Raw genomic sequence first — 144,179 nt, 5'->3', positions numbered from 1 at the left:
CCACATTTATCAGTTGAAAAATATTGTCTTTGTATGTTAATCGATTTACTACGAGTGTCTTGTAAAAGAATTAGAAATAAATGAGAACTCAGGTCATCACACATACAAAGACATATCATTTGACAAGGATGAGATTTTATCATAAGTCTTTCATGACATCAACATGGCATTTAACAATAAATCGGAGAACTTACCTTTGTTTACCGAAGCTGTACAAAATTCTGTACAAACAACGTTTCATTGCCGACTCATCTGCATGTTCCACATAAGAATTGTCCATTAGACTGACCAAAATGCTGTCTGCAGGAAAAGAGGGTCTTCAGAAATACTGTGAAACTGTTTGCTCGCTCTATTATTTGGAAACCATGTCGGTGCCTTATACGCTGACTTTACGTTATTGGTGATTTTCATAGTTGAAGGCCGCTCGTTGGTAGATAAGTGCTTACCATTCACTTCATATAAACTTTGGTTGTAAGTTGTCTCGTTTTCAATCATACTACTTCTCTTTATTATTATAGTTTATATAAGTTGATACTTTTTTTAGTTCATCTTGATTTGCTTTATCTACAAACACAGCAAGTACATTTGAAAAAAAAACCAATCGGTATTTATAAATATATATGACTCAAGACCGCTAATGTCATTCTAACCGCTATTATCACGCTGAAGTACGATAGTTTGATGCTGATGAATTATTGTTTGACGCTTAAGTAAAAGTGGTTGACGCTTTATGACGAGTGTTTGACGCTGTAGAACGATTGATTGACGCTGAAATACGATTGTTTGATGCTGAAATACTATTAATTGACACTGAAGTACGGTTGTATTGCTATCTTATTTAACAGAGATGTATTATATTATTTTCAATATTTCATGCTTCTATGTCGATAAAGAAGTAAATTTGTAGCAGATTTACTTTCAAGTTAATTAATCTTCGTGAGTATGCAGAGGAATGTAATAATGAGATTTAGCATTTATCAGTAAAATTTTACTGAGAACATGCATAATGTCAAATGTTTTTGTTTTTGAAAAGTTCCAAACACCGGTTAAAGAGGTTTGCATTTTAAACATGAATTTGACTAAGATATTAGCAGGATACTTACAGAAGACATCGACATTGTTAAACGGCTAAGAGAGTTCTAATCCAATGGTTCAAACAATAGCCATTCAACAAAAAGAATAACTTCAGGTTCTGAATGGATGCATTTGCGGACCAAATCTATGATGTACGATGAGGAGGGAGATTTCTAACTCTTTTTAAATGCAAGAGGATTGTGATGCTTTGTCTTCATCTTCACGATAAATATCATGTTGTTCCAGCACAAAACACATCTTAAACACTTTACTTGTATAGGTCTCATATGCACTGCAAAACTTTGAATCTTACATATATCCATCACATAAACATCATTCAAAACAAGATGGGAATTTAGAAATCACAAATCCGACTCATCTCTCCTCCGGTAATGACATAACACATGATAATGAAACTGTACCATTTTTTTTTAATAGACTTCAAAACTTCACACACACACACACACCTATAAAGAATAATTAATAGCAATGAGGTATATTTAAACAGATGTGTCAATCAAATTAAATTCTAAAATATTAAAAGTCGCAATAATGATTATTACATTGTGTGGTGATTGCAAAACTGTGTATTGTTCTACGCTTGCAATTCTATTCTGAAATTTACGGCTCAATTAAAAGTGCGAAGACATCCACTCATTTAACAGATCATTAACTACAAAAGGGGAATTGTAGATATACTTTTTATTTAAGGTCATGAAAAATATTTACATTGTAAAGAACTGCATTTATTCAAGTATCAAATATATCAAAGATGATATCATCAAAATTCTGGACGTTTTGATCGACAACATAATTATTGTGTTAGTGGAATAACAATTTCTACCTATAGTTACTTTTCAATAATTATTTATTGTGTATCACTTGTGATGGACCTGTTATTGTGATCATACGGAACAGTTCATATAATACATCCTCAAAGACAACAAGAAAGTATTTTGCAAAAAAATCAAAAGATATCAAAAGGAAATTCAAACACAAAATACTTAACTCCGAGAAAAGTTAATAACGGAAATTCCGTAATCAAATGGCAAAAAAAAACAACTCAAACAAATCAAACTAATGCATATATCAACTTTTATACTCCTGACTTGATACAGGCATTTTTATGTAGAAAATGGTGGATTAAAAAGATAGGACCGACTTACTAAATGTAATGCATGCACACCGAGGCTATCTCGGGAAAAAAAGGCTATGATGTCCTAACCGCTGTCCTAAGTGTAGGCGTAAATAAAAGAGGAATTCATAAATTTTAATGTTTAAGAATACATTAAAATCATCAATATTAAATAATTACAAGATGAAAATCTAAAAATATATATTTACTATCAATATCACAAAAAAAATTACATTTATGTAAATAATTGCACATTCAATCTTTTTAAAACAAAACCAAAAACACTAAAAACGGAACAACGTTTTATATAATAAATGAAAAAAATGTTTGTAATCTGCTGTAACAATGAAAACTTATAAAAGACAATCGTAAACAATAAGTATATATTTTTGAGTGGGTTTATTCAAAGTGTCACGGTTTTATACAGAGTTCAAAGGTCTACCATAAAAATAAGGAATACATAAATTATTTCATCATGGATCATATGCACTTGGGTGATTGACACCCAATTTTGTGAACTTTCCTTCAGTGTAAATATTCTTTAATATTTTAACCTATGTACATTTATTTTAAGTGTTTTATACATAAACGACGTCCCTCTTTTCTTTTTTTTTACGTTGAAATATTACTAGAGTGTTGTCATACATATACTTTTGATTTTGTAATATCTTTTTTGTTCAGAGCAAGAACGCATTAAATAGGTGAAAATATATATATATATATGGAAACGGGGGGCTTCATATATAGGAGACAATCGTGTAAATTTACAGATTAACCATTTTCAACCTTTAAAAAATCAGTGGCTGTCGTTTGTTTATGTGCTACATATTTGTTTTTCGATCATTTGTTTTTTTACATAAATAAGGCCGTTAGTTTTCTCGTTTGAATTGTTTTACATTGTCATTTCGGAGCCTTTTATAGCTGACCATGCGGTATTAGCTTTGATAATTGCTTAAGTCCCTACGGTGACCTATAGCTGTTAATTTCTGTTTCATTTTGTTCTCCTGTGGAGAGTTGTCTCGTTGGCAATTTTATTACATCTTCTTTTTTACATCTTCAAATATATCCTAAAATAAGGAACATTTTAAGACACCTATATAGGTGTCCTAAAGTTAGAACGATTCCTACAAATTTTCTAAGTAACGATATGTTTGATAAACCACTTAGGACTACGATACGTCCAAAGTCGATCTTAGGACACATCCAAGTCCTAAGAGAGTTTCGATAAACAGGTAATTTTCAAAGTTAAATATTCAAAGTGAGAATTAATGTTGCATGTTGCTTGTTTAATATTTAATGGCACATATTTCATGATTTTCAGAATGAAGTTGATAATCACGGTTTATTGTTTGATTCTGTCTTTCTTTTATTTCATTTGTCTTGTTTTAGTTTTTTTCTCTTTATGTATGTTTACTACTAGATAGTATTTTAGTGCAATAAATAACTAGATAAGTACGAAATATGATTTGATTAATTACTTTATTAGAAAAAAAACAGTAAAAGGGCTGAGAAATAAGTCGTCGAATAATTTTGTCAGTTTATATTTTATCAACGATCTCGACAGTATCATAAAATTTAAACTTAGAAGTTTATAAATGTCTTGTACGACTTTGCCCCCGTAGAGCTATAGAAAAACAGTACATTAACGGGTGTTACACGGACTCTTTTTAGATGATACACGGACTCTTTTTAGTTGTTACACGGACACTTTTTATGAATAGAATCACTCGTTCATGATCAGTGAGTTCATGGGCACTTTAACTTTCAATTAGATTTGATTTATTTGGTTCACCGACTTATTTCCTGTCTTTTTATTGAACAAAATATTTACGTTAGCATCAATATCTTTTTTCAAACATTTCCAGTAAAATACCATTCATATCAGTACACTAAGGGATTAGACATTTAACTTCAAAAAAAAGGGAAAGGGGGGGTATGGCTATCTCCTAAAAAAGATATTTTGATCCCAAATTTTATGAGAAAAAAAGTATTATGGTCAAGCAGATGAAAAATTAATGTTTTGCATGATTCCTAATTTTCCGAATACCGTAAATAGTGCTAATTTAAACAAAAACATTTGGGTAATGGCGTTGAAAAGTAAATAGTTAATATTCTCAAAATAGAACATACCGCCCCCTTTATGAAGCAAAATATTCGGTCAATAAATGTTTTCTTCAATATATTGATATGAATAGTATTTTGGACAATGCTGAAGGTAAAGAAATGATGATACTGACGTGTATATTTCAATAAAAAAATAAGACAGGAAATAAGTAAATAAAAATCAAATCTTTTCAAAAGATAAAATCCCTATTAACTCACCAATGCACGATTGATCCTATAAACAAAAAGTGTTCATGTAATACACGTCCAAATAAGCAGCAAATCTAGAAGAAAATCATTCAACTTAGTCATCAATTTTGGGCGGTTAGCTGCGATTGGATCATAATGTAACACGTGTTTATTCCCGATCAACACTTGCAGATCTAGAGACGAGCATAAATTTAAAAAAAATTAAAGTATATGCCTGAATATTTATAATATTAAGACAAAATCCATTTTTCATAAACATTTCATTCACGAATGAAGAAGGAAATTCATTCTTTTGATACATTTATATTGTTATCGAATTTATATCAGTGGCTGATCCAGGTCCAAATCCAGGACAAAACAGGGGGAAGGGGGGCCAACTTTATGTCCCCATTTAAATGCATTGATCATCCTAAAAAGGGGTGTTCCAACCCCGGGATCCGCCACCACTGAATATTAAATTCATGTATTTGGCAACAAACGCGCGATTTTTACGATTTTTTTTTAAGGGGGGATGGGGGATGGAATGGCACATCCTGCATTTTTTCATAAAAAAAAAAGATCACAGCCTGCTATTTTTAAAATGAATTTGTTACCTTTGTATTTTATCTAATACAAAATTATGCTCTAGATTTGAACCATCAATTGTTCTGTCCATGTGCAACCTCCATGTCCAATGTGCTCGATTATTCATAATTAAAAATGAATTTCTTTTATCAACATGTGATTGAAAACAAGGTTTATGAACGCCTCAAGTGTATTCGCTAGTGTTCATTTCTTTAGGGAATGTTTGACGATGTGTCAAAATGTATAACGGGATCTTTTAATCTAAAAAAAAAGTTAGGTAACAATACAAGATTTATCGAATTACATATTAATACGTCCGGTGTGCATTTTGCACTTTATCTTACACCTTTATCGCCGTAGACGCTTTTAAGTAGGATGACTAAAAGGTCACAATTTTGTCATTTGAAATAAAAACGCCTTTAATGTAAAGCGCAATATCGAACTTCTCCTATTCAAAACTATATTTAAAGAGTGAATGATAAATTTACTTCAAAATATTAGGTAACATTAATTATTTTTTTAGATTATCAATAGTGCAAGTATTGCAAATAAGATGTGGGAATATATTTGTCAGATTTGTTATGTCAGCTTTTGAAGTGGTACATGTATTTCATTTACATAAAAAAAACATTTCATTCCCACTAATTGGGTAACAATCTGTACGACAAAATATATATATAGCTTGTATATAATTGCTGTTATATCTTTTCCCTCCTTGGCGATATTTAAAATGCATTTTATTCCGAAATAATAACTGTTGAGTGTATCAGATTATGGTACTCCTGAAAATATATGGTCCGTATTATCTGAAGAACGGTTATATTTAATGCTTACATACTTGCTTCGGTCAATGTTACTTTTTTTTATCTTTCAAAAATCAAAATGTCAAGTCCTGTATATAATGTTGTAATATATCAAAGAGTTTATGAATTCAGCAAGTTTAGACTGGCTGTTGCAGTTATTCAATTCATAGCACATTTTTATCCTTTTATTTGATATATAAACATTAGTATAGACCATACAAATAAATAAACTCACCATAGATACCAGGATTGAATTTTGTATTCACTCCAGACGCATGTTTCGTCTACAAAAGACTCATCAGTGACGCTCAAATCCAAAAACGTTAAAAAGGCCAGATAAAGTACGAAGTTGAAGAGCTGCGTATCTCCGCGAATATTTTCCATGTAGTTTGTTATAAGTTAGCAACAGAAAATGTATTCTTCAGCTGTTTTGGGTCAGTGTAGCTTAACTCTTATCAAGTCATCAATTACAAAACATTTTATTATTAGTTGTCTAGTAAACAATGATTATAGAGGGAATTTAGATCTTTCAAGAATGTCGGTTAATTAATGTAAATTAACATATTTTGTTTACTAAAAATTTTTTTGGGGATACTATTTTTCAATGTTTAGATGTAAGACGACATATGAATACTAACTATGACTTTTGTTATTTTATTGCTGTGGTCATGACCGGAATAAGATTTACACCTTTGATCATTTTACAAGAGATAATTTAAAAGTAATATCTTGGTTTATGATATGAACTTTAAATATTTCTGCTCAATGTGGAAACGTTATACAAAAATAAAGTGTTATTTTTTGGTGTACATGTATCTGAATGTCATGCTTGTAAATTCTATAAAGTTACATATAAATCATATTTACTTCGCCAGAGTCCTCGGGTTTGGGATCCACTTGTTCAACCTAGGAATGGATTATTGGCCGATTTTTCTCCTCACATTTGCTATTTTTTGTCATTTATTCAATTGATATGATGTGATGTAATTTCTTGTTATTTATGTTTTAACATTTCATATTAAATAGGAACTTGTATGTCAACTTTTTGTTTGCAAAATGTATTTTTTGCATTTTATGATTTTGAATACATGTACTTTTTATCAGTTTATATTTATAACATAAAGCAAATCAAGCGCAGGCTCTGGCCTGTGTATACCTAGTATGTTTATGGTATCTAGCTGTCTGTCTTAAAACCAATTATATTTACTCTAATCTTAACTTAAGCTGAATAAAATAATTTAAGACATCAGAGAAGATTATTCTGTTTTAATCGTTTATTATTAAGACTTAAATAAAAAGTGAGCTATTTATACTGTAAATATGATATATCTAGTGTGGTCGAAGGGTCAGAAGTGTTCTTCTTAATATCACGATAAATTGTTGAAATTAGATAACATGTTTTCACGTGCAGAGAAATTTCACTTATGACCAATGCATGATTGAATTACATCTTTCTTACTGGTCAATGATTTTGTGGGATCAGCACGAGTTCACGTGTGAGTATGTTGTGTGCACTTCCTTTTATCATCAGCATTTGATGTGTTAACTTGTAATTATCATCAAAGAATTTGTGCAAAAATCCAACCCACACACCTCCTTTAATGTTATGTTAAAAAGTAGATATATATATATGTATATATGATTACTTGTGTGGCAGATTTTTCTCCCCATCTTTGCTATTCTCTGTCATTTATACAATTGATATGATAATTTTATGATTTTGAATAAATGACTTTTTTTGTCAGTTTAGTTTTTATACCATATAGCAAATCAAGCTCAAACTCTGGCCAGAGTGTATGTTGTTCAAACAAGGAAATGTCAACCTACAGGAAGAACAGATTTGCGTTTGTATTTTTTACATAAAATGCCTTAACGAAATTTAATATCAATACTTATGAATGTATGATACCGTCATTCCACAAAATTTAATGTCCTTAAAAAAAATGTCACATTTTAATAAAGTATTAAAGAAACAAATAATGGAATGAGCATCCCTTATCGACAAAAAGCTTGGAATTACAATCATGATAGAAAATAAATTCTGCGTGATTAAATAACTGTTATTCTAGTGAAGTGGCTACTTTATGTTTCGAAAGATTTTTACAAATATAGATCATGCACATAACCTGTTTAATGTAAAATGTTTCGAAAATGTATTTATCATATGTGATTTGTGTTTTACTTTTACCATACAAGTATTATTTGGTCTGTTCGTTTATACTTTACCTTGTTCCTCATTCTATTAAAACCGAGACGTTTGGTAGCTCATTATACAATAATAATTTTGTTTATATAGTATTAATCGTGTTAAGTAGAAAAATGTCTCTAGCAAATGGACACAATGAATAATTATAAAGAAAAACAAAAAACTTACCACAAAAAAGGGATATATCCAGCACGAGGTAACTTGGTTTTTTTTCTATTTCACTTTTCGGTAACGATAGGTATCACCTGTGTTACATGGATAATTTAAATGACCACATGAAGACAAACCTTCTGTTCAGTTTTTTCTATTTATCACCGTAGGTATTGTGTTCTGCGATTAAAGGATTTTGAAGGGGTCTTTGCCGTGAATATAAGAGATATTTGTAAACATCAGTAAACATTTCGTATACAGCTATTTTTAGGTCTCATATGCATGACTTTTTTATTAGTTTTTCTTTGCTTTCAACTAGCTGTCAGTAATTACAAATACTATCAGTGCCTTTTTGTTGTAGCGATATATATGTACCTATTCACGTCCTCTTTCAATTTTTGTTCGATGTATTTCCGCTTTGTATATCAATCTGATGAGTTAAGCCTTTTTCAGAAGATTTTTATAGTTTGTTTTTATTTGGGACTGTTACAACACTCTCCCTGCAGGTAAAAGGAGGGTCGGTGCCTTCAAACCAGTTTAATCCCGCCACATTCTGTATGTGAATGTCCCAAGTCAGGAGCTTGTAGTACAGATGTTGTCGTTTATTGCTGCGTAAAGCATGCTACAATGAGTAACAAATGATTATTATGCTGCTGATTATCATTGACAATGTTTTGTTCAATTCGGAGTACAATTTTTTCGTCAGGTTTTCGGCGTTCCTCTGAGTGATAACTTTTCTCCTCTTTGTTGACACTTGTAAAAAACTAAATCATTCATTTCAGATAAAGGTAAAATTGAAAAGGGAAATACCGATTGTCGAAAATAAACCAACATGACACAGAGCAGAAAACCCCTGAAGGCCACCAATGGGTATGCGAAAATATTCCACACCCGGAGGCACTTTAATGATACATGTATGTTTGAATTTTCTCGGAGTTCAGTATTTTTGTGATTTTACTGTCTATTTACAATTCAAACTTTTCTGATTTGATCAAATTAAAATATCCTTTTTAACATGAGATTAAAACAACACTAGGACGCAGCTTCATTTGTCTTATATATGTTTACACATTTACGTTGAATTTACTGCTACGGTCGTCTTAGTATCAGATTTTAAGACAAAAAAGACAAATTCAAATTTTTAATTATATTTTTCCTCACTTTCGAAGAAATTAATCAAATAAACCCGCGTTTTCAATATTTAGACTTTGTACTTGTATCGGCGTCTGAGAAAAAAATCATTAAGCAGTTCTCTGTCTTTTTCTAAAAATAATCATCAAAAGGTAAAACTATATATAAGTATTCAGTGTCAACTTCACAAGTAATACAGGCTCGTCTTAAGTTATTTATCGTATGTGCTTGTGTATCTTATTTTTACTTTGTAGTTTTCCATTCATTTGTTTTTGTATTATGATGTTCCTTTGGATCGTATGACTCTTGGCATGGCATTAGGGTTTAAATAGTTTTTATCGTGTTATTTCCCTTGTATTTATATTTCTATTATTTCAGGTTTTTTTTAGTCTGGAAAGTGGGCATGTCATTATATTTTAATATATTGAACATCAACTGGAAAATCATTTTTCTGGGCATTTTTGTCATTTGTGTTATAATTTGCTTTATCTAATCATTTGTGCTGTATATTCATGATGGGTGGTTTTATATGTTGACTCCTTGGTAACAAGTATTGTAAAATTAACCGATTGTGTACGTTGCTCACACAATTGTTTAAAAATGCTTCTGTTAACAACTGTCGGAAAAGCAGGAAGTTTGGTCAGCTATAGAATCAAGTTTTGGCCACCATTTTCTTCAAACAATTCCAGAAAGTCAGAAATATGACAATTAGTTTTATGTCGTTCCCAAGATTAATAAAAACAATCGTTCAGTTTTAACAGGTATATGGAATTCCCCTGTTAAATTTACCTTTGAGTTCAGTATTTGTGTTAAAAAAAAAGAACGTTATACAATCGCATACTATACACTGTTTCTCTATACACCATGCAACATACTCTCTTAACACCATACACGTTTTATATGAAAGAATACATTATATAATGGATGATTGTGAAATACGACTTTTTTTATGCAGGATGGGTCCTACTTCCAAAACGAATATCTATATTTGTGGAAACATTCAGCACTTTCCGACGTTTGTATGATATGGTATAAAAACGAGAATATTTAAAAACAAAAATGTGTAACACCCCGCCTAGATATATAGCCGACGGCTTGTACCATCACGGAAACTTTGAATATCAGCAGGACAGGAAAAGTCGTTGTTTCTTTTTACACATTGTTAAAGGGAACCGTTGTTACGTTTGTTTATAAATTGTGAGATAAAAAGTAACAAAAAATTGAACAACTGGTTTATAAAGCGCATACTAAAAAAATATGAGGTGGAATTTTTGTTTAAAGCAAGATAGGTTGGATACATTGTTTTTTTTTTTTATATTTCTCTATTCATTTCAGCGAACAAATATCATCAGATATTGTTAAAAATACCACTAGAGATGTAATAATAAATGGACGTTTCACAGCTACAAAAACTTTTTAATTAAATCATTGGTTAACGAAACAGGTTTTAATCAAAACGAATGTTGCATGTATGCAAAACGTCAGATTGCTAAGAGCAATAAGCCATATGCATCATGTGAAACATGATCGGTTTTGTCTAGAGGACCTCACATCAACCACGATTTTTAGTGGGGTTCACGTTGCAATATCTTTAGTTAATTATACAGTATTTTGTTTACTGTTGTATAAATTTTCGTGATATGGTATTGTTAGTTTTCGTCGGCTTGTGATTTTATATTATTCTGCTTTTTCATTATCATGGTTAGAATACAATTGATGTTTTACTTCCTCCCCGAGCAGGGCTGGAATCTGTACTTTTCACTTTTTACTTCTCACTTTTACGATAATACCGACTAGCATTGCGTACACGCATTACCTCTTCTCTAACTATAGCTGATACAAATCAGTTTTTGTTTGGGAGGTGTTTCTTTATAGTAAAAATTAAACAAGTTCGTCATACACAAAACACGAAGTATTTTAAAGATTACAGGAAAGATCATCTACACATCTCTGCAGTATAACTCCAGGGTGTATTATCTTTGTTTTTAAAATAAATAAACGAATAAATAACGTTCCTCTGCACATGGCATATCAAAATTAGTAATATTATGTGTGTGTAAACTTGATGGCCATCCATTTGAAATGCGTCAACACCCCCATCTAGTAAGTTTGATTTTATGCACTTATAAACCCAAGGCATGAATAGTATATTTGAAATATACACATAACGACATTTCATTTGATCTATTGAATGCACAATCTATTTGAGTAGTTTAAATGTAGTATGCACTTAATGATTTAAACCCTTCTCTCTATTGTAAAAATGTGGTTTCAAATTATCATTTTGGTACAGAGCTCACTTTGATTTTCCGTTTAAAATGTCACATGATTCCATTTGGCAAAGTTTGATAATGATGCAATATCAATTTTATAAATAAACCTATGAAACTCACCAATTTCTTTGTTTTTTATCGAATGTCTTTTATATTTAGTCAAACATACGTTAAATTCTCCGATTTCTTTCAATTTCAGGTGGCAAGCATGTGTTACTAGAAATTCAGAAATATATGCCTCTACCTCCGTAACATAATTCTAAACTTAAAACTATCTCGAAAACGACAACATATATCTCAATTTTTCTAAGTGTCAGTTGTGCTGCAGATTAAGTACAACACTGTCAGAAATTGGGACAATTCGGCGCTCATTAAGGTCACAATAAATAATCAAATAATCCAATATAGGAGACAATACCGTCCTTGAGAAACGGGAGTCGTAGAGACATGGGACTACCCCCTTTCAACTCTGGACCATATTTGTGTACCTTTGAAGGACAAGTCTTAAAAATTAATCATTTTACAGTTTTATGCAGGTTATCGTTTCAAAGATATACACAAAAAACGTAACTTTTGAACGAATTGTTGGACAGTTTTATTATACCGTAGCCGTATTTGGCACAATTTTTTGGCTGCATAACTATTTTGATCTGAGCGTCACTGATGAGTCTTATGAGGACGAAACTCGCGTCTGGCGTATTAAATTATAGGCCTGGTACATTTGATAATAAGTTATTCTTATCAACAAATTATAAAGCTCATGTTATATCGAGTATGTATACAGCTATTTCCTATCATTTTTCTTGATATTGAAGCTTGGAATTTGGGCGTTAAAGCTTTTTGCACTCTATAAACTTTGACCTTGGGTGCAAATGACAAAAAATGAAAACAACATGCGTCCGAATCGCTTTCGTGGACTTACCTTCATCAGTAACGTTTAAAGCCACGGGTGTATAAGAACCGAAACAGAAGAAGAGCTATATGACCAAAAAGAATCTAAAAGCCAATCTATCTAAGGCCAACTTGTCTGAGTGAGCTGAAACCTCAGTTTCTTTGTAATTTCAAAATTTGTTAATTGACAATTTCAGAAAACAATTTTTATAAATCATGTCAGTTTCGAAGTACTGAATACTGAGTTTAATGATACCCTAGGGGGTAAAGAGTCCGCCAGAAGATGTATCGACCTAACGCTGAAAAAAGTGAAAACAACATGTTATGTGATTTTTATGCGTCCGAAGCGCTGTTATGAGATTACTTTCATCCGTTAGGTTAAAATCCAAAACGTTCAAAGCTGAGAGTTTTTGGGTTTTTTCTTAACGATAACAAATATTTTATTCAATCATTTCCATATATAAATACCTAAGTAGCCCAGGTCACATATTTAGGGGCCCCTTTATTTAAGCAGCCTCACTTGACCAGGGAAAATATCAAATGAGTTTATACAATAGTTTTACATACATAATTATATTTAAATAACTAATGCAATTGATTTTCACACCTGATAAGCATCACTGTATAAAATCAATATCGTATATGCGGTTCACTGAAAGTTGAGGGTTTAGATGAAACGGAAAAGTAGATGGTCACATGACTGAAGAATATTTGTAACGGTCCCATATAGTACGGTGACCGAGTAAAGAAAAGTCGCTTATTTAAGGAGTTTAATTGTCATTCGGACTATACGGCTATAAATCACAGTATTGGTAGTTCAAAGGTTAAACTTAACATTTTGACTCTTATCTCAGAAGCATTATTTCAGCTAATCAAGCCAGACACAATTTCTTATGTTTATATGACGGAACTATTCGGAGCTCATATAACGCCTCTTACAGATTACATATAAGCAATGGGGATGTGCTGTATCACTTACATTAAAATGCTGGGGTGTGTTCCTCGAAGCAGTAGACATTTTGCTGTCAAAAGGTAGAGAAAAACGAGAGAGAAATTGGTCACTTCCTTGAGATCGTCATCTCAAATGTTTTTGTAACCAACCGTACCAATTACTGAAGGTGGATTCCAGTTTACATACACGATATGTTTCAACTTTCTGAGAATAGTCTATCACCTTTTATTGATGGCTACTTTTCCTTTAGACAGACTCTTAGATATTTTAACGGTACAGGGCACTACATGGCATCAGAAAAGACCGTTATAAAAGCCTCAAGGGGATCAGATGGAATGTAGGCATAACAAATCAAAAGTCCGCGCTTGTTAGATGGACTCTTACTAGACATTTCCTATAATCACTTAGTCTTGTAACGCTGAAAAGGGCTGAAATTACTACAAATAATGCAAATTCACAAGGTAAAACAAAACCAACAACAATGAAAAGAGATGAAGTCCATTGTGGACCACCTGAATGATCCATGACTGATCCCTTTGATGTGGATCCCATCCTCCATGTCTTATCAATTTCTCGTTTAGAATGCATGCTACAAGAGATATTTGAGATAATTTGCTCACAGCTGTAGAGGAAGGCTTGAACATGTCTAAACATTTTATTACTATTGCTCTTTCTTTAGATCCAGTCAAAACTAAAAACGTTTAAAAACATGACCACAAAAACAAACCTTAAATATAAATCGGCGGATAAACTTTTAGTTCACATAAATCCATAACTTGTATTTAGACTGTACTGATTTTAGCAAAATGTAGAGATATTGTTACCATAGAACATGTACTGTCGCACCTTGTAGGTCCAATTTCAATTTCGCTTTTCCAAGATGACGGCCCCATGAGAAAAACATGCAGGTCTAATTTGGTGCAATTTCCCTACCTTCCTTTGTACCATCACTCACAACTTACATCAGAGATGGTATGGCATTGGTTCAATGTATGTTAAGAAAGGTAAAACCTTGTAGAGCACACAGTAGCCGATAGGTTTTACCGCTACGACATAAACAACTCTGACAAAAGGGAACGTCGCACAAAGACTACAGCTTCCACCAAAGTGTATTAGATTATTCAGGGGAGAAGTATTCCTGCCTGCAAAACTTTGACACATCCCCTATGATTCCACCTGATGTGAGCTTTACATAGTCAGAACGTTTGAAGATTCCGAAATTGTCAAAGTTATGTACACCAACACTGTTAATGGCTGTCGTAACTTGTTTAGCACTCAAAAGGAGGCCGATACTCAATGCCTTAAACTTTGACACGAAGTTAAGGGAAATGGGAAAGAGCGAGAGAACAATCATACGGTCTCTTATACAAATGTGATTGTTCTATGTGTTCACTACTATAAATATATGACACATACAAGCGAGTTGTGTGTGTAGATGGGGAATATTAGCAGTGTAAAGGATGGGGAAAGATTCTTACCCATTCACTAACTATGTGTCTTTCCCCAACATTCATAAAGACTTTGAAGGACAAGTACGACTATTTCGGGGTTTTTTTTAAGTTTTGATAATATTGACAAAGGTGAAGCCCTTGCTTGGGCATGAAAGTTAATTCCAAAGTTTGATGATCAGAAAAATCTCTTTAAAACCATTCCATCATATTTTTTCCAAAGCGCGTCAAGCTTGCCACGAGTTAAGATGTAAGTTTCGTCAGTTTACCTCTCTGTGCGGCGGCACTGATACAGCATATTTTACGTACTTCGTTTCACACTAAAAATTTGGACCGCATTATCGGTGCTAAACCCCCTATTCCGTCAGTTGTACAAAACGGTTGGCGAAGGTTAAATGATTCATTACATCCTGTGTATTTTAAAGGGCATATGTCAGCAGAATTATTGCAGGATGTTGTGTTTTCATTGACGGAAGAATCTCCATGTAAAAAAAGTCATGTGCTTGTTCACAACCCGACATGTCCGGAGCTTTGCTCCTGTAAAAGGTCTAAATTATGTAGAAATTTCAAATCATGTTCCTTGACAGATGAACCAGAAGATACTCCTGGCATTATTCTGTTGTATGGATCTCTTTGATTCGTCTACATGATAGTAGGCTTCAGGTAAAATAAGAATATTTACCCTTTGTTGCTGGGGTTGAGTGTCAGCCGGCAAGGTAACTATTGTAACTTTAACAGTATAATGTGTATAATAGATCGGACAAGTGTTTGAAAAACGCCACTTTCTAGAATAAACAATTACCTAATTCATTTTTTTATTTTACATTTTTGAGATAATTCATTGTTGATTGATTTGAAAAAATGTCTGTATCAGAATTGTTATTGTTGAAGATATCTTTAAATTTTAATACTATGGAAGAGAGAAAAAATAAAAGCAGAATTTGATTTTTGACCTTGTTTTTTGCAAAACTGTTACCACATTTCTTTTTGACGACATCGATATTTCAAAAGTACTTATTTTTCCGAATACAATGCTATATAATATAGCCATAAAGTATGTTTGACGATTAAATTTTTAACAATTGGGTCTGGTCACCGTACTAATATCTCTACTACTTCCAATTCTTGAAATATAATTTTACAAAATTTGAGTTATATAACGAGGGAAATAATTCTTATAAGAGATGATAACAAATATTGTTTTTGTATATTAACGTTGTTATCTGTACGTTACTGTACATGTTGCCATTTTCAGATCGATTCTATCTGAAACAGTTTATACATATATAAATAAAAATAATATATGATTCGTCTAAACATCCGCCCAACAATGTTAGATCTGTTTTTTTGCTACTGAGATATCGTGACACCAAATCGCCTTGAACTACGCCCGACGCGCTAGACCTCTCGACTACCTAGGCTCTTTAATATAATAGTATATGTATATAAGAATATGTGGTACTAGTGCCAATGAGACAACCCACATCCAAGTCACAAAATGTTAAAAGGGAACCGATTATAGGTTAAAGTAAGGCCTTCGTTCACATCGAACAGCAAGCTATAAAGGGCTACAAAATTACAAGCGTAAACTATTAGATCATACAGGAAAAACCCTGATATGAGGTTCCTGACTTTGGACAGGTGCAAAAAAATGTTGCAGGTTTAACCGTTGTACCAAGCACTAATCTTCACCCTAACCTGAACAGTAAAATTTCAATTGAAATGTCTTAATCCAATCAACAAGAAATATTAACAAAAACAAGTAAACATACACTGAAAGAATAAATTTGATCTCTGACACAATATTAATACAATATGTAAAACAATGTCAAAAAGACAGCTTTAACCACAGACAAAATGTCGTAAAATCAAATAACATACACAGGTAACTTATAATACGTTATTTTTGTTGTTAGGAGTACCAAAATATTTTTTTTCAAAATGAATTATGTGTTTGAAGTACAAGAACAGAAGCGGAAAATTATCTTCAATCTAAAGAGTAAAAAAATAAACATAACGAAGTCCGTAATCAAATATCAAAATTCAAAAGCTGAAACACATCAATGAATGAATAACAACTGCCATATTCCTTACTAAGTACAGGCATTTTCCTATGTAGTACATGGTGGATTAAACCTTGTTGATAGCTAGCTAAACATCTCCCTCGTACGACAGTTGCATACAATTCTATTATATTGACAACGATGTGTGAACAAAACAAACAGACCTAATAGATAAAAATATCAAATATTTGGGTATAGCAGTCAACATTGTGTTATCATCTTAATCACTATAAAACAAACAAATGTATAAACAAACATTTACCTTGGCACAATTACACAATGATGCGATGTATAAGTACAGAGCCACTTTATATGTAAAAAAGAACATCAAAAAGGCATATAGACAAAGCATATTATCAAAATTGAAAGACAAGAATATGAAAATTTACCGTAGTACGAAACCAACTTATCAAGATATAATATTAGTACATGTTCTGGACCATATGAGTATTTGGACCATACGGGTATGGTCATGACGATATGAGTACATACTCGTTTGGTTATTAACGGGCCGGACCATATGAGTATTTTGACTATAAATAGGGTTTTTTTAAATATGCCAAAGAAACGTTACAATAATATAATTAAATTTTAACTAAAAGAAAACAATGATGATTACATGAAAATGTGTTAATTTTATAATTCAAATGCTACATAAACATCAAATAATGATGCCATAGTAAGTTTTTATTGTTTATTGTATTCTTGTCTTAATACTTAGGGTGACATAAACTTCCAAACAGTACCATATCTTTTCTGCATATGAACGTATTGGTTGTGCACGATCCTTTGCAGTTACACCTTTTCTTTTCGACAGAAAAGCTAGCCTTCTAAGCAGCTGTGCGCAGTGATACCGAGCTCTTGGGACATTCCATAACATTTCATTAAGAAATTAAGGAAAATATCTTCTCAAGTCGACATACATGTATTGCTATTCACTTGTCATAACAAATTGGTAATGACCATAAGTATAAAATGTGTTTTCTATTGTTGTGACTAGTGAGTAAAAATAATTGCACGAAACAGCTCACTTTCATTCTGTTAATTCAGAAATTACTTCATGATGAGATCTCTCTAATGTTAAAACTAGAACACACCCGCGGGTCCGTGGCTGAATTAAATTATCTTATCTTATATGTATACGCCTTATTTCTAACCTGTTTTTTCGAATATTGGTATTGATAATTACATGCTTTTTATGAGATGCACGGTTTTCTCTGCTTTCAAAATCTTTGTCTGAACTCGTCAACCTGGAACTTATAATTATATTAGAAAAACAAAAGGGCCTGAATGGTGTAATTTTTAATCAAGACCATTGTCCTATGTTAATTATATTAAAAAGTTAATCGACTGAGCATGCGCGAAAGCGAAGAAGACATTGATAGAAAACGGTCTCCGCATTTGGATATTTTCAAAAAAATCAAAAACTTCTCATGGTGTAGGAGGAGTTGCGGCTCAAACAAAATCAGTCTCTTCCTTTAGTAGTAAAGTTAAGATCATGATGTTTGATACTTTCTTTACTTCATAAGTTGACGTTGAATTCATATGCAGAATGACCTGGTAACACTGCATGATCAGGGCTAATCCGGTCTAAGTTTGTTCAAATAGATTCATCAGAGATACCAGGATTGCAATTTTGTATTTTCGCCATACGCACGATTCTTCTACAAAAGACTTATCATTGACTCTTGAATCAAATAATATTTAAATGGCCATATGTAGTTCGAAGTAGAAGAGCCTTGAGGACTTTGAATTCCTAAACGTTTTGCCAAATACAGCTAAGTAAATCTATTCCAGATAAAAAAAATCCTTAGTATTTCAAAAATTCAAAGTTTTGTAAACAGTTTATTTGTTATTATGACCATATCAATGATTAATTCATATCAACACAGAAGTGCTGACAAGGTAACTTTAACAGAAAGGATGCAAAGCTATGTCTATTTTTTTTCAATGAAGACAAAGATGAAAAAAACATTTAGGAAAAAAACAAAAATGTGTCTCCCATGTTGAAAGCAACCTTAAAATGTATCATAGAATTGATCATCAAAATAGTTTGGACAGCAGCGTTAATGAGAATATTTTTCTTTGATGAAATAATAATCAACTTTTCTCTAATTCTATGGAAATATATCCCTCTCCGAACCAATTGTATAAAACAAATTTAATCAAAGTGTGGTTGTTGGTGATTGGCTGAGTCAAAGGGTCATAACCTTTCTCAGCTCCCTGAATTGATCAAAATGTTCTAACAGGTGTTAATGAAATTGACAACTTCGTGGAAAGTGGGAGGCACTCAAAGGGGATTTTGGTTTTGAAAGAAGAAAATTTATATTTTAATCATTAGAGAAACAGATTATTACATAGTAACGCGTGGATTATCGGATTTATCCAATCTCGATAGTTAAATTATAAATTTTCAAGTCCTCGCCGAGGCTCGGACTTTAAAATTGATAATTTAACTATCCCGATTGGATAAATCCGATAATCCACGTGTATCAATGTTATAATCTATATTTATATATCTATGTTGAGTTATTTTCTTTCAGAACGATAAGTCCTTCTTTTGAAGAATCAACCTGGGTCGAAATTGACATTTTATCAAGATTCTCTGTTAGAAAAAAAATATTCCCATTTAATAAAAAATATTCTGAATATATCAATTCGTCAGATATTATTTTTAAAAAAAATTTCAGCGATAAAAATGTCATGAAAAAAAATATTAACCCTCTTTCGCCAATTAATTTGGTACAATGAATTACGTACAAATTGACTTTTTTCACCGTTATCCATTTTATTGGTCCCGAATAAAGATTTCTTATCTATATATCTTGATTAATTAGTGAGTTTTATTTCACATTAAAAAAATAAGCCGTAGGGCATATTAAAACTTGCCTGCAACAGAAAAGAATATTTATCCGTAGTGTGGTTGGTAAAATAGGATGCAAATCTTGCAAATCTTTGCAAATCTTAATATTTTTTGACGGTATTACTAGATTTATTTCACTTGGCTGGGCGGAGTTTAACCTGTTCGCTCATCATAGACCAGTCCATCTATAAAAGGTGTTTTGGGATAAACTCATCAATGAAGTGTCCAGTTGTGGTCATTGCTCCGCTTACAATATGTAAACACTATACGTGTATTCGCAAAATAAACAATGAGTCACAGCCGTTGGTTTTCTTGTAAAGCAATGTTCAAAAACACGTAAAATTTGTCCTACTTTAGAATCTGTGGAATTGAAAGTAAAACTACGCGACATCAGTTGCACAACATGCATATGTCGTTATTCAATTAAGTTTTGAAATATTTTTCATCCCTTAATAATAATAATAAATTCTTTATTTAACGAAGGTATCTCATTTAACATACAATTGTTAATCTCACACAAGGCCTTCACATATTTAAATGAACAATTCATATACCAATCAATGCATATAGCACAATAATCAATATATATGTTCACAATTAAAAAGGTATATACACAAGCATGAAAACAGACTGTAAAACTAGCATGGCAAGAATGTCCTAAAAAAGGTTTGTCTACTCATATTGTTGTGTGATCAAGAGATTAGCACATTTCATCTTTAAGCTTTCTATATGTCTTAAATCCTATATATCATTTGGCAAACTATTCAAAATGATTAGACCAGAATATGTCCAGATGTTGTTGACCTAAGAGAATAACTAAAGAGTTCACTACACGCAGTAAATTTACTTGTAAGATAATCTGGCGTGAGTCCATTCATACATTTAAACATTAAAATAGCTTGAAAATATTTTATCCGCGTAAAAATGGTCATCCAATTAAGTTCTTCAAACATTGATATTGATGGATAATCAAAAGGCTTATTCAAAATTAATCTTGCTGTGCGCTTTTGTAGTTTATGAATCCGCTCAATGTGGCAATTTGCGTCAAAATCCCATACGGTGCAACAATAATCAATTATTGGTAAAATATAACTGTTATATACAGTTGGTACAAAGTTATTAGACTTGTGTTTGTCTTCAAGGCTGCGTTTACTCAATGGTCATTTTTTAGGCGACTCATTGGGATATTATTTTGGAACAAGGAATGAATCGGGAAGACTGCCTATTGAATGTCATATAAAAACCCAAACTATTATGTATTTAGCCAGCATTTTCAACTCAAATTTGAATCCCTTATTACATGAATCTTTTCAATTAACTAAAACTTTGGATTCTAGTTGGTCCGATTCATGATTCTCTTTTGCAAAAGATATTCTTTCTGAATCCAACATTGATATAGATAGACTAAAAACATGTGATAATTTAAAACAATTAAAAAATATTAAAAACTATATTAAACCCCAAATAAACTCATACTTCAACAACCTGTTGATGGATAAGTTGAGATCTATTGATGATAAAAGTAAAATAATTTTTTATAAAGGACTTGATCCAAATCTATTGATTAAACCTTACCTCTCTAACTCAAACTTTGAATTTAGAAAATTAATTACAAAACTTAAAATCAGTGATCATTCATTATTAATTGAAGAAAGAAGGCATTTTAAAATTCCTCGCGAAGAGAGACTTTGCAAAAAATGCAAAGTACTAGACAATGAGAAACATTTCTTAATAAATTGTTCTCAAAATTCAAATATTAGATTATCATATTTTAATTGCATTAACATAGAAGATAAGTCAATTGCTAATCTCACTGACAATGACAAAGTTGTATATATACTTAACACATCAACACCAACACAAGTGAATAAACTAGGATCCTTGATACAAAAAAGTCATATATAATATTTACCTAAATTTGTATATATATATATATATATATATATAGAGAGAATAATACATGGCAAAATCCGTATCATATGTTGTATCATCCCGAGACATCAATATCAGCCCAAGGGCCTTTAGGCCCGAGGGATGATATTGGTCGAGGGTGATACGGCATGTGATACGGATTTTGCCATGTATTATACGCTTTATCATATATTTCAACAGAAGAGTATTATATTATATGAACTGTTTTCTGATCCCGATAGATTAGCACTGGGTTACCTTCAGTTCTGCTTTAGTCTTGGTTCAAAGCCTTAAAATAACTGCTTATACAAAGCACCTGGGTTACCTTACCATTTGCCTGCTGCTGTTTTAAAAATATTTTGTTTATTATTGTATTTATTTGAGTGTTTTGTATTTTTTATAGTTGCATTTAGTGTGCCAAAAAATATGCAAACTTGATGTTCGTGACGTCACATACAATATGAAAACTTGACGTTCGTGACGTTACATACCAAACAATGACGTCATTAAAAAAAATGACCTATTTTGAGAAAATTTTTTCTTAAGCAAAAAAAAAACAAAAAACTTTATGTAAAAAAAAAAAAAAAAAAAAAAAAGGTATGCGATACGGGTTTTACCATGCGATACGGGGTATGCGATACGGGTTTAGCTATGCGATACGGGGTATGCGATACAGGGTAGGTGATACAGACTGGAAAAACAACCTTTATTAGATATACAAAATAGCTGTATTTTGTACTAAATATATGATAAATATATATATTGGGTTACTTAGTTATTGTCTTTATTTGTTTTTGTTGTTGTTATATGTCACAAACTGTAAAGTTTATATGGCAATAAGACTTTGAATTGAATTGTTATAAAAAAGGATAAGACTTTTGCGAGGTAAGTATCGTTTTAGTTTATTTAGCAGGTATAATCAGCTTGAAAATATTTCACATACTTTATCTTTGTGAATTGACCATTTTATCAATATGGATACCAAGAAGTTTTTCTACTTCCACATTGACAAATGAAGTTTGATTTTGCGATAATACACACAAGACATCATTACAATTCTCAAGTTTTCTCTCAGATCCCATAAGCATATACATGTATTCCGAATGCTTCTTTTTTTAGTGGGGGCAGTGGTGCAGGGATAAGTTCTTAATAGAATTGATAATATTCAAGGATGGAAAAATAGGGTCCAAACGTTTCATTTTTTATGTTTATTTTCTTATAAATTACATTTAAAGTAAATCTCACAATCAGAAAAGTTTCAAACAAAATAATACAATAGCCGATACTTTAAAATACTATACTTTAGCACATATAAATGATATAAATCTTATTTTAGGTATTTTATTCGTCCAGTATCATACACTCAGTTCTTTTGTATATCTGTTTGGTGACACTGATAGGTGATTAGAAATCAATAATAATAATTATAACGACAATCATTCGTGTCACACACATCTTTGAATAGATTGTCATTTTACAAATTGAAACGTAAGCTCCGCCCGATTAGTTGAAAAAACATTGGTAATAATTATGTAATTCAGATAATGTTAAATTTAAGGTTTTTCTTGTCGTATAACACACCGAGGAAAAACCTTAAATTATGCATTATCTATAACATAAAAGAACTTGTTTCATTCTTCGTGTGAAATCAGGTGTTTACATTTTAATGATCGTGTGTTGGTTTAAACATTGTATCATCTTGTTCATTTCTAACCTTTAATCCCTAGGGGAAGATCATACAAAATAATGACTATTTAAACCTACAAACTAGGTGCAAGCGTCTAAAAAATGCTATAGTAAGGTATCAAGTTACATGAGACTGATATTTGACATATTTTGTTCAAATTATAATGTCTTTTTATATGACGATTTAATATCATTCATTTTTTATGGATTAATGAGATGTGAATATCGGAAATCTACTGGTGCCTCTTATTTATTAAAAATGACGTTGTCAATTATGACTTGATCTTTTATATTTGGCTGCAAAATGCAACGCGGATATATTTAATATGCGTTAAGGACATGAAAACGATGTCTTAAGAACATAAAGAACTTGGATATAAGAAGATATGAATATGTAACTCATAAATATAAAAATTTGTATCAATAGATATGATAATATTGAATAAAAAACTTTTTAATCAGCGCGTGCCACTCGGCACGTGACCCAAGGCTTATTGTAAATTCCAAATCATCATGTTCAATTAACCTTATCCAATAAACATTTGTCTTTTGATCGATACTAATTGATTAGTTAATGATAGTTGCTGAATAAACGTAATGGTTTATATATACTATTAGCGTGGTATATTTCAAACTTAATGAAAGAATAAACAAAATATTGATTTTGTGTTTACGGTTCCTTTTTTTTATTCTGTATTAATGGAAATTGCTAAATAAACTATCTTTTTTCAAAGAAATCAAATTCGATTTATAATATGAGTGAAAGTTGCTTCTGATAATTTACAATGTATATAGTTTATAAGTTCACATTATAATTACTTTGTCAGAACATGGAAGTATTATATAATACTTCATATAATACGTCCATGGTCAGAATACGGAGATGAGGCATAATTGCTAGTTTTTCTAAGACAATTATATCAGCTGATGAGAATAACTTTTGCAGTATTTGCATTTTTTGTTGACAATATTGCGGTAACTTTTGTTTCCTTTCTGAACTAAAACATTTACAGACTGGAGTATAATGGTACTCATAACCTAATTCAATTGAGTAACATACATTGCAGTTTTTTCGTCTCTTTGAATTATATGCCATCTGCCCGATTGAATGGACAAACGATGACAGCCACAACAGAATTTACATTAAAAAAAATACATAAGATATAAGGGAAGTAAAAACAAATAACGCTCAAAACAGAACTTCTTAATTATTTGGTAAACATGTTTATGTTTTATCTTATGGAAGAAACATTCCTATAAACATGCATAATGTTTTAATCTTTTGTTATGTGTTATTTAGTTAAACTGGTAATAAGGACCATGTGAGCTTATGACATCACTTGGCGTCTGTCGTCGTCCGTAGTATGTCGTCTGTCATCGTCGTAAACTTTTTCAAGAATCTTCTCCTCTGAAACTTCTGGACCAAATACCTGCAAAAGTTTTGATCAATCAACAAACAATCAACAAACATATAGGTCCTATGCAGATTTGGCTTCTTTTTCAAAAACTTAAGTCTTTAGAGCACATCCGACTAGGATAAAAATGTTCAATAGGTCAAGTTCTATGAGTCCTTAAAATTACAGACGAACCGAACAAGCAATTGAAGGGATGCTGACACTTAATTTGGAATTTTAAGAACATTTTGCAGGTTTTGGGTTATAATCGTGAATACTATTGAAGATAAACTATAAACTGTAAAAATGTTCAGCATTATAAAGGCAACATTAGTTTACCGCTGTTTGAAAGTCATCAATCGATTGAGAGAAAACAAATCTGGGTAACAAACTAAAACTGAGGGAAACGCATCAAATATAAGAGGAAAACAATGAAACAACAGAAATACTAAAGTGCAACAAAAAAAAAAACGACAATGCAACACACACAGAAACGAACTGCAAGATAACAATTGCCATTTTCCTGACTTGGTACAGGACATTTAAAACAAAACATGGTGGGTTTAAAATAGTAGTGTGGCTAGCCTAACCTAAAATGACAACATTACATGACACGACTATAATACAAATAATTGGAAAATCATTCAGGATAGAAAAATACAAATTAACAATACAATAGAACATTATGACATGCTAATAGTTAATAACGGTACAAGACTTTTAATTTAATACACCAGACGCGTGTTTCGTCTACATAAGACTAACCAGTGCACTCATGTCAAAATAGTAAAGAAAGCCCAACAAGTATGAAGAGCATTGATGACCCAGAATTCCAATAAAAGACCTTCGGCTTGGGATTAAATCTTCATAAAACATAAGCAATTATTGTCCAACCAATAATGAATGGAAGACTAGGTAATGATAGAGTTGGAAAATTTAACTGTAGAAACGCAAGTGTAGTAGACTACTGTTTATGTTATGTTAACTTTATTGAAAAGATTATTCGTTTGAACGTTTTAGAATTTTCACATTTGTATTCAGATGTGCATTGCCCTTTGTATATATGTTTGAATTCTAATCAATCTGTAAATGAAGACATTGAACCGAACAGTTTTATTAGTCAATCATGTAAAAAATTAATAAATGGGATCATAAAAAGAAACCTGAAATTAGAGAGAATTTAAAGAGGTAGGGCCAATTTTTACCTGAATTTTGTTCACAGAAGGGCCAATTTCAAAAAGAATTGAAAGAATAAAATTAACAATAAAAACAAAAATAAAAATGTTTTTTTATCAATATCTCGATTTTCAAATAATGTGATATGTGTGAAAAATAGTTGATTTAACCCCCCAAAAAGGATGAAAATCCAATATCCGGAATTAAAGGTGCTTTTTAGGTGGGGAAAAAACAGAATCCCCCTAGAAGAATTTTTTCAACCAAAAAAAAGTTGATGTTTTTGTTATTGTTGTAATTTATACAACTTTTTCCTTAAAAAATAAAATTGGTTTAGTGTGTCCTTAAAATACCTAAAAAAACAACCTTTTAATGAAAAAAAAGTGGATCATCGATAAATTGTAGCTATATGGCTGCTTATTAACCGAATTATGTTCAAGCATTTCCGTGGCTCCATCAGCAGAGCATACAAGTGTAAATGAAATATTGTGTTGAAAATAGGGTTCAAATCTCATACCGGTTTTGTGCATTTTTTGTGTTGAAATATTAAATTTTAATGTTTCTATCATATTTTTTCGGATGTTTGCTTAATTCAAAGAGTCGTTATAGATCATTTTGATTATATGTCATGTTTTAAAGAAAAAAACAATAATGTGTCGCTTATTGTGTGCATTCCTATAACTATTCGTACTCTCGACTTACTTTCTATTCCTGTGTTTACATTCATTATATATATGCAATGAACAATTGCTATCAAACTGAAGTAGGTGCCTGTACGTAACCAATAACACGAGAATTGATTATATAGCAATGAAGTCAAAATATTGCGTTTGTAATATACACATAATGAAAAAGGCCATTGTAGAAAAGTTTCAAAACAACACATTTTTTTCGAACCCTTGAACAAGAACGTTTTTATACATGGTATTATATGTAACAAATAGAGACAGCAATTTTGTCGCCAATTCACCAACTGTGTATATACTAAAATTGAGAAAGGAAATGGGGAATGTGTCAAAGCGACAACAACCCGACCATAGAGCAGACAACAGCCGAAGGCCACCAATGGGTCTTCAATGTAGCGAGAATTCCCGCACCCGTAGGTGTACTAGTATTGATATTGTTACCACCGTCCCTGCACTGTACCTAAGTCATCAAAAAATAAAACAACACCACAGAACAAATCAATAACACTACAAATCGTGACTGTAGATAAAACACCAAGAAGTTGTTGCATCTGTATCACAACAAAGCGTCCATTTGTTAAAATGCCATAAAAGGACATATTACATATGTTTGTAACACAAGGTGTTCCATGAACAACTGATGTAAGATGTTGTCCGGTTAAAAAATATCTTATCTTATAGACGATGAAACCTTAAAGACCAGGACAAATATAAATATATCCAGAATGAGAAAAACAACATCCCATTTAAATTTGTCCGATATTTTTTCGCTTCTTGACAACTTTGAAGTTACGTGGTATGGTACTTTTATGCTCATAAGGGGCGTTAACAATTAAACAAAATCAATATAAAAAATCAATAGTCTTGGCCTTGTTTTTATAGGAATACCTGTTCAAGGTATGAAAATAGATGATGTGACGTATTTTCATATACTATAATTAGAATCTATAGGGCTATTTAAAACATGATTTACCTATCTAATCGAATGAATAGAACTCCGGGAAAAATGACCCTAGCTCTTTTTAAAACCTAGACAGTTTATAACATGATTTAGTAAATGTATTTTTGGAAGGTATTAATGATGACATGATAAACTCTTTTGTGAATGAGATCGGATTAATCCTAATCGAATCTTCAAGGGAAACTCTAGGAACAAGACCAGACAAACCGAAAAAACGAGCATCCAATGACGAGGGGGATAAACCATGGTTTAACGTTGAGTGTAAATTTGAGAGACAGAATTATAGAAAATTTAAGCGCAAACTGATCTAATAAAGTTAAGAATCTGAGAAAAGATATAAAAAGGTCATGGACAAGGTTATAAATAAAAATAAAAAAGATACGACTCGAAAATTTTAAAAATCGTAGATCTAAAAACACCAAATAGTTTTGGAAAATTTTAAACCAACGTGAACATTCAAAACATTCGAATATTAGTTTTGAGGATTTACGATCCAAATGACTTGCTAACTAATGATACAAATTTGATGAGTGAACTAAATGACAAATTGAATAGTCCCATTACGAAATAGAAATATTGAAATGTATTAAAAATTTAACAAAATGACAAAGCTTGTGGTGATGATATGATTATTAACAAATATATTTTGACTTCTGGCGACATTTTTATTGCATGATGTTTATGCTGCCTTATTTTATAACTTAATTTTTAGAACTGGAATAGTACCAGTAATTTGGGTGATTTGAACGATCAACCCATGTTATAAAAACAAAGCCAATAAGTTTGATCCTAAAAACTATAGACCCATTAATATTGTAAGTAGTATGGTTAAATTATGTACAGCTATTTTAAGTAATAGACTTGCAAGATTCTCTGATGATGTTTTACTACTTAAAGAAAATCAGTGTGGATTTCGAAATGGTTACTCAACTTGTGATTGTATCTTTACACTGCACTATTATTTTGAAATTATGAAATTGAAAAAGAAAAAAATGTTCTGTGCTTTTGTCGATTTTGAGAAAGCATTTGATACAGTGACTAGACTTATGTTATAAGATGTTTGAAAATAATATTAATGGTTATATGTATAAAATTATTCTTAGCATGTATGATGATATAAAATCATGCTTGTCAAACAATGGTGAGAAATCGGATTAATTTCCAAGCAATCTTGGTTTACGCCAAGGGGATTCTTTTTCCCCTTTCTTTTTTTCGCTTGTTTTTGAACGATTTGGAAGATTTCTTTTGTAAAGGGAATCTGAAAGGCTTAAAAACTATACAAGATGCTCTAGAAAATACGATCTAAGCGTATATGTTAAACTGTTTGCAATTCTCTACGCAGACGATACTGTATTAATGACTGAATCAGCCACAGAACTTCAATTACTATTTGATAAATATTGTAATGTTTGGAAAATGAAAATCAATGCAGACAAGACTAAAATCATGATTTCTTTGTAGTGGTAGACAACCTGCTAACCTTAAATTTAATTTTGGCAACTCTGACTTTGAGTTTAATTATCTTGGGATTTATTTTTCTAAAAATGGTTAATTTAAAGCAAACAAGAAGCATCTCGCAGAAAAAGCTACGAAAGCTATATATGAAGTTATAAAAAAAGGAAGAAAGCATTGCTTATCAAAAGATGTCATTTAGATTTATTTGATAAAGTGGTTATATTTGTTTTACTTTACGGCTGTGAAATTTTGAGATTTGGAAATAATGATATATTAGAAAGAGTTTATTTGAAGTTTTGTAAACTTCTTCTCCATCTAAAATCTTTTAAACCGATTTGTGTTATATATGGAGAACTAGGGCGTTATCCTATTAGTTTAGATATCAAAGTTCGCATGATTTCATACTGGACAAAGTTGATTTTTAGCAAACCCATTAAATATCAGCACTGGCATTCAAAAAGTAAAATCACAAAAATACTGAACTCCGAGGAAAATTCAAAACGGAAAGTCCCTAATCAAATGGCAAAATCAAAGGATAAAACACATCAAACGAATGGACAACAACTGTCATATTCCTGACTTGGTACAGGAATTTTCAAATGTAGAAAATGGTAGATTGAACCTGGTTTTCATGGTTTTATAGCTCTAAACCGCTCACTTTTATGACAGTCGCATCAAAGTGCGTCACTCATGACATAATCAACACTACTTTAGAATGGAGAATAATGTTATTAACATGTCATGTATGGTACACATGAAAATTATAAGATAATTTCTAAGCTCCTTCCTTTCTCCCTAATAATTAGAAAACCTTAATTATCACTTTGGATAAGCCCTCCCATTATGTGTAATATTGACAATTTATGTAAATGCATTTGCTAAATGAAATTACAAATGGTACAAATGCTATAATATGTTGCTTTTGTTATAATTTACTTTTGACCCTTTTAATACGTGAGAGAATAGCAAATGCTACATTTTAAACAAAAATAGCATTTGCAGTTACAATTGTCGCAATTGCAGTTACAATTAGTCGCATTTGTAGTATTATTTGTAGCATTTGCTATATCTATTATAGCATTTGCGGTATTTAATATAGCATTTGCAACAAAATATACTATTGACCCTAATGATGCGCCATAGTGGATGAACTTGTTGGAAGTATACACGGATTTCACTATACCCTCACATATATTGAGGGTTGCAACCAATAATGGAGGAATCTACATACACATACATACAAATATGCTGGTAGTGTAGCCTCGCTAATAAGCAACAAGCAGCGTCAATAAGCAACAACAGACGACAAAAATAAACATATTTATAGCGGCAAGAAGAATGAGATTTATATCATTACTTTATAAAAGTTTATGTATTATTGGTCAACACAATAATAATGACATGTTTTACAGTTGAATGAAACAAGTTGTAGTTGAGAACTCTCTGATTTTTCGACCCCTGTTTCTTCTGTTAAATGCATGCGGTTCAGTTTGGGGCTTTGTTGTGCCTTAAAAGACGTGTTCTGAAGTTGGTATAATATTTCTATTCAATGGCATTAAGTTGTTGTTTGTTTTACGTTGCGGAGTTTGACGCAGTCTTTGGCCACATGTGTTGATGGTGAGCATTATGATAGTCTATATTTGGCTTATTGCCTGCATATGTCGGTATTTGCATTAACATTGGCGATGGGATATTTATTATGCGTATCTTTCTGTTTCGGCAAATTCTGGTCTGTTGATATTTGTAGCTCAGTGGTTGCCCAGTAAGATGTTGAATCGATGTTGTACTGTGGTTTGTGTTATTGGATATATTTCCTTTTTGTGTATGGCAACAAGCCACAGTATAAACATTCATTTTTCGTGGAAACAACTATTCAGACTGGAACCAACTACCAGATAAATTTGTGCATGCAGGTTCTGTAGAGACATTTAAGAGGGTTGTAATGGGGTACCGCATACCGGTAAAAATTCTTGTCAAATGACGGTAACGGTAATTTTTGGCGCATGACGATAAAATGTATACGTTCTTTTTAAGACGATAAAAAATCTACTGATTTTGACGCATCACGTTATTTTTTTTCCAAAAATGACGCTAACGATAATTATTTGAGACCTCTGACGAATCACGATAAGAATATTTCGACGAATCACTGTAAAATTTTCACCAATTTGCCGCTAACGGTAGGCGAAAATGACCGTTTGACGCCTGACGGTAAAGGTCATTACTACCCTCATTTAAGACCGCCCTACAAGAACATCGCTCATAACAACGGCGCTCTTCTCCACCGTGTATAAAAGCCTTAACAGGATTTTTCTACACGTACTAATACAGATACAGATACAGATATACAGTTTTTTTTTTCAGTTTGCCTACTACTGTCCGTCTATGGTGATTCTGTAGCTGCAGTTCTTATTTTTATTGGTAATCGTCGAGCTCTCGAAGAGAAAAATGTATTTGTGAGAATGTTATGACAAGGAATCATTAATATTACATCTGAATACTTCAAAAGTTTTTTCAATGAACAAATCACCAAAACGTTACATTAAGAGGACAACCTATTTACTCCTCGTCATGTAATTTTACGGTAGTTTTCCGTTGTTTTGTTTTGCTTTATTAAATATGGTCTTAAACAGAATCGATCTGAGGCCCAATTTGTATAAGCGTTTGTATTTGATTATCACTTTTGTTTGAGGCCGTAGTTGTTTTGTTCATTTTTTAAATTTAGAAAAGTACAAAATGAAATCATACATGTTTCTGAGAGGAAACGTATTTGAAATCTACATTTCTGATGGCTACCTATGAACTTGAGAACGAATATAACTGTGTGACAGATGAGTTGTAAAAATAGTGATTTTTATATACAATTTACGGTTGTATATGCCAAAGCAATTGCATAGATAATCAAAACCACAATTTAATGTCAACAATTAACGTTGCAGTTTAGTTTTTTTCGGTCATAGTCGAGACCTTGAAGAAAAGTCGTATTTTGTGAGAAAGTAATTGGATGGAATCATTTATATCACATCTAAATACTTCAAAAGATTTTTAAGTAAACAAATCACCAAAACGTTACATTAAAATGACAACCTTTTATCTCCTCGTTGAGTAATTTTATGATAGCTTTCTTGTTTTGTAATGCTTTATTGAATAATGCCTTCAAAGGGATTGGTCTGTTGCACAGTTTGTGTTCAGCGTTTGTATATGATTAACACGTTTGTTTACGGTCGTTGTTGTTTTGTTTGTTTTTAGATTTAAAAAGGTACACATTGAAATCAAAAGATGTTTCTTCGAGGAAATCAGGTTTCCGATGTCCATCTATGAGACTCGATATAATATATCATATACGATTAATAAAATTATTGAATTTTATATACATGATATACAATGTTAGGTTGTAATGTTATATGCGAATGCTTTTTTAGTCAAAGATATGGAAACTAAAAATTTAATGACAACAATAATATATAGTTGGAGTTCTTTTCGGTTATCATCGAGTCCTTGAAGAAAAGTTGTATTTGGTGAGAAAGTAATTGCATGAAATCATTTCTATCACATCTGAACACTTCAAAAGATTTTTAAGTAAACAAGACAATAACAATCAAAACCAAGGAATAAACAAAGACTCAAAAAACCAAAGGACATTTATATCAACAGTTATAAATAATAAATAAGTAACAACACGAACTCCACTAAAAACCGGGAGTGAAATCAGGTGCTCCGGAAGGGTAAGCATTTCATGCACCGTATACGGCACCCGTCGTGTTATTTCTGTGTTCAGTTCGGTAATGATGGACGGTTCTTATGACTGAGGAAGAATATCAGATATGATTTCTGACACACTTGTGTCATAATGGCCAATCAGCTCATGATGGCGGCCGTAAAATGTCTTGAGTGATGATCTTAATTTGATTGATTCATAGCCCTGTCTTAGCAACTTTTGAGAAAGCAGTATTCCTCGTTCAACAAAATCAACGTACTTTGAGCTAGCTCTAGAGTAACGTATCAATTAAGACACATATACTCCATATGCTGGTACCGCTGGGATGTTGCTACACAGAAATGGAAAGTTGACTATAGGAAAATTAAAATCATCGCGTTTGTCATAAATTTTGGTATTCAACCTACTATCAGTAGTCATTTCGAGAAAAAGGTCTAAATATGAAGCAGATTTATCTGTGTCGGTAGTATCTTTAATTTCAAGTTCACTGGGATATATTAAATGTAAGTGATCACTGAATCTATTATTATTAAGAGACAGTACATCATCAATATACCGAAAGGTGAAATTAAAAGACTGGGCTAATTTCTTTTCTCCTTTCTGTACAAGCCCTTGGATAAATTCTGCTTCATAGAAATACAAAAACAAATCTGCAAGTAGAGGAGCACAATTGGTACCCATTGGGATTCCAATAGTCTGTTGGAAGACCAAGCCTCCAAATTCAACAAATATGTTGTCACTTAAAAAGTCCACTATGGCAGTGATATCCTCTTCGGTGCATTTTTTCCTTGACTCTGTATGATTTTTCACAAAGGAAGAGTGCCCTTTTTGTTAAAGAAACATAAGCTGACGAGTTCTTTCAGTCGAGCTTTAAGTTTAGTATGTGGAATAGTGGTATAAAGAGTTGAAAAATCAAAGGTTTTAATGTTGGGTCAATGTTTTAATGATTGATATTGTAAATTCACCAAGTAACTCTTTTGAATTTTTCAGTATCCACATCTGATTAACACCACTTCTTGAATCTGCCGTTTCGGAATATTTCTGAAATCCTTCTTAGACTGCAGTGAGTATCATATGGTAGTAAGAACTTTAGAAAGGGGTTTAGTGGAACACTTGGAAGAACCTGCAGTATACCTTTCCTTATAAGGATTCTTATGAAGCTTAGGAATCCAATATAAGGATGGAAGATCCTGGTCTTCATCCTTTGGATTAACACCAATTAAACATTGTTAAAGGAGATTAGAACCGATTTGTGGTTTTCCAGGATCTCCTGCTTCGTAAGCGTACTTAGTGTATATGTAGGACTTCCAAGTGTGTTATTTATGAGGGGGAGGACAGGGGGTACCCTTCTCCCTTCTCCCACCCCTCTTCTCCTTTCTCCTACCCCCGCTCTCCTTTCTCCCATTAGAATAAAACATCTCCTTTTGAGATATTTTTTCTTGAAATATTAGATAATTTTTTAAAAGGAGAGATATTTTATTTTTTCTCCTTTCTCCAACTTTTTCTCCTTTCTCCCAGCCTTCCTCTCCTTTCTCCTACCCCCTTTCTCCCACCCCCTTTCTCTTTTCTCCTACCCCCTTTCTCCCTGCCTCCCTTACCCCTGTCCTCCCTCTCATTTATCCCGAGTTCCTTAATCAGGCAAATCATCAAAACGTTACATTAAAATGACAACCCTTTTTCTCCTCACTGAGTAATAGTATGAAAGGTTTCTTGTTTTGTTATGCTTTATTGAATAATGCCTACAGCGGGATTTGTCTGTGACCCAGTTTGTTTTCAGCGTTTGTTTTTGATTATCACTTTTGTTTACGGCCGTAGTTGATTTGTTCTATTTCAAATTTCAAAAGGTACACAATGAAATCAAAGTCTTTGAGGAGATCACGTTTCAGATGTCCAGCTATGATACTCGATATATAAATGTATAATAAAATTAGTGATTCTTATATACAATGTTAGGTTGTTATATGCGAAAGCACTTTATACATATCAAAACTAAAAATTTAATGACAACAAATGACGTAACTATGGTAACAGTTGGAGTTATTTTTTTCGGTAATCATCGAGCCCTTGAAGAAAAGTTGTATTTTTTTAGAAAGTAATAGGATGGAATCATATCTATCACATCTGAAAACTTCAAAAGATTTTTAAGTAAACATATCACCAAAACGTTACATTAAAATGACAACCATTTTTCTCCACATCGAGTAATTTTACGGTAGTTTTCTTGTTTTGTTTTGCTTTATTAAATATGGCCTTAAACGGAATCGATCTGAGGTCCAATTTGTATAAGCGTTTTAAGGCCGTAGTTGTTTTGTTCATTTTTAAATTTAGAAAGGTACAAGATGAAAGCATACATGTTTCTGAGAGGAAACGTACTTGAAATCTACTTTTCTGATGGCTACCTATGACCTTGAGAACGAATATAACTGTGTGACAGATGATTTGTAAAAATATTGATGTTTATATACAATTTACCGTTGTATATGCCTAAGCAATTGCATAGATAATCAAAACCACAATTTAATGTCAACAATTAACGTTACAGTTTAGTTTTTTTTCGGTCATAGTCGAGACCTTGAAGAAAAAATTGTTTGAGAAAGTAATTGGATGGAATCATATCTATCACATCTGAATACTTCAAAAGATTTTTAAGGGAACAAATCGCCAAAATGTTACATTAAAATGACAACCTTTTATCACCTCGTTGAGTAATTGTATGATAGCTTTCTTGTTTTGTAATGCTTTATTAAATGATGCCTTCAAGGGGATTGGTCTGTTGCCCAGTTTGTTTTCAGCGTGTGTATATGATTAACACGTTTGTTTACGGTCGTTGTTGTTTTGTTTGTTTTTAGATTTAAATAGGTACACATTGAAATCAAAGATGTTTCTTCGAGGAAATCAGGTTTCCGATGTCCATCTATGAGACTCGATATAATATATCATATACGATTAATAAAATTAGTGAATTTTATATACATGATATACAATGTTAGGTTGCAATTTTATATGCGAACACTCTTTCAGTCAAAGATATGGAAACTAAAAATGTAATGACAACAATAATATTTAGTTGGAGTTCTTTTCGGTTATCATCGAGCCCTTGAAGAAAAGTTGTATTTGGTGAGAAAGTAATTGCATGAAATAATTTCTATCACATCTGAATACCTCAAAAGATTTTTAAGTAAACAAATCATCAAAACGTTACATTAAAATGACAACCCTTTTTCTCCTCACTGAGTAATAGTATGAAAGTTTTCTTGTTTTGTAATGCTTTATTGAATAATGCCTTCAGTGGGATTTATTAGTGACCCAGTTTGTTTTCAGCGTTTGTTTTAATTATTACTTTAGTTTACGGCCGTAGTTGATTTGTTCTATTTCAGATTTCAAAAGGTACACAATGAAATCAAAGATGTTTCTTTGAGGAAATCACGTTTCAGATGTCCAGCTATGATACTCATTATGAGAAAGCACTTTATACATATCAAAACTAAAACAATTAATGACATTAAAATGACAACCCTTTTCTCCTCATCGAGTAATTTCATGATAGCTTTTTTTTGTTTTGTTATGCTTTATTAAATAATGCCTTCGACGGGATTGGTCTGTGGTCCAGTTTGTTTTTAGAGTTTGTATTTGATTATTACTTTTGTTTACGGTCGTAGTCTGCCAGTTTTGTTCATTTTTCATATTCAAATTCAATAAGGTACACAATGAAGTCATCGATGTTTCTACGTTCTCGATGTCCAGCTATGAGACTCGATGATGTATGCATATACGATTTGTAAAAAGAGTGAGTCTTATACATTCAATGTTAGGTTGTTATACATGTTATACATGTTATACTACGGCAACCCATTTAGGACCTCCCAAAATATACTTTTTTTTTTGTAATTAGTGATAACGAATTAAAATCGTAATAACGAAATGTAAAATTGGTTACAACGGATTATATTTGTGATAACGAATTTGCGGAATTAGTTTTTTTTATCTCATCTTAACCACAGGGTTAAGTGAGCTTTTATCCTCACCCGCTCACCCGTCGCTGTTCATAACTTTTAGGAAAAACTTCTTCACTGAAACCTTTTGGCCAAGTAAAACAAAATTGACCACAAGCAATTTAATTTTAATGAATTTGAAAAATTCGCAAAACAGATAGGACACTTAGCCGGTAAAGGGACTTTTTTTTTATTTTATGTTTTTTGTAAATTGGCGGTACATCTCAAAAACGGTAAAAGTGACACCAACCAATTTCAAACTTGATCTAAGTTTTGTGTAAATAAACATTGAGTAGTAGTTCAATACCGTAGCTTCTAAGCCCTGTGGTTCAGGTGAGCAGGGACATATATAGTTAGATATACTGTTCCCAGAGGTGATATAAAAATCTGTGATATTAATGAATTTTAATCCGAAATCACAAGTTACAATAAAAACTGTTATCACGAATTCCACAAATTCGCTATCACGAATATAACCTGTAATAACCAATTATACAGTTCGATATAACGATTTTAATTCGTTATCACAAATTATAAAAAATTGTGATAACAAATTTAATTTGTTATAACGAATTATATAATACGAGATAACGATTTAAATTCGTGATTTCGAATTCAAATTATATTTTTGGGAGGCTCTAATAAAATGGGCTTCCCCGGAATTCGAAATCACCAATTTAAATCGTTATCACGTATTATATAATTCGTTATAACAGATTAAATTTGTGATAACGAATTGGAACTCGTTATCTCAATTTTCATTGTAATTTGTGATTTCGGATTAAAATTCGTTATCACAGATTTTAAGCTCACCTGACACACAGGGTTAGGCGAGCTTTTCGCAGGCCTCATTTTGCGCCCGTCTATGTTCAATATTTTTTAATTTTGTTATGTGTTAATAAACATTGTGCAGTAGTTTAATAACATTTGGTTGAGGCAAACTAAAGTTAAAGAACGGAAACGAAGATTAAGCACTAAAAAGTAAAATCACAAAAATATGGAACTCCGAGGAAAATTCAAAACGGAAAGTCCCTAACTAAATGACAGAATCCAATGATATAAGACATCAAAGTTGAAACGAATGGACAACAACCGTCATATTCCTGACTCGGTACTTTGTTCATTTTTAAAGGGGCACAACTCAAGAACAGTATAAAACTGAAGTGACGCCATGCATTTAATTTTAAATTTTATATGTGTTTTGTTGTTATAAGCATAGTTTTTGAGTTCAATTGATAATATTTGGTGGAGACGAACTAAAGTAAGAGAGCCGAACTCATTTTTTTGGAATGTACGCGACGGACTGCCAAGGGCTAGACTTAATGCTCCCATCGCCTTTCGGCGGGGGCAGATAACATGTGGTTAACAATGATGATTTGTAACCGATACATTTGTATTTATTATTTTCTATTTAAAGTCTTTTTAGATCGGCGTTTTCCTCCGTGCGCCCATGAATATATTTTACACATTAGAAACAGAAGTAGTTACGGCAACATGGTTTATCGAAGTGTAAAACGTAGGAATCTAACAGACTAATCACTTGTTGACATGCTTATAACTTAAGAATTATTTGATAATGACTAAAACATAGATTTTCTTTCCTAGGTTTACACTTTGATAAACCATACTTGCATTTCCGCGATATAAAATGTATTCATGCACGATACACACTAACGATATTCACCGCTTTAAAAAGACTTGAAATAAAAATTAAGGAATAAAAATATAAATGAAGGCCTCCTCATTATCAGTAAAAAAAAATATGAGGATTATCAGTAAAAAAAAATATGAGGATTGGACAATGTTTTTTAGAGTGTTTTGATGTGTAAATTGGGTCGTTGGTTAATAAATTTACATATCAGTTTGTGAGTTAATCCCTCCGTTTATACGACAATAAAGATGTAGTGTTTTGTTCTTATATTTGTACATTGAGAAGACGTCACAAATATTGTTTCAGTTTGTGTTCAATTCTTTTTGCTAATTTTGCAAATAAAATGTGTTAAAACTAAATTGATTATGTTCAAGATTGTTTAACTTTGGCCAAACAAAGGTTTCAGTAAAGAACATTTTTGTAAAGTTATGCACAGCGACGGGCGCGAAGTAAGGAGAAAAGCTCATTTAACCCTATGGTCAGGTGAGCTAAAAATCTGTAATAATGAATTTTAATTCACAATCACAAATTACGATAAAAACTGTGATAACGAGTTCCACGAATTCGTTATAACGAATATAATCCGTTATTACCAATTATACAATTCGTTATAATGAGTTTAATTCGTTATCACAGATTACAAAAAAAATGTAATAACGAATTTAATTCGTAATTACGAATTACAAAATCTGTTATAACGATTTCCACCAATTCGTTATCACATATTTAATCTGTTATAACAAATTATACAATTAGTGAAAACGGTTTAAACTCGTGATTTCAAATTCAAATTATATTTTTGGGAGGTCCTAAATGGGCTTCCGTAGAATCATGTCTATTAATCTGAAAAGTTTTAAAAGCAAAATATCACAGAAACGTACTCTATTTTACCGACTCTGATTAAAATATTCTAAATGCAAGTCATCAAAATACCATAACTTTCACAGATATGAAAAATCTGAATTTAATTTTATTAGTTTTTCATTTGTCTGTTTCATCTCTTAGTTGATATTGACACAGATTGCCAGGGGTGGATCCAGGATTTTAGAAAGGGGTGAAGTTTTTTAAAGAAAAAAAAGAAAAAATTTGGGACCTTTTTGGGGCTAAAAAACATAAAATAAGTGTAACATGCACCTTTTAGACGGTTCCTAATTTGGGCATGTGCATTTTATAGTTGCTGTAAAGTATAAGGGTTGGACATTTTTTATGCTGTGTTCTCCCTATTAATTGTCTATCATAAAATGATAGTATGGATCCAAAGCTATGTACTGCTATGTTACATGTGGGACTTGTCAGTAAAAAATAGACATGGAAAATTCTGGTTTGTTGTAAGTTAAGTTAGAATTACCTCACAGATTTCTTGTTGTAAACCAGATATACGCCGGTCTATTCAATGAAATTTACAATACGACCGACACGATTTAAGAAAGACAATCAAGCAATTTTTATCCAAATGTTTGGTTGATATGTTTCACCCAACAAAATTAAGGGAAGTGAGGGGTTCCAAATTAACCAAAGGCTACGAATGAGTCTGAAATGACAACGAATTTCTGAATGACGGTCGACAAATGGAGACATAAAGGCCACATCAAGCAGCCGGTTGCAGTTTGGTCTTGAAAAAAATATTTTTATCAGTTCGGCGAAACAGACATTCCAGTCACACGTGCAAACCCCAGCCCCCAAAAAATACGCCCGTTTTTTTTATTCATCATGTTTATTAAATTGCCTCCGTTGAAATTCTGCAAATATCCCATAAAGCAAATTATATGGATGATTAATATTGACCATTTGGTATATGGCCGTGTTCTAAGCGACACGTACATGAAGGTCATAAATTAAATTCTTGAATGAAATCAAATCTTTAGCTACTAATGACTGCCGTAGGAGGTCGACCGGAATTTTTAGCGAGGATTTCTTGGCATGGGTAACACAATAATATATCCCTTGCAGAAAGAAACAAACAAACAAACAAACAAACAAACACACATTAAGCAATCAATCCTGTTTCTTAAGGAGGGGGGAGACCGTTTACAATTTCTTTTTTTTTAAGCAATTGATTCATATTGTAAAACGGCGTTTTTAACTATTTGTATGTACCGTTTTTATTTTTAAAAATGTCCCCCCTGGACCTCCTTTTGCCTTCTAATTTGTTTTTACCCTCCACTTACAACTGTTGAATGAAGCTGCTATCTATCCTATCAACGGAGAAGAACGACAACTCCGTTTTTTTTTCTCTTTAATATTGTATCTACATAGATCTCTTCTGAAAAAAAACCCACATGCTTGCAAGTTATCTGATATACTCTAAAACTACAAGTTTAATCGACCTAAAAAATTGCAGTCGGCAGGGCATACATGTATCAAAACCGTTCACAAAACAACGTGGTGCAGCTACCTCCCAAGAATTTCCGTAGAGAAAAGAAATTGCAATGCCGTAAAAATCGCTCTCAATGAAATCCTACAATAAAATGTCTGCTCCTATATTATATTAAAATTTGTGTTACAAGCTGCTATTGAGAAATGTACATTGTAAGAAAATAATCAATGATCGTGTTTTAAAATTACACAGGATAAATTAGATCCAAAGCATGCACTGCTCGTGAACTGTGGTCGAAACGTCAATTTCCTACAATGACAATAGAAATATACATTGTGTGTATTCCCTCGTTATTTAATGAATGGCTGTTATTTATTTTGAATTTATTGAACCATAAAATTAATTTTTGACTCTTCACATTGAATAATCCGCACAGCGGATTATGTTAAATGTGAAGAGTCAAAAATTAATTTTATGGTTCAATAAATTCAAAATAAATTATTGCCATTCATTATAAATAAATTTCTATCAAAAATAAGGCTCAAAGATGTATATTTATACGAATAACAACGTACACAGATGTTTGCGTATGAATACACAACGTTAGAATGGGCGTGTCGCCATAAAAATTGATAACATTGAAAATAAAGCTAATTCTTTTAACCAATCAGAAGACAGTAAATACACCAAATTTATTTATATATGCATGTTGTCTGTCTAATGTCTCCACCTAAAAAGAAAGAAATATACAAAGTTTTCGCCTCAACCGTCGCGCGCGGGACCTGAAAAAAATAAAAACTTTCCTTACTAAATATAAAACTTAACCAGTTTCAAATATCTCAGACTGCCTTCTCAAACATGATTCATACCTTAGACTTTAAATCTATCTAGAGCCTATCCTGACTGGGGATCATCATTCAGGTCCATTCAGCTATGTTAGTCTAGTTGAAATAGGCTGGGGCGTTTGGGGTTACACATGTTTTCGTAGGTAAATAATATTGCTGTGGAACTTTTTTTTTCATGAAAGTGTTATAGAGTATAACTTTCTGTCTCGTGGAATTGTGAAATAGAAGTCAATACGTTCTTGCCCAATCCTGTTTCGCTTTGAAGGTGTCATGATTGTCATCCCCAGATAGCAATACTTTGTTGGGCCAACATTGGTGATTGGTTGGCACAGTTGGTAAATAGTTGGCGTTGGCAGCACAACAAGAAACCGACGTTGGCCCAACAAAACTCAACCAACAGTTATTTTGACACTATTGGCCCCTTGTTGGCCCAACAAAACTCAGCCAACAGTTATTTTGACACTATTGGCCCCTTGTTGGCCCAACGACTTTACACCAACTGTCATTTTGGTGTTATTGGCCTAATGTTGGCCCAACATTTTCTTACCAACTGTTATTTTTAAAGTAGTTTGCCCAACGATATTTGACTTACGTTATCCATTGGTTCAGTGTAAGATCTTGTGACTGAAACTACTGAACCAATTGTAACGGGGTGTCATGTGGCTAACAAAACCAATCCAGTAAAAGTTGATAATTTTATTATTGGCACCAGACGTATTCAATATAATGAAATAAACGCCCTACAAAACATAATAAATACAATTATAATTATCTGCCAATATCTGTATTAAAATTATAAATATAACATTCAACATATATAAACGCATTTACATAACACAATGCACAATAAAACAAAGTATTTATATTTCTCATTTTTTAAATCTGTATGAATTATCAAAAGAAAATAACTTTAACTTTACGAAAATGTTCTCGGAACTTTATCATTAAAAATACACCAAGTCGAATACGACCGTGAATATGACCAATAAGTACATACGATCGATATTACTGTTATCACGTAATACACATGAAAACTATTATATATAACTCTGCAAAAATATACCTCCTCGTGCAATTATAATTTGCACACATGTATCAAACTAAGTAAAATATAATTATCTTAGTATTCTCGACAAAAAGGTGTCGGTAATCACTGTATGTAAACAATGAATTATTTCTTCACGCTCATGTTAAACTGTATGTATTTATTTATCGTAAAACGGTCTAAATGCCAATCCTTCTTAATTTGTAAATACTTTTCAATGTAACAGAATAAAAATAAAACATAGAAAACATTTTCTACATTAACTTACACATTTCACCCGAAATATGGAGAAAATACGCTCACGCTAAAATATTATGTTTTTATAAAACATTAATATACACATACCAAAATTATGGATTTTAGGCTCACTGACCACTCACACTTGTGCGTCAAGGATGTGCATTCACTGTAAAAATAAGGAACATGCATGCAATAAAGTGTTAGTTTAACAATAATAGCGAATTCCGCATTACTAGAACTAATTTGACAAATGCGCGCTATATGAACTATATCAAACCGAAAAATACAGAAACCCGACGATAGAAATTATCCTACACATACCTGATATTTTCAACTATAACAACCACATGACTTTGGACAAATCTTCAATACAAAAGAACATCCAACCCCGTCAACTTTCAGCAGGGAACTAACTAGATAACTATCTACCCGTAAAACGAAAACAATAACCAAGCGTGCATGACTAGCGGGAAATCTACCCGGACTAAACTCATTTGCATAATAATGTAAAGGTAATTCACATTATATAAAGAGACCAGTTTCTATACAATAAATTCCAACACTTTAATTAAATGATTCAAACAATTTATTAAAAGATTTAACTGCTATCTTTTTATTATTTATTTTCTGACTTTTATTATTTTTATAGCAATGGTTTCAAAATAAATTATTTTGATTTTTTTAGTATCTTTTATTTCATAAAATAAAACACATATATAAAATTATATTCACAAACATCACAAGACCACTAAAAATGTCACTATTACACAATTTTATTCGAACTTTATTTGAATGATTCTATGTTATTGTAGAGAATATAGATTGTGTTTGAAGGGCATTGCGGACTTAGTAAAAAAAATCAAATAATAAAGTCTTCCCAAATAGGACTATTTTAAACCGTCTGTGCCACAGGCGCTTGGGTGTAGGATACAGATTTTTTTTTTTTATTATTATTAAAATATTAAATTTTCTATATTTATAATACATATCTATCACTTCTGTACATGTCTCACCTAGTTTCGAGTGATTTAAACGACCCAGAGAAAATACCCAATTTTACTATCCATACTAAGAAACAAAAAACAAAAAAAGGGGGGGACAATATTTCCAAATTTTGCAGTTCCCTTTCTAACATAAAATCAAAACTGTGTTTTTTTGAAAATTAAAAGATTATGACCACTAACAATCAAATTAGGGGCTTGATCTTGTTCTATGTTCATCATATCTGTTCGTTAACATATATAGTATTAGTTCGGAAGTCATCGTATCACTTTTTTATTTTCATACGTATGTTATATTAAAATTTTGTCTTTGGCAATTCATAGACCAAAACTTAAGTGAAAATTATTCAATTTTTACAATTTGAGTTAAAGTATTTTGAAGTTTAAATTTTATTTTATTTTCTAAAATTTCTCCTTACATAAGTTACATTATTTTTGGAATGTTAATTTTTGATAAAGAAGAATGACATACAACTTTAATATTTAGATTACGTAATTAAGACGGATAACAAAGAGACATGTAAGTGCTAAATTATTTACTTTGGATTATGTACCTTACATGTAAATTAAGGCTTTTGTTAAACAACCTTTTCCTATTACTCATGTGTGAAATTGTTTATAACACCTGTCACCCATGACTGGATTATTGACCAACCAGTGAAAATAGGTTGTGGTCAAGGGAGCTAAATTACAAGGTAATTTTTGATTGGTGAAAACAGGAGAAAGTTAAGAAATCAGTGATCATGTGACCACGCCCGCATGGAAACAATCTATGTTTTCAACGGTCACTTTGATTACTGATTTCAAATAATAAACATCAATATTTACTAGAACTTTCTCTTGTTTTACACCAGGTAAGTTGAAATATATTTTTTGTATTTTTTGTTTTATTTAAATTAAAGAGTTTAAATTACCGCCATTACCTTATATTTTTGGAAATGCTAACTAAAGTTAAAATTCATTTAAGAAATTCACTTAAATTATTTGTATATATTTTGTAAAGATTTTATTTGTTTCCATTGAGATTAATTATTTTTATGTTGGTTACGCTAAGGACGCGATGCTTTTTATTTATGTAAACAATTGGAAAACGTTTCAAGAATTTATTTAATTCAAATCTATTCTATGTTTAGAAACATTTAGTTAATTTTATAATAGTTATTTTTAAAAGTTTATTTAAAGTCCGGAAATATTTCATATTGTATCCGTAGTAACTTTTAAGTATTACAATGTCCAGGGGAGATAATTTGTAATTTTTATTTGCCGGGAGAAATGTCTTTTGTTGATAAAGCAATGATTATAGAGTTAGATCTAAAGCTAAATAACAAGGACATGAAACCTTATTTTCTACTTTATATTTCTGTAAGTTGTGTTTTATATTTTGTATATAGATTGCTTATTTAGTTCATAAATTAGGTTTTGGAAAGCGACACTTGTCCGCAAGATTTCAGTTTGTTTACAAAATAGTTTGAACATTTTGAATTGACTTTTGAACTTATATTTAAATTGAATTTAGTTAATTTTATTGTATAACACTCATACACGGAACTCGTGACAGAAGTACATGTTGTTGCTAAGCAACATGGGTATATTCTTTATTTTAATATTTTGTAAAAAGAGTAAATACTGTTTAGAAATTATGCAAAGTTATATTACATACCAATTTATTCAGAAATAAATTGTATTTGGTATTAGATTTTATGCGATTAAATATAGAAATAGTTTGGCAAAGATTTTATTAATTTTAAAGGTTTATTATTTCCATAGCAACAAGTTATTATACAAAACATTTTAAATTAAGCATTCTTTTTAGTTGAAATGATTCGGTTTATTTAACATATTGCATTATGCATTAACCTGTGCGTTAAGTTTTGTAAAGCGGTTTCACTTGATAAAATATAGTTTGGGCAAGTTTTATTTAATTAGTTAAAATTTGCATAGAGTTATGTCCATTAATTTAGTTCATTTGTGAAATTCTAAATTTATTATCAAGTGAGACTTGCTATTTTATTGTGTAAAATCTGTAGCACTTTGATTACTGATTTCAAATAATAAACATCAATATTTACTAGAACTTTCTCTTGTTTTACACCAGGCGCTAAAAGTCATCAGACACAGCACAGAAAGTCAGTACAACATTTGGTGGAGAGACCGAAAGATCCAAAGCTAGTCCCAAAACAAGAAAGAAGATAGAATCAGCAACGTACAAATGCCAGCACCACTGAATAGCTACCTTCTCAGAAGTCAAGATACAATAAGACCAGAAGCAAGAGTGCATCAACAAGCAACAGAGACAACAGCTTCAACGCCAACAGCCTCAACTTCAACATCAACAGTACCTGTCCTATTAACAGAAAACACATCAACCGTGACCACACCTACATCAACAGAATCAACAGCATCAACATCATCAGCAACATCAACAGTATCAACTGCATCAACAGCATCAACACCTGCAGTAGTCCAAGTAATAAGAGAAGTAAGTGTAAACATGCCTTCAGGAATCAACCTCAACAATTATGATGGGAAATCATCCGCATCACAATGGTGGGGATATTTTATACGTTGGACCCTCATTCAAAAAATGTGCGAACAACAACAATGTAATTCCTTCCCATTCTTTATGGCAGATGGTATTCCAAAACAATGGTTTGCAACACTTTCAGGAACTGTGCAAAATTTATTACAGCTATTAAAGGATGAATTTTTCAAACGTTTTGAAAAATCCCAAGGACTTTTTGATGTAAACATACTTCACTTAAAACAAGGTCAAAACGAACGAGTTGATGAGTTTATGGCTAGATTACAGGAAAAAACTATAGGACAGGACATTCCTGACAACATAAAAATAGGTATTGCTATTCAAGGTTTCAGAGGGGAGATAGGTAAAACAGTCCACAACACTTTCCCTAAACCAACTACTTTAGAACAGTTACGGGCAATCGCAGAAAATGCAGAAAAATCCGAACAACTTGTACCAGCATCGTCAATAACTGCTGATACGATTGCAGCAATACTGGAGGCCAAGATGCAGGAACCATTGGAGGAAATCAGAAGACTGCATACCTCGATTAACATGGCAAAACCAAACCAGCCCCAACAACAGAACAAACCCAGATACAACAAACCAAGACCAAATTATCGACAAGGACAGGGTTACCAACAACAACATGCTTTTGTACCGCAACAACAATACGTTCAACAACAGCCAGTGTATAATGGACAACAGTACAGCCAACCAATGCCAGCAGCAGTACAGAATCCATATCACCAGCAGCAACAACAACAAGATGATGGTTCATGTCAAAATTGTGGTATGTTTTGTGGTACTAATTGCCCAGCAAGAAATAAAGAGTGTTTTAATTGTCATAAGATAGGGCATTATGGTCGTAAATGCAGAGGTTCACAGAAATCTGGTCAAAACCCCCCTTTTCACCGCTAGGGATTCGCGCCTGTCCCTAGGCATTTGTCAAAGGATAGGCACAGAGGTAGAAATTCTTTTGCAGAGGTAAATTTGGTATTGCCTATGCAGAAAAATACTTCAATTATTGATATCAATGGCAGAAAAACACATGCATTGATTGATACTGGTGCAGAAATTACTTGCTGTAGTTTTGATTTTTATAGCAAGTTGGCCCTTTCTGATAAACTTTTGCAATCAGATATTCCATCAATTAAAGGTGTAAGTGGACATAGGTTACAAGTGCTAGGAAAAGTTAATTTACCAATTTCATTTAAAGGTGCTGTTTTTAATTATCATGTTTATGTTAGTTATAGATGGGCTACATCATTCTTTTATAGTAGGTTGGGATTTTTTACATGCAAACAAGATTAATATTGATTTTTCTAAAAGTGTATTACAGGTACCAGATAAAGAAAATGCAGATATACCTAAAGTATGTATGATACAGACGTCTAGTACTGGTCTTGCTAGAACGTATTACCCTGTCACTATTTCTCCATTTTGTGAAATGAATGTTGGTGTCAAAATTTCAAAAAGAAATTCAGGAGAAATAGTTCTTTTGGAACCAGTAAGTAATTTAGCGGATTCCAATCTTACGAGTGCTAAATGTTTGGTCAAAATTATTAAGAAAAGAGCGGTCATAAGATTGATGAATCCTACAAATCAGAAAATACACATTCCCGCAACAAAAGTGCTTGCTTCTGTATCAGACATCGATTCAAATTGTATTCATGATTTAGATAATAACATGCCATCTGTAGCTAGTTTACAGCAAACTAAGGAAGCCAAGGAACCTATTAATTTTGATTTCAGCACATCTGATTTGAATTCTGAGCAGAGACAGAAGATGCAGACATTTCTAGCTTCATATAGAGATATTTTTGCTACTAATTTATCTGAATTAGGTTTTACTAATAGGTACAAGCACAGAATTGAAACTTTTAGGGATTCCAGGCCAGTCAAAATGGGATTCTATAACCAGTCTCCTCATATGCATAAAGAAACAGAAAAGCATTTGGTAGAAATGAAGAAAAACAACATCATCAAAGAATCAACTAGTGAGTATCATTCACCTGTTATATTAGTGAAAAAGAAAACTGCACCGGGTCAGCCTCAGCAGTACAGATTTTGTGTGGACTTTAGAAAATTGAACCTTCAAACAAAAAATTCGTCCTTTCCAATTCCACGGCTAGAAAACGTATTTGACACGATTGGTGAGGTGCAGCCTCAAATTCTGAGTTGTCTCGACCTTCACAGTGGATTTTGGCAAGTCGAGATGGACGAGGAAACCAGACATAAATCAGCTTTTATTACTCGTAATGGTGTCTATGAATTTCTCAGAATGCCTTTTGGTCTTAAAAATGCTCCTATTAGTTTTCAACAGCTCATGTCTAATGTTTTACGTGGTCTTAATTGGCAATTTGTTTTAGTTTATGTGGATGATATTTTGGTATTTAGTAGGAGTTTTGAAGAGCATCTTTCGCATCTAGAACAAGTTTTCACTCGTCTTCGTGATGCAAATCTCACATTGAAACCAAGCAAATGTGTGTTTGCAGCAAAAGAGGTGAAATACTTAGGGCACATCATTTCAAAAGAAGGTATTAAGGTGGATCCTGAAAAGACAAAAGCTATTAGTACTTTTCCTGTCCCTACAAGACAAAAACAGGTCCGCTCATTTTTGGGAATGTGCAATTATTATCGACGCTTTGTTGATTCATATTCTAAGATTGCCACTCCTTTAAATGGGTTGTTAAAGAAGGAAAAAGAAAGAAGTTTTAAATGGAATAGGGAATGTCAAGTAGCTTTTGACAATTTAAAACAAGCTTTATTAACACCTCCTGTCCTGGCTTACCCTGACATGAATAAACCCTTTATGCTGACTTGTGATGCTTCAAATTCAGCTATTGGTTTTGTTCTAGGTCAATTAGACAGTCAGAGAAAAGAGCGTGTCATTGCTTTTGGTGGTAAAAGTTTATCCAAAACTGAACAGGTTTGGAATACAACTGAAAAAGAGTGTTATGCAGTAGTTCAAGGTGTAAAAACATTTAACACTTATCTTGCTACTGGCAAATTCACTATATATACTGATCACAAAGCATTGACATATCTTATGAACCAGAAGGCAAATACAGGTAAACTTACAAGATGGGCAATGGACTTGCAGCATTACAATTTTGAGATTAAGTATAAAAAAGGTTGTAACAATCAAGTAGCTGATGCTCTCAGTAGACGCTCATATCCTGAACAGCCTGACGATGAAAATGAAGTCGCAGCTGTAAAGGTATCTGAAGTGAATACTAGAACAGAAGCTAGTGGCAAAGATAAGACTTTTGAGAGTATCCAAGTGGAATTCTTTTATGATGATTACACTATGGTTGCTCCATTAGATCCCGTTATTGCCAGACCAGAATTGTCAAACCTTCCTGCTATTGCAAAGTTGCAACAAAATTGTCATGATTTTGGAAATATGTACAAATTTCTTACTCAGGGTATTCTTCCTGCAGACAATGATCAGAGTTCAAAAGTTCAAAAATCTGCTCAAGATTACTCTATCTGTAATAATGTTCTGTATAAATGGTTTCAGAAGAGAGTCAGAGTTGACAATGGTGAAAAGTGGATTAAACAATTATGTCTCCCTCAAGCTCTTAGAGAGGATGCTCTTTTAAGTTATCATGATAGTTTCGTAGGTGGTGCACATCTTGGGATCGAACGTGTTTATCATGCTTTGAGTCTTAAGTACTTTTGGCCTAAAATGCACCAAAGTATTGAAAACTACATTCGATCATGTGATCGCTGTCAGAGAATTAAAAGAGATACAAAGGGTAAGAAACCACCTCTTAATCCTCTGCCAGTTGACACAACCTTTGAAAGATGGCATATGGATTTTCTGAAACTCAGTAAAACTAACGAAGGTTATTCTTATGTGTTGCTTTTAGTAGATACTTTTTCTAAATGGAGTGAGGCCTTTCCTATGAAAACTCAAGAAGCTTCTGAGGTTGCAAAGGTTTTATTTCGTGAAATTATTAGTCGTTATGGTGCAATGAAGTGTCTAGTCACAGATCTTGGTAGAAATTTTGTATCGAATTTGGTGAATGCTTTGTGTGAAATGTTGAATATTACAAGGCATCATACAAGTTCCTACCATCCCCAGACAAATGGATTAGTGGAAAGGACCAATAGTACACTTATACAGGCAGTCAGAGCTTATAGTGATAAGGACCAGAACAATTGGCCAAATAAACTCCCCGGTATTTTAATGGCATTTAGAAATTCTCCATCTACTCAATCAACAGAGTATTCTCCCTTTTCAATGGTGTTCGGCAAGGAGATGAACTTACCTTTTGACGCATCTGTTTTGCCAAAAGACAATCTGTCAAAAGATGCAAAACACCATTTAGAAGAAATAATTTCAAACCTCAAAATTACCCAAGATTTGGCGGCTGAAAATATTAAGCTTAAACAAGCAAAAATGAAAGAACGATACGACAAAAATACCAAAATTCCAGAATTTAGGCTTAGAGATAAAGTTTTACTTAAAGAACATGTAGTCCCGGTCGGTCGTTCACCAAAATTAGTTGATAAATTTAATGGTCCTTATTACATAACTGACTGTGGGCCGAATTTCACATATAAATTAAGACGCTGCAGTGACCAGAAGGAACATAAATCTATGGTCAATGCGAGCAATCTTAGGCAATAGGTGGATCCCACTGATTTCCGTGATCCGCCACAAGCTCCAGAACGTCCAGTTCCAGATAATCCACCCGATGCGCAAAATAACCAACCTGCAGATAATGATCAAGATGATCAAATTGCAGACGATGAGAGTACAGATTCAGATACTAACAGTGAGAATGGAGATGAACCGAACAATGTTATTGATGATACGTTTCATGAAGTTGAGAAACTACTAAATAACAGGAAAACAAGAGGAATACAATATTTTCTTGTGAAATGGAAAGATGGTTCCAAACCGACATGGGAACCAAAACAGAATATAGGAGAGGGCTTGATACAAGAATATTTTACAAGGAAAACTAGGAGAGGAAGAAGGAGAAAACAGAAAAAATATTTTACGAGGCCATAGGTGAAAACAAATTACTGTACAAATTTCACTGGAATAACACAGATAAAGCTTTAATGGCGAATAACTCACTTACATTCAAATAATCTGGATTGAACACCAGTTTCGAATCTGCGCAGTGGACCATTCTTTATTTATTTTGACCCTTTGATTAACATTTTTTTCTAATTTCAGAAATTTGATAGGCAAATTATGATGTGAAGTCAAACCTAACAAAATGCATCAGTGTTTTGTTGTCAGTAGTGCTAGAGTACGGCCGTGCTCATTCGACTAATCATCTTCTTTTTTTTATTTTAGCAATTTAGTGTCCTGAGAAACTAGAATCCATTCCAATATTATAGTTATGTATGATGAAGTTAAGTGTTCAGTGAAATGTTACCGAGAGCCAAAGTGGAGGAGTTAATTATTGGAGTGTATTAATATTTAGTTTATTTCTTTTTGTAGGATTTAGAACACAGTTATATTAAACATATTTTTAGATTACATTATGTCATAGAGATTGCAGATCGTGAGATTGCAGATCATGCGCTTACAAGGAGTGAGCATATAAGAAATCATTCATTTTCATGTTTTATATTTGAATTTTATATTGTTATATTGTCTATTAATATGAAAATGTATTGGTACTTTGACTTTTCTGTTGCACTAAAGCACCTGGTTTACTTGATTTTTCATTATTGGAAAACTGCATCAGTACTATTTTTAAAACACACATATTTTAGTGTGAAGTGTTAATCTTCCTCCTCATATGCAAATTGGTACCGTAATACTTATTAAATGCATATTTGCAAACAAGCAATACCTCAGTGCCTCCCCGTTACAAGTGTATTAAATTACATAATTTTGGAAGTGTCTTATTGAATATCTGCAATTATGACCATACATATATGTATTTTTAATTTTTTAACTTAAGTATTTTATGGGCATTAGATCACAAAACTATATTCACATGATTGTGATATATAAACATTGACTCTATATGAACTTTTACATTATGTTTATCATACTTTTATTCTTTTTACATGTATATATATATATAATTATTATTTTTATTTTATCAGTTCAGATGATGTTTCAAATTCAAGCTTTGGGACAAAGCTTAGTGAGGTTGAGGAAGAGTTGTTATAGAAAAATTATGAATTGCCAAAGACAAAATTTTAATATAACAGACCAAAACTTAAGTGAAAATTATTCAATTTTTACAATTTGAGTTAAAGTATTTTGAAGTTTAAATTTTATTTTATTTTCTAAAATTTCTCCTTACATAAGTTACATTATTTTTGGAATGTTAATTTTTGATAAAGAAGAATGACATACAACTTTAATATTTAGATTACGTAATTAAGACGGATAACAAAGAGACATGTAAGTGCTAAATTATTTACTTTGGATTATGTACCTTACATGTAAATTAAGGCTTTTTCCTATTACTCATGTGTGAAATTGTTTATAACACCTGTCACCCATGACTGGATTATTGACCAACCAGTGAAAATAGGTTGTGGTCAAGGGAGCTAAATTACAAGGTAATTTTTGATTGGTGAAAACAGGAGAAAGTTAAGAAATCAGTGATCATGTGACCACGCCCGCATGGAAACAATCTATGTTTTCAACGGTCACTTTGATTACTGATTTCAAATAATAAACATCAATATTTACTAGAACTTTCTCTTGTTTTACACCAGGTAAGTTGAAATATATTTTTTGTATTTTTTGTTTTATTTAAATTAAAGAGTTTAAATTACCCAGGGGTTTCATTATCTTTCATGTTGACTGGTACTTTTCACGTTTCTAGGTGGTACTTTTCAATTTATTCCATGAATATCTTATATAAAAATTTCTACATTTAGGCGGTACTTGTCAATAGCATAGGAGGGTAAAAGTACCGGGTACCGCCTCCTAATGAAAGGCCTGATTACCTTATATTTTTGGAAATGCTAACTAAAGTTAAAATTCATTTAAGAAATTCACTTAAATTATTTGTATATATTTTGTAAAGATTTTATTTGTTTCCATTGAGATTAATTATTTTTATGTTGGTTACGCTAAGGACGCGATGCTTTTTATTTATGTAAACAATTGGAAAACGTTTCAAGAATTTATTTAATTCAAATCTATTCTATGTTTAGAAACATTTAGTTAATTTTATAATAGTTATTTTTAAAAGTTTATTTAAAGTCCGGAAATATTTCATATTGTATCCGTAGTAACTTTTAAGTATTACAATGTCCAGGGGAGATAATTTGTAATTTTTATTTGCCGGGAGAAATGTCTTTTGTTGATAAAGCAATGATTATAGAGTTAGATCTAAAGCTAAATAACAAGGACATGAAACCTTATTTTCTACTTTATATTTCTGTAAGTTGTGTTTTATATTTTGTATATAGATTGCTTATTTAGTTCATAAATAGGTTTTGGAAAGCGACACTTGTCCGCAAGATTTCAGTTTGTTTACAAAATAGTTTGAACATTTTGAATTGACTTTTGAACTTATATTTAAATTGAATTTAGTTAATTTTATTGTATAACACTCATACACGGAACTCGTGACAGAAGTACATGTTGTTGCTAAGCAACATTGGTATATTCTTTATTTTAATATTTTGTAAAAAGAGTAAATACTGTTTAGAAATTATGCAAAGTTATATTACATACCAATTTATTCAGAAATAAATTGTATTTGGTATTAGATTTTATGCGATTAAATATAGAAATAGTTTGGCAAAGATTTTATTAATTTTAAAGGTTTATTATTTCCATAGCAACAAGTTATTATACAAAACATTTTAAATTAAGCATTCTTTTTAGTTGAAATGATTCGGTTTATTTAACATATTGCATTATGCATTAACCTGTGCGTTAAGTTTTGTAAAGCGGTTTCACTTGATAAAATATAGTTTGGGCAAGTTTTATTTAATTAGTTAAAATTTGCATAGAGTTATGTCCCTTAATTTAGTTCATTTGTGAAATTCTAAATTTATTATCAAGTGAGACTTGCTATTTTATTGTGTAAAATCTGTAGCACTTTGATTACTGATTTCAAATAATAAACATCAATATTTACTAGAACTTTCTCTTGTTTTACACCAGGCGCTAAAAGTCATCAGACACAGCACAGAAAGTCAGTACAACACGTACTTGGAGAGATGTTCCGAGAAAGTCCGGGAAATTATTACTGAGAATAATTCAAAAGTTTTTACAACAGTATATTTATAAAAAAAAAAAACAAAACATAAAATTATCATTGATATTTCATGACAATATTGAAATATGAGCCAACATTGTGCCAACAATATGCCAAGTTCTTATCTCCCCGTATTATACCACAGATTGTTTTATTTTTTTTTAGATATTATTTCAAAGTGCGAACCAAAAAATGTGCTCTTCATTCTCTTTATCTAATATTTTCAAATCTGTGTAGTCATTTAAATGTATTTATCTTAATGATTGAATAATTTTATGCACAAACAAAAAATACTTAAAACCAGCCCAAAAAAACAAATAAAATTTGAATATAGTTTCTGCAAGTTGTTAAAATTAATCACAATCCATGATCACAATTCAATCCAATCCAGCCACGTCTCAGTCATTACAGCTGAACAGACGTGCCGGGCCAGCTCTCCTTTACCCGCTATCTTCGATGAGGGTTTACAGTTAGATGAACAACGACATACTACTTAAGATGACAGAAACCAATCCATGCCGTACAGATAGACGTAGTAGTTGGCGTACCCGCGTTAACATGCACTCCAAAACCATTGTATCATGGGGAGTGTTATGCCGATTAACGTCCGAGGGCTGTATCCTAGGCTGTTGGGTGATACGACCTACAATTCACTGCCTCACGGCTTTGGTCCTGATAACGCTTCCTGTCATCTTTAGAACTACATCTACCAGTACTCACTCATCGAGGTTAGCGGGCTGCCAAGCTGACCAAACTGGCCCTGAAAGCAGCCGTTGTGAAGAAGTAAAATCCAAAATAGTCAAAAACCAAAAACAACTCACCAAAACTAAGATGGCGGCCTACATATTGCGACCTCCACTACTTGTTCCTAACCCATGGCATCAAAATATGATAAAGCTCACCAAACGCCTTCGGGCACCGAGCCGACCGTGCGAGGGCTGTATAGCCAGTCAAGGTCGTTAAACACCACCATATATATATATATAAATTAATCACACACTAAGTAATACCACACTCTCCACATGACAGCCGAGATTGACCTGCCAATATAATATACAATATATACTAGAGATAAATACTTCTTAATACATAACATGAAATGCATGTTTGACAGACTGAAGCCATCGTTGGCATACTGCTGTTCGACAAACATTGGTCCAACATAATTTTAAAACTAGACGACGTTGGTAGACTGTTGGCAAATAGTTGACATTGTTGACATTGTTGGCAGATTGTTGGCAAATAGTTAACCTTGTTGGCATACTGATGTTGGGCCAACTGAGGGCCGATGAGCAAAATGACGTTGGGCCAACTGAGGGCCGATGAGCAAAATGACGTTGGCCCAACATAGTTTTCCAACATTGGCCCAACAATGTTGCCAACAGAATGCCAATATTCGCCCAACACATGTTTGCTATCTGGGTACTTAATTGGGAAGATAAAGACGTTATAACCTTAAGATGAGTTCAAACAACGAAATATTTCATTTGTTTTGCACCCTGTTACTGTAATCATAGCAACCATAGTAACAGGATATGCATAACAGGATAATAATTACATTAGATGCATGTTTCATTATGATACTTTATTCTGTTTGGCTGCACATCACGTGTTATTCCGTAAGCAGTTGCATTGCTCAATACAACTTTTTATTCATGATAACACGTGTTCCAACAATAAAGTGCACAGGTGAATTAAATAAAATAATATATAAAATTCCTGTTTTCATGATCATAGCTAAAAAATGTAATTATAAGTATTGAATGCTTCTTTTTGTAACTTTATAGGGTTGTAAAAGCGTTGACCGTGCGTACATTTTTAGAATGAAGCTTATTATGATCCTTAGCCTAAGCAATGTGTTACTGTAATTTGAATTTTAAAATGACTGAGTGACGTCTTTACGGCGAACTGGTCAACTTCACCATAGCGAATCACATGACTTTGACATAATCAGTAAATACCAGCAAAAAATATCATATAAGCAAAGAATTGTCGCATAAAAAATAAATACACGGGAAATGGCAAAGTTCTCGAACATGTCGAAGTCTTGTCTGATTAATCCCATTAATCAGTTTACCGTGGCAAAAAAAAGGTTCAAACAAAGGGGGCGTACGACCCTCTATGCCCCCTCTGGATCCGCCACTGATTCCTACACCATTCAGAAATGATTGCATATTACAACATCAATAAAACAGCTCGTGAACTAGTTTAGACCGGGATAACCACAGGGCCGTAACTAGCCTCTTCTAATAATGAGGCAAAATTTATTGGCGAGGGGTCTGGGGGCCGCTTAAGGCACCAGAAGCTCTGAGAAAAATAACGCAAAATCGTGCATTCTGAGGGATTCCCGGACTCTTTCTGACATTGAAACGCAATTAATGTTTAGCTATTTTTCGACAATATTCTGGTCTCAAAGCAAAAACATAGATTCATTGAAATTTAAGACTTTTGGGTTTTATTGCCAACGTTAAAAGACCGATATGAAGAATAAAGCAAAAATCGTAATTCTCATAATCATTAATTATAATGGATCTGTCTGTCTGTCTGTTCTTGTCTTGTATTGTGCTTAGACTTTGTGATTTTTTTTTATGACTAGATTTAAATATAGTGACAGCACAGTATTATACTTTAATAATAATACTTTATTTCCGTAAGCAAATACAGCTTATTGGATTTACACAATATAAATATCCAATAGATAATATACAGCATAATATAACATTTATACACAAATTATACAAATTAATTAAAGAATTAAGCGGAGTATGACATATAGACATATTAAACTAAAAATAAACATTTGAATAACTAACCATTACGTGCTTTTTCTGCCAAAAATAAATATTTTCCAAGGTTGTTTAGCTCTTTGACATTTCTTACAGATAACAGTTGTACTAATTTAAAAGTAGATGGTCTCTCATAGTAATAACTCTTTATATATTTACATCTGATGTCGTTATATTTATCACATTCTAAAATAAAATGATATTCATCTTCAATAGCATTTTTATTACACATACTACACAAACGTTCATTTCTGGCTATACTATAGTATCTACCTGTTTCTATACATAGTGCATGAGCATTAATTCTATATCTAGTAATATAAGATCTATACAAACTGTTTAATGGCCGACTAAGGTAAAATTGCATAGTGTGACCATCGTGTAAATACTGATACAAAGTACATTTCGGCGAATTTTCAAAATATGATAAACCTTCAGATATATAATTATCTATTACTCTTTGTTTAAATTCACTCAAAAATAATTGACTGTTTCTAACTCTCTGTGAAAACCAAACATCACTAAAACCATATTTACATAATAAATCTCGTACTTTACAAGACCAATTTAGCTTGTCATTTGGCTTCACACAACTAGATTCGTACATATCATTATATACATGTTTTAAAATACAGTTCTCTGTGTCTAACAATCTCAACCAGTAGGTTACCATTTTCACATATCTATTTACATACAAGGGCACTCTGCCTAACTCAAAATATACCATGTTATTAACAGTTCCTTTTCTAACTTTTAAAATTCTTTTCATATAATACAAATGCAATTTTTCTATATCTTCGGCTTTATGAAAGCCCCAGACTTCACTGGCATAATTCATTATACTTGTAACATAAGTATCAAATAAAGATAGTAAAGTTTCTATATTAAAAAATTCATCATATGTTTTGCTAAGTAAGCTGAAAGTAGCTTTTCTACCCTGTTCAGTTAATGTCTTTTGTGTTAAAGAAAATATACCGTTATAATTAAACAATAAACCCAGGTAAACAAATTCATTACATACTTCTACTAATTTACCATTTAAATACCATTTTTCGTTATCTTTTATTTTACCTCTATTACGAAAAATAACAATTTTTGTCTTACTTAGATTTATATGTAACCCATACTGTGTTGAACACTCATTCACAGTATCTATCATTTTTTGTAACTCAATAACACTTTCACTAAAAAGAACTGTATCGTCTGCGTACATAAACAAATATAAATTTAACATTCTGACTTCATATGGCTCAATACCCTGTTTGATTAATTCTATTTCTATATCATTTACATAGAGCGAATATAAAAAAGGGGATAATGACTCCCCTTGCATCAATCCTGCGTTACAACTGAAAAATTCTGAAAACTGACCATCTAACTTAACACATGTTTTCAATTTAGAATACATAGATTTAATTAAACACAATAGATTACCAGTTATTCCACACTTTAGCATTTTTTGCCATAAAATAAGATGTGAAACGCTATCAAAAGCTTTAACATAATCAACAAAGCAACAATATAACCGTTTTCCTTTGCGTAAAGATTAAGCTATAACAGAATGAAGAGCAAAGATTGCGTCCCTTGTACCATATCCTGGAATGAAACCGAATTGCGCATCTGTCAAAATACTGTTTTCTTTACACCATTTCATCAATCTAGTATGTATCACCGATGTGAATAATTTTCCAACGTGAGAAACCAGTGATATTCCTCTATAGTTACCCGTATCATTCATCGAGCCCTTCTTGAATAGTGGTACTAATACACTAGTAACCCATACTTCTGGGAACCATCCTGTACATAATATAACATTAAAAAGCTTGCATAGTAACGGCAGAAGGACAGTTTTACATTCTTTAATAAATTCATTTAAAATATTGTCATATCCTGGTGCTTTTTCACGTTTTAGTTTCTTTACACATATGTCTATTTCTTGTTCTGTAAAGGGGCGATCTAATTCTGAATAAACCACATCATAGTTTTCATCATTTACTTGACCATCTATAATATTGTCTTTCGATACTAAGTTCTTGAAATGTGTGACAAAGTCATCTAATGTTAAATTACTATTAAGTGTTTTTCTTTTCCTTCTAAATTTTCTGTAAAAGTATTTTGGGTTGGTTCTTCTCATCGAACTAAACATATCTCCTCTCTGGGTTTTGTAACGTCTTTTTAAAGTATTTTCCATACGCTTAAACCTTTGTTTTGAAATGTTTAAGTAAAGTCTATTTTCCTCACTTCTACATAAATTAAACTGTGATAATGCTCGTTTGTAAGTCCGGTATAACTCTTTACATTCGTCACTTATCCACGGCTTATCTCGGTTAAAACCAGTTACTCCTAAATTTCGTTTTTTGCCGTTACAATAGTCACACTTAACAGTTTTTATCACTTCTCTTTTTGTGTATTTTTCTGTAATGTTTAAAAAAATGTCGTTCGTTTCAGCCACAATATCGTCAATATTGTCCGTTTCATTCATACTATTCACAAGATCGCTTATTTTATCTGCACTTGCACAAAGGTCTCTCTTTATATCATCTTTATACTCTTCATTCCAGTTATAGGTATTATATTTTATAATTTTACATGAACAAAAATCAGTCAATGATAATCCTTTCAGTTTGAAATCAATAATTACAGGAGCATGACATGAAAATGTATTAAAATTACCAATCATAAAATTATTTACTATAGAAAAAGATTCATGAGATAATAACACATAATCAATAACGCTACAACCATTTTTATTTTGAAATGTAAATTTACCGCTGCTTTTCCCGAACCGTCCATTACATACTCTAACCCCAGACGATTTACACAAGTCCAAAATCTTTCGACCAAAAGTGTTAGCAGGCTTTATCAGGTCGGGACCACTACCTTATATGGAAATGCATAAATTAGCATACTTATGTTCTCGCACATGTAATTGTTTATTTACATGTGACGCAAATTATTTTTACCTATATTTTTGACCAATCCACTAAATGAGTCACAATGCATGATGGACTACTACGTGTTTACAATCAACCAAGAACACGTGTTATTTACTGAAATACAACACATTTTTTCGTGCAATGCGGGATTCACAATTTCGCTTAGTTTTTCATTTTGTGTATCCTCATTTATAGTTCGTGATATAAAGTATTACTTCCATGCTCAGATTAACGAACAGTTGTTTCTATGCGAAGAAAAAAGGGTTTGAATTACCCGATATATAGCCATTAACATGTTTGATGATGGCACAGAGATTTCGTGTATTTGTCCAACAGAAGCAACGAAACAACAGCGAAAAAACACAATTACCCATGAGACAAACTTACTGGTGTAAAGTAAGCCGTCGATAACAGCCGGTGCTGATATTCAAGAGTACAGCAATGTTTGTATAGATAATTAAAGGCAAATGTGGGATCCTTGAATTTTGTGTTCGTAAAAAAGGCGAAGAAATATTTACATACATGGCAGTGTTAACAAATCTATAAGTATTTTTGTTGGTCACATTTCAGTATATGGCGACTTCCAAACTGTTTCATTTTGTTCGTTTTTTAACGGGCTCGGACATTTGCCACACTGAATAAAATCATTACAGCTGATTTCTTAAACCTGCAAAGTAAAACTTTGGTTGGCTTGCTTGATTTGTTTGTATAGTTGTTTATACAAGCTTTGAAAATAAGATTGACATCTTAAAACAATATATATATATATATAGGCATAGTTTAACTTGTATATTTTATATTTTGTACAATATACAAACAAAGCAAGCAAGCTAACCAAAGTTTTGCTCCACATGCATTAGGAAATAAGATGTAATGATTTTATCCATATGTATGTGCGACAAGGTGGAAAATTTGATATGTTTTGTGAAAATTGCAGCGTTGGATCTATAATAAAAAAGAAGATGTGGTATGATTGCCAATGAGACAGCTGTCCACAAGAGACCAAAATGACACAGAAATTAACATTTATAGATCACCGTACGGCCTTCAACAATGAGCAAAGCCCATACCGCATAGTCAGCTATAAAAGTCTCCGATATGACAATGTAAAACAATTCAAACGAGAAAACTAACGGCCTTAATTATAAAAAAAAAAAAAAAAAATGAACGAAAAACAAATATGTAACACATAAACAAACGACAACCACTGAAATACAGGCTCCTATACAATATATTTTTTTTGATGGGATAGATTTCTTGTCCTTTTATATATTTAATTGGGCCGTTTTTTTTTTGTTTTTTTTTTTTTTTTTGGATTGTTTTATACAAGTAATTTTTGGGTCATTAATAGCTTACTTTTCAGCATTGGACCTATGACTGCTTACTTTACTAAATTATGTCTTTGTTGGAAAGATGTCTCATTTGACACTCATACCTCATCTTCTTATTTCTATATGCAAAGCACGTTTTAGAAAAAAAAAAATGATAGGTAATATGGCACCCACTATGATCCAGAGACTTTTAATATTGGAGATATTTTACATATGTCAACAGGACAGCAGCCGAACGATAAAACCTCTGAGGTATATTTTGTGATAAAATTAGCAACAAACGGATATTATCGATGGATGAAACTATAAAAAATGTATTGAGCTATATACCGTCCCGCTCAGTGGCGGATCCAGGGGGGCGGGGGTTCCGGGGAATGGACCCCCTTTTTTTGGACGATCAGTGCATTTGGATGGGGACATGTAGTTGAAACCCCCTCCCCTTTTGTCCAGGGTTAGGATCCCCTTTTTAAAATGGCTGGACCCGCCCCTGCCGCTTTCATAACACTTCTTTTTATCATACTGAATAGTATGATGTTCTTACTATTAGTTCAGGTCCTGATAAAAAAAAAATACACATTCAGTACAGAAAGAAGTGTTTCAATGAAAGTTTCGTTTTTTTTCTAGGCAGAAATGATTTTGCAATGACATTATACAGGTTTAAAAGAACTCAAATGATTTTCTTACTGGACAGTGGTCACTTCATTGGATATTTCACTGTGTAATGTCGTGAAATTAATGCAGGTTCAATTCATAACAATGCACAAAACCGGTTCAACTACTTTTGCAAGGCGAAAAAGAAAGTCGAATCGTGAAGCCAATAAACAATATTTTTTTAATCTGAGCATGCAAATTGAAGATTATGTTATATATTTTACATTAAATATATTTGCAGAATAAAAACTTTGGTAATGAGAGTCCCAGACAATATATTAATTGATTGTTTTCCCACTAATTCCACGTGTTTTAAGTAGTAGTTTACTCGTAGTAGCCCACAATGCATTGTAGTTCATTGAGTCGATTGGTCAGTTTTTCAAGGCCATATTGGCCTTGTGTTTTGGAAATTACTATGCAAATATATTCTGACGTCAGAAAATCTAGAGGTCTCGACCTGTTTATGTCCTCCGTAGTTCGTTCACTAGGTGAATCAGGTGTGTAATCAATTAAACCACTTATATCACTTTGTAATTGAGTACTCAACAGATCATGCCCTATAAAGTCGTTTGCTTTACCAATTCGTCCATTCAGGTCACCAATTATAGCAATGTTACCTAATGCACCATAATGCTCTATATGTTCCTGTAAAACTTCAAATACGTCACAGTCATATTTGCGGTAAAATATATTTTTATCTGGTGGTACATATATAGCACATAAATATAAATCTTTTCAATTTTCGTACTATTGCTTATTTTCAACCATATCATACTGTCTGCACAACATTTTAAGACCTCAAGATACGAATTTAACCACTTTTTATGAAAAACAATAACACCGCCTCCATTACATTTCTTCCTTTGCACATAATTTTTTTCGTAACCTGCTATCTCAAATTCTTTTGGACATTTAACCCAACATTCGTTAAAACATAATATGTCATAATCAGCAATTTCATGTTGAAATTCGGCGTCGGCTAATTTTCTTATCAAACCTTTAGAGATGTTCCAAGAACATACTTTCAATGAATATTTAACGGTTTCTTTTCTGTTTATATTTGTATCATCCCCCGCTAATTCCTATTCATCGTATAAAACTCCCTCAACGAATAACTTGTCCCCAACCAAGTACGCAGTCTTTTTTTCTTTTCGTTTTTCCAACATTACCGGTATTAACTTTTTTCGTTTGGCTAACACTTCTTGTGGATATTGTGGACTAATTCCGAAATCTGACCCCTTTAGTCTTTTTGACGACTTTCGTACCATCTCGCGGTCACTGTACTTAGAAAATTTTACCACTATTGGCCTAGGTCTACTTTCTCCGACTTTTTTTTTACCCAGTCTGTACGCTTTTTCTAATTTAAGGTTCGCTTTGGCATTTTCAATTTTCAATGTTTGTTCACAGAAGTCTAAAATTATGTCTAAACAGTTTTCTTGTATGTTTTTCTTTCCTTCTCCGATATTACCTTCATCTACATTACCCTGAGCCCCGTTCGTCTCCATTTCTACATTGACTATTTTTTCTTCAATTGCAAAAAACAAAAGATTGTTACTCAAGTTTTGCGCCTCAACACCTGCTAATCTCTCCTTCACTGAATTACTGGTATTTTTTGATACTTCAAAACTTTTTGTCAGAGTTTGAATTTTAGCTATTATCGATTTGTGTTCATCTTTAATGTCTGACATAAATGCAGCACTATGTTCCAATACTAGTACTACTGAAGTCGACACTAGGAACCATCTTGATCCTGTTTAATGGTATTGATGGTTTTTTTTTTTTTTATTGTTAAAGACCCTCCAGCAACTTTGACTTATGATCATTAGTATTTTTTCTATGCATTGACTTTGTGTGTGATTAGGTTTCGTGCACATTTACTCCATATTCCTTTAGTTTCTGTTAAAGGGTCTGAACATGACTTAATGCAAGTTTAACCCTTCAATGTAAAGGGTCATATAGCAATACATTATTATTTTTTCCCAATTATTTGATACCGGGAAATTGGTGACCTTACTTTAATTTAAACTATGTCAGCTATCTAGTTTTATCTACCAAAAAAAAAAGAAAAAGCAGCCATTTTTGTATTCTTTGATATCAAGTTCAATTCCCCATGCAGAAACGACCATTTTTTTCTGTGTCTTGTAGCATCGTATATTCTTAAATTGTTTTCTCGCATAATATCTGGACATCGGTTGGCATGCAACATTGCAAAACCACACGTTTATAAATGAAAATGAACAGACAGACTATACTGTAGTCATAAAGTAAGACAATAAATGAACAAAAGACAAACCCGGGACACAGAAATACAAACAATAGACCATCAACTCTGAAAACTGAAAGTAAAATAGAATATGGATCACGAAAAACATACAGGAGCGACACCAGAGAATGAAGAGAACTTGCGTCTTGCTAGACATTTTCCGTGAAAACAATCTGATATTAAGACAATCTTTTGTTTCATTTTTTTTTTTTTTTTTTTGAAATTTCTAACATGAGGCATTTGCCTCATTTGCCGATATGTAGTTAAGGCCCTGAACCATTGACAATAAAAAGCACTAAAAATTATGTCCGTTCGTACAACTGATCGATTCTTATGTTATGTTTGGTTCTTGGTTATTACATTAGGAATTTGAACCAACTGTTTAGATTGGTCGAAGTTATGGGTGTGTGATCGTCTTATCGGATTTGTCCAATGAAATTCGTCAATACATTTTTATTGAGGTCATACCATAAACATTTCTGGAAACGTGATGAATATCAACGAACTATTAATGACGCATCATCAAAACATAAACAAACCATGTTTATGTTGACAAGACGTTGATTATTTTTTCGAATTCAGACAGTTAGAAAGCCAAATATATAGCATCATGACACAAATACAGCTTGGGTAATGTATAATATGTCAATAGAAATTAAATATTACTACAATTTTCACTTTTTTGTGCCATGTTTATCAACTTATGACCGGGTTAATCTGACATATTTTATAGGTTAGTCGGTCAATACTAAATGTAAGACAGATTGAAAACATTCAGTCATAATTTTGATATTTGAATTGTAATGTAATTGTATCATTGCATAAATATGTCATATAAATTGTTTGGACTTCATAATAGTATAGATATTCTGGTTAATAGCATTGTGTCTGTGATTAGCATAATGAAATATTTATATACAGCTGTAGTATCTAATTAATGTAGAGGATACTAGTACATTTGTACTACACTTCAAACACACAAGAAATTGTCTGAATTCTGACAGGAGGAAATATAAGTAGGAAAATCATCCCAAAAAGTCTTCAACAACTTTTTTACAACCAATTATGACTGTCATCAAAGTAAGAGAGTTAGCCTATAAAACCAGGTTTAATCCACCATTTTTAACATTTGAAAATGCCTGTACCAAGTCAGGAATATGACAGTTCTTGTCCATTTGTTTTTGATGTGGTTTGTTATTTGATTTTGCAATGTGATTATGGACTTTCCGAATTGATTTTCCTCTAAGTTCAGTATTTTTGTGATTTTATGATTTTACTTTAACACCATACACAAAGTTGTGGGCTGTACAGTGTACATGACTCAAAACGCTAACAATTTGAGACAGAAAAATTCAAACAGCAAAATATCAACAATCGTTTTTCTTGATAACTATAATCAATAGATTTGATAAATCTCGTGTCTAGTGTCATGCATACTGTCTCAATATGTAGAGGTCTGTCCTGTTGTAGAAAAAACTAATTATGGATACAAACAAAACCTATTAACCTATGTAAACACAAATACTTATTTTATCTTTTCATTCTGTTATTTTCATCAATCTTTGATTTTTTGTTAATATAGAATGTTAAAAATTTAAAAGTAATCAATGTCTCTGTAATAATCAAGTGATGTTACTGTAATACATGAAGATGAAGTTCCTGTATCATGTTTATCATGTTTATATGTACAAATAGTTTCCACACAAGAGATACATATTCCCATCATTTTCACTGTATGGAATCTTATCTAAAATACTAGTATACATGTGGCTTGCATTTTAATAAGGTTTGTATTGAACTGACCATGCTGACTGATAGAGGTACTGTTCATTTGTATATATGAGAAATGTAAGAAGACTATTTATTTAAATAAAACTCTTTGTCAAATTTCCTTTTATGATTTGCACTAATGAGCTAATTTTGTTTCTTTTAGTAGTTTAATTGTATCTGATAAATGATTTATTTGGCTTTTTCAATACAATGTAGCTATATAGGACTCCAAATGCATTAAAGGAAAAATATATTGGTATTTACTTCAAGTTGAGAATGGAAATTAGGAATGTGTCAAAGAGACAAAACCACCCAAGAGTAGAAAAGATGTGTATGTAATATTCTAAGAAGCCAACTATTTATTAATGTAACACACTAACATTTCAAACTTTTGTATAATTCTATATCAGGCACCCATTTACATGGTTGAGATTCTATATTTTTTGTTTTGTTTTGTAGCATGGCTGCTGCTTATAGGAATAGCCTTATAAGGACCAGATTGTTTGATGGTCAAGGATGTTCATCTCAAAAGTGGATTCACACTACAGACAATAGAGAATCGTCTAATCTCCAGACCATTAAGAGGAATTACTCTGGTAGTGATGGGGATGGAGGTACCAATAGTAAGGGAGACAACTCACATCCTGTAACTAAAATTAAAAACAATGTCAGCTGGATGATGAATAGCATCAAAGTTCCACAGATAACCATTCCTGATTGGAGGAAATTTGCACCGGAAGAAATGAATTTAACAGAAAGTGTCAGAAAAAATAAAGATAAAATTGTAGATAGTTTAGTTCTTAAAAAACAACAGTTTAAAAAGTTTCAAATGACAAAGAAACAGAAGTCAGACGAAACAAATTCAAGCACACCTTCTGAGCCAAAATCTGATGCTTTTTCTTCTCATATTCAAGAATACAATGACAGCATTGTATCATTCTATGACACTTCAAATTTGAATGGTGAGAGTCAGACTGTCATAAAAGTAAAAGTCAATGAAGAAGATATTCCTCCAGTAACAAAAGCTGACAGTAAAGTTGATGAAGCATGGTTATCAAGAATTGTAGGTCTAGGTTTCTTTTCAAGTGCACCCACCAGTGAGGCGCAAGACAGTAAACCAGTGGTGAGAAAGGATTTTGTGTCCAAAGCTTCGATAGATAGCAGAACAAAAGGATTGGTACATAATCTAAAACAGGCCTCATCACAAGTATCAAAGCTGAAGAGGACTGAGGACTTGTGTACACATCTCATTCAGTTTCCCGATTCCAGAACCACTGCCATGAAGGTTAGTGAAATAATTTAAAATTTCATGGTGTTTCAGACAAAAACCATAAAACAATTTGTGATCCATGAATATAAATGTGAGGCTAAAGATACCAAATGGTAACATGCATTAAAATTCATGTTATTATGATAAAATAAAGCACATACACATGTACTGGAATGTACCATTGTATTCTGTATAAAGAACACTTTTTTGACCTGATTTGATTATATTTTTGCATTATTTTTTTTGTCACTTATTCTTTCATATTAATCTTTAAAAGTTCCTTTAAGGACATTTAAGATATTAGAAATGATAAGTAATGTCAGTAGATAACAGACAAAGAGATTTCAATATAGATATAGTTCTTATGAACGCTGTCTTTATAATACTATATACAAAATGTATATTTATTTATAAATATAATTGCAGGAGAAATGTTTACCTACCTTATTAAGACTGCACAAGACAAAACACAGACAACTGAAAGCTGAGGTGTCACAAGCCCTATCTCTGGTTGGGTATGTTCACCCTCCTAAAGGAAAAGGTGTAAGAGTTCTTTCTATTGATGGTGGTGGTACAAGGTAAGTGTTGAAGGCAGAAGTCTCAAAGGTTTTGTTTTCTGATTAAAACACTCACATCTTATAAAAAAGAGGATGTAGTATGATTGTGAATGAGACAACTCCCCAAAAGCATGAAAAGAGACCAAATGACACAGAAATTAACAACTAGAGATCACTGTATGGCCTTCAACAATGAGCAAAGCCCATACCACATGGTCGGCTATCAAAGACCCAAAGATGACAAATGTTAAACAATTCAAATAAGAAAACTAATGCCTAATTTACATGTATGTACAAAATAATGAAAGAAAAACAAATTATGTAACACATCAACACTGACAACCCCTGAATTTCATGCCCTTTCCTTGGGACAGGACATTTGATATCAAGCTCCATGTGAGCATGCTATACATTTGTACCATGTGGTGGGTTTTCACACCCATCTCTCATCAATAAAACTCAATTGAAATAGTGGGTGTATATTTTTAGCAATATGCAAACCTCCAATAACAACACAATCATGACTAAATTTTGATATATTTTTTTCCATTTCCATCCTCATTTTTTTGTCTTAACCAAGTGTTATGAAACTTAAAGACAATGTTTACAACCATAAAACACAGACTAAGTTTAAATTGAGGTGGTGTCACTATGGCAGTTCTCTATGTATGTCCCTTCATATTGTTATATGCAAGCTTTATGGGCATCATGTGTGTTCATTCTTCATTTATTTTAGATGAATATATATACGTATAGAAGTTTTATAAATTTAACATTTCAGAACATTAAATGATATTTTTCAGAGGGGTCATAGCATTACAAACATTAAAGATGATTCAAGAACAGTGTAAGACAGATATTACCAAGTGTTTTGACTATGTGTGTGGAACTAGTCAGGGAGCCATTCTGGCCTGTCTTATATTTTTGTTAAAAGTTCCTCTAGTAGAGGCTGAAGAACGTTACATGGAATTTAGTCAAATGTTCAACAGAAATGCAGTATATGGCACTGGTAAACTGGTTTGGGAACAAGCTTTTTATGACACTGATTTGTGGGAAAAGATCCTCAAGTAAGTACCAATTTCTCTTCATAAAAACAGGGATGATTCCAGTATATAGTTTAGAGCCGCTTAGCATCCCTTAAATCGGGCAGCGGCCCCAAAAAAATGTACATGAAAATGAATTCCCAATTCAGGAAAATAAAATAAAAATCGATATATCTGGAAAAGTTTCTATCACCATATAAGGCAACTATAATTTTTCATAGTTTGTTGTCAAAACGTTTTAAAATATGGATAAGAATGCTGTTTACGATCGGATTTTATTAACAACGATTTAACTATGACAACATGTGGCAAATGATTTTAGCAGCCGAATTCAATTGTTTAATATGTTATTGGAGTATTCGATCTTGTAAAAGAAGATCGCCCATCAGGTTGATAAAAATGGGTGTCAAAGCAGACCTCGGCAGAGAGCAAATTCAAATTTTGATATAACATTGATGGATTCAGTTTAATGGGCGCCAATCTCGTAAAAGCAGATCGCCCAGCAGAGCCGGTTATATAATATGATGAAAATTTGTTTTGTAAAAGAAATTATTTCCTCAAAAGACAAAAGTTTGAGCGTTTTTTGAAAATAATGTTCATGATAGACCATTCATGAAATACGATGTCATCATTATGGAACTATTTCAAAAGTTTTGAACATGATCCAAATAATTTTATAAAGAACACTGGTTCAATACTTTAAATATCTTATCAATTAAGTATATGAAATTTTGTAATTGCTTTTCTGAATTCGACAATTGACCAGTTCAATTTGAAATCCATTTGAATCAAGGTAAATTTATAAAGATGACCTGCTGTTGAAAACATACTGGATGAATGATTTTTTCAGTGGTTTATGTTAGCTGAAATATTTGTTCTTGTAATAAGCCTGGGTAACTATTGCTAAGATGATATACTAGTGCATCATGTTCAATGATATTCATGTAATAACAGTAGCCCATCCAGAATTATTCAAAATGTTACAACTTACATGAACAACAGTGTACAGGTTAAACTTAATAATATACATGTACATTTTCCGTTTTTACAGGAAAATAATGTTGTTTCGTCTTAGATTTTATGCTTAAAAAAATCCCAATAAGAATACAAATTCCCAATTTGATGTTCAAGGTACCCATTTGAAAACACCTGGAATCATCCCTGAAAAAGTTATTTTTGAGTGGATATATTTTTTACAATTTGATTTCTATATCATCTGATTAAAGCTGTTGTTTCAGTGTTATAGGTTTTGGTACTGTTAAACTGGATAAGATCTATCTGCATACATTGATTGGCTGGCTAATATAGAGTCGAGTTACTTAATCTGTGCACTTATTAATACTGCTTCCATTTGATTCAAGTTATGATGAACAAACATGTTTTTTTGCAATATAACTGTTTGTTAAGTTGTGTTCCAAATATCTGCAGTTTGATTATTAGAAAAAACCAGCTCCCCTTATCCTGTGGCATTTGTGTCCCAACAAAACAACCCTTGTCGTCAAATTAATTGAAAAGTTTAAGGTTTATTGTTTTATTAAGAGCAAAAAATGAAATAAGTTAGATAGGAAGAGAATTGAGTAAGAAAACTATTTCCTTGATAGAAATAAAACAAGAACCTTTCAATGATTTTGGACATAGAAATATATGATTGATGCCTCTACATACGATTGTACTTTATCTATTGTAGGATGAATTTCTCTGAAGATAAGACGATGGCTGACTGTGCTAAGGATGATACCTGTCCAAAGGTAGATAACTGTTATACTACAATCTCTTTACTCTACCATCTATTTATCTGTCCATTGTCTTCGGTAACTTTTGTAACAAATTGAAATACAATGAAACTCTGCTTAATTTTACATTTAATTTTGAGACCCATATGCATGATATTGAGTTTTACTGTAATAATCAATTTTAAAATCAGCTTGGCAGACATTTCCTGTCTAAATAAAATTTTGAATATTTATTATACACAATAGTGTTGCTGGATTTAAATTATTATACCCCCGCTTTAAAAAAGGGGGGTATACTATTTTACCTCTGTCTGTCCGTCCATCAGTCCGTCAGTCCGTCCATCAGTCCGTCCGTCAGTCAGTCCGTCCCATGAAACTTTCGTCACATTTTTCTCAGGAACTACACATCCACCCTTTCTGTAATTTGGTATCAACATTTATATATGTCAGCCATACCGTGTGATGCGTTTTCAGATTCATCACTTGACAACTTCCTATTTACCGAACACTTGTCTGATTTTACACATGATAGCCAAGTTGAAAATTTTCGTCACATTTTTCTCAGGAACTACAATACAAGGATTTCTGAAATTTGGTTTCAGGATTTATATAAGTCAGCTATACCGTGTGATGCGTTTTCAGATTCATCACTCGACAACTTCCTGTTTACCGAACACTTGTATGATTTTACACATGATAGCCAAGTTGAAAATTTTCGTCACATTTTTCTCAGGAACTACAATACAAGGATTTCTGAAATTTGGTTTCAGGATTTATATAAGTCAGCTATACCATGTGATGCGTTTTCAGATTCATCACTCGACAATTTCCTGTTTACCGAACACTTGTATGATTTTACACATGATAGCCAAGTTGAAAATTTTCGTCACATTTTTCTCAGGAACTACAATACAAGGATTTCTGAAATTTGGTTTCAGGATTTATATAAGTCAGCTATACCGTGTGATGCGTTTTCAGATTCATCACTCGACAACTTCCTGTTTACCGAACACTTGCATATTTTTACACTATTAATATTATCCATCATCAGTGAGCAGTAGCTCGCAGTTTCACTTGTTCCATTTGCTTTAATAATTGGTCTGTTTGAAAAATTATATGGGGACGTTGAAACATTGAAACTTATACAACAAATTAAAACAACTACATGTATCCAATAACTCTCATCTTGTAAAAAGGATCAAACATGATTCGACAGAAAATTAAATAATATTTTCATGAAACCTGTTTGGAAATCACTCTGTAATACTGGGACCATGATTATTCATCTTCAAACAAAGGGTTCACTCAAAACTATCACAAAGCGATGACATTTTTCTTACATGTTTTGAAACATCATAAACCTTTTCCTTGGTATTTATACATAGTTTCTTTTTTATTTACTCAGCTATGCACATATGTTCCTTTATAATAAACATTTTTGTCAAAAGTAATAATATCAATATTTTATGTTACAGGTATCAGCCATCTCCTGTCTATTGAATGTTCCTAAGATGAAGAGTTTCATGTTCCGTACTTACAACCTTCCACCTGGAGTGTATTCCCATTATCCTGGTAATTGTAAACATAAAGTATGGGAAGCCATCAGAGCCTCTTCTGCTGCTCCTGTTTACTTAAAAGAATTTGTACTTGGAGACTTTATACATCAGGTAACTTATTCTCACCATTCCAACAGAAAATTTCAAAATGTTCTTGAAGTGTAATATCATGGCAATAAGATCATTTATATGGTCATAGTACAAATGATTTGGATGAGTGAATTAAAAAAGTGCTCAGATGTGCAGTCACAACTTTAAAAAAAATGAGAGAGAAAAGTTATTGAACTAGAAGTCTTGTCAAAATCAAAATTAAAAATGTAAAAAAGTCAGTGAGCTTAAAAAAAACCCACAACTTCTTATTTAAAAAAAAAAAAAAAAATTGTCCAATTATAGCATTATTACTATTATCTCAAAAACTATTAACAGATTTACAGATACTGGTTAAAAAAAAGTCCAGCATGAATACAGGATCTCCAACGAAGTCACATTACCTTAAATGTCAACTGACTGACTTTGTTACAAAGTTCTTAATCTTTAAAACTGGAAAACCAATTAATATCAAATTTGACAAGAATGATTCTTGGTGTTTCAGAATTGAGTTCATGAATAACATTACACTCTATCTGATAATCAACCATTGCAGCTACCATGACTAAAACACAAGTCTAAAATTGGAAGAAATAATTATTTAAAAAGAAAAGATTTATGTTCTGCTTAGTTTCTCATCATAGTAAAATTTTATTATTTTTACAGCAAATGAAGTCTTTACATTTTTCATGCTTACAAAAAAATGGAATAACTTTGAATTGTTAATTTAAAATATATTCTTACTGATCTTTGCAGGATGGTGGATTAATGGCCAACAATCCAGCTGCTATTGCGGTGTCTGAATGTAAGCTGTTATGGCCTGATGAGCCAATTCAGTGTGTTATTTCCCTTGGAAATGGACGTTTTGAACCCAATTTAGAAATCACACCAAGTAAAAATGCTGTAAAAGAAAAAGTGGCCAAAATTATAGATGCAGCTACAAATACAGAAGGTAATTTAATGTTCATGTTGTGATGTTATTGTCTTATATTTTAGAATTACATTTATATATTGTGTACAGCATTAATTCCCATGTTGTAATAGTTTGTTGCAAAATAGCTTCATTTGATTATTTGTGAAATATTAATTCACAGTTCTTCTTATATGAAAATTCTCCAACTGAGTTATTAGGAAGCAAGACTAATGATGTCCAATGATAATATGGAAATGTAATCTAACTGAAATCTGTGTATTGTTTTACAGAGGCCATGTACACTTTCCACATATTTTACATCTGTTATTCCTCAGTCTTGTGAATTATGTACATCTGAGGATTATGATGAAATTTAAATGGATTTGTTCAAAAGCTTAAGATACTTTGCTAACATTATATCAAGAGAATTTACAAATGTTTGAAAGTATCATTATAAAACACAAGTAAAATTTGAATTTGTCATATTTTTCACATATCATGCATATGTTGGGCTTGTATTACACTTTCTAATTTTTATCCAAAAAATTCTCATCTGTGTCTTCTGCACATTTTTTTGGCATTTTGTCAGTCAAGACTCCCAAAAAGTTTTTTTCACAATTTTTACTTACAACATATACAACATTAATTTAACAATGTCTTATCCTTTCAGTTGTCCACACAATACTCCAAGACTTATTGCCAACTTCAACATACTACCGTTTTAATCCTTACATGTCAGAAGACATCCGATTGGATGAGAAAAGGACAGAGAAACTTATACAAATGCAACAAGACACTGAAATGTATTTACGTAAAAATGAATTTAAACTGAAATGTGCTACTGAACAATTACTGAAACAAAGACAGCCACACCAACAAGCATTAGATTACATTAAACTGAAAGCCGATTCTTCTTTTTTTGCTGATTCTAAAATATTATGAGAAGCAAAAAAATTATAGCATTATCTGTGATAAACTAGTCAGATACTTTTGATGGGATTTTAATTTATAATAAACTCAGTCTATAAGAAGTCTTTCTATTTCAGTTTAGTTGTAAAGAATGTATATTACTCTATCATTTCTAAAATACGTTTTTATTTTACATCAGTTGTATGATATAAGATAGAAAAGGAACAAACAAGTTTTTAATAGAATGCATTTATTAATATTTTTTCAAACTTTTTTTTTCTGCAGTGTTTAAACTTATGACAAGAATTTTAGATGGTAAATATGTTATCATCATAAAATTAATGATTCAAAGAAAATGTTGTTTTATGGGATTTAATAGAGATATAGGCCATTGTACTCTCTGTTATTATATATCTTGTATAATATTTTATTCCAGTTTTATGGGATCAAAAGCTGACTTTTTATGTTATGATTCAGTTAAGAATTAAGTATGAATTGTGACATCTAGATGTAGTCATACAAAGTGAAAATATATGAATCTTATCTCTTTTTAATGAATTAAGTTTATATGAAATCTGTATTTCTTAATCCCAACACTTTTTCAGGTTGACTGACACAATTTCAGTGTACCTTGGCCTGTCTTGTGAAATTTTTAAGTCATTGTGCATAGTCCAAATTGTGTTTTCATGAAGTGCTTTTTTGTGTAATATTTTGTTTTTTTTATTGATTTTATATTATTATATACGATAAAATTTTTGTCTTGTTGATATTAATTTATAGTATGTATTTTTTTCTTACTAAGGCATTACTATTTCGCGGGAGGAAATCACATTTCACTAGAAATTTTCAAAAACTGCAACAATTTTGGTTTTAGTTATCTTATGTCTAGTTTTATGGAAAATTTAGCATAAAGACCCCCTATGAACTTTTATAAGAATATAAAGGCATGCAATTAGAACATGATAATGATTATTTATGACTTTGGTCCAAAAATATGACAGATAAAGAGTTTTATTTACACAGTATTTTCAACATGTACAGATGTATAGGTTGCTATTGCAGACTTTCACCTCGTTATAAAAATATCATAATTTCATTTTCATTCCTATTGGTGCTTGTAATTCATGCTGAATGGTAAAGGATGTTGCATTAAATTTTACTTTTTTTTTTAATTTGGGTGTGGATTATTCATGAGAGCTTGCCTTTTGTGCAGTAAAGATGTTTGCTTCAATGTTAGCATTTAGAGATATTGCTACATTGTATTTAGAAGAAAAGTATGAATTGATAATCGTTTGTTTTTAAAAAACATTGTTTGTTTTTTTTTTTGGTTTTTTTTTTTGTCTGAATACTATGCAGTTTGCAGCATTTTTATTTTTTCAAAATCTTATTTACAAAATTGCATTATTTCATAAATACTATGCAAATAAAACGAGGGTTTTATAGTTTGATTGCTTTTTACAGTCTTGGACATTAATCATTTTAAATACATGATCGGTTGATGAATTGTTTATTTATCTGGTCTTATTTGTGTAGTGCTAAGTTGAATATTCATTCATTTATGCAAATCAGTACTATACCATGTTTGACATTTTAACAAGGTAATGAATTGAATTATCTCCCCTTTTTCTATTCTTTTCTTAAATCAGTTTTAAAGATACATTTTAATGCATTATTTTTACCATGCCAAGGATACTGTTTATTATATTTTGATTTCTTTGTTTTCTTTGGAGATGAAACAATACTTGCATGGACAAATAAGCAATGTTACTGTGCATTATTGAATTGCAAGCATAATTGTCTAAGACCACTGATATATAAAAATTCATAAAATATCACCATTCTTCTGTAAAATTTATAATTTGTTGAACAACTTTTATGATTTTCATTACTTTAATAATATTTGACTATAACAACTGTTTCTCTTCATTCTGTGTGTAATTTTAAAAAAAAAAAAGATCTGATCAGTTAGAATACATTTTGATAAACTGCATGTTGAATAAATCTGCCTGGTGTAAAGTTTGCCATTTAGAACATTTCACTCAACATTGAACTGTTAGAGAAACACATTTGACAATTAACATTAATATTTATTCACTCTTCATTAATTTTTTTTAATTTTAAGATGTACAGAATACCTTAAATTTTAAAGTTCAAAAGATTTAACTATCTTTAGTGAATAAATATCTTAAACAACAGGGTTGTATGGTAGAACTTAGGTATTTGTATGGATCACTGGCGAATCCAGAACTTTTCCTAAGGGGGGCTCCAGTCATTCCTTAATGATTCCCTATATAATCAACCAAATTTTTCCCATGAAAGGGGGCCAGGGCCCCCCCTGGATCCGCCTATGTGGATGCCGACATTCACCTTAATCAGTTGATGCTAGATACATTAGTCATTTATCATGTTGTTACACAGAGACTTGATTTTCATTTTAATCTGATTAAAAGTCATGTTTTGAAGAAAAATTTGTCTTCTATTTGTTTTTAAGTGCTGCTTATTTAAGATATTAGAGGGGGGAAATGTAGTTATGCTACTTTTGTCTTAACAAAATAAAGTTGCAAATGTTGGACAGCCGACATGAAATTAATTCCTCATATGCTATTTATAACTTATTTTTTTTCTGTTTTTTGAAATTAATTGTTACTTATTATACTTATACTTGTTTATTGTTTATGAATAAATGTGGACATGTGAATTAATCTTTGTTTTTTAATGTCTTGCCTCAACTTTTGTTGCAGTATGCAAGACTTCAGTATTACTTTCCACAGGCAGTGTGAACTGTTTGTATATAACTTGATATTTCAGCAGGTAGAAGAACTGGATGCTTGATATCTTGTATGTAGATAACTTGTTCCGAAGTTGTTTCTGTCATATGTCCATTGTCCTTGGCCTCATTTTCATGGTTAAGCAACTGCTTAAAAAAAAATCTTATTTTTTTTTCGTCACTTGAATATCTCTAATTATGAGTAATAGGGTTGCTATATCGGTTGGTTCCATTGTCTACATGTCTGGCAGACAGGGTTCACCTGACCTCAAACTTATTTCATGGATCAATGATCAAGGGTTTAGTTACATGATTAGGTACATGTATGTTTCTCAAATACTACAAGCAGTAGGTCAACTATATGAGGTGTATGGAAAAATTGTAATGGGTGCATGTCATTCTGGCAGGTTTCATCTGACTTTGACCTCTTTTTCATATTTAATTGGTCAAAGTTAAGTTTGTATACCCCATTTCTGGGCATTACGTTTTCTGGTGTGTGGGTCCGTCCATCTGTCCATCTGTTCGTCTGTCCAACTTTAACCTTAACATTTTTGGTCGAGGTAGTTTTTGATGAAGTTGAAGTCCAATCAACTTGAAACTAAGTACACATGTTCCCTATGATAATGATCTTTCTAATTTAAATGCCAAATTAGAGATTTTATCCCATTTTCACGGTCCACTGAACATAGAAAATTATACATGGGGCATCCATGTACTATGGACACATTCTTGTTGTGTTTTGATCTGGTTTTCAAGTACTGTAAGCAATAGGTGAACTATATTTGGTGTATGGAATGATTGTAAGGTTGACATGTCTGTGTGGCAGGTATCATATGACTTTTATTAGATATTATATAAGAAAATGTGGTATGAGTGCCAATGAGACAACTCTCCATCCAAGTCGCAATCTGTAAAAGTAAACTATTGTAGGTCAAAGTATAGTCTACAACACAGAGCCTTGGCACACCTAACAGCAAGCTATCAAGAACCTCAAAAAAGACTATTGTAAAACTATTCAATCAGAAGAACCAACGAGAAATCAGAAACACTTATCAACCACATCAACAGACAACAACCACTGAACATCAGGTTGCTAACTTAAGAAAGGTACATTGATAAGTTTTCTTGGTTAATGTTCAGTTTATGTGACAGTTGTAAAAAAGCTTTCTATTTGGGACTTTCAACATAATATCAATGATTAGTAAAGAAGGCAAGACATTTCAGTGTGTGTACTCTTGTTGTCATTTGGTCTGGTGTTCAATTACCGTAGGCAATAGATCAACTATATTTGGTGTTTTAACATTGTAAGGAATAGATGTATGTCTGACCCAATTTATCTGACCTTGACCTACTTCTCGTAGATCTTTAAAAGTCTTGTGTGATACTTTTAGTAAATTATTTAACTTTAAGACTTTCTAAATGAAATCTATAGTCAGTGAAGCAGGACGTTTTTTGCATGTCTTTATAAGCAAAGCTTACAGTTCTTTCATTTGTTATATGAAGGGTTTTCTTGCTTTGAAATAAATAGTTTTCCTTTCCAGAGGAAGATTTGATTAGTTTAGGAAAAACTTATCAATGTAAGGTCAAATACTGGTAGTAGTCCAGGTCAAAGGTTTTGAGGCCATTTCACACTCATTGTTTTAAAAGCTTAACAGCCTTTGCATATTGGGTAATTTGCTGCCAACTAGACAAAATCATATTAAGATAACATATAAGATTTATTCTATAAAACATATGTGCACACTTATCATAATATCATAGAACAATCATACACAATACTTCAACAACACACAATTGATTCACATTTTGTGCAACATTTACATGGTAGCTCACATCATGCTATATTCATTCAATAAAAAGTTTCTGTAAAACTTCTAATGAAAAGTACAGTAATACATTGTACTGCAACTGAATTTACAAATTATTTTAAGACATGTTCATAATAGTCATTGCAAACACATGTCTTTTTTAAGTGTTACAAAAATAAATCATGAAACCCTGAGAGTATATAATTATGGTTGAAACTCACTAAGGTATAAAAAAAACACAAGGTAGAGAAGATACAGATTTCAATTATTTATTAAATGCTATAGAAATGAATATCATAAAATTGTACTTAAAGCATGTCACAAAGAATCTCAACAAATAAACAAACAAATAATATAGCATGATAACAATATTATTATAAAATTTAATTTAGAATAACACTTGGGATGTTTGTCCAGCAAGGGTTCCTAGATTACATAATTTTAAGCAAGTAATTTAAAGAAAGGAAGTCATAAAAAATTTAAAATTATATAGCACATTTTCTGAAGTTTACTTAAATTCAAAGTCATTTACACTGTTCAACAATTCCTTTAAAAACCTGGTTGAAGGCTGCCCATTCTGTCGAACAGCACTCTTTTGAGATTCAAGCTGGAACACTGGAAACTAAGCAGAGATAACACTATAATGCTTAAGAATCTTAAAACTGCTTATTTACCAAACATTAAAATTTATAAGAAAAAAAAAAAAAAATATGTCAAATCACAAAAGTAATTTCTGTTTTTAAGTAAAAATCTATAAACTGGAGATCATTGACTCTTGGTTTTAAATGTCCATAGAAAAATAAGGCTTTTTAAGCCTACATGAAATTATCAAGTTTTAAATACCTATTAGGACATTGTAATATGTTTCAAATGACCTTATAGACATCACATTCGAAGCACTAAAATGATGTATAGTGAGTAGTGACCATGATAATACTGTGGAATCATTATTATTCATTGGATAATGTGGGTTTCCTGGTTACAGCTGAACCACAAATTAAAATGCTCAACAAATTACAAATTTTCAATAGGCTTTATATGCAGATTGGCAAAAAAAATGCTCAAGGAATTACAAATTTTCAATAGGCTTTGTATGCAGATTGGCAAACCCTGAAATCAAATATCGCCAAAAATTGATACCCACAGTAATCATGTAATAGGTTTTGCAAGTCATAAATCTTTATTTTCAAATAACAATGTATAAAGTGACATATCAATTAAGTATCTGGACCATAATACAAATATAAGTTTAACATTTATATTTTTTTTTTCAAATTAGTTTGATATTTTAAAAGTTTTATAACAAAACATGATCTAATTACTGTAATATTTTTGGACAAATGAAATTAAAACATTCCTGAGTATGAAATAATCTTAAAACTTGAAAATATTCTCTGAAGAAATTTATCATGTGAAAAAGAAGATTTCTAATGCAGTCAGGTTTGCATACAACATGTACAAAGCGCAACCAGGTCTTTTAAATAATTATGTGGTCAAATTCAATTATGGTCCAGATACCTAAATGACCAGAATAATTCACATCACTAGCCAGTAAAATAATTGCACTTCAAAAATGGCATTTTTGACACAGTAGCTGGCACCATCTTCTTTCGTACTTCCAGTTGAACACCAGTTCCAACTTTAGAAAATGGAGTTTCCACATATCCCATGGATACATTCTTTTTTAATGAAGGTGAAGGACAACCACTTGTTAGCTCTCCAATCTGTGTAGTACCCGATTCATTATATATTTTTGTTCCACCTGAAAAAAAAAGTTGAGATTAAAAAATTTAAAGTTTGAGATTCTTACATGAGACTAGTATATCTTGTATGATTTTTCTCTAACTACTAATTGTTTTTGCACAAATTAAAAATAAAAAAAGTTAAAATCTTCATTTATAAATACATTTTACTTACTACATTGGTTTGCTGACCTACTTGTAGATTTTGTCTTTTGATAAATTTTGTTGCTTCAAGTTTCTTTTTATCTTTTATAGATTTTCCATTACACATAAACTAGGGTACAAATTTTCATTTATGGGCATTAACTCGTATTATTTCATATCGGTTAAAAATAAGCTTCTCTAATTGGATAAAAAGAGGTCACATGACATTCTTTATTCTTCAGTAATTAATTCCAGCGGTCACTAACAGAACAAAATGGACCGGAAAACGGTCATTAACAACCACTTTTACATGATAATGACCGGTGGGGTGTGATTTGTCTATTTGAGTGACGTAACGTAATAAAACGCAATCGCGATTCAGACTTGTTTACATTTGACAGTTGGGAAGATGGAAGAATCGTCTGCTACTGCAGACAACTATAATGAACGTTTTGCAATACTTTCTGAAGCTGACAGAGATAAACTTCTCAGCAACAAGAATGCCGAGAGCACCAAAGCAGCCACCAAATATGCAGTCAAGACTTTTCATGACTATTGCATGGCAGCAGCGAACTATCAGACGATCGTGGCCATTGACCTGCTTCCCGACAATGCTCTTGATCAACTGCTTGAAAAGTTCTACCCATCACTAAGAAACAAGAATGGAGAAAAGTATGCTGTCCAAAGCTTGAGGTCAATACGAGCCGGCATTCAAAGGTAGTTACACTCGAGTTGCATTGTGAATGTTTACTGTTTGCCAGTCTGGAACTTTATTTATATTTGTGCAAGTGCATTTTTTATAGATAATTATGTTGCTTTGTGTGTTGATAATTTTAAATATCAATGCATTCCAAACCCGAATCAATTTGTTTACATGTTCTCCAGGCACGTTCCTTTAATTTTCTGTGTAGATTTATAAACAAGAAGATGTAGTATGATTGCCAATGAAACCACTCTCCACAAAATGACACAAAAATTGACAACAATGAGCAAATCCCATACCCCATAGTCAGCTTTAAAGGCCCTGATTCTTGTGGGTGTACACTGCAACTGAATTTGAATAACTAGCTTTAATTCATGTACTTTTTACATATACTATAATCATGATAAATGTTAAAATGTAGTGAATTGTATGTGTATTTATATGTGTCATTTATTTTTCAGGTACTACACTGAACCGCCACGTAGACGGGAGATCAATATTATCAGTGGTGAAAATTTTAACCGTAGTAAGGCTATGTTTGAGGCTGTTTGTATAGACTTGAAAAAAAGTGGACTTGGTGATGTAACACACAAACCTGTGATTAATGATGAAGACATGGCAAAGATATCTGCCTATTTCAAAACTTGGAAAACAGATCCAGTAGTCCTTATCAGAAAGGTTTGGTTTGATCTAATGATGTTTTGCTGCCGTAGAGGAAGGGAAGGACTGAGAGAACTTTCAAAAACTTCCTATGTTGTTGATAGTGATGGATTGGGTCAAAAATACATTTAAAAAAATGGTTCAGAATTGACAAAAAATCATCACACTGATGTAGAGGATTCGTCCGGTGGCGTAATTTACGAAGAAAAAGATAGCGACTTGTGTCCAGTTGCTTCTTACACTTTTTATTTAGGGAAATTGAACCATAAATGTGATGTACTTTTTCAGCGTCCGTGACCAAATTACCACACAGCAGATGAGACATGGTTTGAGAACAAACCACTTGGAAAAAATACTTTAGGTGCACTAATGGCAAAAATCTCAAATTGTGCTGGTTTATCAAAAGTATATACCAATCACTCCATCCGATCAACATCTATAACAACTCTGAGTGAAAGTGGTTTTGAGAACAGAAAAATTAAAACTGTATCTAAGCACAAGTCACTACAAAGTATTGAAAGTTATTCAAGGGACTCTTCACTACCACAAAAGAAAAAGATGTCAAAAGCTCTTGCGTCATCATTATACAATACTACAGCAGAGATACATGTACCGTCTACGGAGAATAATGCAATAAGCAGTGTCAATAACATTAATCCTTCGACAGGAAATGCTGTTGCCATTAGAGCACCAACAACTGTTGCAGCAGTACCACACACTGTTCAAAACACTAATGCATCTAGTACATGTATGCAACTTGATGATATTGATTTTCTTTGTGACAGTTTTATCAGCGAGTCTGCAGACTTTGATCAAGTACTGAAAGAAATTAGTTCCTCTCAAAACAATGTGCAAAACAATTACTCAAAAAAAGAGTCCATGAGCAACAGAAATGATCATAGCATTAATATTCAAAATGTGTCCGGTGGAGTCTTGAATTTCTATGTTTCAAAAGACTAAATTTATACATGTACTATGTGGATTTTTTCCAGTTGAATGTTTTCCTGTTTTCATTTTATATTGCAGTTGTTGTTGAATTGTTAACCATATGTTTTTGTTACTCATAAAGTTATAGAAAATTTTATTTTGTATTTCATATACTGAAAATTGCACTCAAATGAATGGCAGTGACTTATAGTCATTTAAAACTATGACCAGTCTTCACTCTTTCCTATATAAATACATACACTTGAGGTTACTTTGAATTTATGAATTCTTTTAAAAAACATGGTTTCTCAATGAAATAAACATAATAGTTCTTGAATAACTGGTCATTATCGTGATATATGGACTGCCCACAGGACAGTGGTATTGACTAAGATAGTGATAATGACTGAGCCGAAGGACTATTATATAATAAGTAGTACACTGACCATTTCAGTAATTTTGACTCTTGTAGATCTTGTCTTGCTGATTAGCCTAGTAGTTTTAAAGGAGAATATTTTTTATAAAAAAAGTAAACTGAAGAGGACAATGACTTCAATGATGAAAGACCCAAAGTGATGAGAATAGCTCTCTTCATCATATGGATGAGGTGAGTGGGCTTAAAATAAACACAACAAGAATGTGTCCGTAGTACACAGATGCCCCACTCCCACTATCATTTTCTATGTTCAGTGGACGGACGAACGGAGGCACAGACGGACGGACGGACGGAGGCACAGACCAGAAAACATAATGCCCCTCTACTATCGTAGGTGGGGCATAATAAAATAAAACAGATATTAAAACATATCATCTTTAAATAAATTCTGTGAATATGCTTCTGACATTATCATTTGTTACACTATGGTACCATACAATCATATAACAAACCTCTAGCAGGTGGACCTTCAGATACAATTCCTATCCTTTTTCTCGTTGGCTTCTGTTTTATCTGTTCTAATATTACTTCTGCTCCAGGGAAATCTGCATCTTGTCTTCTTCTTTTTCCTTAATAAGTGATAAAGAATAAAATTGAGATTACACCATAAACTTGTTCTTTATAAGGACATCTTTCTGACATACTGATGAGATGAGCCTTTTTCAACTGATATGTTCAGTCTACACTATGATGATCTAAATTACACCACTGTGAGATTAAGGTAAATATTGAGCACTCAAACAAATGTTTGACTTTATCACATTCTTTTAGTGCCTGTCACAAGCCAAAGTGTGTTGAGCACTCACAATAATGTTTGACATTTTTATATTCTTTTTGTCCAAATATAAAAGCCTGTAGTCAAGTGGTTAATTTTGGTTGCTCTCTGTCATTACTGATTTTGTTTACCATAATATAGTTTGCTTAAATCTCTTCATTAGTGGAAATTCTCTTTTGTTTCATATTTTATTTACTTTTTTTCACTAACTTTACAGTTGGGATTATATTCATTGTTTAAATTCTTATTATTTCTCACAACATGGTAATTACAGCACTTATAAGGGATAATTTTTATAACTTGAACACTGCACCATTCAATTCAAATGTTATGGCATATCTAAATTTATCTGCTACACATATATATGTATGTAAAGTTGTTGACAGGGTTAAGGATAGCTTATATCATAAAATCAATATAATATTAAATAAATGAATTGAAAAAATAGATTTCAAAATACTTCAAGAAAAACTAACAATATACTATTAAAAATCTCCTTTTTAATTAATTCACTACTAACATGACTAACCAATGGTCCACATCAATGTAGCCTCTACAGGACTTGTAGTCTCATCAATATCATTCCCATATAAACATAGACCAGCTTCTAGTCGTAAACTATCTCTTGCTCCAAGACCTATTAATTTGACATTTCCTGCTTTTGAATTCATCAGTCTTATTGCTAGCTCCACACTTTTGTCAGAAGGAACTGATATCTAATAGAAAAATATTCTTAGTATTTATTGCAATTGTACTTGTTTTTTGTTTATTGGTATGTAAGAAAATAACACAATTATAAACATAGAAGTTACCAATTCTGTAAACCAACTTATTTTTGTGAATATTTTATTTTGCCTTAAGTACTAGGACCTTTCTATCCCTTTTCGCAGCGATTTAATTTTGCAATTTTCAAATTTACTAGAAGTAGTTGAATTAAGATCGATGTAATTTTTTCATATTCACATTGTTTTTCTACTCAAGAATGTCACGAAAATAAATCGCTCAGGAAAATAAGTTGGTATACGATATACCATTTTATTACTGACCTCAACACCATCTTCACCAGTGTATCCACACCGTGTTACCCTACAATCAGATATACCATATACACTACATAGTTTGTTTGTCATGAATGGTAAAGTGTTCATATCAAAGTCGACAGCTTCTTGCATCACCTTACCAGCAGATGGACCTACAAAAGATAACATTTTTAAAACACATTTAACTGTTTTAATTCATAAAATGATTTCATCACTACCCCATTAAAAAAGTCCCACCAATTATCAACCAGGTGCTCCGCAGCTTTCAAACCCTGAACAGTTGGGGCAAGTATGGACACAACATTCAAGCTTGATTCAGCTCTGAATTTGGAGTGTGATTTAATAGTTGACACAGCACAGGTTTCTGACACAGAATGAATGTTGTCTAATGAACTAAATATTTTTTTTTACCTATTATGGTCCAATATCCAAAATCTAAATACATGGCCATGGATTGATTCAGCATATTAAAAATTCCCCAGAATTCAATTTTTGATGAAATCAAATAAAAGTTTAATTTTGGACCCTTTTGACCTCAATGTGGACCAATTTGATAACAGGGCCCAATAATCAAAAATCTAAATACATGGTAGGATTAAGCATACCAAAGAACCCCATACATTTAATTTTTGTTGAAATCAAACAAAGTTAAATTTTTGGACCCCAATTTGGACCAACCTGAAAACTGGGCCCATAATCAAAAATATCAATACATGTTTAGACTCAGCATATCAATGAACCCCAAGAATTCAATTTTTGTTAAAATCAAACTCATTTTTATTTTGGACCTTTTGCATTATAATGTAGACCAATTTGAAAACGGGACCCAAAATTAAAAATTAAAATACACGGTTATATTCAGCATATCAAAGAACTTCAATAATTAAATTTTTGATGAAATCAAACAACATTTAATGGACCCTTTCAACCTCATGTGGACCAATTTAAAAACGAGGATCAAATTCCAAAAACTTAAAACATGGTTAGATTTAGCATATTTAAGAACCTCAAGAATTCAAGAATAAAACCCCATTGAAATTGGTCAAGAAGTAAGCAATTTAAACAAAGTATTAGAAAAGTATTGTTTTTGGCCCCTAATTCCTAAACAGTTTAGACCATGGAAACTTATGGTACAATTTCAGAAAGATCCATACACTTACACACAAGTTATTGTCTCGAAATTATAAAAATACTTATTTTGACCCCTTTTGGGCCCCTTGTTCCAAAACTCATGGGACCAAAACCCCCAAAATCAATCCCAACCTTCTTTTAGTGGTTATAAACTTTGGGTTAAAATTTTATTGCTTTCTATTCACTTATACTAAAGTCATTATACAAAAACCATCTGTCTTTGGACGACGCTGATGAAGACAACACTGACGACGACGACAACGATGACAACATGATACCAGTATACGATAAATAAAAAAAAAAATTGCGGTTGTTTAATAATTCGTGCAATATATTGTGTGTTCTCACACAATACACAGATATATGATTTTCCCATGCTGGCATACTGTGGATTCATTTATTTTTGTGAGTACAAATGTACCAAATTTTTAATTTACAGATATATATTAAATCAGAAAGCATTAAATTCAAAGTTTAAACAATATAAGTTACCAAACTTAGAGGAATGTTCCTCATGTTCTCATCTGAAAATCGTTCTACAAAGGTTACGATTACTATCACTAATAAATCTACCTTGTAGTGCCAATAAACCATTACATATAATTTCCACATCCACATCTCCACCTGCATTTCTGAATAATTCAGCTTGAGTCTGAAGAGAAAAATCAGAAATTGAATGATATTGAATAAAACAACTTCAATTCTGACATTAACGTCATTTTGACACTGGTGAATAGTTGTCCTATTGAAAGTCAAACCACATCTCCTTATTTTCATATAATGACAGCTTCACAGTCTTTAAAAGCTTTTTTAAAATTTAACTATGTCAAGGAACCTACTTTTCAAATATTTTTAAGTTCTGTAAACAAAATAATCATAATTGCTGGAATGATTTTTAAAAAATGAGAAAAAAATACAACTAAGATTAAAGGGAGATTACTCTCATATATGTTATGATACTATTACATGTATCTAAACATTTTAGAAGATTTGGTTTAGATATTGATTCTACCTACAATGTATGAATTCAGTGTGATATGAAACTTCTTTACTTGAGAAAATAAAGAATAACTATTTTCATTATTATAGTGAAGATGTGTCATGTGCCCTGTGAGACACAGTGGTAGAATATGTTTCTCTAATGATTTTCTTAAAAATATATTTAGGCAAACATTGAAGTTCTTCTCTAGTGATCTGATCAACAACTGTAATAATAAATGCACCAAAAAATTTCTGAATTTGCATTGTATCTATAATAGACATTTAAGATGTTCTACACAGTATTAAAGGTCATTTTAGACTAAAATGCATTTACTAGAGCTGTTGCCTTAAAACAAATATTGGATTATCTTCAAATATAACATACCAACATATTTTTCAAATCTTTTTCTGCACAGCCAGCATTAGAAACCACATATAAATATCCATCAGTTGTTTTGTTGATGATTAAATCGTCTAATATACCACCATTATCATTAGTAAATACACTCAAAGTTCCCTGATTTTCTTTTAATCCTTCAACGTCAGCTACAGTCATACTTTCGATGAATTTAATGCTGTCTTCCCCTGTGATCTTTGTCTGCAGCATATGTGAGACATCAAACAAACCTGCATCAGATCTAACATGGAGATGTTCTGAAGTTATTCCTGATTTATACTGTACTGGCATTTCCCATCCAGCAAATGGGACAATTTTCCCTTCATTATGAACATGGAAGTCATACAGGCATGTTCTTTTCAGATCCTGTAATGACAGTTAAATAATGTAATAATTAAACAAATATTTTATTCCATGTACATCTATGTACAAAAATGCCTGTTGGTAATCATGTATAAAACTTTTTTTTAAATTAAGGATTAAGTTGATTGTTGTTACTTAATGTCCAGTGACAAATATATTAAGTCGTACATCTTCATACATTAAAAAAATAAATGCATATTTTATTTGCAAAAGCATAAACATGATAAATAACATGCTTTGGCAATACATAAACAAGTATATATACAATGTGACAAAACAACAGATAGCAGAGAACAATACATAATATAATAAAGGTACAATTAATTCACAATGCATGATCTAATTTTCAAAGAATATTTCAGATAGTTACTTAGTTTAATTGTGATAGATTTTAATTGAACCAAATGAAAAAGTTTAAAATTATTTGGCCAAGAACAATAACATTTTAGCAAATATTCTAATCTCACGGTTCTGTAGGACATACAAGTATGAAGTGGTTCTCATTTTCAACACAACCCATATTGCTGCATTCACATTGTATATACATGTACATACATGTATTCAGGACAAAAACTAATTAATATTAAGTATTTACTGAGAAGGCTATCTGGAATTTGCTATGCTAGGTAAAATATGGCATGTTTGGTTAGAAAAGAAATATTGCATTGCAACTGGCCACAGGCATTAACATTTTAAAACGATTGTATCCACCATATATATTTTATTTATCAACAAAACCAACATAATTTTAAAGGATTGATAAGTTTACATTTTTTATGTTTTATAAATATGCAATTTCATTGGGCATGTTGGCCAAATAATTAAAAAGCTCTCATCTCTCCTCTTCCTTTAATAGGTTTCTCATTTATTATTTGGAAGTGCTATCTAAACCTTTACAAGTGTTATTATGAATCATTATCATAGAGGAATGTATATGAGTGAAAATTTCAACTTTTATCATGTGTTTTGGAAAATAATCAGGATAATTATTCACAGTAAAATTTAAGAATTATTTCAAGACTATTTCTCGCTACATTGAAGACCTGTTGGTGACCTTGTGCTGTTGTGTTTTTTTTATTTTGGTCGGGTTGTTGTCTCTTTGACACATTCCCCATTTCCATTTTCAATTTTATTCAACATATTATGATTACTACTTAATTATGTCAGAAAGTAATAGATTTGTGTGATCAAATATGAAGATAAACATTTCATTGGTTACTGTATTTTTTATTGTTTTTTTTTATTGTTTGAATTATTTTACACATGTCATTTCTTGGCCCTTTATAGCCGTCTGTAGATCAAGTAGATTTTGTGATGTACTGACACTAACATATTTTTCAATTACTTTTGATGAACCTTTTATGTAGGTATGAAGTTCATTAAAGCTTATGTTATGTCCTTGTTTGTACACTATGGCAACTCTATATAAAGCTTATGTATTTATTATTTTTTTATTAACCATGTTAAAATTGTTATGACAGTTAATTTAACACTAAAACAGCTTTTGCAAGAAAATCTAATGACTTGACCTTAAATTGTCAAGAAAATCATTGAACTTGTTAATATCCCTGATAAGGCATATATATTTAAGAAACAATAAAATTAAGACTATAATTTTTTTTTAAAGTTTTTCATCAAAATCTCCAACTGACACAAAGTTAAAATCAAGAGAAACATTAGAATTACCAAGTTTGTTTGCGATTTGCAAAATTTACGAATATGACTTTGATTTGAGATCAGACTATTCTTAAGTCTCAAAACTCTTGAAAACATGATAAGTGAGGGTGAAATCTACAAGTTCACTTTAATCTTGCAGATGACACGATATTATTTAAGGCTTTATTTGTGAATGATATTTTCGCATAAATAGAGTTTAGGAAAAACATATAATCGAAATTATTCCACGAGGAAACAATATAAGAACTAACAGTCTTTTAAAATAAGTAAAAAATTTATTCAAAAATAAAATCTTTGTTGAATGTTTGCAATTCGAATTCGAAACAAAGGAAGGTTATCTTTTGATATTTGTTTCAGTAGCTGTCATTGGTCAAACAAAGAATTAACTCTTTATAATGTTTTTTTGTTTCTTCGTCGTATAAATTCATTTTGTGTCGATTGAAACAACGCCAGAATTATTATTGCAATTCAGATTTCGCTTTATACAGCTCAAAATGATCAGTGAATACGACTTTAATTCCAAAGTCTCCGACCAATCAAAACTTCAGACACAGATTGACCCAGATTGCTGAATTCCTGTCGAAATTTTACTCATATTTTTTTCACAGAAAAGACCAGAAGAACCGACAAAATGTTATATTTAGAGGATTATTTAGAAAGTAAAATCCATGTTCTTTAATTTGCCTTCCTTATTTTTACTCCTAGATGAGAATCTAAACCATTTAATTCCGTTTTCAGATTTCTTTTATAGAAGGGAGACAACTCCATTTACCTCAATGTATGGAGCACATGCTTCACATAAATTTCAGTGAAATATTTCAGATTTTAAATTTTGCAATTAAATAGGGAATTGTTCTCCTTTAGTGTACCATATGTTCAAAGAGGGGGTGAAAACAGTTGAAACTTTCAAGGCACAAACTTCAATCGCCATAAGTTTGATGATTTTCAAAAATTGCAGAGTTATTTACAATAACATAACTGCATGTGTACGCCTCTCTCAAATCAGGGTTATCAATGCACATTTTTTGCGATGGAGCAGCTAAGGTGTGATTCACTCCCGTCAGACTTAATGCGTTGTAGAAACATGAATATTCCACTTTATTAAGGTTCCCCTATGGCTAAAATGGCCGTATTTTCACCTCAAAATTTACTCTGAGTACTACAGGCAAACCTTTGCATCTGGAAAAGTTTTAAGGCATAGCATGCCCTAGATAAATAGAATTCAAATGCATTGTATGATTTAGAAAATTCATGACTTAACTGGATTTTGCCGTACACTTTTTTCGTCTCTGCAGAAGATGATAAAATTAACAAACAGTTGAGTTTACCTTGATATGGTCCACTCAGGTACACAGTTTAAATAACCAATTATTGCCAGACCATCTAATGTCCATGTCAATCAATACCGCTCACTTCAATAGACGTATTTACACTTGTATGCAAATTTGTCCACCATTACGTAGAATCACACAGGTTCCCGTAAACTTTGACATAACAATTCAAAAATTTGACGTCACAATAAAAAAGTGATTGTTTGTTTGATGTCAAAAGGTTATTCGGAGGCGATCTAAGGTCATTTGGAGACAAAATTCAGCATAATACCAAAAGTGTAAATACGTTTATTATTACCTGTGGGAAGTTCTCAAACCTGTTTCCCAACTTAGTTTATTTTGGCACCTTCTTGAGGAATGAAAAAAAGTGCATGGCAAAATCCTGGCAAGTTTTTATTTTTCTAAAACAAAACATATTTGAAATTTATTTATGTAGGGCATGCTACATGTATGCCTGCAAATTTTTACATATGCACAGATTTGTCTGTACACAGAGTAAATTTTGAGGTGAAAATACAGCCATTTTAGCCAAAGGGTCCACATGAACCTTAAAGACCTTACCTCTACTTGGTAAAATTGAAACACTTGAATCATTGACATAATTTTGTGGCATCAGAAATTTTTCTTGCCATGTTGAAATTTGACTGGAACACTTGTGATATCTAACTATATTTGAGTATTAGCAATAAGATGCTCGTTCATGATGTAGGACATAAAACTTGTCTAATTTATCCCTAACTAATACCATGAAAACCTGTAACTCAAATTTTGGACAAAAGATGATTTTTAAGGATTGAGTCACATCTACAAGTTTGCTTTATTATTACTTCTTAAACATCAATATTTGAGGGAATAAAATGGTAAATAAATAGTTCTTTTGGTGTGTGGCTTCCATAATATGTCATGATTGGTTAAAATTTATACACATACATTGTACATCATGTACATAATGATATATAAAAAAGAAATGTAAGTACAGCCTGTACCAGACAAAAAGTCAATTACATGACAAAGTAATGAATTACATTAAAATTACAATATCAAAGTAATGAATTTCTTTTCAAATGCATTTGTGCTCAGAATTTTATCATATAGAATTACTGAATAAAACTAATAGGAGGCTTTTACAATTACTGTTTCATGTTTACACATTTGTAGAGGCATTGTTTTAAGATTTGAAATTACTTTTTAACATTTAATTATTAATGTATGTATATATATATATATATATAGATATGTTTCAAAGGCATCCATTACATGCATTACCTGAGTTTACCTCGCATAAGATTTAATATGTATGTACAGTGTAACCAGTGCCTAATCAGACACCTGAGTATTCCAACATCCTGCTTTAACTGACACATTTTCATGGTCCCCAAAAATATACCTATCTTCAATTCTTTGCTAGGATGAAATTTAAAAATAAAAGTGACAGGAGTTTTGAGTAAAAATAAAAAAGCAGGATGAGACACTTTGCAAAATGAAAAGGCAGGATGACAATTTATGAAAAAAAAATAATTCAGGATAAACTAAAACAGAAAAGGCAGGACTGAATACCTGAATACAGTGAAAAATAAGGATAATAAAGACCAATTTAAATTTGTTCTATATAATATAAATATATTGTGTTTTATCTGCATATGTGTACACACTTTTATTGTGTTGCACTCTCTTGTTATTGTTCCAATGTTCATAACAATATTCAATTTGTTTAAAATATTTTTTACGCAAACCAGCACATGCTAGGACTTTTTTATTATTAATAAAAAAAACTGTTTTATAGTGATCGAGAATTTGCCTATGGAAATGAGAGAAAGACTTACAGAAATGAGAGAAATGGATTTACAAGTTCAAAGTAAGATATTTATGATGCAAAGTAACTACAGTACAGCATTTACATTACCACAGTTAAAAAAAATATAGTTGTTCATGTTCGACATATAAGAAATAATTCCTTGGATTATAAAAGTTTTTTGAATATTTCATCATTTGTATGCTTTTGGTTATCATTGTTATTATGAATTTAATTTTACATTATGAATTTAATTTCTCATTATGAATTGATCCACCATTGTACATAGAGGGAGGATGATTTTCTGCAAATAATACACGTTTATAAAAATAAGAAGATGTGGTATGTTTGCGAATGAGACAGCTCTCAACAAGAGACCAAATGACACAGAAATTCAAAGCTATAGATCACCGTTTGGCTTTCAACAATAAGCAAAACCCATACCACATAGTCAGCTGTGAAAGACCCCAAATTGAGATATGTAAAACAATTTAAAAAAGAAAATGTGTAGTTAACGGTCTAGTTCAAGTGCAAAATTATGAAGTATGAAATAATGAACGAAAAACAAATATGTTACAAAGCAACAAACGACAACCACAGTGAATTACAGGCTCCTGATTTGGGACAGGCAAATACAGAATGTGACAGGGTTAAACTCGATTGATTGTGCCAAACCCTCTTCTAACCTTGACAGTGGCGTAACAGTACAACATAATGAACAAACTAAAAAGATCTACTTTCTGTTTTAAAGTTGCAAAGAGTTTTAGATAATATTGGTTAATTAATTACAGTGCATGTTATAATTTAGATGTTTAGATAGCTAACTATTTTGAAAATTTCTTTCATATCCTCTAGATCTTCATGAATAACTAACACTGTACAAACTATTTCAGATGCTCTTGATGAGTTGGATGAAAGAGTCAAATCTTTTTTCAAGAAATGTACACAGCCAAATGCAAAACAGGAGTGGAAAGATGAAAATTTTGAAAAAATTAAAAAGGTAAACAATATCATTGATATAAAATAAATTGTTAGTAAAATAAAAAAAAATAATAGAAGTATATACATGTCAGAGTTCGCGAAATCTTTTTTTCCCTGGTGGTCCTTGAAGAAAATCTGCTGGTTCTCACTATTAACTCTATTGAAAAATACTAAAATTGTGTCAGTCCTATGCAAAATTTTGGTGGTAAAATCCTGAGGACCACCACTTTTCGCGAACTTTGACATGTTACATATATATTTACAGAAATGAAAGATGTTCATTGCATTTTTCATGCATCAGGTAAAAAGAAAAAAAAACATGTTATGGTTTGTGATTACACAGCTTTGAGCTATGATTACAATGATGACTTGAAAATCATTTTTTTTATCAGAAAACCCGACACTAAGATGATCATGTTGTTACAACATTCCTAAACATGTATTTTTATACCCCCGCTTTGAAAAAAAGGGAGGTATACTGTTTTACCTCTGTCTGTCCTTCCGTCAGTCCGTCAGTCTGTCAGTCAGTCAGTCCGTCCGTCCCATGAATATTTTTCGTCACATTTTTCTCAGGAACTACACTACCAGGATTTCTGAAATTTGGTTTCAGGCTTGAGATAAGTCAGCTATACTGTGTGATGCGTTTTCAGATTCATCACTCGACAACTTCCTGTTTACCGAACACTTACCATTTTATTTCGTCGCATTTTTCTCAGGAACTATAATTCCAGGATTTCTGAAATTTGGTTTCAGGATTTATATAAGTCAGCTATACCGTGTGATGCGTTTTCAGATTCATCACTCGACAACTTCCTGTTTACCGAACACTACTATCATTTTACACATGATGGCCAAGTTGAAAATTTTCGTCGCATTTTTCTCAGGAACTACAATGCCAGGATTTCTGAAATTTGGTTTCAGGGTTTATATAAGTCAGCTATACTGTGTGATGCGTTTTCAGATTCATCACTCGGCAACTTCCTGTTTACCGAACACTTACATATTTTTACACTATTAACATTATCCACTTGCGGCGGGGGTATCATCAGTGAGCAGTAGCTCACAGTTACACTTGTTGAAAATGGAATTCTACTTTCAAAAGAAAATGTAAAAAGACAAGCTATAAGTAAAATGTTGAAAGTAATCTGTAATGATGAAGTGTATGCTACATTCTTTAAAATAAAAATTAAGGGGGATTGGGAAATCAGCCTGTCTGTCCAATTAACTGCCTGTCTGACAGTTTGGGGAAATGATTTGATTGAACAATATTTGTTTTATATTCTGGTACATGTAAATAGGTTATTTAGTAGAGATATCTTCCTAAGTCTTGTTTTATTTATTTAAATAAAAAAGTCATATTTTCTGTTTTTCTTGTATTTCTCTTGGCTACATTATTTAAATAGATTGTTAATGTGTCTGTCTTTATAAGTTGTATAAAAAAAACAGTATTCATAGCAGTATAATTTCATGGTTTTAGTTTATGGAAAAATCTAACTTACATCTATATATTTCAGGACTATTACAAATCTTTAGAAGATGCAGATGAAAAAGTCCATTTAGCAACTCATATATATGATTTAGTAAGTCTTGCCATTCATCTTTTATATATGTATTATAGAAGGAACAATATCGAAAACACGTTTGTCTTTAAATGAAAATGTTTAATACTTATGCATTCATGTATCATCAAGAATTGCTAAAGGATTATATTGAGAGAGAAAAAAAGGGAAAAAATATGGGTACCAAAAGAAGTAAGACATTGTAGGTCCACCAAATGCTACACTGAAATGTTTATATTTTTGGGATACGATTGCTTTCAAGCAATCTGTAGACTTTTACCGTTGACTCAGGGCTGCATTCCCTCACGTCAACCATTTTATTCTAAACATCTCAGATTCTTATGATTGTCTTGCTTTAAAAGGTAAAATCAAACAAAAGGATTGACTTTCCTGTAATGTTCTTCTCATAATCTTCATGTTTGATATTTCCCTTGACTTATATGCGTGTTTTTAACAACACGGAAAATCAGAATAAAGCAGTATTTATATTTAATGTTTTTATAAATTTAGAAACACGTCAGAGGGAATTCCCCAGTTTTGATAAATGCGAGAGTTCTCTGAATTCCGATAATTCTATTTCTGTCATATAAGAACTGAAGTCGAGTTTTTCTATATTTTACTGTTATGAAACTGATATTTGATACTGTACTCTCATAAAGAAATGGAGAACCATTCATCATATCATTTAATAAACGTTTGTTCAAATCGCAAGTCGCGGGTTTGTTTATGTATTAATGAGCATGCGTATAGTTTTCTTGATTTCAAGGGGTATCAGATTGAGTTGTTGCTCTGGATTCCCCGCTTCATTGATTAATTTGAAACTCATGGGATTATTTCTATGTCTGTCTGCTATTGAGGGTTATTGTTGTTGTATAATTTTAAATCGTATGCATCATTTAAATTATAAAAATAAATGTCCACGTCGGAACGGGTTTACCTTTAACACCCCTTCAGTCGAAATGGAGTCTTCCATATTATCGTTTCGAGTTGTCTCCCTTCCGGAAGTATTTTCCGTCAAAATTGAAAGTGGGTCTCATTGGGGTCTCAGCGTGACGCGGGATTGCCGATTTTTCGTAAGCGTGAAACGTGAAAGTCAAATTATTGTGTTGTGAAAACGGGAAATGAGGTCTTGCGGGACACGGGAATCTGACAAAACAATTAGCGGGATCCGGGATCGGAACCCCCCAATGAGACCCCCTTGAAATACAGTACGACTCATCAAAAAAAATTAACTCGTTAGATGTCGATAAACGTCGTATTATATTAAGAACGATCTCAATTAAAAGAGAGGAGTGTGTACAGAAAGGAGTCATGCCCACTGACCCAAAGGAAATTAATATTTAAAGAGTTAGAAATGGGGTTCCTCCTAGAATTAACGCGCGGTGATAAGATACGAAGTGAAATACCTTCTCTCATTCTCAGTGACTGCTGTGGAAAGTAAACTTGGAATTGATAGTACAAAAATAACACACAATAAGTACGTTACTCATACACTTGTATGGTATTGTATCCGGGATTGGCCATTTTTAAAGTTGAGCTGAGACTACTATACGTTATAGTAGTCTCAGAGTTGAGTGACTATTTTGATTATTACATTTTTCATGTGCAGTTGAATTAGTTTTGAAAATAAATGATACTATCCAGCTGTACCAAGGCTGCCAAAAATGCGTGAGACTCACGCATGTTCATGCTTTTTTGCGGCAGTATCCTTGGAACTATTTTTTTCCTCTTTGATCTTTTAAATTTTGGCCAAATCTCACGCATTTGCTTAATGAAAAGTTGGCAGAACTGCTATACATGTGTCAATGAAAACTATGGCAATCGTATCCCTCAGAGCATTCTGCTCTTTGATTTAACTAAAGTTAAGTCAAATGAATATAAATCAAGGTTGCTTGATAAAAATGAATGTTAGGTAATGTATTGTAAATATTTCAAATAGACATTAAACCAACAACTATTACAGGTAAACATAAAAGAGGGTAGAAATGTCCTTTACTGTCAGGTGTCAAACGATCACTTTTGACAACTGTTATCCTGAAAGTGGTTAAAATGTTACTATGATTCTTCAAAATATCTTTATTGTGATTCGTCAGAGTCTCAAATAATTATTGCAACAGTTATTTTCAGAAAAATTTAATCTAATTTCAAAATTAGTCGATTTTTTTATTGTCTAAAAAGAAAGTACATTTTATTGTCATGCACAAAAATTACTGTTAAAGTCATTGGGTGTGAATTTTTACCATTATTCGTCATAAAGGTACACCCATTACGACCCTCATAGAACCTTCAACAATGGGCAAGTGTCCAATCCAATTCCTAAATGTTGTGAATTAACCGAATTTTTAATATTTTAAATATCAAATAATATCTGTCGTTAAATGTTGTCATGCATATATTTTCAGGTTGACAGACATTTAAGAAAATTAGATCAAGAATTATCAAAATTTAAAATGGAACTTGAAGCTGATAATGCTGGAATTACAGAAGTTTTAGAAAAAAGTAAGTAGAAGTTATATAACATCTGGACCACCTCTCATATAGGCTCTGACAAGTTAATATTTATTAAACATTTGAAGGCTCTATTCTTGTTAAGTCCCCATTTACTTTTTATACGACCGCAAAAATTTTAATTTTTTGGTCGTATATTGCTATCACGTTGGCGTCGTCGTCGTCGTCCGAATACTTTTAGTTTTCGCACTCTAACTTTAGTAAAAGTGAATAGAAATCAATGAAATTTTAACACAAGGTTTATGACCACAAAAGGAAGGTTGGGATTGATTATGGGAGTTTTGGTCCCAACATTTTAGGAATTAGGGGCCAAAAAAGGCCCAAATAAGCATTTTCTTGGTTTTCGCACTATAACTTTAGTTTAAGTGAATAGAAATCTATGAAATTTTGACACAAGGTTTATGACCACAAAAGGAAGGTTGGGATTGATTTTGGGAGTTTTGTTTCCAACAGTTTAGGAATTAAGGGCCAAAAAAGGGCCCAAATAAGCATTATTCTTGGTTTTCGCACAATAACTTTAGTATAAGTAAATAGAAATCAATGAAATTTTAACACAAGGTTTATGACCACAAAAGGAAGGTTGGGATTGATTTTTGGAGTTGAGGTCACAACAGTTTATGAATTAGGGGCCAAAAAGGGGCCCAAATAAGCATTATTTTTGGTTTTTGCACCATAACTTTAGTATAAGTAAATAGAAATCTATGAAATTTAAACACAAGGTTTATGACCATAAAAGGAAGGTTGGGTTTGATTTTGGGAGTTTTGGTCCTAACAGTTTAGGAATAAGGGGCCCAAAGGGTCCAAAATTGAACTTTGTGTGATTTCATCAAAAATTGAATAATTGGGGTTCTTTGATATGCCGAATCTAACTATGTATGTAGATTCTTAATTTTTGGTCCCTTTTTCAAATTGGTCTACATTAAGGTCCAAAGGGTCCAAAATTAAACTAAGTTTGATTTTAACAAAAAATTAAATTCTTGGGCTTATTTGATATGCTTAATCTAAATATGTACTTTGATTTTTGATTATGGGCCCAGTTTTCAAGTTGGTCCAAATCAGGATTCCATATCAAGTATTGTGCAATAGCAAGAAATTTTCAATTGCACAGTATTGCACAATAGCAAGAAATATCTAATTGCACAATATTGTGCAATAGCAATTAATTTTCAATTGGAGTTATCTTTCTTTGTATAGAATAGTAGTTGATAATATATGTTGGAAATTTGCCAGACATGACTATGATGTCATTTTCTATTTTTATTTGCCAATAACTTTATGTAAATAACTTCATTGGAAATTTGCCAATATAAAATGTTGCTGATGAAGCTTTTTTTCCTTATCTTATCTAAAATGTTTTTAGATAATGTATGTTGGACATTTGCCAGACATGACTATGATGTCATTTTCTATTTTTATTTGCCAATAACTTTATGTAAATAACTTCATTGGAAATTTGCCAATATAAAATGTTGCTGATGAAGTTTTTTTTATTGTTTTATACAATAAACAATGTATATTCACTTTTACTACCAACCAATCTTTACCATTCAGTGATAACAAGCACTTTATTTTACATTTTAATATTTTATGATGTATTTAAAAGAGTAGTTATTGTTGAAAACTCCATTAGAAATTTGAATTGATATCAGTTTTGGAAAAAGGGAAACGGGGATGTGAAAAAAAAGGGGGGGGGGGTTTAAATTTTTCTCATTTCAGATTTCATAAATAAAAAGAAAATTTCTTCAAACATTTTTTTGAGAGGATTAATATTCAACAGCATAGTGAATTGCTCAAAGGCAAAAAAAAAACTTTTAAGTTCATTAGACCACATTCATTCTGTGTCAGAAACCTATGCTGTGTCAACTATTTAATTTTAGATTTAAAAAGTTTGAAGAAGAAATCTTTAATTGATTTGTAAAATCTTGACATTTGTTTTGTGTAAAAAAAACCCATGTAATGTCAAAAATGTGATCACAATCCAAATTCAGAGCTGTATCACGCTTGAATGTTTTGTCCATACTTGCCCCAACTGTTCAGGGTTCGACCTCTGCGGTCGTATAAAGCTGCGCCCTGCGGAGCACCTGGTTGATCTTTGTCAACATCAACAAAGAGTTATGCAAAGGACAAGGTTCACTAATGGCACAAAATGGCCTAAAATATCAACTTTATCATAAAACACCAAAAAGGTCTCAATTTGGTTCGTAAATGGGTCTCTTTCAAAAGTATAAATGCTAAGTACATCAGTTCTTTTCAAAAGACTACAAGGCCACGTTTTTTTAATTTGTTGGTTTACGGATTTTTCCCATAAAAAAGTCGGGTCGGTCGGTCGGAAAAAAAAAGAAAAAAAATATCTTTCAAAACAGAAAAATATGAAAAAATAAATATATATTTCACCTTACTAACAAAATGTTTGTCTTAGATGCTGTTTTGTCATCATTTCTTAACATTTAGTTCGATTATTTATTATTGATCAGTGATCATAAACATCGCATGACATCGTTTAATACCTTTCTGTAAAAAAGGGGGGTTGCACAGAAAAAGACAATACTAAAAATTGTCATTTCACAAACAAGAAAAACAGATTCGCGTAGCTCTCAATCAATTCCAGAAAACTTAGTATATAATGATCTTCAATCACAAAAAACTGATAAAGAAAAAAAATGTAAAAACGTCGTACAAAAATAAGTTTCAACACATGTGTCGAAAAACGTAATAGACTCGTCCACTGGAAAAACGACAATATCGGGTTAATCAGTTGTCATGCAATCCGGTGTTTATTCCCAATGATCGATATTTTTTTATTATCTATGAAACAAGAAAATTTCAAATGATTTGTTAATATTCAGTACTTTAATTGATGTATTCCACCAGAGACATATGTATTACATGTCTCTTATTCCACCTGTCCACGTTTGGACAAGTCTATTTCTCTCAGATGATGCATCATACGGACTGATGACAAATTAGGGAAACGAACTTATTTTGTAATTGGTTTTAAAAACAGGTTTCGTTCCGCAAAATTATTTGCGCAAAAGACATTTCAAGGTCAGTTATAATTGACTTGTCTATTTTTAGAAACGTAAATTGGAAGTTTTTTTCACAACAGAAAGTGTCATCAACTTTGTTAATGATTAATGCATTTCATTTCATAAAAAAAAGAAAATTTTAATTATTTTTCAGGGATAATGCATTGATAAGGGTCGGCGGGAATAAAACAGCATGAAAAGTCAATTTTATTTTTATTCTGAAAATCGGCAAAATCGGGTCGGCGGATCCGTAAACCAACAAATAAAAAAACCGTGGCCCAAGATATTCACCAAAGTAAGCCCATTTTGGACATTTTGTCAAAATATGATGATTTGGTGCATTTTTCAGACCTAAAAGCTTTTGAAACAACTTGGCCGCCACCTACGATCCAGAATGTGTTGTAACCAAAAGATTTCAATTTTGATATAGATTTCATCAATATAACAACTTTTTGGATCGTAGATGGAGGCCAAGGTTAATTATGCCAAAAACAATTAAAATTATGTACAAAAAGTACCAAAATTGACCTTTTAATACAAATTATGCTAATCTAAGGGGTCATTGCTCCATAAATAGTAAAGGAAAGTGCCAGAAAAAATGTTATTGTCTTAGTAGTATTATCACAGGTATTTCTATGTGACATTTGTAATTTTTTGGCCCAATTCAAAAAACATAAAAAAATCAGGGCCAATTTTAACCCTTCGTGAACCTTCTCCTTTATATGAAGATGGATGAAATTTTACTGTGTGTATTTTTCACAGACCCATAGTGAGCCTTTTCATGTGGATAGACAATAAAAGTGCATTACCATGTATATTTTCAGGGTCACTAGAGTTAGATAAACCTCCATCTATCAATAATCATAGAACAGAAAGTAAGTAGAATAATATTAAACAACCATCGTTGGTTATTACACAGATATTTATAACCTACATGTACTTCACTACTGAATATAAACATGTCTTGGTGCTTATGTTGGTCAAACAAAAAAAATAGAAAATACAAGACATTTACAATTGAGGAAGGTTTTGTCAATACATGCAAAGATTAATTCATGTACACAAAAAGTGATTTCCCTTAAATATAGGAATATTATGACTGCCTTTGTTTCAGAAACAGCCAAATATATGTAATTAATATCTATAAAGATGCCTATGATAGGCTTTTTCATTTTTGTCGAGCCTTCGACTTTAGTCGAAAAAGCGAGACTAAGCGATCCTACATTCCGTCGTCGTCGGCGTCGTCCACAAATATTCACTCTGTGGTTAAAGTTTTTGAAATTTTAATAACTTTCTTAAAATATCCTCGGTTGGTACCAAACTTGGACAGAAGCTTGTTTATGATCATAAGATAGTATCCAGAAGTAAATTTTGTAAAAAAATAAATCCATTTTTCCGAATTTAACTTTTAAATGGATTTAGATTTTCTGCCAGGAAACAACACATTCACTCTGTGGTTTAACTTTTTAAAATTTTAATAACTTTCTTATACTATTTTGGATTTGTACCAAACTTGGACAGAAGCTTGTTTATGATCAAAAGCTAGTATCAGGAAGGAAATTTTGTAAATGACTAAATCTATATTTTCATATTTTACTTTTAAATGGACTTAGATTTGCTGCCAGGAAACAACACATTCACTCTGTGGTTAAACTTTTTAAAATTTTAATAACTTTCTTATACTATTTTGGATTTGTTCTTAACTTGGACAGACAGAAGCTTGTTTATGATCAAAAGCTAGTATCTAGAAGGAAATTTTGTTTTCTTCCAGTTAACATTACATTCAGTCTGCAGTTAAAGTTTTTAAACATTTATTAGATTCATAAGCTATCCTGGATTTTTACAAAACTTGGACAGAAGCTTCTTACATTCAAAAGATAGTATCAACAGGAATATTTCATTGATTTATTTCCTCATTTTTGTTGAGCCTACGATTAACAGAAAGAGTAGGCGAGACACTGGGTTCCACGGAACCCTTACTAATTTTTTTTTGTAAACAATGAATTTTGATATTGCCCAGCTTATATCATGTATATGTGTTTCAGCAATATATATAAGTACAAGTATTGTTCAGTTGTTTGAATTTTAATTTATTCTAAAACTGCCTCTTTGACTTGAAAAAGGGTTATTAGAAATTTGACAATTCATTAAAAGAGTAAAACAATTACATAAATACTAAGTGATCTGTGCCAGTGACAAGGCAATCAGTGATGAATGAGTTCCTTATACAGAGATATGTTATATATTACAGAGAGAAGAATTCTGCATTCTCAGCCTGTAATGAACAATCACTCGTCAGAAAAAAGAATAGCAACAGAAAAAGTTTTGTCATCTTTGGCCCATGAGGCTGCATTGGAGGCAATAGGTCAATCACGTAAATCACAATCCAACTCTAATTCTCCAGCATTATCAATGTTCAACTCAACATCAGTACCATCATTAACTTACAGTCTAGGTAAGTCTTATCAATACATTTATCAATTATGGACCTTTGACTAGGTCAATATATATGTTATATATGAACCTGTGCAAATTTTTTATATATTGACCGTCAATATACATCATTTTACATATTAAAATACAAACATACATGTAGCGTCAATACACTTAAAAATAGAAATTAGGCTTTGAATATGTAAAATAACCTTTGAAACACGTGATTGTAATAACCAAGAAAGAAATAAGAGGGTAGATATGAGTGTACAAACTACTTAATTTTTACGTGCACCCACCTTTTCTTTTTATTTATTAACCGGATTTTTGTGACAAAAATGTCGGTTATTGATTTGGGGATGTACGGCGGGCTGTCGGGCAGTCGGATGGGCGGCAACCAAATGTTGTCCGTGCATTTACTCATGAACCGTTCAACCAAAGCTTTTAAAATTTTAATATGTTGTTACTGACAACAAAATGAAGGTCAAGTTCAATGATGACTATTTTGACTTTTACCGTTCAGGAGTTATGGTTCTTGAAAGATTGAAAAATGGCATTTCCAGTTGTGTCTGTGCATTTACGCATGAACTGTTCAACCAAAGCTTCCCAAATTTTGATATGTTGTTACTGATGACAAAATGGAGGTCAAGTTCAATAATGACAATTTTGACTTTTACCGTTTAGGAGTTATGGTTCTTGAAAGATCGAAAAATGGCTATTCCAGTTGTGTCCGCGCATTTACTCATGAACTGTTCAACCAAAGCTTCCCAAATTTTAATATGTTGTTACTGATGACAAAATGGAGGTCAAGTTTAATAATGACGATTTTGACTTTTACCGTTCAGGAGTTATGGTTCTTGAAAGATTGAAAAATGACTATTCCAGTCGTGTCCGTGCATTTACTCGTGAACTGTTCAACCAAAGCTTCCCAAATTTTAATATGTTGTTACTGATGACAAAATGGAGGTCAAGTTCAATAATGTCGATTTTGTCTTTTACCGTTCAGGAGTTATGGTTCTTGAAAGATAAAAAAATGGCGTTTCCATTCATGTTGTTGCATTTAATCATGAACCATTCAACCTAAGCATTTCAAATTTTAATATGTTGATACTGATGACAAAATTGAGGTCAAATTTGATATTGACAATTTTCACTTTCACCGTTCATCAGTTATGGTTCTTTTGATATTGGCAGGACACAAATAAATGTTAATAAATCCGGTTTGCTGTCGTTGTGACAGCCTCTTGTTACATATACATTAAGATGCATTTGAGCACCGAAATGAATGTTTAGTGGTTTGCAGGGTAATTCTATGCAAAATAAAATTGTGTAATGGTTAAATAATAACAAAGATACATCTCTAGAGATCAACATATTGCCTTCATCAATAGATATGTTTCTATAATAGATACAGTAGGAAAGCTCAAATTACTGTAGTCTACAAATCCTTTGCAGTGTGTGGTTGGGATTATAATTGAATTATAATCTTTGAGATTGGAATCGCCCTCAATTTAATCTCAATTAGTGTAGCCTTTTCAATAGTTGTCTGGCGCGAAAAGGACGATAACTCAATTTTAGAATTTGATACTTTTGGAGACGGTCAATTTCCGGAATTGCATGCTTCATCATCACTATTTTTTCATTGGCCGTCGACGATAGAACTATTGCTGCATTTTTTTAACGATAAGGTATATTTAACAAGGCAGTAATTTATCAATGTATTATCGTGGTATCAATATATGTGAGTAATGTTAGATACCTGCATTATTTGTAATTTTGGCAAGGACAATTCATCACTTCCCCTGAAATCACGATTTTGTAAAATATCACTTATCGGCATCTTCGGGCGGCAAACCAGATCAATTTCCTGATGATCTTTACTACAGCATTCTGATTGTTATTAATTGCTACATATGACCGTTTTTTTTTAAATCAATGTTTGTTTACATTATCGACAAATGGGAGTAACATTTTAGACCGAGTTGTCGTTCGTAGTGTATAGTTTGTTCCAAACCATTGTTTGTTTCTGGTACAGGTTGGCAGTTGTTTATCAACAATAAAGTTGTTTCAACTAAAACACATGTAATCTTCAATGTGTATGTGTTTTTTCTTTCTTTCTAAGTAGTAATGATTGTTTATAAAAACAAAATGTTTTTAAATACATTTGGAAGATAGCATTGTCATGTAATTTTTATTTCCCTTGTTTAAAAATAGAAATTGCGTGTTTTTATATTTAACGATTAACATGACACTATTCAGTACATATTGTTAAATTGAATAGATATTGCTGTTTCGAATTCATTTGTTTAAACTAATTATCTTAGTTCTAAAATTTAATATTTGCATCGTTGCTTATCATTCATAACCTTTGTTGAACGACTTAATCATTTCATATAAGTTGTTTCAAAACATATTATTGATCAGAAACACTCAATGGCGCTTTATAGGGCTACCTAGACTAAAGCTGCATATGGTTATTCACAACGCTAATTGACAGATGTCTGTTGACTGACGTTCAGTCCCTTCGACCACGGGAAGCTTGCTCTGCTGGATGCGTTCTTAATTATTGGAGTCATTCAATGCTACATTTTTCTTCTTTTAGTATACATAATAAATTGTACTTATTGAATAAATTATATATTGTTTTATTTAAAAAAAAAATTAAATATCGCTTTTACATTCGTCATCCATTGTCTTCTTATTTATCAGTTGTCAAATTAGACCAATACATGTATGTGGTCTGCATCCCCTGCATAATTGATCCTTTTACATACATGTACATGTCGGACCCACTCCCTTATTTTTTAATGGCTTTCAGTTATTTGGTGGACAGACGGAATTGTTTCCAAGTTCGCTTCCAAACTCCTACTTCACTCCATATTCTGTTCCTCTGCATTCCTATTTTTGCATCTACAAGAATTATCTCTGTTTTAACAACACTGTTCTCACGATTAAAACCACCCTGCCTCAAATACTCATTTCCAGTCCTCTCATTCCATATAGTTCCCATAATTCTGCCCACCCTCTTATCAGTGTCACAGTGACTCGCACCCATTAACAACCCAACATTTGGCAACAAACTGTATTATACCAACTTATTGGTTTTCTATATGGTTTTTTTTCACACGTCTCGTTTTTAACTTCCATGCAAATTTTTTACTATCAACTATATGACCTCAACGCACACAATACAAACTATCTTTTCACAAAACTACATAGCAAATACATATTCAGGGTTTTTATTAATGTTTACTTTGCGAGTCCAAAGTGAGGAATTAATTATAAAACATGGGCAAGCAAAATAAATTTCTAGAAGATGTTTTAAATATAGACTATAGTTGATGAGCTACCCACTCGTGTAACAAGATTTATCTCTCCTGGGATTTAAACACATTGAGATTGAGATTGAATTGTCTCCCTTTGATAAAAGCCGGTACCAAAGCTTGACTATTTGTTTGGTGATTTTTTTTATTGATTAACAATAGTTAGATAAAGAAAAAGGATAATACTTTCAATTTCGAGGTCTCACAAAGGCTTTTTCACCAATTATTCTAATTTTACATTAAACCCCAAATTTAGATGAAAAGGCTAATTAGTGGAATACCTATAAAAAAAATGATTTTGGCCATAATTTTATTTGTCATTTTTTTGTCTCGTCTGCACTCTTTAAAGTCACATGGTATCGCATTATTAATGATATGTAAATGTTAACAGGTCATGTAGGAGCAGGGAGTAATGCTGCCATTGCAGCCGCAGCATCACAGGCAATAGCAGCAACACAACAGGTATGTATCAATATTTGGGGCAATATCCCACAATTTTAATTGTAAACCATGGCCAAAAAATCACCGTACAATGATACATGTTGCTATTTTCAATAATTGACTGAGCTGATCCATTTGTGGTGATTTGAAGAGTAAAGGATCATAGAATAAAGATGTAAATACTATGGTTTCCTTAAGGCCAACTAAAATTAATTAGTAGATTTTCATCCAAATTTTTGAAAAACATGGGGCGGGTGGGAGGATTTTATTTTTTAAATTTTATTTCATATGAAACCCTTGTCACAAATTCTTCATACCGCGGGCTATATGCTAGTTGAAAACAAGCTTGTATAATGTATATACATGTTGTATAAGGAATCTGACACTATTTTTTAAACTCTTAAATAAAAATCCCTGATTGGCAACCACTGTTATACATGTAATTGCCGCTTTAGAAACCTATTTATAGTATACATCAAAGGGAAGAGAAATGATCTCTTCAGTTGGACTAGACCTACACCAAATTTATTTTGCTTTCTAAGCAATGGTTTGTAGTCCACATAAAATCAATAAGATGTACTGGTACAATTGTATGCAACACAAGTATTATGAGTACAAAATAAAATGTAAACTCAGTGTGGAAAGTAATTATGATGTAAAACATGAACTTAACCAAAAAGTAGTTGTTGTTTAATGACTAAATTGAGGGTATTGGGACAGTTACAGAGGGTGTTTGCTGTTTGTCAACAAAAACAACAGCCGTGGGTAAATAAAAGGGAATTAAAATGCGTGTTTGTCAACTTTTTTTTCTTAATATACTGTCATAAATCAAACAAATTCGTGCTTGTGTCAATTTCTTTAATCCAGTCATGTTTTTTGTACCAATTTGTTCTACGATTCTTGCGCTTTGGATATCATTCACAGCCCAAATTTCCTGACACAAAGTCATCGTATAAATAAAGAAAAAACACGGTTTTCGATTCAATTGTGACTACCACAATTTGCGTTAAATGACAAGGCGTTTTACTAGTTACTCGAATATTTCATGCCCTTCTCGTTATCAATCTCTATTCTCGGTAGATGTTGTCATCATAGAGCAGCAGAATATGTCGACTCAATCATATCGTTATTAGATTACTCGGAGAAATACAAAAACGAAATTTGAAACAGGAAGTGTTAAATGAAACGAAATTATCGATGGTTCCCGGTAACGGACATGATAAAATCCGGAAATCGTATTTTTGTTCAATAAAAAAAATCGGGGCGGGACGATTTCAGAGGGGCGGGCGGGGATGAAAATCTAGCAATTAATTTTAATTGGCCTAAATGTATACAAATGAATTTTAAATGATTTCCTTGTGTCAAAATAGCTATAAAATTGAGAATGGAAATGGGGAATGTGTCAAAGAGACAACAACCCGACCATAGAAAAGACAACAACAGAAGGTCAGCAACAGGTCTTCAATGCAGTAGCTATGTTTACTTTATGAGGTGCTATATCAAATGACCCTTCATTGTTTGCTATTGCCAAGCTAATTTGAGAAATTGAATCTCACATGGTACAACAAAATTTACCACATACCGGTACATGTATAACAAATTGAAAAAGAGCCATCATTTTAAGTATGGACAGAGGAATAAAAAAGATGTTACTATTACAGCCTTTCTGCAAACGAATAGCACTTTATTTAATGACTCGAAATCAGCAGACTAATAAAGCCTTTAAGAAATTAAAAAAAGTATCAGGGCACACACGCCTGCTTGAATACTATGTGCCAATTTAATCTTAAATAAATATAAAAGATCTTGAAAATAACCTATCTTATATTGTGGTTCTGTACATTGATATGAATATTTTGGCTGTTTGCTCCATTTTTATAAATTTTCAAAATAAACTTTTTGTGCAGGTTTAAACAAACAAATAAACCACTTCATTACAGTATTGTTGCTTTCTACAAACAATTTGAGGGTGGGATAACTTGTGTGTTATGTGATTGTGCATTAATTAAAAATAACGCCTGTTTGAAAATATCTCTGTATTTGTCATGTTTGTAGACTTTTACAATCGTTTTTTATTTAACAGTCTCTATCTTCACAGGATTTCATCTCAAGCGGTATTACTATTGAAACTAAAACTAATACTAGGCGTGCAGAACAGAGCAATAGAATCAAGGTAAAATATGTCTGACAGAGATTAAAACTTCAACACAATGTGTCCTTGTAGTACAAATGGTATCTAGATTACTTTAGGTCTATTTAGATTTTGATATTAAGAGAGGCATATGGATAGGATGCTCAAGTCCATTAGTTTTCATAGAATTATGGTATGGACATGTTGAAAGTTATTCCTGTAACATGTGTAGTGTGCATAAAAATACAGGAATATTGTTTTTTTGCAAAAATGCAACAAAAAAGGTTTCACACAATTAAAAATTAGCCATTTTGAATTACAATATTATTTGTTTGCAGCTTTTCCTGAAAAATTAATAGTTACTCTCTTATTTTTACCCATTCAGCCATTATTAATATTATTTCAAGAATGGAAGTTGATTGGAAAATTGATAGATGAACAAATGAGTAAACATGTTTTAATTTGCAAGATTTAGCAATAGCATTTTTTTATTTATTCTATTTTTTTTTTGTCCCCAGTGTTTGAATCAAGTTCTGTTTCTTTTACAGCTACAACATGGCCGACGCACTCCAAGTATGAAAGCTAGTTTAATGGCCATGTCAGAATTAAGTAAAGAGCTAACTATACCTAAAGATGTTTATAGTTCAGCACCCTCAACTCCTACAGCAAGTCATGAACCCAAAATATCCAGATCAAAAAAGTAAGTGTTACCTGAAAAACAATACTACTGTGGTTGCATTATTATTCTTGAATACCTATTTTCGTGGATTTCATGGGTACAGGTAAACCACGAAATATGATAAATAATGAATGACAAATTTTTTATAGGCTTGTATGCAAATTGGTACCCATGAAATAAATGAATCCACTGTACATCACTGTATACAACTTTGATATTTGTGATCATATTTACTGTAGTTAGGGGTCATCCATAATTGTCAACCATTTTCCAAAGTGTACAAAACATACACTTTTTCAGACCCCCCACCCTCCCTCAGAAAGTGTACATCAACCATTTTCAGATTTCAAGACAAGAATCAATAATTCTTAATAAAAAGAAGATCCTGTCTATTAAAGTTTAGTTTAATATAGAAATTTGCATTGAAAAGAAACTGAAACATATCTGACTGTTTTATTTCATTTGATGAAAAAAAAAAGCGTACTGTAAAAATATTGATTTTTTTAACCCCCTCCCCCCAAGTGTACGTTTTGTACACTTTGGAAAATGGTTGATAATTATGGATGACCCCTTAATTCAATTTATTTCAAAATGTTCAAAATTTTGCTCATATAAAACCTACATAGAGATAACCTGTAAAAAACTGTCTGTTATCTTTATAATGAGGACTAAATTATTTATTTGTACCACTTTTTCCTGAAATTGTGGTAAAATCTTAAAAGGCATTTTAAACAATTGGAAAAGACTAATATATGCTTTTCTGTTAACACTACACTTAACATAGATTGATATAAAAATATATGTGGTATGAGAACCAATGAGATGACTCTCCATTCAAGTCACAATTTGTAAAAGAAGGCCATTACAGGTCAAAGTACGGTCTTCTACACAGAAACTTGGCTCACACTGAACAGCAAGCTATAAAAAGCCCCAAAAATGACTAGTGTAAAACCATTTAAACATTTTATTTTGAAATATTGACCCTCCCCTATACCTCTAACCAATGCATTTATCTAATATTATTGTATTTATAGACAAACTACCAAGGCAGCTCAACTCACTCAGTCACAACAACAGTCCTCATCGCCTGCTATCGTCTCAGCAGCACAGTCATTACTGGCGCAGAAACAACCTCTCACACCACAAACACCTGCCACTCCTGCTGAAGCATCACCTCTTATACGGGAGGATGCTAACTCAGATTTACAGATTGTTGATGAACATGGACAGCCAATAGACTGGCAGAATGATCCAAACGAACCAAGATATTGTCTATGTAACCAGGTGTCTTATGGTGATATGGTTGGCTGTGATAATGACGATGTAAGTATTGGATCATTATTTGAATGTTATTGTTGATGCTGATAATTGAATTATTTATTATAAATAGTGATATATATTGCAGCATAGGGAGGCTCATTAAAGGACTGTTACAAAATTGGTTGTGGATGTTGGAATGGGAGGCACTCATTTAAGTCAAATTTACTATTTCTGAATGGTTCCATTTTCTTTGGAATTATGTAAGAGTTTGTACAAATAAAATGAAAACTTGCTATTATTAGTGGTTGGGATCTTAAAATGTTTTGAATTTAATTCTGAAAGAGCCCTTATGCTAGTTATTGGTTGACTTACATATAGATTCTTAAAGGACATATTTTCAAAATGTTCAGTTAAATCAACTTAGTTCATGAACAATGATGAAATTGAAAAGATAGAAGAAAGAACTGGTAAAAAGAAATTTTGTCCATCACTGGATAAAGAAATTATAGACTTTTTATTTAATTAAAGATAAATTTTGTGCTTGGCAGATGGTTTTATTTTTATAATAATATGTATTGGTTTTGACAGTGAATGATAATAAATTCTTCTGACAAACTGTTTTAAATATGTTTTAAAAGGATATGTATTAAAGCATAGTAGTAAATTAAAATTGTAATATCTCAGTCCGTATTACATAATCTTATTGAATACATTTTTAAAAATTTCGTTTTCAGTGTCCTATAGAATGGTTCCATTATGGTTGTGTTGGTCTTACTCAGGCACCTAAAGGAAAATGGTACTGTCCTCAATGTACAGCGGCAATGAAAAGACGTGGTCGGAAATAACAGTAGATCTGTTGTGTTGTGCATGTGTTGCTTATGAATTTATAAAGAGTAATGGTCTGTTTTTTTCACAGACTTGTGTGAATGGGACTTTGTTGTAATAAAATACAGTTGTTTGGATGTTATATAAACGTACCTCAGTCTGTATAAAATGCTATCTTTAATAAGTTAACTGTCACTTTATAACTTTCTAGTCTTAATATAAATATTCTATCCTTCTCACCATGAAAATATTTCACAAATATGTCTTTTGAGCATGATATTTCTGTTTGCTAAAGGCTGTTGCTAGTATTTAATTTTATCAGATTGTAAATGATAATTTTGATCAAAACTAAGAAAAGGTTCAATTTTTTTTCAAGTTAAAAATTATGCTCTCAATTCAAAATTATGCTATCTATTCAAAATAGTGCTATATTTGAAATGATTTCTGAATTTTATGGTTTTTGCAATTAAAAGTCCATAGTAATGCTTCCTTTCACACCCCTTCTTTCAATATGTAACTTTTAGATCAGTGTTGGTCCCTAAGGTTATAATAATTTGTAGTAATTGTTCAATTTCATACACATTTTGTTGATTTGTATTTTCCTTCGCACTGATAAAAAAATGATATGAAAGAATCTACAGTTGGAGGATTCAAGGCAATGTGATGTTTATTACTGAATGGACAACAATTTAAAGTTTTAGTCTTATAGACAGCTTAAAACTATTGTCAACACTTGATCTTTTTTTCTTGTAAAATCAGAAAGAAAGAAAAGAATGCTACAATTTTCTGGTGTTTTTTTTTCAGTAATAAGTAGGAGTGAAAAGCAACAAACTATTATAATAACGTTCTCCTTCAATTAATTGTGCACTTGAATCCAACCTTATAATTGACAAAATTGTCAGATTTCCTACCGAAGGTCGTGTTTCCCTCTATGCACTATGGCTTCCTCCAATTTTAAAAAATGACCTCCACAAAATAGCACAATAATGTTAAAAGTGACGTTGAACACCAATCAATCAATCGATCATCCAAATCTTATAAGATATATTGTTTCCATTCAAACTACTTGGACCCTACTAAAAAATATATAACATTTATATAATACATCAAAGAAAATTACAGAAAGGTAGAAAAAATGTAAAAAAAGATATTTTTTAAATGTTTAGTTTTTTTTATATCTGTATGTGTGCACAGCTTGTGGATGAGTGAATAAATTATATATACTGATGCAACTATTGTAATATATAAATGAATGTGTGATATTGTTATCAATATAAAAGTGGTCAAAGATTTCTTTTCTACAATTATTTTGTTTAGCTCACCTTCTCTTAAGATACACGTACAACCTCTCAATGGATTGTAAACAAAATGTATATGCTTCAGTTATAGGGATCTGTACTTGAATTTTTTATTGTTGTCCTTGGCTTAAGGTCATTAAACTTTCGAGTGCAGTTATCGTACTCTAATTTACCAATCAAACTATGGGATTTTGCGTCTAAAGCACAAATTTGGTAGTCAGAGAAATGAGTAAAGTTCTATGACAGAGAGATCTGGTTGATTAATATGGCCTAAACAGCATAAACAGCTATATTGGCAAATATCTTGAAAACTGTAGCAATTAGAGGGATACTAACAACCATAAAGAATGTAAGCACACACACAACCTCAATCTACCCTGAAAAACAGGATGACCTATTTGATAATTATTTACGGGGAAATGTTTATTTAAAAAAAAAAGTCATTTCTTGGCTTTTGTATAGAAAACTAGAAGAGCTACCTTAAAGCAACACTTATTTACAGCAAATTCTATTACATGTTAATTTCAGAAAAAAATAACAATCTAGTTTATAGTTTTTGTCCCTGAAAGGTGACTTTTTGCCAGGTTTTCCAGGTTTTTGCTATAGTTCAAACTATAGCAGCTAGGTTAAAGAGTAAATTGCAAAAATGACCAGTATGACAAGACATATACAAACTAAAAATTTGAGATAATTTTGAAAACCTGATTTTGGAGTTATTGACCCCTTCTACATAACAATATGACAGACTTCAATAAAATTGATTGATTGTTTGTGATTTAATGCCACTTTTAAGAGCCACATCTAGGCTATTTCGTTTTTATTGATTGAGGAAGCCAGCGTGCCTGGAGAAAAACTGATAATCCTAGTCAACCAAGATTGGAGTCGAGTGCACTCGCATTAGCAGGGTTCAACTCACAAACTCAGTGTTGATTAGTAGCATTTCTTAGACCACCGAGGCCCTTGGTTAAAAAAAAACCACGTAGGTATAGTCGCCGTCAGCTGAAATTCGTAGCAGTTATCGGTCAAAATAATCTAAACTATCAATCGCGTTCACTCGAAATATAGTTTTTCACATTCCATTCATAAATCGCAAAAAGAAAAACCACTACTGACCTACCTTTTAAGTGATCACACTGTAATAATCCTGACCTTCACATTTTCCAGAATATTTTCCATTGTAATTCCGCCATCTTCGTTTCTATGAGGATCATTTGTTTACATATGACATTTGTCACTGTACGCAGTTTCCTGAAATGTTCCTTTCATTGATGTGATAAGGTTTCCCGCGCTTTATGCAAATTTTATGAAATTGAACTCCACGGAAACACTTCCGGTAAAAACAATGGCTGATTCCACCATTCAAAATCGTCTATGAAAAAGTGAAGGTCAGGATTATTACAGTGCGATCACTTAAAAGGTAGGTCAGTAGTGGTTTTTCTTTTTGCGATTTATGAATGGAATGTGAAAAACTATATCTCGAGTGAACGCGATTGATAGTTTAGATTATTTTTACCAATAACCGCTACGAATTTCAGCTGACGGCGACTATAGAAGTTTAAAAAGCAAAGATGAGTGAAATCGTCAGCTGTTATCTTCTAAAGAGTTATTGCCCTCAAATGACAATTCTGCTATTGTTTTTGTATTTTTGCCATACAATTCGAAACACGTGGATATAGAAACTGAATTGTGAAAATTATGCTCAAGACAAGATCTATTTGAATTTGTTTTTTTCCTGAAATCGGTCAACTTTTTATAGGAGTTGGTGCACCTAAATGATGATTTTGTCTTTGTTCATTGCAACATCAGTATGTCCGTTAAACAACATTTAACTGACCTTGACCTCATTTCATGGATTAGTGATCAATGTTAAAGTTACTTGATTATGTCTGTTTCTCAAATCATTTATGCAGTACGATAAATATATGTGGCGTACGGAATGACTGTAATGGGTTCATGTCAGGTCGGCAGGTTTCATCTGACATTGACCTCACTTTTTTAGTTTATTGGTCAATGTAAGCCTGTGACTTCTGTCGCAGAAAGTTTGACATCGGGATAGTGATCTGATGGCGACGGTTGCAGAAGTGATAGTTACTTCTTTAAAAAAAGCTTTATATTCTAAAAGGCAGATGACCTAGATGACTGGCAATTATCATCTGACCAGGACATCATTTTCATGGTTCATTGATCAATGTTAAGTTTTTCTGGTTAAATTTATTTCTTAAAAGTGCAATAGGCCAACTATATGGTTTATGGAATGATTACAAGGTGTACGTGTATTTCCAGTTTGGTTTATCTGACCTTGACCTCATTTTCATGGATCATGTTAAATTGATGTGATAGTCATAGTAAAGCTTTATATCTAGGACCAGAGATGGGTCTGATTACTTTCAATGTAATTGATTAAATTACACTTACTTTGTCATTTGTACGATTAAATTAAATTAACGATTCCATCATTTCTGAAAGTATCTGATTAAATTAATGATTACATTGGCAAAGTAATCATGATTACATCTGATTACAATGAATTAGAAGAGAAAAAAACATTTTGAATGATGTAAATGAATAAACGTTCAATATAGCTACATGTAATATAGATATAGGAAGATGTGGTGTTAGTGCCAATAAGACAACTCTCCATCCAAAATAACAATTTATAAAAGTAAACCATTATAGGTCAATGTACGGCTTTCAACACAGAGCCTTGGCTCACACCGAACAAAAAGCTATAAAGGGCCCCAAAATTACTAGTGTAAAACCATTCATAGCATTTTTGAAAAAGGATTTTTTTTTTAATTATTATAAAATGATAACTTCAAACTTCATCAATGTTCTAAACCACAAAAGTAAAATGTATATATACATGCACATTGTGTCACTGGTTATGACCCATCACACTTTTATCATCATTGATCTCTGAATTGTTTTGATTTCAAGTGAATAAAGTTTTATGAAGAATTTGCTGTAACTTATCTTCCGATCTCTTCCAGACGCTAGATGTATTACAAGGTGCAGTTTATTGAAGTTAAAATATGAATGAAATAAAGTTACCAGTTAAAAACTATGTGAAATTATAATAGAATTGTTTATCAAATTGTACACAAATCCATACCAAATTTGTTTATTTTGAACAACATATTTGTCCAACTTTTAATTAGGGCCCCGCCGACGGCGGGTCGCCCTATAGTGATCAGTCTGTCCGTCCGTAACACTTTCTCCGCTCCATATCTAGAGAACCGTTATGATTTCATACTTAATACTTAACATGATTATTAACCAACACCAGAGGGTGTGTCATGTTGTATGTACAACTTCCTAGGTCAAAGGTCAAGGTCAAAAACTTTGGTTTCAGTTGACAACCCCGTGTCCTGTGGTGAAGATCGTGTCCGCTCCATATCTAGATAACCATTATGATTTCAAAGTTTATACTTGACATCCATTTTAACAACCACCAGAGGGTGTGTCATGATGTATGTACAACTTCCTAGGTCAAAGGTCAAGGTCAAAAACTTTGGTTTCGAGTTGACAATCCTGTGTCCTGTGGTGAAGATCGTGTCCGCTCCATATCTAGATAATCGTTATGATTTCAAAGTATATACTTGTCATACATTTTAACCACCACCAGAGGGCGTGTCATGATGTATGTACAACTTCCTAGGTCAAAGGTCAACGTCAAAAAAACTTTGGTTGCAGTTGACAACCCTGTGTCCTGTGGTGAAGATTGTGTCCGCTCTATATCTTGAGAACAGTTATGATTTCAAATATTATACTTGACATCCATTTTAACCAACACCAGAGGGTGTGTCATGATGTATGTACCACTTCCTAGGTCAAAGGTCTGTCTGTCTGTTGGTCTGTCCATCGCTAACAAATTTGATCCACATTATATTTTGAGAGGACAGCTGTTATTATTTCATACTTTATACCTGACAAACATTTTCAACTTAACATATATATTAACCAACACAAGAGAATGTGTCATAATGTATGCATCCTAGGTCTAAGATCAGTCTGTCGGTCTGTCCATCCGTTCGTTGTTCTTAACAAATTGTGTCCGCTCTACCTCTCGAGAACCATTAATATTTCATACTTTATACTTGGTGGGTCATAATATATTGAAGGCATAATTCTAAAAATATGTGACAAATATCAATTGGGCAGCACCTTTAAACATATTGTTCAAACATCAATCCATATATCCAGAAGTCACCTTAGAGTAGTAAACAATGAGTTCACATCATGCAGTCATATCACTATTATACTATGAAAGTAAGATGAGAATATTTATCAGTTTTAACTTAAAATCTTAGATCAAAATCACACATGAGACTATGTAATAACTTCAAATAATGCTTCATATCAGATTATCCATACAACTTATTTACCCCACGTTATTGACAGCGGGGCCCACAGAGATGGCTCCCATCTCAATGATATCTAGTTTAGTTTTAGTTTGTGCTAATTAGATAAATGATCACAATGTTTTCAATGTTTTATTATTAAAGTCTCTCTCAACAACTACAATCAATCTTTATACATTGTAAAATAACACTAAATAAAATGAGACCAATTCTATACAGAATTATAAGGGACCATTAAAATGCATATAGATATAATACACAATATGAAATAAAATATCTATTTACACATGTCTGGTTTATCTTTTATCATATGTATTGCCCTACAGCTATGCTCAATTGGTAATTGCAATAAAAACAAACCTTAATTGATCTCCTACCTGTCAATTCAAAGTTGACAAAAATCACAATTTTGACAAAAGAATATAATTCAGGGTTTATAAAGAAAAGTATTACTTGAATGTAACAGTTATTTTATGTACATCTGTAAATTGTTAATATATGTACAATATCATTCAAAGGCCAGAGACATATAGTTTACTGATGTATGCAAATCAATTAGCATGCTTAAAGTCAAAAAAAGTATTTTAACATGTAAAATATTTATTAAATACGAATAACAAAAAGGTTCATTTATTGACATAAACCCAGTTTTAGATTTTTTCATTGTAATCAGAATGTAATCAAAAAGTAATCAGGATTACAGGCTATTTTGAAAAGTAATTGATTAAATTGAATTACATGTAATCAGATTTGAGGCTGAGTAATGATTACACTGATTACTTGAAAAATTCTAATCAATTACAGCTGATAAATGATTACAATTACAATTACCCCAACTCTGTTTAGGACTATCAACATAATATCAATGGTTAGCAAAGAAGGCGATACATTTCAGCTTGTGCACTCTTGTTTGTGTTTAAGGCACAACACTGTTAACAGAAATGTATAATCAGCAACACACGATCAACAAAAAAGGATTTATATTCAATTGAAAATATAATATGTGCACGCCTATTATTTTTAGTGAGTCAATCCCCGAGTAAATTCATACCGTTTTCTTTCGGATATTACACCCGAACATATGGGTTAAACTTTCTGTCTCACAATCTTATTTTTTCACAGATGTTTATCATAGTCTTATATTTAAAAGTATTTAGATCTTTTGTAATTTGTAGTTTTATTGACAATCATACCACACATTTTCATTTTCATATTTATTTAGTGGAAAGGTCATATTTATAAGGAACACTAAAAACATCCTTATAACGTTTTTACTTGTCAAAAAAACGCAGCGTTTATATTAATGCTATGTTACATAGGCCGTATCTTACAAAAATTATTTAAAATATCCATATTGAGCAAGCATGACTTATTTCTTATCCTATTAATTTTCATAGATTAGTAAACCATGTTTACCTTTTATATCTCAACTAAATAGCGTCTTTCTACACCTTGATTTTGCAACAGAGATATATTGATTTTTTTTAAACCTGGTTATGCGTATCGAAATATTTAAGTCCCTCTAACAGAATCGCTTAATTATTAAAAAGTGACAATGCTCTTTTTTCCATATTAGATTCAACCTATGGTTATTATACCGGTACTATATAAAGCCTTGTCATCATGTATTGAAATTATTCTTTTTTATAAATTGTACTGTTCTTCAAGAGTAAGTAAATGTGAGAAACCAAACATTTTCCTTTAATAACCAATTGTGAAATAAACATACATAGAATTTTAATGTGCGTATTGTTATCCTTTTAGATTTCTACATTGGCTAGAGGTATAGGGGGAGGGTTGATATGTCATAGACATGTTTAACCCCGCCGCAATTTTGCACCTGTCCCAAGTCATGCGCCTCTGGCCTTTGTTAGTCTTGTATGATTTTAAATTTTAGCTTCTTGTGTATAATTCGGAGATTAGTATGACTTCCATTATCACTGTACTAGTATACATATTTTTTATAGGGCCAGCTAAAGGATGCCACGGGTGCGGGAGTTTCTCACTACATTGAAGATCCATTGGTGGCCTTCGGCTGTTGTCGGGTTGTTGTCGCTTTGACACATTCCCCATTTCCTTTCTCAATTTTATACATGTGAATGTCGTATGATATCATGTTGCCATTTATTACGTTTCAAATCTCTCACAAGTAACCTGCATTATCAATTATCCCATCGAAACAAAATTATGTCAGTACAACAGCTACACAAATCTAAAAAAAAATCGAAATATTTCTGACTTTTTTTAATGACATTTTCCCCTGTCGTTATCTGATACAAAGATCGTGTCTTAGGAAGGAATATATCATACCTTGTAAATACCTTGTAAAGGATCACACTGATTCAAACAAAAAAATCTCTGAAACTGACATTATCAAGATGCTTGATTGACAACATATTTGTTACGTTTGGAGGACGTGTTTTTCAACAGACTGTCGACATTCCAATTGGAATCAATTGTGCCCCTTTTCTTGCCGACTTGTTTCTTGTATTAAAACGAGGCTGACTTCATACAGGAACTTCTTAGGATAAAAAAAAAAAAGAAGTTAGCAATATTCTTTAACTTTACTTTTCTACTAAAAAGACGATGCTCTCTCACTAAGATATTAACCGGATTTGTAATAACATTATCAACACGACGGGTGCCACATGAGAAGCAGGATCTGCTTACCCTTCCAGAGTACTTGATATCACCCCCTGTTTTTATGGTTTCGTGTTTCTCATTCTTTAGTTTTCTATGTTTCTTGTTAACTATTATTTGTCAATTTGTCCTTTTCAATTTTAGCCAACCACTCAGAACATTGTTGACTTTAATTTGCTGTTTTCGATTAAATAAATAGGACTTAAAAGAGCAACTGCATTGAGTGTTAAACCACATGCTGATATTTTATCTAGCATAATATTGTGAGGCAGGTAGTCAAAAGCCTTAGAAAGATCCATTAATACCGCTGCAATGTACTGGTTTGTATCAAGAGCCAGTCTTCTAACACTCTGAGAAGTGTGGTCTGACATCCATGTCCACGTCTAAATGCACACAAAAATGGATTAAATATTTTATCAAAATAATCAGTTAATTGGATTTCAAATATTTTTTCAAAGATTTTAGAAAAGATGGGTAAGACACTAACTGGTCCATTTTCGATTTATGAGTTTTACTTTTCCTCTGGTATCTTTCGCCCCTCTCTCATTAACTATAACAGATGAAAAGTTCAGACATGTGGCACCTGTCGTGTTGCTTATGTTGCTTCAAATCAGCCAGCATGGCGGAAATATTTAAAATTTTGTCCAGCATCCGACTTCCGTCACAGAAAGCTTGGTATATGGATAGTGATCCGGTGGCGTTAACTAACTACATTTTTTTGTACTGACAAGCTTTATATTTTTATTGTTCAGTGACTACTTACAAAAAGTTCAGATTGTTTGTAATGTCAATTTAATATCAGTATGAGTAAAATGATCAATTTAGTATGTTCATACCTTTCAATGTCATGATGCCCGTCATACAGTTTTCATCTGACCATGACCTCATTTCATGGATCTGTGAACAAGGTAAGTTTTCGTGGTCAAATTTATATATCAGATACGCAATAGATCTTCTATACTCGGTGTATCAAATGATTGTAAGGTGTACATGTCCAAGTCGTATGTGACCTTGACATCATTTTCATCGTTCAGTGGTTCAAAAAGTTACGCGATTGATGTTAGAAGGACTTTGCCATATACTCAAATTTCGATACACAAACCATTCTTTTCAAATGAAAAAAAATAATCAATGATGTGTCATTTGACCATTTGACAATTAACCAACAGTTCATTAGAAGGACGATGTAGAACAGCTTTCTGATATTTAATAGTTAATACGGTTAGAACATGTAGACATAAGTCATGTTTGCTCAATATTGATATTTTAAAGTATATTTTGGGAGATGCGGTCTATTAATTTAAGATTCAACATAGCACTAATATTAATGCTGTGTTGCGTTAATATCAATGCTACATATTTTATGACAAGTAATAATGTTACAAGGCTGAATTCAGTGTTCCTTTTAAATATGACTTTTTTCTCTAAATAAAGAAGAAAAAAATGCGTTGTATGATTGTCAATTAAAATACAAATCATAAAAGACCAAAATATGCTATTAAATATATTATATAATATGAAATGTAAATTGACTATGATAAACATCGGTGACAATGTGATTATTAGACAGAAAATTTAACCAGTATGTTCTCATGTAACACCCTTACGCAATTGACGAAAACGATACGAATTTACTGGTAAGAACAAAGGCATGCAAACATCATATTTTCAAATAGAACATAAATATATAAATCCATTTTCTGTTTACAGTTTTGTGCCTAAAACACAAAAAAAGTACTATACAATCTAATAGAAATATCTTGTCAACTGTTCTAAATCATAGTCATTTGTATATAAGGCAAGTTCTTTGCAAATATTAAGCAACTTTTGCTTTGCAAGATTTCCATGTGTCTTGTCAAATGCAACTAAATGAGCAAAACACTTTGGAAACATTTCATCAACTTTAGAAATATCCGATCTTTCAATATATAGAATTTCTTTTCTATTTTTCAGTTCTTCGATTCTTTGCAGAACAGTTTTGTCTTGTAATTGGCGACTATGAGCGAACGAATAAAGATAGCATCCAACTGCATACACATTGCTAGTTTTGGGAAACTCTGGTTTTATTCCAGCAGCAATTAAAGCTAGTGTTACGAATAGGTCAACAGAGTCCGTTGTTCTGAAGACGACACACCTACTGTAAGAACCTGGTCTGCAGTTAATTTCAATCATCTTTAAACCATTCGAAGTCACTATCATTTCAACATTGAAAACACCATTATCTAACCCAACCTTTTTGCAGCAATCAAATGATGCTTGAATTATTTCAGCCACGTCTTTATCTGGCAAGCAAGTGGGAAAACACGTGGTTGTATCAGAAAATCCATATGGTAATTTTGGACCCATATCGGTAACTAGCGCTTTCAATAAAACACCCTTAAATATTATTACATCAATATGGTGAACAATACCTGGCAAAAATTCCATTAAAACCATTGAACTACCAAAGCCACCCCCATCCCAATTCTTTTCATATGTACATTGTAACATGTTGAATTTAGAAACACAATCATCAATTGAGTACACTTTTGATACGCCCTCGGAAAAAGTACCATATTCTGGTTTAAGTATCGCTGGAAATGATAAACCTTTTGTATTTGAAATATCTGATACATTTTTTATTTGGAATGATAGAGGAGAATATTGATTGGTATCAAAATCACGTGATTTTTTCCTCAGAGCATCATATGTAAGTTGTTTGCTCTGGACTATAAGGGCAACATCAGGTTTGACGCCAACAAATCCTAACTTCTGACACACTATTGATGTTAAATGGATACAATATTCGTCGAAAGTGAAGCATGCTGATAGCTGGTTCACTGCTGGACCGAGAAGTTTTATAATGGCATCACCATGACTTTCATCTGCTAGTATTGAATTTTCCGAGAAGTTGTATTTAATCAATACATCAACTTTATCACGGAGATGTTTGTTTTCTTTTGGATCCACAAGAATAACCTGAAACATTTTAGAATTAATTGTTAATTTAAGACTATCATTATATAATGGTTCAAATTGAATGATTGATCGATTGGTTTGTTTTTTAGCGTTTTTTCAGCATTGATGTGCTATTGTGTTGCACTCAAAGAAAAAGAGGAAATTTGATCCACAATGAAACGCTAGGCTATGGAAATTAAATAACATTTACCTTAATATTTAAATCCTGAAAAGTTTTCCACACAAATCGGCGATCTTTACCAGAAGCTCCAATGACCAGAACAGTTTTTCCTGATATTTGCTCAATATTTTCTCTGTTCCATACTATATAATCATTCCCTAAGGTCGCCTCTTTATTATTTGCCATTGAAAACATCCAATTTTACAGTTTAACGCGTTACAAAAAGGTACCAGGATTATAACATCAATGCACCAAAATGTAGATGTAGATGTGACTGTATGTGCACGGGTTACAAAAAGGTTGTCTCGAGTATCTAGACGATAGCTCTGGTGCAGCAAGACTACCATGCACCGTAATTTAAATGTAAGTGTGTGCTCACGGATTAACGAAACGTTGTATGCTTGGATGCAATCCATCCTAAGATCTCGTAATAATTAAAGTTACAGGATGAATGATTACCTTAGAGAAATAGCTGAACTCAAATACTTTTAATTTAAATCAAATAACCCATAGCTTAGAGCATGATCGAGCAGGTTTATACCCCTCGGAAAACCATTGTCAACCGCGGCAGGTTGACAATGGTTTTCCGAAGGGTAATAATCTGCTCGATCATGCTCTAAGCTATGGGTTATTTGATTTATTATACTGAGAGTCTTTATTTTCATTTAAACTTAAATCAAAAGAAATAGTCTATGAAACAATGCGTAGCAGTTGTACAAAAATTACAAAAGTGAAGCTAAAAGGTTGTTTTTTTTTACATTTAAAGTGACGATCAATGATAAACGTAAAACTTTTGCTTTGTCTTTAGAATCATTGATGTAAATGCAATGCATCCGAAGCACAAAATCTATAAAAATGCAAATTGACTGAAAACATTGGATGACCTTTTTTAAGGATTTTTTCTTGTCATTGTCTCATTTACTAAAACATATTCTAACTAGATAGGAACTCAAAACAACAACCAAAAGGCAGCAATACACGATCTACAAATCAGATAGCATGGCGGAAATAGTCAACTGAATCCTTATTTATATTTATACATCAATGATTATAAAGACAAGACAAAAATTTTAAATTATAAATATTTCCCTTGATATTTCAATTTTTGTCGAGACTGCGACTACATGTCTAAGTTTGTTTCCTTTTAAATACTATAAACAACAGGTCAATTATAGTTATTGCATAGATTGATTGTAAGTTTTACATGACTGTCTGGCATGGTTCATCTGACATTGACCTCATTTCATGGTTCATTGGTAAAAAAAATTCCTGGTTTATTCTATTTCTGGAAAATGTAAGATAAGTAGAGAGAAACTGTAAACATTAAAAATGATCAACAAAAAAGTTAAGAAAGCCGAAATCGTCATTTGGTTTCTCATAGGAGTCCCAACATTTAAAGGCTGATTTTTTTATTGCAATATTCTATTTGCGAAAACGACAGCAGATCGATCATTTTAAAAAATAGTAAAAATGCCGAACAAAATAAGATAAACAAATCATTCACCATGACGGTAATATTCAACTGACCTATAATAGGAGTGAGTGCGCTTCAAACATGAATTTTATCAATTTTTGCATATTTTGCATCAATGTTAATATCATCATCTTCGATCGATTCATTTTTTTATTTAATCGGTGCAGTTTTCTTTTCACAAAGTTAGATTTTTTCATGATATTAATTTATATCTACGATTCCCGTTTCTGTAAAAAATACAAAAGTAAGAAAGCAATAAGTGAGAAGATTAAATTTGATAAATTTTGTGCTTCTTTGTTTAACATTTGTTTGTTTTTATTGTGATTAAGATTATAACACAATGTTGACTGCTGTCACCCTAATTTTTGACTTTTCACCAATTCTATCTGTTTGTTTTGTTCACGCATCGTTGTCAATTTAATGGAATTTGGTGCGACTGTCGTACAACTGAGAGGTGTAGCGCTATAAAACCAGGTTCAATCCACCATTTTCTACAAAAGAAAATTCCTGTACCAATTCAGGAATATGACAGTTGTTATCCATTCGTTTGATGTGTTTAAATTTTCCTCGGAGTTTAGTATTTTTGTGATTTTACTTTTTGACGCGATTTCTTTCACATTTCAATTAATCATTAAAATAGAAATGAGAAGCGTGGTCAAATCAACAGTTTTGATATTACATCAAAATAGTCGAGATAAAAATTGAAAATTTTGCTGTTCATCTTTACAATTTTTAGGAAACACCATTGTGATTGACACAACTCATTGAGTATACTTCATCACAATAATTATGAGGGTCATGTCTTACTGTAGAACGAATGGTGGAAAGAACTTAAACAGATGTTAAGTAGAATATCTTCCAATGTTTTTTTCGACGGGGAATAATCTGCTGTATCACACCCTCAGCCATGTGTTATTTAATATATTATACTGATGTCTTATCAATATTTCATTTAAACTTAAAACCAAAGAAATGATCTATGAAGTCGTTTACAAAACAACACGTTACAGTTGTACAAAAATAAGAAAAGTGAAGCAAACATTCTTTATTTTTATTAAAGTGACAATCAATGATAAAAACGTAAAACTTTTGTCTTGTCTTTATAATCATTGATGTAAATGCAATCCATTGTATTTTGAATTATCGATTTTATAAACCAGGTGTACATGTATTTCTAGTTTGGTTTATTAGGTCTTTCCACCTTTCAGTGGAAAGACCTATTAGATTTCTTCTGATTATTATTTTTTTTTCTTCCACCAAATTTTTTTCCTTCGCTGTTTTTTTGTTTTGCAAGATGTCGCTTAGATATTTGGAATATGCTATCAGACAGTTTATACGCTTTTGAAACTGACACTGCGAAACCGAATACTTTCCCATATAAGAGTTATTTCTCCGAACACTGTTTTTCTTGTTATCCCTAAGGCTTCGCAATCGTATAAGAAACCGACGAATTTATTTTTCCAAATTGCTAGTTACATCCTCAGGATATTCTGTTTTATTTTGACCGAAGCCGCATAGAGATTCCATATGAGAGTTATTTCCCCTTTTGTATTTAAAATTTTGAAATGTATTTTTAACTGGAAAACCATAAGTGATAGAGGCCTACGGTCTGTTTATTTGAAGTCCTTGGTCCAAAAAAAAATAAATGGGGTCAAGGTCAAAGGTCAAGATCATGTTCAAAATTTTGATTTTGGCTTGTTGTCTCTCATTTTCATAAATCTTATAAGGTATCGACAAAATATTTTCACACAATTGTTAGTCGCGACATGACGTTACACATAAATTTTAGTCGAAAGGGTACGTAAGCATTTGATGCGAGTATTCCCCCTTTTATATCTAATATCAGTCATATTGTAATATAACTCATTAACAATATAACGTATAGACCTAGAGTCTTTTGATTTGATGTCCTTAGTTGATGACCTTGAAATTGAGCTCAAGGTCATATGTTAATTTAACGTTCTAGATTTCGACCTTTGCTTTTACCTCATATGTATTCATGTTAAAGCGATTAGACTTTTTGCATTAGGTTGCAAGCAATATGACGTTGAAAAAGCTAACCGGAAGTGACCTTTTGTAAACCGGAAGTAGCTATTTTTTATAAATTACTGTAAAAGTATGCAAAACCATATATTTTTGGAATCAGCGTCAAGTTAACTATAAGACAGTACCAGAAGTTACAAATTTTGAACCGGAAGTAGAAAATAATCTCCCTTATTTATATCTTTTTGTGTAGTAACCTTATATTTTTAGAATCAGCGTACAATAATTTGTCATTTGACGCTGAAATTAATATTTTAAAACCAAATTTTAATATTTTCATATCAAAATAGATCCTTACTGATGGAAAGACCTTCAATTGTTCTCTGAACAATTGGTTTTTAATCTAACCTTGAATCATTTTCATGGATCATGTTAAATTGATGTGATAGTTGTAGTAAAGCTTTATATATTTAGGACTATCAACATGATATCAATGGTAAGTAAAGAAGGCGAGACATTTCAGCGTGTACACTCTTGTTTGTGTTTTAGACACAAAACTGTAAACAGAAAAGTATGATCAGCAATAAAGAATAAACAAACAAAAAAATGATTTATATTCTACTTCAAAATATAATCTGTTTATCGCTATATTACTTATGACGACGTTGTCAATTTCATGTCAATTTCATTACCAACGCCACGTGCCTCCTTACTTTCTACCGATAATTTTCCATCTCAAACGAGAAGCCTGATATGAATAAATATCACCAAAAAATCAAAGGAAAAATGCACAAAATAGCGATTATATAAGATATGTATTAGCTTTTTGGTCTTTTGTTATTTGTATTTTTATTGACAATCGTACTACGCAAATTTTATTTTCACATTCATTTTGTGGAAAGGTCAAATTTATAAAGAACACTGAAAAGAACCTTACAACATTTTAACTTGTCATAAAACGCAGCGTTTTGTATAGTAATGCTATGTTGAATCTTAATAGACCGTATCTTACAAAAAAATATTTAAAATATCCATATTGAGCAAGCTTGACTTATTTATAAACCTATTAGTTTTTATAGATCAGTAGACCATATTCACCTGTTATATCTCAACTAAATGGCGTCTTTCTACAAATTTCGTCTAATGAATTTTGCAACTGTTATTTAAATGTCGAATGGTTCAGAGATACAATATTGATTTTCTTTTAAAAACAACCAACCTGGTTTTGCATATCGAAATTTAATTACAAGGCAAAGTCCCTCTAACAGAATCGCTTTATTATTTTTTTAAAGTGACAATGATCTGTTTTCCATATTATATTCAACTATTTTGATCACTACCTATGGTTTATATACCGGTACTATAAAAAGCCTTGTCATCATGTATTGAAATTATTCTTTCGTATAAATTGTACTGTTCTTCAAGAGTATGCAAGTGTGAGTAACCATACATTTTCCTTTTAATAATCAATTGAGAAATAAAAATACATGTGAATGTCGTATGTATCATGTGGGCCATTTATTAGGTTTCCAATCTCTCAACTCTCAACCAGTAACCTGCATTATCAATTATTCTATCGATAAAAAATTATGTCAGTACGCAGTTATCCAAATTTCATTGTTGAAGCACCCCTTTTGTCTCTCTTGACGGATTAAAAAATCGACACATAGGTATGCTGTTTCTGTCGTCGGCGACAACGACGGAGGCGTCAACAATGTTTTGTTTGTGATAAGATATAGTTTATGGTTAACCACTATTGGTAAGTCAAAGATATTTGGTATGCAGATTAGTTTTGGCACATCTCATTTCCATATAGATTATTTGGCCACTCCCCTCAGTCATGGTCTATTGACTTTGAATTGTTAACATACATATCATGTATTGATTTGTGATTATGTCAGTTAATGTGGTACCACTAGTGGTAAGTTAATTATATTTTGTATGCATTTGTATAAGCGTCGGCATATCTAATTTCCATGGAGACAATTTGGCCCCACCCCTCAGTCATTGTCTATTGACTGTGATGAAATTGTCTCAGTTTACTTGTATTAGTTTGTGTTTAGGTTTGTTTAAAGGGAACTACTGATGCTAATTCAATGGTATTTGGTATTCATTTGTATAAGCATTCGCACATCACTTTTCAATGGAGATTTTTAAGCCAAGTACCTTTAGTCATGGTTCATTGACCTTGAATATTTGCAAAAATTACATGTTAAAGTGTTGCTATTCTATTTTCAAGATTTGCATTATCGAAATTACAAAAAAGCGAGACATATCTCTGTGATAACAGTTTATTATATATATTATTGAATCAGAAATGCAAGATCTATAAAATTCGAAATGAAACATTTGAAGACTTTTTAAAGGATATTTTCTGTAAAAAATGTAAAAATTTGCAGTTGTTAATTAATAACAATCATTTATGGAATAACAATCTGTATATCCATATAGTTTCAAAGAATAGTTTTAAAAGAAAAGAGAAATAATTTCACAAGGTGTAAATACCTGAAAAAAATACAGTCAAATTAACATTGATTTCTATATGACCAATAGTCCATTTGCCAATTACCGATTTGATTTCGTTATTACACACTTTTTAAACAAATTACTTCCCTTTGTCAATCGTAGACTGGTTCAATACCGGACAAAATTGACTTTTGCCAATGCAAAGTATGATGAATTGAAAGTGAGGTATCTGCGGTTTAACTAATTTTTCATGAAAAATTATTTCTAATGTCAAAAGTATTTAGATTAACAACAAATTAATGTAATGAAAAGATTTGAAAGCCTTAAATATTACTCACATTACGCACAGGTAAATTTGCTCGTTCTTCTAGCTCTCCATTATAAATGAAAATTAATGTCCCTCATTAGGGACACAACTGAAAGAGGGATCTCGAATTACAGGGTTAATTACGGGAATTTGGATAATACAAAGAAATCCTAAATTATAACTAATGTGTGCTGTCATATTTTACTAGAGTTAACTCATCATTATAAAACAATCTAATTAAATGTTTCTTTCTATCAAATAATTATAAAACATTTTTTCTTGCTTTTTAAAGTTGACATCTTTAGATGTTTTCAAGATACTAGGCAAAAATTAAAAAAAAGGTTAAATAAAGGCAACAGTAGTATACCGCTGTTCAAAACTCATAAATCCATGGACAAAAAACAAAATCGGGGTAACAAACTAAAACCGAGGGAAACGCATTAAATATAAGAGGAGAACAACGACACAACACTAAAATGTAACACACACAGAAACGGACAAAGCATCAGACAAAATCCCACGAGAATAACAAATATAACATCAAAACCAAATACATGAATTTGGGATAGACAAGTACCGTGACACGTCTTATCGTAATGTGAAATTACACTAAAAAATAAGAGAAAACAAACGATGCAACGTTAAAATGTAACACACACAGAAACGAACAATAATATAACAATGGCCATATTCCTAACTTGGTACAGGACATTTTTAAAGGAAAAAATGGTGGGTTGAACCTGGTTTTGTGGCATGCCAAACCTCGCACTTTAATGGCAATGTTAAATATAACATTGAAATGACAACATAATATTACAGGACTACAATACAAATAAATAGGAGAACGTATTAGACAAAGAAACACATGATTAATGAATAACAAAAAGCATCAGGTTTAAAATTCAATACGTCAAAAACGCGCCTCGTCCACATAAGACTCACTAGTGACGCCCAGATATAAAAGATCGAAAGCGAAAAAAAGTACAAAGTTGTATAGCACTGAAGATCAAAAGTTGAAAAAGGCTGTGTCAAATACGGCTATGTTTTTGTGCTTGGGATAAGAACATCCTTATTATTTAGAACAATTAATGCTATTGCAAACAGTAAATTTTATCAAATGAATATAACAGATATACATAATGAAACTGAAGTATTAACTCATTACAGAAAACAAACACAAATACATGCAAAGACCAACACAGAATAGACACACCCTACTCAGTCCAGGCGTCAACGCAGTAAATTGTGAAAATGACGTCACATACGATGGTGAAAAGGCATTAAAAATTACGTCACATTTGAATTTATGAAATTTCTGAAACAGCAGAAGAATGACGTCACATATGAAAAACTATATCTCAAAAGTAAGATCGAATTAGGATTGATTAAAGATTATAATAGAACTAAATACTGATATTGCATTTAAACACAATGCATATTGCAATACTTATTAATAGCAATTAACTATAATATATATATATATATATGTGTCCAGTGTGTTATGAATGCAACTTCAAACGTAAATTATCGTACAGATTACGTTGACCAAAATTAAATCTAATAAATGACGGCGGTGATTATTTTTTCTTTCCATAACACATATATATATAATAGAAAAGACGTCAACACATTTGACAAAACCCGATGAGAATTACAAATATAACATTAAACATTTAAACTAAATACATGAATTTGGGAAAGACAAGTACCGTAACACGTCTTATAGTAATGCGAATTCACAATTAGCAAAATCGGGAATAAGTCACGTTTGGTAATTAAAATATTAGACGACATAATGACAAACCACAATCTACCATGTGGTAAAAATGTCCTTAGCTAGTTTGGTTAAAGACACATCGTATGGATCCACCAATTCGTGATGGTGTCTATAAAATTTACGGAGTGTCAATTTTAATCTGTCCTCCTCATAACTTTGTTGGAGTAGTTTCTGCGTAAAGAGCACACTCCTGTATATGAAGTCCGTATAGTGTGAACAAGCACGTGAATAACGTATCAATTGTGATATGTAAACACCATACGAAGGGGCAGATGATATGTTACTGCTGAGAAATGGGAAATTGATAATTGGGAAGTTGAAATCGTCCCGTTTGTCATAGATTTTTGTGTGAAGTCGTCCATCTACGTCAATATTGAGGAAAAGATCAAGGTATGAAGCAGTCCTTCTAGTATCAGTAGTATCCTTAATTTCAAGTTCACTGGGATATATGAGATGTAAGTATTGGCTGAAGTATGGGTTATTCAATGATAGAACATCATCAATATATCGGAAAGTAAAATTAAAGAATTTCGCAAGGTGCTTTTTCTTTTTGTCTTTTAGAAGGTTCTGAATGAATTCTGCTTCATACGAGTACAAAAACAAATCAGCCAGCAGGGGCGCACAATTAGTACCCATTAGAATACCGATTGGCTGTTGAAATATAAATCCTCCAAACTCAACAAATATATTGTTGATCAAAAAGTCCAGCATTTTGATAATATCATTTTCAGTATATTTTCTGGAAGATTCAGTGTGATTCTTCACAAAATATGAATTATTGTAACCCAAAACAAGAAATTTGTATCTACGATTCCCATTTTTATAGAAAAAGCTCTGTTTTATGAGATGGTGAAGTCGATCTTTCAACTGAGCATGGGGAATAGTAGTATATAGCGTAGAAAAATCAAAAGTTTTTATGTTGCTGCAAAATTGCAAAGATTGTGATCGAAGGTTAAGCAGTAGATCTATGGAATTTAAAGACACATCGTATGGATCCACCAATTCGTCATTATAAGGCTATAAGTCGTCTGACAATTTAAGTCATGCAGAACTTTTTGTAGTTCTTCTTTTTTTCCCCTATAGTTTCTATACACCTATACATTAAACTATTACAGTTTATCCCACTTCAAAATAATACGCAAACACGCAAATAAATGTTTAAAATCGCCCATGAAGGACAATAACACCAATAGGAAGTAAACTGGCAAGTTTAGCCATTAAATTGTTGTCATGCTGATAATTTATATCGATACTACACTATTCATGTTGCAAAAGTGAGATATAGCGATCCTATATTCTTTTGTTGGTTGCAGCGGCATCAATATTTAGTTCTTTTTTTTAACACCAACAACTTTAACAAAATTTAGATTTTATCAAATTTGGACAGAGCTTATTAATGTTAAGTTTTTTTATGGTTAAGAGATAATGTCTAAAGCAAACTTTGGAAATACTTTATATATTTTATGTCAAAATTACACTTTTACACTGACACAAACAATCACATAAGGAGGTCTTTTTCAGCTTATATAAAATGCTTCGCTGAGCGCAGTCTGATACAACCGAAGATTGAACAGTTGGTGTATTTTGGACACAATACTCATGCTTGATACTGTCTGAATTTGGATTGAAATCAAATTTTTGACATAATATATATAATTCTGACACAAAATAAATGTGTTCAAAGATCAAACAATTCTATTGTGCAATACTGTGCAATTGAATTCGAAATTTGGAAAAAAAATATGAATTCCTTAATGAATTGGAAAACGAAATCCCCCCCCACCCCCTACCCCAGTTACCTTTTTGAAACCCCCTTGGAGCAACAACCCTACAACACAGTCCCAGCCTCTCCTTTGTATAACGGAATCTTTCCAGAGAGATCCATACACTTTAACACAAGTCATTGTCTTGAAACCAGAAAAATGCTTGTTTTTAGCCCTTTTTGGCCCCTAATTCCTCAATATTTGAGTTATTAACCCCAAACTCGATCCTAGACTTCCCTATGCTATACGGAACATTGTGGTGTCAGAGAGAACCATACATTAACACACAAGTTATTGTCTGGAAACTATAAACATGCTAGTTTTTGGTCCCTTTTTGGCCCTTTATTCCTAATTTGTTGGCCCCATAACCTCTAAAATGAATCCCAACCTTCTGCTTGTAATATTAATTATTGTGGTACAATTTCAGAGCAATAGAAACACTAATACACAAGTAATTATCCTGAAACTAGAAACATGCTTGTTTTTGGCCCCTTTGTGGGCCCTTATTCCTAAACGGTTGGGACCATCATCCCTAAAAACGATCCAAACCTTCCTTTTGTGGTATTGAACCTTTTGTTTTAAATTATAGAGATCTATTCACTTAAACCAATTGTGGTTTGTTTTTGTTTTTTTGCAGTCGTATAAAAAGCATACATGAATATAAACGTATATTGTGGTACAATGTATTATAATAGGTTCTTTTTAATTTTTTGAAGAAATTTTACCTTTTTCTTGGGCCTTTCAAATAACAGCCATTAGTTATTAAATCTTCATTGTTTTCTTAGTTATCATTTGGGAAATCCAACAAACTGACTAAAGAGACCTTCTATAAATTCAAAAATAATTGCAATATGAATAAAACAACCGATGTTCAATGCTTCCCCCAACTTCTAATTGTTTGAACTGGACTCATCTTCAGCCTTGACAATTTATCTTTAGAAAGCAATTGCATAAATTTAGATTAGATAACGATTAATTATACTAGATACTTTACAATACGAACCGATGTCAAGGATACAACATTTCATCTCAGAAGTTAACCAGCCAAAAAATTGTACACCAATTGGTCGCTACACGATCTGCAACAAACTGGGAAACCCGACACGACGTAGTTAGCTCTATATGGCATAGGCTGTTATATAACCAAAGTTGCATTTTCATTTTTGTACAATATTCTGTTACAGTTTATAAATGTAAATTTGCTTCGATTAATCTCACATTTTTTGACGGTCACCATGAATAAGCAATTATAATATTATTACAAGCTTTAAGTTCCAAATTTGCAGTATTTTAAGTCTCTGCATTTTAAAGTGCCAGTCTGCCTAAGAATCAGGCAGTGGTGAAAACATGACCAAAAAAACCCACCCAATTTGACATTGATTTTAGATAAAAATATGTAGTTATGCACAAAAATAACATTCATTTCTGTTTTCTGCTGTGGTAATAGAAGATACAATTTGGTTGAAATGCACTAGAAATTAACGAATAAGGGGAGATAACTCTGTAATTTGCTATCATTCTAACCAATTTTCTAACCAAGTTATTTGATATTACCAGACACACACAAACAAAAGACTAATACTTTTTAACTCAGGATGATGGTTAGTATTAAATAGCATGATTAACTCGGTGGGTTTTTTCTTATCATGTTTTAATTTATACCTAAATTGCCTGATTCTTACAAAGACTGGCACTTAAGCTTAAATTCTACGATTTTTTTGGAAAATTTAACTATTACTGGTTAGAACTGTTTTAGTGAATCAAAACTAATGTCTTCCCTGTAGAAGTCACTCTTGTCAAAAAAAGACTGCAATTGTAAATAAAAAATATGGTGCGTTAGTGGAATTATGCACCGTTTCCAATAAATTTAACAACTTATGAGTCAAAGGGGTTAGGAAATGAGTAACATAATATATGGTACACTTAATTTGTCTAGTCATGATATAAAATTATTAAAGTACATAGTTTATAGGTGGGTATCTGAAGAGTGTTTATAATGGGAGCGAACTCCATCAAAACATCATTGTTGTACTCTAAGGTCTGATTGAAAAAATATATATAATTGAAGGTAGGAATATGAACATATTTCAAGCTATTTAACCATCAATTGTATGTAGAGGGCAGGGCATGCCACTGCTGGTGGAGATTTATTTCCCCGAGGGTATCACAAGCCCAGTAGTCAGCACTTTTTGTGCTGACATGAATTGTCATTGATACGGTTATATTTATAAATTTACTGTTTACAAATTTTTTAATTTTTTGAAAAACTAAGGCTTTTCTACATCAGGCATAGATTACCTTAGCTGTATTTGGCAAAACTTTTAGGAATTTTAGTCCTCAATGCTGTTAAACTTCGTTTCTTTATTTGGCCTTTTTAACTTTTTTGGATTCGAGCGTCACTGATGAGTATTTTGTAGACGAAACGCGCGTCTGGTGTATATACTATATTTAGTCCTGATATCTATGATGAGTTTGTATATGACCCCCATGATGAACTAGAAGGGCAATTAAGATTAAATATGGGTTACGGATTGGGTTCTGAACTTTTTTAAAAGATAAGTCTAAACAGTAACATCATTATATGAGGGAGCGGAACATGACCACAGGGAAAAAGCCTTAGCTGTACTGCGAAGGTCTTGTCTGTTCTGTGGCCTATAAAATAAAATTGCTTACTACCACTCCAATTTAATTGTGATGTCTCATAAGCAATCAGTACACTTATCTTTCATATTGACATGTCAGCACCTACATATGATGTGTTGTGTACCATGGATAATGACTTATTTGACCTTGACCTCTTATTTGACCTTGAAGGTCAAATATCAAGGTCATTATCAATGGTACATAAAACATCATATGTAGGTGCTGACATTGTGTGTCAAGTATTACAAAAATCTTCAAGGAGAAAAAGGTGTGCTCTAGTAAAAAAAAAAAAGGGGAAAAAAGGATAAAATAATATCTTATAGAAATATTTTGTCAACTATTCTAAATCATAGTCATTGGTATATAAGGCGAGTTCCTTGCAAATCTTTATCAACTTTTGCTCTGCAAGTTTTCCATTTGTCTTGTCAAATGCAACTAAATGAGCAAAACACTTTGGAAACATTTCATCAACTTTAGGAATATCCGTTTGTTCAATATATAGAATTTCTTCTCTATTTTTCAGTTCCATGATTTTTTGCTGAACAGTTTTGTCTTGTAATTGGCGACTATTAGCGATCGAGTATAAATTACATCAAACTGCATACACTTGCTAGTTTTTGGAAACTCTGGTTTTATTCCAGCAGCAATTAAAGCTAGTGTTACGAATAGGTCGATTGAGTTCGTTGTTCGGAAGACGACACATCTACGGTAAGAACTCGGTCTGCAGTTAATTTCAATCAACTTTAAACCATTTGGACTCACTATCATTTCAACATTAAAAACACCATTATCTAGCCCAATCTTTCTACAGCAATCAAATATTGCCTAAATTATTTCTGCCATGAGTTTATCTGGTAAGCTAGTAGGAAAACACGTGGTTGTATCAGAAAATCCATATAGTAATTTTGGACCCATGTCAGTGACCAGTGCTTTTATTAAAACACCCTGAAATATTATTCCATCAATATGGTGAACAATACCTGACAAAAATTCCATAAGAACCACTGAACTACCAAAGCCAGCCTCATCCCAATCCTTTTCATATTTGCTTTGTAGCATGTTAAATTTAGAAACACAATCATCAATTGAGTACACTTTTGATTCACCCTCGGAAATATGACTTTATTCTGGTTTCAGTATCGCTGGAAATGATAAACCTTTTGTATTTGATATATCTAATACATTTTTGATTTGGCATGCTAAACGGGAATATTGATTGGTATCAAAATCACGTGGTTCTGTTCTCAGAGCATCATATGTAAGTTGTTTGCTCTGGACGGTAAGAGCAACACCTGGATTGACGCCAACAAATCCTAACTTCTGACACAATATTGATGTTAAATGGATACAATATTCGTTGAAAATGAAGCATGCTGATAGTTGGTTCATTGTTGGACCGAGAAGTTTTATAATGGCATCACCCTGACTTTCATCTGCTAGTATTGAATTATCAGAGTAATTGTATTTAATCAAAACAGCAACAATGTCACGAAGGTGTTTGTTTTCTTTTGAATCAACAAGAACAACCTGAAACATTTATGAATTTTAAGACTATCATGACTATCATATTATGGTGGTTATTATTGAACGATTGAAGGATTGGTGTTTAACATCATTTTCAGAGTTTTTGTATTATCTTATGGCGATAAGTGTGTACTGTTTGGAGGGGTATCAGAGTGCCCCGTAAAAATCATTGACCTTCGGTATGAAAAGTAGTAATGCCAGTCAGTTGAGATAAGTCGAGATCACCTGCCACATAAAGCTATGATGATTTAACTTCGCGCGAAACTTCGTGAAAATAAAGAAAAATAATTCTGAGAACTAAATGAACGCTCTTGGACTTATTGATTGTGAAAAGACGACAACAATGAATATCTTTATTGGAGTTGGTTTAATGCTTTACACGATGTTTCCTCTTGGTATATGCACAAAATGGCCCATCCATATTATTCATTATCACTCTATCATTTGCTATTCTGATGGTATTGCAGTTTGAAAATTTCGTAGTGCACATGACTACAAAAGGAGTCATAAACCTTAATATCAATTACCTTAATATTCAAATCCTGAAAAGTTTTCCATACAAATCGGCGATCTTTACCAGAAGCTCCAATGACCAGAACAGTTTTTTCTGATATTTGCTCAATATTTTCTCTGTTCCATATTATAGTATCATTTCCTAATGTCGCTTCTTGATTATTGGCCATCTGCACACAGTAAATTTATCTTATTACAACCTCCACGAATCGTAATTTAAATATAATTGTATCTCCACGGATGAAAAAGGTAGTCTCGATTACTAGTATCCATACGATAACTCCGGTGCAACAAGACTGCCATGAACCGTAATCTAAATGTAAGTGTATGCCCACGGTTTATAGATAAGTTGTATGCTTGAATGCTATCCGTCCTTAGATCTCTCAATAGTTAAAGTTAAAGGATGAATGATTACCTAAGAAAAATAGCTTCACTTCACTCATTTCTATTCTGTATCAGAGTGTTATTTTTTTTTTACAGTTGTGGTTTTGTTTTGTAATTTGATTTTCCACTTGGGAGTTTTTTTTTACTCAGATTCAACTTGAAATAGATGATAATTATATTTTACCCTTATATCAAATAATTTTTCGATCGGACTTTCCATTTATTGACAATCATTTTGATAGTATGGAAATATTAAGTGTTAAGAGACGCCTGGTTGGCGACAGGCAGACCATGTGTACTACTATTGTATATAATTAAGTTTGGGGAGGGGGACATTTCAATTAGAGTCGTATCGTTTTCGTTAATTTCGTTTGGCAATTACACATAAATACACTGGATTGTTTGGTTGATACTTCGAGTATGCCTCGCATTCTTATTTCTAAAGATGTTTATTATAGTCCTTTTATAATATGATAATATTAATAGCATTTTGGTCTTTTGTGGTTAGTATTTTTTATTGACAATCATACCACATATTCTGATTTTCACATTTATTTATAGGAAAAGTGCTAATTTACTAAGTATAAGGAATACTGAATCTATCCTCGTTATACCTTGTCATAAAACGCAACGTATTATATTAATGCTATGATGAATCTCTGTAGGCTGTATCTTTACAAAGATGATTTAAATTATCGATATTGAGCAAACATGACTTGTTTCTAACCATATTAATTATTAAGGATTAGTAAACCATGCACGTCTTTTATATCTAACTTAATGGCGTCTTTCTCAACCTTTGTTCTAATGAATTTTGCAACTGTTCTTTAATTGCCAAACTGATTCAAATTTACATCATTTATTATCTTTGAAAAAAGACCCAGTTTTTGTCTCGCTTTGAAGAGACATAGGTATTCTGTTTCCGGCGTCGGCAAAGGCGGCGTCAACAATTTATTAGTTTGTGATTAGGTCTAGTTTACGGTGAACCTCAAGTGGTAGGTCAATCATATTTGGTATGCAGTTGATGAAACATTGCCACATCTTATTTCCATGGAGATTATATGGCCCTGCCATCTCAGTCATGGTCTATTGACTTCAAAACTTTTGCTTATTTTACATGTATAAGTTTGTGATTAGGTCAGTTTATGGGGAACCACAAGTGGTAGGTCAAACATATTTGGTATGCAGTTGAATAAACATTGCCACATCTTATTTCCATGGAGATTATATGGCCTTGCCCCCTAAGTCATGGTTTATCGACTTCAAAACTTTTGCTTATTTTACATGTATTAGTTTGTAATTAGGTCAGTTTATGGGGAACCACAAGTGGTAGGTCAACCAAATTTGGTATGCAGTTGAATAAACATTGCCACATCTTATTTCCATGGAGATTATATGGCCCTGCCCCCTGAGTCATGGTCTATTGACTTCAAACTTTTGCTTATTTTAAATGTATTAGTTTGTGATTATGTCAGTTTATGGGGAACCACAAGTGGTAGTTTAATGACATTTGGTATGCAGTTGTGTAAGCATTGGCATACCTTATTTCCATGGAGATACTTTAGCTCCGTCCCCTTAATAATGGTCTATTGACTTTGAAACTTTTGCTTATTATATTTTTATTAGTTTGTGATTAGGTCAGTTTATGGGGAACCACAAGTTGTAGATCAATGATATTTGGTATGTAGTTGTGTAAAGCATCGGCATATCTCATTTCCATAGAGATAATTTGGCACCGCCCCCTTAGTCGTGGTCTATTTACCTTGAAAATTTTTCCGAGTTATCATGTATTAGTTTGTGATTAGGTCAATTCAAGGGGGACCGTTAGTGGTAGGCCAATGTTAAGTGGTATTCAGTTGTATTGGCACATTTCATTTCCATGGAGAATATTTGGCCTCAAACCTCAGTCACAGTCTAATGACTTTGAAACTCATCCTAGTTTACATGTATTAGTTTGTGATTAGATCAGTTTAAGATGAACTGCTAATGTTAAGTCAATGATGTTTGGTATGCAAATTTACTGTCATTTGTAAGTGTTGTTTCCATGTAGATTATATAGCCCCACCCCCTCTTATTGACTTTGAAACTTTTCTATAGTTCACTAGTTTATGTTTGTATTTAAATTGGGAACAACTTATGTTGCGTCAATGGTCATGATGGTATTTGATATGCAGTTGTATAAGCATTGGCACATCTCATTTACACGGAGATTGTATAGCCATGTAGCTCAGTCATTGTTCATTGACTTTGAATATTTTCATAACTTGTGTAAGATGTTAAAGTATTGCTATTTTGATTTTAAGATTGCATAATCAAAATCAGAAAAGGCGAGACATATCTCTGTGATAACAGTTTATTTATGTAAAGAAACTTTTTATGACAAAGCCCTTCTATCAAAATCGCAGGTGAAAGAAAAAATTCGGCAAAGATCTGTTGTACATGTCAGTTTTAATTGTGCCCCTCTTCTTGCCGACTTGTTTCTTTATTATTACGAGTCTGACTTCTAAGGAAAAATGATAAGAAGTTAGCGATATCCTTTAACTTTACGTTCCGCTATATAGACTCTCTTACTTAATAATACAAAGTTTGATGACTATGTTGAACGAATCTATCCCATCGAACTAGAGATAAATGATACTACAGATACAGTTAAGTCTGCCTCATATGTTGACTTGCATCTAGAAATTGAAAATGAGGTCGGTTGAAAACAAAACTTCACCACAAAAGAGATGATTTCAGCTTCCCAATTGGGAACTTTAAATTTCTATGTAGGAACATTCAAGCAGTGCCTGCATACGGAGTATATATCTCCCAATTGATACGACATTCCCGGGCTTGTGTTTTCTATCATGACTTCCTAGATAGAGAATTGCTGCTCACAAGGAAGCTATTAAACATAGAGTTCTTTACGGCGATCTTGAAATAATCCCTTTGTAAATTTTACGGACGCCATCACGAGTTGGTTGACCGTTATGGAATAAATGTTTCACAGATGATATCTGATATGTTTCTTATGTCGTAACTACAATACCCTTTCCTTTTCACAAATGTGACCTATCGAACTAGAATATTTACCGGATTTGTAATAACATAAGCAACACGACGGGTGCCACATGTGGAACAGGATCTGATCACCCTTCCGCAGCACCTGAGATCACCCCTAGTTTTTTTGTGGGGTTCGTGTTGCTTAGTCTTTTGTTTTCTATGTTGTGTCTTCTGTACTATTATTTGTCTGTTTTTTTTTTCTTTTTAGCCATAGCGTTGTCAGTTTATTTTCAATCTATGAGTTTGGCTATCCCTCTGGTATCTTTCATCCCTATTTTTTATCAATTTTGAGCATTACCAAGGGTTCTAATTTTTTATATCGATTTTATTCTTTCTATAAAATTAAGAATATACATGCTTTACTTCTTCTTTTTTCCATATACTGACTACATTCAAATATCTTAATATACTTTAAGATTGGTTCTGCATTATCAAAATATGATAAAAACAAGTGTGACATTATACTTAACAATAAAAAGGTTAACTCCTAATTTAAATATCATACTGCCTGTTTTATGTGATTTTTTTCTCTGATGCAGGCTTTTTTTTATTATAAACTGTTTTTGGCCTTTAAAGAGCTTTCAGTAACCGCGAGTACTCTCAAATTATACTTTCGTGTTAATTTGAACTGTTGATACAATATGCAATGCATTTTTTGTTACTTAATGCTTATTTATTGAGTGTTATATATAATCTCTCTATTTCTTATATATACCAGCTTTGTTTAGTGTTTGGTATGAATAAACATTTGACTTCTGTTAAGTATTATAAACACAAAATGATTCCTTTTGTAAAAAATATTTCCTTGCTTCATGACTGTATACATGTCCTAACAAAAACGTATTTTTTATTTTACTGTGTACCTTATCTTATTTGGCGTCGTTTTGTACAAGGTTATGGTTGTCTTCTGATATTCTTTAACATCTCACCCCTTATTTTATTTTATTGATTTTGTGTTTAAATTGTGTCATAGATCAAATTTATTCGTTCAGTGTATGTTAACTTGTTTATGTTAACATGTCTTTGATTGATTAAAGTCATTAATATTTTATAGTCTGTGTTTCTATGTTGTGATGTTACGCTATTGTTTCAGGGAAGAGTAAGATTGGAACCTATTTTAACGTTTTAAAATCCTTTATTTGTTTGCACCTGTCCAAAGTCAGGAACCTGATGTTCAGTAGTTGTTGTTTGTTGATGTGGCTCATCATTGTTTTTCGTGTTTCGTTTTTGATATAGATAAAACCGTTGGTTTTCCTATTTGAATGGTTTAACACTAGTCTACGAAGACTCATCAGTGACGCTCGAATCAAAAAATGTTTAATCGGCCAAATAAAGTACGAAGTTGAAGAGCATTGAGGACCAAAAATTCCCAAAAGTTTCGCCAAATACAACTTATATAATCTATTTTCGAATTAGAAAAGCCTTAGTATTTCAAAAGTTCAAAATGTTGTTAACAGTTAATTTATTATTATGAACATATCACTGGTAACTCTAGTCAACACAGAAGTGCTGATTACTGGGCTGGTGATACCAATAAAAATTGATAAAATATTATTACTTTACTGCTTCTATTCATCAGAATGTATTCATTCTTGATTTTTTAGCCGTCTTTAGAGTAAAACAAACAACTCTAAAGGTGTTTTCATATCTTTTATCTAGCTATAATATAGATTTCGTAATTCATTAGTTGACCATTTATTGAATTTCAAATTTTGTAAAAATAATTAAGCATCTATTCTTCTTTTTATGGTTAAAAGTTTCTTTAGATAAGTAAGATGCTGAAAAAATATAATATACAGATATAAACACTACCAAATTTTCACATTATATTTTCAAAATGGTCACAAAGCTTCAAATTTGCAATTTCTTTAATGAAAAATGCACAAAAAAATTAAAACTACCCATAACAATTCGATTTTGTACATTTCATAAGCAGAAGATTATATAACTTAGTCAAATACAAACTTATAACCCCTTCAAAATATCATACTTTACAAAAATATCAAGAAAATCAACCAAAAACTGACCAAGTAAGACTCATTTTTGCGGAGTTATATCCCCTTCCATAGGAAATTAAAAATGCTGATTTTGAGATTTCCTAAAGTTAGATTTTATGGGTCTTTTTTTCTTGGTATATTGAGGGAATAATGCTATAGATTAGAACTAAAACATTTTCTGTTGCAATTGGTTTGAGGTTAAATCTTAGTTTGCCTGGACTATTAAGACAAGTCGATAGCACTTGTAGCCCTTTTCACAAAACTTCTTAAGTGTAAAATTCATCGTAAGTCTAAAATATTCCTTAACTTTTCAACTAAATATTTTTATCATAAGATCAATTTTACACTTAACATTTTTTGTGAAAAGGGCTACTGCCACGTGCGGGATTCGAACTCTTTTTTGTGAAAAGGGCTACTGCCACGTGCGGGATTCGAACTCACGACTTTAGGTTGCACTTTGTAAATATAGCTGTTTCTCAAACCTCACCTCTTTTGGGGTGATTTAGAATATTCATAGATAATTAATTTTGTTTACATACTGGTTCCTCGTTCTGATCTGTAGGTTGTAT

The 144,179-nt window shown here is 32.0% G+C and overlaps 3 protein-coding genes, 1 long non-coding RNA gene and 1 pseudogene across 5 annotated transcripts; 3 read left to right on the top strand and 2 right to left on the bottom strand.

Moving 5' to 3' along the window:
* Window positions 1–42,336: 42,336 nt before the first annotated feature.
* Window positions 42,337–43,593, bottom strand: LOC143046753 (uncharacterized). Its single transcript, XR_012969279.1, has 3 exons — window positions 43,262–43,593; window positions 43,046–43,106; window positions 42,337–42,395 (listed from the first exon to the last, which is right to left on the bottom strand). It is a non-coding gene; the product is annotated as an uncharacterized LOC143046753 (long non-coding RNA).
* A 21,516-nt stretch (window positions 43,594–65,109) lies between these two features.
* On the top strand, window positions 65,110–77,175 carry LOC143085584 (calcium-independent phospholipase A2-gamma-like). Its single transcript, XM_076262039.1, has 8 exons — window positions 65,110–65,269; window positions 66,869–67,694; window positions 68,106–68,257; window positions 69,040–69,303; window positions 70,967–71,027; window positions 72,488–72,679; window positions 73,412–73,607; window positions 74,239–77,175. The coding sequence occupies exons 1-8, from the start codon at window positions 65,250–65,252 to the stop codon at window positions 74,508–74,510; spliced, it is 1,983 nt and encodes a 660-aa protein (XP_076118154.1). The 5' UTR covers window positions 65,110–65,249; the 3' UTR covers window positions 74,511–77,175.
* Window positions 77,176–78,943: 1,768 nt separating this feature from the next.
* On the bottom strand, window positions 78,944–90,194 carry LOC143085578 (aminomethyltransferase, mitochondrial-like). Its single transcript, XM_076262027.1, has 7 exons — window positions 90,038–90,194; window positions 87,977–88,354; window positions 87,184–87,262; window positions 85,486–85,631; window positions 84,969–85,155; window positions 84,117–84,233; window positions 78,944–80,814 (listed from the first exon to the last, which is right to left on the bottom strand). The coding sequence occupies exons 1-7, from the start codon at window positions 90,122–90,124 to the stop codon at window positions 80,597–80,599; spliced, it is 1,212 nt and encodes a 403-aa protein (XP_076118142.1). The 5' UTR covers window positions 90,125–90,194; the 3' UTR covers window positions 78,944–80,596.
* Window positions 81,298–83,275, top strand: LOC143060351 (uncharacterized; annotated as a pseudogene).
* Window positions 90,195–90,380: 186 nt separating the features above from the next.
* On the top strand, window positions 90,381–113,607 carry LOC143085566 (inhibitor of growth protein 3-like). Of its 2 annotated transcripts, none has more exons than XM_076262007.1 (12): window positions 90,381–90,687; window positions 93,143–93,214; window positions 94,045–94,151; window positions 95,647–95,712; window positions 98,094–98,190; window positions 102,050–102,100; window positions 103,477–103,680; window positions 107,373–107,443; window positions 109,506–109,595; window positions 110,102–110,253; window positions 111,267–111,555; window positions 112,227–113,607. In XM_076262007.1, the coding sequence occupies exons 1-12, from the start codon at window positions 90,660–90,662 to the stop codon at window positions 112,335–112,337; spliced, it is 1,338 nt and encodes a 445-aa protein (XP_076118122.1). In that variant the 5' UTR covers window positions 90,381–90,659; the 3' UTR covers window positions 112,338–113,607. The 2 variants fall into 2 exon arrangements, with proteins under 2 accessions (XP_076118122.1, XP_076118131.1); XM_076262016.1 differs by having other exon boundaries at window positions 90,382–90,687; window positions 109,521–109,595.
* The last annotated feature ends 30,572 nt before the right edge of the window (window positions 113,608–144,179 follow it).

The sequence above is a fragment of the Mytilus galloprovincialis genome, chromosome 1 (genome assembly GCF_965363235.1).
Source record: "Mytilus galloprovincialis chromosome 1, xbMytGall1.hap1.1, whole genome shotgun sequence".
Taxonomy (NCBI): domain Eukaryota; kingdom Metazoa; phylum Mollusca; class Bivalvia; order Mytilida; family Mytilidae; genus Mytilus; species Mytilus galloprovincialis.
The sequence above is the reverse complement of the archived record's forward strand: the minus strand, read 5'-3'. Positions and strand labels throughout refer to the sequence as shown.

Bases quoted from the DNA above. Each gene is read 5' to 3' on its own strand.
- LOC143085578 (XM_076262027.1), bottom strand. From the start codon at position 90,124: ATGTTTTCAAGAGTTTTGAGACTTAAGAATAGTCTGATCTCAAATCAA. The intron at 85,156-85,485 runs GTCAGTAATAAA...TTTTTCTATTAG, and splicing joins CTGGTGAAGATGGTGTTGAG to ATATCAGTTCCTTCTGACAA. The intron at 84,234-84,968 runs GTTAGTCATGTT...TCACTTATTAAG, and splicing joins TACATTGATGTGGACCATTG to GAAAAAGAAGAAGACAAGAT.
- LOC143085566 (XM_076262007.1), top strand. From the start codon at position 90,660: ATGTTATATTTAGAGGATTATTTAGAAA. The intron at 95,713-98,093 runs GTAAGTCTTGCC...ATATATTTTCAG, and splicing joins CAACTCATATATATGATTTA to GTTGACAGACATTTAAGAAA. The intron at 107,444-109,505 runs GTATGTATCAAT...TTTATTTAACAG, and splicing joins CAATAGCAGCAACACAACAG to TCTCTATCTTCACAGGATTT.
- LOC143085584 (XM_076262039.1), top strand. From the start codon at position 65,250: ATGACACAAATACAGCTTGG. The intron at 67,695-68,105 runs GTTAGTGAAATA...ATATAATTGCAG, and splicing joins CCAGAACCACTGCCATGAAG to GAGAAATGTTTACCTACCTT. The intron at 71,028-72,487 runs GTAGATAACTGT...TTTATGTTACAG, and splicing joins AGGATGATACCTGTCCAAAG to GTATCAGCCATCTCCTGTCT.